General features: G+C 45.4%; 1 protein-coding gene across 1 annotated transcript; it reads left to right on the forward strand.

The window, feature by feature from the left end:
* The first annotated feature begins 31,264 nt into the window (after positions 1-31,264).
* Positions 31,265-115,397, forward strand: COL6A3 (collagen type VI alpha 3 chain). Its single transcript, XM_075607342.1, has 46 exons — positions 31,265-31,477; positions 57,632-57,751; positions 61,022-61,621; positions 64,756-65,358; positions 68,581-69,168; positions 70,460-71,062; positions 71,501-72,082; positions 73,495-74,115; positions 74,566-75,165; positions 77,580-78,182; positions 78,584-79,195; positions 79,928-80,277; positions 80,800-80,878; positions 81,216-81,361; positions 81,919-82,011; positions 82,469-82,522; positions 82,962-83,033; positions 83,278-83,304; positions 84,735-84,779; positions 85,298-85,351; positions 85,594-85,656; positions 85,850-85,915; positions 86,325-86,378; positions 86,626-86,661; positions 87,142-87,204; positions 87,293-87,355; positions 87,916-87,978; positions 88,592-88,654; positions 89,488-89,538; positions 97,471-97,506; positions 98,575-98,637; positions 99,217-99,279; positions 100,402-100,434; positions 100,544-100,580; positions 101,374-101,385; positions 102,074-102,567; positions 103,319-103,412; positions 104,771-105,469; positions 105,856-105,952; positions 106,364-106,452; positions 107,387-107,872; positions 108,578-108,658; positions 109,558-109,728; positions 110,959-111,009; positions 113,025-113,195; positions 114,342-115,397. The coding sequence occupies exons 2-46, from the start codon at positions 57,670-57,672 to the stop codon at positions 114,380-114,382; spliced, it is 9,654 nt and encodes a 3,217-aa protein (XP_075463457.1). The 5' UTR covers positions 31,265-31,477; positions 57,632-57,669; the 3' UTR covers positions 114,383-115,397.
* The last annotated feature ends 28,782 nt before the right edge of the window (positions 115,398-144,179 follow it).

Raw genomic sequence — 144,179 nt, forward strand, 5'->3', positions numbered from 1 at the left:
TTCACAAAATAGATGTCACAAAAATGAGATGTGAAGAAATGAGGAGGAGATCAGCAGCAGCAGCATCCAGTGATCCTATGGATTTGAGACAAACACATTACCTGATATTTAAAAAACTATTGAGGGACATATAATCATTAAGCCCCTTAGGGAAGACAGTGTCAAGCGTGAACGTCCAAAACGCTTCTCTTTGTAAGAGAGCAGTATCCTTATCCATCCCTGAGAAAGTTTTTTGCACATGTTCAATTCCCATTAGTTTAAGGGATGACACTGTATGTTTAAGATTAGTGCAGTGAGAAATCAGTGCTGACTCCTCTTTCTTAGCATTAATTTTACTCCGGTGTTCAATAAACCGCGTCTTTAGCATCCTGCCAGTTTTACCAATGTAGACAAGCCCACAAGGGCACTTGATGGTATATATAACGTTGGTTGTGGTACATGTTATTCTATTATTGATTTTAGATTTCTTCCTACTTCTCGGATTACAGAATTCGTCCCCAGTATTTAAACTGTTGTAGACGGAGCATCCATAACATTTGTAATAACCTGACTTAGACTGGAGAAAGTGTGGTGCACTGTAATGTTTTTTATCATCTGCACATATCAGAATGTCCCTAATGTTTTGTCCTCTTTGATAAGCAAATCTAGGGTTTTCTTTACATATCGCCCTGAATGATTCATCATGCTGTAAAATGTTTATTGATGCTATTCTGAATAAACCTACTGGCGGTAGTATATTTGCTGACGATATTTATCCTTTCTGAACTATCCCTTTGTGGATTTTCTATCAGGTCTCTCTGAAAGGCTTTATCAATAGTGGATTTTTTATGTCCACGTACCAGGAATCTTGCTCTTATCTCATTCAAAGTCTCATCCAATTTTTCGTGTCTATCCGCCACCCGTGTTGCCTTTATTCTTTGTGAATAAGGCAGCATATTTTTTTAATGATGTGGGATGAAAACTTCAAGCCCATAATGTAGAATTCCTATCTGTCGGTTTACGATACAGATTAGTATGTAAAGTCTGCCCATAGGAAGTTGGAGAGAACAGAAACGTTTATAAAGGAGTGAGGAAACAGTAAACAGAAAAAGCAATAGGGGGAAGCATAATGGGATGCAGGAGGAGAGACTTCCCACGTATTGGAGGATAGGAAGAATACAAATTATCACAGCATTTAGAAAGTCAAGTTCTCACAGTTGTAGAGTTCTTGATTTTTTTTGAAGTGCGGAGTCCAGATCTTCATGTAGTCTTCACCTCATACTGTATCAGTGAGCAACCTGTGTTGTTTTTCCCGGTACACTGTGTGTTATTGCAAACGCAGCTGCCTCCAAGTATTTGCTAGTCTTGTACTGGTGCACTGCTGAGCTCGGCGTCTTTAGTGACGTCATCAATAGTGCGTCAAAGTGCCGGAGTGGAGAGGGAGCTCCCAGCATGGGTTATGTGAGCCCGTTTAACACCAGTGTGGGACTTCGTGCTGTTCAAACAAGAAATCTTTCCCCAAACATCGTGAGTTCCCTGTTGAGGACAATACCAGCATACCAGCAGCGGATACCGCAACGGAAGCAGGAACCGGAGTGCCAGGCTGCAAAGACACGTCCAATTACCGAGTGAGGACCCGAGAGATGACGGCGGCGTGCTGATCCGTGACCTGCTGTTTGCTGTAGTGGTAACATGTGCCCCAAACATGCCCTGCTTTGTTGATTTGCTTTGCTGTACGTGCATTCATTACCACCCTTTGAATTTGTCACATTATATTTTACATACTATGCTATGAGAGTTGTGCGCTGTCTTTCTTTTCTTTTACATGTTATCTAAGATGCTGAGCCATCTACCCTGACCAGCAGCAGACTCTCATTCATTACTGTATAAGGTCATATATTTATTAATATTTGCACAAGTCACTGATTTGTCTCTAGCTTTGGTGAATTATTCTATTTGTGTGCACTATCACATTTAGATTCACTTAAGTCTCATCGAGACTTTTATTTATTATCACTTTTATCACTACAATTGGTGCGCAGTTTTTTTTATATTATCATATGAAATGAATGGGATATCATAGCATACTGTACCATATCATATGAAATGAATGGGATATCCTATCATACTGTACCATATCATATGAAATGAATGGGATATCATACTGTATCATATCATATGAAATGAATGGGATATATCATAATTGAATGGGATATCATGTCATATGAAATTAGTGGTATATCATACCATACTGTATCATATCATGAAATGAATGGGATACCATATTATACTGTACCATATGAAAGGAATGGGATATGATATACTGTACATATCATAAAATTAATGGGCTATTATATCATACTAAACTTTATCATATGAAATGAATGGGATATAATAGAATACTAAACATATGGGGTATAGGCAGCGCTCTGAGGTATAATAAGAGTATACTGTAGTGTGTTAGGTGCACGGGAACAGAAGGAGGAACGCTAAGCCCTCCCAAAAATACTACAGAAGAATATGGGTGTTCCCAGCACACTGAATAAAGGAGAATTCAACACTGGATATATGCCAAATCGAATTGTATTGGAAAAAAAATCTGCAATTACAGTAAATAAAAGCGAATGTGTTTCTTACCTTTCTGTATTCACCTGTCCTACACGAGCACCAACTCTTGACCCACAACGCAATGCTCAACAGCCTCATGCGCAGAAGTCCATGGTCCTCTGTTGATTGAAGAGACGTCTCCGGTAAGTTGTTTCTGTCTTTTCTTCTTTCTTCTCTTCTTTATAATCCAAGGGGGCCCGGGAGATGTTGCTTAACTTAACTTTTTAGGAATTTACAACGCCCTCTTTGAAACTAGCGCCCAGGGCCTCAGACTTCCATAATATAAACAGATCATCCATAAAGGACAAAACCAGGTTAAGCTCTGATACTCTGGATATTTTTACCCTTCACTATTATCTAAACATCTCCTTGTTTTAGTGACTAATTAAATGCCCAGGCCAGTTTTTAATTCCAGTTGGAAAAAAAATAGTTATTTTAAAAATACAAGTTAACCCTTTGTGTGCAATATTTTTAGCACAACGACGCAGAAATGTTACATTTACATTTTTTATAAAGAGCTGCGTACACTGTTGGCACTATATAATCAAAATGATACATACATTCAACTGATCAATGTGTGGCTGGAAGCAGAACCAGTATGTTTCTATCACTGAGCTGTACAGCGCCTTCGGCAAGAGTGGTGCCCAGCTGCTGGCTGGCTGACGAGAATAGGTGGCTGAATTTGATGGTCCCCAGTTCTAGACCCAGAGAACCTGACAAGAAGTCACCGGGTGACATTGAACACTGTCCTCTGTGCCTTTCTTCCATAGACATATTATGAACCCTACTCCACCCAGAGGAATGTAGAGATATTAATGAAAGTAATAAGAATGAGTAGATCATCAGAAGTCCGTTAATGACTTGACGAGAGGTTCAGTTCAGTTAACTTAACGCCTCGTTAAGTGCTAACGGGGATCTTCAGAGCTCAGTAACAATGGTTAAGTGCTGTTCTCTGCCGCTGCGTTACTATAACGGACGTTAGTGCTAATAAGAGGCGTTGCCTCTAACATCGCATATCCACAAAGCTCCGTTATAGTCACCGCAGGGATTTAATGAGTTAGAACAGGGGAGCGCAAATTGGGGATCATTTGACGCCGGTTTGCCATGGCGATGCTTCGCTGGAAAGTTACAGTAAGTAAAGTTGCAGAAGCCTTGCGCGATCCCCGGCATTTAATTTAAATGCCTGCGGGGCCTCTGTAACTTTTCTTACCTTAACTTTCCAGCGACAAGTTGCCATGACAACCCGGCGCAACGTGATGTCACATGATCCCATGGCAACATTTGATACCGGAGCCGTGTAGGGGGGGGGGCTGCGTGAGCAAGGGGTGAGAGCAGGCAGGGGGGTGCAGGGAAAAGAGTTTGCGAACCCCTGAGTTAATCATAGCGATTCTCACATCCAAAACCTGAAATAGGTCTTGTACAGGGTCTGGATAAGTGTAAGGCCACAGTTTGGTATGATTTTTCTCTCACATGAGTTAACTATCATTATTTACCGGGTTCATTTCCTCTCCTTTTTTTAAACTTTAATTAAACACCTGCAGTACTCACGGTCTAGATGGTCATTACGCCAGCTTTGGGTGAGACACGCTTAACGCCATGTTATCGGAAGCTAACGCCAGGCAATGCTAACGTCCCATGGCGTTAACCCTATGCTAATGAGATCACTAACGGTCGTTGGTTTTGCATATATTTAGCTTTGTGGATTCCCGACTCAAGGAAGTTACCGATGTCATGTTAGTAGCCCAGATCTAACATGCCTCTTCAGGATCTATCGCTTCGAGAGCACAAATATGATTACCACTCACAAATAATTCCATCGCCTCTTCTCGATCAATCAACCTTGAGATGCTTCGGGTTGTTCACTTTTAAATGTATATGTTAAGTAAGTTTACTGTCTATAAACAACCATGTGATGTGAATGTACCCCTGTCAGAAAACAATAAAAATGTTTGAAATAAAAATAAGATAGTGTAAGTGGCACCTATTTGGAAGTTGGGAGCATGTATCTCTGATAAACTGCAGATAATTCTTTGAGTCTATGCGGCCTATTCTATTAGCTTCGATGAGTTTGCTGCTATCTCGAATGCGATGCAGGAAAAATACATTTTTTTCTCTATGTCCTGCTCTCAAATCCCAAGGGCAGTGAGATGAGATCCCAAGGGTGGCGAGATGAGATCCCAAGGGTGGCGAGATGAGATCCCAAGGGTGGCGAGATGAGATCCCAAGGGTGGCGAGATGAGATCCCAAGGGTGGCGAGATGAGATCCCATGGGTGGCGAGATGGGATCCCAAGGGTGGCGAGATGAGATCCCAAGGGTGGTGAGATGAGATGATAAGCTCGCTATTTCAGAGCCCCGATGAAATTATTGGGGTTACTAGAATAGCGTGATCTTATCTAAATGGCGCTATTTGGCTTTTTTCAGCTCCCGCTTGGTGTATTTGAGCAGGAGCGAGACCGTTCGGGGAGATGCACTTCCTGAAGTCATCGGAGCTTTCTGAATAGCAAACTGGCCAAATCGTTCGGCAAGTGCTCAAAAAGCTCGATGAGTTTCTTATCGAAGCTACTAGAATAAGCCCCTATGTTTTCAAGAAGGTTTACAAAGCTGTAACCTCAAATTGGCAAAACTGAGCAGAGTATATATATATATATATATACTGTACATAAATACATACAGTTGTGTGAAAAAGAAAGTACACCCTCTTTGAATTCCATGGTTTTACATATCAGGACATAATAACAATCATCTGTTCCTTAGCAGGTCTAAAAATTAGGTAAATACAACCTCAGATGAACAACAACACATGACATATTGCACCGTGTCATGGTTTATTTAACAAAAATAAAGCCAAAATGTGTAAAAAACTAAGTATACCTTATGAGTCAATAGCTTGTAGAACCACCTTTAGCAGCAATAACTTGAAGTAATCGTTTTCTGTATGACTTTATCAGTCTCTCACATCATTGTGGAGGAATTTTGGCCCACTCTTCTTTACAACGTTGCTTCAGTTCATTGAGGTTTGTGGGCATTTGTTTATGCACAGCTCTCTTAAGGTCCAGCCACAGCATTTCAATCGGGTTGAGGTCTGGACTTTGACTGGGCCATTGCAACACCTTGATTCTTTTCTTTTTCAGCCATTCTGTTGTAGATTTGCTGTGTGTTTGGGATCATTGTCCTGTTGCATGACCCGATTTCAGCCAAGCTTTAGCTGTCGGACAGATGGCCTCACATTTGACTCTAGAATACTTTGGTATACTGAGGAGTTCATGGTCGACTCAATGACTGCAAGGTTCCCAAGTCCTGCGGCTGCAAAACAAGCCCAAATCATCACCCCTCCACCACCGTGCTTGACAGTTGGTATGAGGTGTTTGTGCTGATATGCTGTGTTTGGTTTTCGCCAAACCTGGCGCTGTGCATTATGGCCAAACATCTCCACTTTGGTCTCGTCTGTCCAAAGGACATTGTTCCAGAAGTCTTGTTTTTTGTTCAGATGCAACTTTGCAAACCTAAGCCGTAATGCCATGTTCTTTTTAGAGAGAAGAGGCTTTCTCCTGGCAACCTTTCCAAACAAACAATACTTGTTCAGTCTTTTTCTAATTGTACTGTCATGAACTTTAACATTTAACATGCTAACTGAGGCCTGTAGAGTCTGAGATGTAACTCTTGGGTATTTTGCAATTTCTCTGAGCATTGCACGTTCTGACCTTGGGGTGAATTTGCTGGGATGTCCACTCCTGGGAAGATTGGCAACTGTCTTGAATGTTTTCCACTTTTGAATAATCTTTCTCACTGTAGAATGATGGACTTTAAATTGTTTGGAAATGGCCTTATAACCCTGCCCAGATTGATGGGCAGCAACAATTGCTTCTCTAAGATCATTGCTGATGTCTTTCCTCCTTGGCATTGTGTTAACACACACCTGAATGCTCTAGACCAGCAAACTGCTACAACTTCTGCTTTTATAGAGGTGGCCACACTTGCTGATGATCAATTAATCAAGGGCATTTGATTAGCAGCACCTGTCTGCTACTTAGCATCTTAATTCCTATGGAAGCAGTAAGGGTGTACTTAGTTTTTCACACATGGCTTCTCCATTTTGGCTTTATTTTTGTTAAATAAATCATGACGGTGTAATATGTCATGTGTTGTTGTTTATCGGAGGTTGTATTTACCTAATTTTAAGACCTGCTAAGGGCAAGTCTTTCAAATATATAATAAGAAACCCCACAAAAATATATATCTGTATTAAGTACATGTTGGTCCAATGAAAGTATCGCAGCCTGTAATGAATACAGCCATGTCACTGAGGCCTCTTGTAGTTGGAGGACAGAAGAGCCGGCTATACTGTAGATCCCTTCTATCTATGTGACCCTGAATTGGACTGATAGAAAGAGAGGGTGATGCATTCCTACTGTCTGGTAATGTGCTCTCTTGCTGTAGATCAGACAGGCAGACATACATTCCTTTTGTCTGTCAGTTGGAGGCTTGTCTTTGGAGCTGCATGTGTTTGCCTGCAATCTTTTTGACATATTTGATGGGAGAAGCATATTTATGGGGCCAAAGATAATAAGTGTGACTATCTGACAATCTGTGACATGGCGTAATGTGAGTCCGACATAAAGCAACACATTTTCTAGTCTAAATATTGTGTTATGGGGCAAGGAGCAGCAGAGCAAGGGGTGATAAGCAGGATACCCAATAATCTATTCCCTGCAAAGAGTTTAACCCTTGAAAGGTGCAAACCATGACACTCAATATTGAAAAATGTATTGTTTGTTAATGTCTTCTTGCAAGATTTGTTGTCATTTGTGATACATTTTAATGGACCAGCGTTAAAATTCTACATAGAATATATAAAGAAGAGACCTATGATGTTAGGAAAGCTGTGTACACGTGAAGAAAAGACATGTGAGGTTAGGAAAGCTCTGTACACGTGAAGAAGAGACATGTGAGGTTAGGAAAGCTCTGTACAGGTGAAGAAGAGACCCGTGAGGTTTGGAAAGCGCTGTACACGTGAATGTAGCCCCCTTTCCCTATGCCTAAGGGAAATACGCGGGCGACTACGCAAGCTGCTGTACCTGTATGCTCACAGGAGGCCTGAGCCTCCGCTTTTGGGAGCCTGGGGTGTACTCTATCTCCTTGCGTGCAGCGCCTCCACCTATGAGGGATCGCAGCGTTGGCGAGATAACCCCTCACAGGAACCAATACAACAGTAGTAAGCAACAGCCCAACACAATGTATATAACTAAGCTTTACTGTACACAATATGAAACACATATAACACACAATACTAGGTAACAGTATAGTGCATTGACCCCAAACACTGAGTGGATTCCACAAAGTAATGAGGCTGCCGTGGCACCAATAACCCCTGGTGTCCATCCCAGCAATCCCACGCAAATGCGAGGTAGCGCTACACTCTGTAAATGTTGGTGCACGTTGGGTACCTGCTTGGGTACTCCAGTACCCAGGTGCAGACTCAGACTGAAGAAGGTCCCACGCAGCGGGGCCTCCGGCAGTAATTCCCCTCTCGCCTCAGGGTCCAGATTCTCTTTGTGGTGTGATCTCCAGCCGGAGAGTCTCACACAATGTCCCAGAATACTGCGGCCTGGTCCCAGGCCACATATTTGCGCGTGGACGCCCATCCACCAACACAGCAGTACTATAATACTAAAGGGGAAGCGTCCCTATCTTAGGCCTTCCCTACAATACTCCTCTGAAGTTGTTCAGGGCCTAGCTGGGGCCTAGGAGGCACGATCTAGGGCTAACCCATGGAAGCACGGCTCCCTGGATGCTACCTTCCTGGTCGCCGCCTGCATCTCCTCTGGTTCGCGGGCTCTTTGTCACGGAGGATATCCTGTTCCTACAGGCAGCATGCAGTCCATTGGCTGCCTCAGCCCATGTGGTATCCCTCCCCCATCCCCCCCCCCAAGGATTCTGGAACTTGTAGTCCCGCTGTAGTCCTTGCAGAGCCTATCCAAATTGGCCGCCGCAACGATTGCCACTGCTCATGTGCCAAGCTCCGGAATGGCCGCCACACTGTTCCGCCTGATCGCGCGGGGTCCCGCCGAACAGCAGGGCAGATCCCCCGCACTGGAGGCAGAGTACGGGACTCGGCTACATGAAGAAGAGACCTGTAAAGTTTGAGAAGCTCTGCACACATGAAGCAGAGACCTTCAAGGTTTGAGAAGCTCTGTACATGTGAAGAAGAGACCTGTGAGGTTTGAGAAGCTCTGTACATGTGAAGAAGAGACCTGTGAGGTTTGGGAAGGTCTGTACATGTGAAGAAGAGACCTGTGAGGTTTGAGAAGCTCTGTACATGTGAAGAAGAGACCTGTGAGGTTTGAGAAGCTCTGTACATGTGAACAAGAGACCTGTGATGTTAGAGAAGCTCTGTACATGTGAACAAGAGACCTGTGAGCTTTGAGAAGCTCTGCACATGTGAAGAAATGAGCTGTGAGCTTTGGGAAGCTTTGTACACATGAAGAAGTGACCTGTAAAGTTTGGAAAGTTGTGTACACTATCATTTTATCTATGTAGTTATCTCATGTTGGTTCATTAAAGGAGCAATCCAAGACATTTCCTACATGTCTGTGCTTTTTTGTTTGTTTTTTAATAAATCAGTTATGTGGTATTAGATAATACTTACAGCGTTCAGAAAAAGGGGAAGGGGAAACACAAAAATGGATGTGCCCCCAAAAGAATTCACTTAAATGCACACCACCCAAGTATAAAAATTAACTTTTAATAAATCCTTAAAACATATATTACCAAAGTAACGTGTGATGTGGATTAAAACTGTATTAAATCATAGCTATCAAGCAACCGTGTCATTGATTATTCATACTATCCCAGTACCAATTAATATGGTGGGATGTAAAAGACAGGAAATGCTATGAGTAGGGTATTAACCCCTCTGGGGCAACGATGAGACCGAATGTAGAGTAGTATATAAATATATTCAGGTAGGTGGCCACAGGATTAAATATCCTATTACTGCTAAATATAGCTCCCCTGCACATTTACATAGAGATTGGTCTAAATAATAATGCTGGCATGTGATGGTATAATAGCTGTATTATAGAACTTCCAAACACAGCAGTGCTGGCTTGAATACACAGCAATATGATGTGGAGACGCCTCACATAAGGTGCAGGGATAGCAGGCACACTGACCATGAATTGATTAATAAATAGTTAACTCATATGGTCTTCACAGTTACACCCAGGATACTGCAAACACTACATTAAAAACAGCTCCAAGTAGGAGACTGACAACATTGCGCGTCCAACGCGCGTTTCCCTCCAGCAAAGGAGCTTCTTCAGGGACAAGTATTACTGGGGGAATGAGGTCTAAACCCTTTTATACCCTTACAGCACCCTAATTACAAAATCAATGAATAACAGCTGTTGCACATGCGCACTGAGGTCCCCTCCAAACTGACTCAATAAACTACTCAAAAGTTGATAAACACAGTTTTATTTGTAAACCTCAGTGTTGTGCCTTCATTTTACCATATTCGCATTATTTTCCGTTCATTTTTAGAGCTTGTAAAGCCTTAAAACATCCGCGCCGAATCAAGTATCTAATGCGCATGCGCGGGGACTTTAAACCAGTTCTGGGAGTCCATACATACATACTGCGCATGCGCGGGACCTTAGAAACAATTCAGGTCGATTGCGTCCACTGCGCATGCGTAGGGACTTAGGAAATATTTCAATTGTTTCCCATGCTTATGACGCATGTGCGGAAACTTGGGGAAAGCTTCATATAGTATAGATGTAGACTGCGCATGCGCGGCGACTTAGGAATAATTCCATTGGCGCCTGTATTCATTGCGCATGCGCAAAAACTTAAGGGTTTAGCTCATCCAGTCCCATGCACATTGCGCAAGCGCTGGGACTTGGATTCTGCCCATTGTTATCGTGCATGCGTCGGGACTTGTAGGAGATACAGTTTTAAGTCCGTTTGTATCGCGCATGCGTGGCAACATAGAAATCGCCACACTTCACATCCAATGATACAGCGCATGCGTAGGGACTTAGAAATATTTCCATTTCGATCTGTATGGATAGCGCATGCGTGAGAACTTAGTAAATCTTAGCGAATTCTGCCTGATGGTATGGTGCATGCGCGGGGACTTTAAATTTATTGCAGAATCTCCCCAGGTTCAATGATCGTGCATGGGATTATAGACATTGTCTAATCTATGCCCCAATGGACCTAGGGACAATGTAATATAATGCATGACCCAATAAAGGTATATAGTGAGCAGGGATGGACTGATGCTGACAAACAGTCACAAACCTGCTAATGGCACAGAGATGGTATCCAATATTACCGGGTGCAAACTGTAAAAAGGGGGGGGGAGGGGGAGGGGGAAAGGGTATATAAGACCTGTATTACACATTTATATTATCCGGTGATTATACAAATAAAATTGATTCTATACAATCCACCATAAATGTAGTTTGTTAAGCAATGTGTCGGCTTGAAATGCAGTGATTGATAAGTAGATTTAACAATACATGAAACGTTAATGTGTATATGTACAAAATTAATTGTCTATAATTATCATATATGGCACATATACGCACATTACACCAACACTAAGCCCACTGTTGGGCGTAGGACTTTAATAATATTGTCACTAGTCTAAATAATAATAGTAATATTAAAATATTATTATCTATTAAATCAATACCAAAAGCTGGAGGCAGAGTACGGGACTCGGCTACATGAAGAAGAGACCTGTAAAGTTTGAGAAGCTCTGCACACATGAAGCAGAGACCTTCAAGGTTTGAGAAGCTCTGTACATGTGAAGAAGAGACCTGTGAGGTTTGAGAAGCTCTGTACATGTGAAGAAGAGACCTGTGAGGTTTGGGAAGGTCTGTACATGTGAAGAAGAGACCTGTGAGGTTTGAGAAGCTCTGTACATGTGAAGAAGAGACCTGTGAGGTTTGAGAAGCTCTGTACATGTGAACAAGAGACCTGTGATGTTAGAGAAGCTCTGTACATGTGAACAAGAGACCTGTGAGCTTTGAGAAGCTCTGCACATGTGAAGAAATGAGCTGTGAGGTTTGGGAAGCTTTGTACACATGAAGAAGTGACCTGTAAAGTTTGGAAAGTTGTGTACACTATCATTTTATCTATGTAGTTGTCTCATGTTGGTTCATTAAAGGAGCAATCCAAGACATTTCCTACATGTCTGTGCTTTTTTGTTTGTTTTTTAATAAATCAGTTATGTGGTATTAGATAATACTTACAGCGTTACCTTTTTTAATTTTAAAATTCAAATCTTAATGCCATTTTTAATGAGTTTGAATATACATCCTTTGATTTCTATAGCAGGCTGTAGCACACTTCCCCAGCAGTGCAAGATCTTTGTAACACTTTCCTGTTTGTGATACTTTGTTGCTAATATTCCCAGCCGTTTGAGCTGCAAACTGTAACAATAGATAATGTTACCGTAGTAATATAAGAATACATTGTTGCTGCTGAGTTACACTGACTGAAGCATTGATTTGAAACTGAAAGGCGGCCATTTAGTGAACCCTGGGAAACAGGATTTTACTGATCAACCACGGGAAGACCAATCGATCGTCAGCTTTGGTAATTCATTTTCAATAAAGGTAATCAAAGGCTGCATCTACTAATACAAATATATATATTTTAAATTTTAATTAAGTTGTTGAAACTGCCTCTTTAAACGGTATCACAACCTATAAACAATACACTGTACACTTTGTCAGGGCCAGTGTGCCTACTACAACGTTAAAATGTATCATCCTTCAATAAACCGTGTTCAGTTCAGGGATTTGAAGGTTTCTTTCTTTATGCTGCAGCACTTTAAAAACATCTACAGCACTTTGCTAAAGACAAAGGTCTTTCTGTCTAATCATTCAATACATGTAACAGGACTTCTGAGCAGAAACAAAAAGAAATGTCATGGAACTTTATTTTAAGAGCTTCTCACATTTAACAGGAGAAAGTTGCAAAAGTGTCAGAAACCTCCCGAGAAGTAAGACCGGTGCTATAAAAAGTACAGATTGGTGAAATCACACGACAGCCAAGATTGAAGAAAAAAAAACCCCATCTGGAATAAGTTTTCTGACGACATCTGTAATGAGTTTGACTCTAAAAGGAGCAGAGAGCGTCTGGAGAGCTTTAAATATTTATAGTCTCCTAGCAGCCGAGCTTCGGTGAGGTTGTACGTAGACTTCCCTGCCGGTGAAGCCAGAAATGCTGTGCAACAGGGAAATATGCTGATGGCCCCACTCAGGACCCTCTGGGGCCCCTAGGCACCAGGACTTTGGGGGCTTTTCCCAGAGACGGTCCTCTTCCTGCAGCATTGCGGCGTCATGTGACGTCGCGTTGTCATGGTGACACGTCGTCATGTGACATTATGGCGTTATTTGACGTTGAGGTCCAGGGATTCTGCAGCTCCCTCGTCCAGCTCCCTTCTCCGGTCTGTCGGAAGTTGGATACTGGCGCCCGACAGGAGGAGGGAGAGTACGGCAGGCAGTGACCTCCAGCCTGCTGCACGGGGAGCTGGGGAGCCACAGCACCTGCCGGCCATATCCTTGGGGGCCCCTAGGCACGTGTGGGTGATACGGAATTGAACCCACTAGAAGTAAATACGGCAAAAGGCTCCACTAACCAGTGCACATAGTCACATGAACTTAAAGGAGCAGTCCACCTCCTGAATTCCTCCACCCGCGTTATTTTTTACATGGTTGGGAAGCATGGTGTCGCTAGAGCGGAACCACATTAATTTCAGCTCCGGGGACCCCTTGGCTCCCAAGATACATACCGGAAAGGTTTAGCTGGTACTTTTGTGTTTTTAAATCCCCCCCGCCCCCCTTGTCATGTAAGCCAATAGGAAGGCACAAAAGATGACATTGCGACTTCCTATTGACGCGTAAAATGGTAGATTTAGACCGCCATTTTGTTTACCTTTACAGGTATGTATCCTGGGAACCAGGGGGTCCGCGGACTTGAAAACAGCAAATTTCATTTCTGGGGACCCGCCATATATTTAAAACATAGGTGGGAGAAAAAAAAATTGAGTTGGAAAACTGCGCCTTAAAAAAACGCAATGTAAAAGATGTCACCTTGTGCTTCAGGGCACAGCTTAGCAAAGATTCTGAGCAGCAAAACACAGCACTGATTATATTAAAGGTTGAAGCAGCCGTCTGTGAGCAGGGTTACTGGCTCTGCACGTCTTTAGCCCAGGCTGTGCTGAAAAGCTGCGTAATGCGGCAGGCAGGAGCTTACAGGGATCCATATTAAAATGGATAAAAAGTAAAGAGTGACACACTGTGCTCATTTGCATGTCATTACCCAGAATCCCTGGCGGCAGTGGAAGCACTGTTTGCTAAGCGGTAATGGGGCTGCAGACCTGTCTGAGACGTGCAGATGCACCACAGGGGGGACTTGTGTTTGCTGTATGAAAGAAAAAAAAAACTATCAGTCACATGTTGTCTTTCACACTTTTGGTGCATTTGTTGTGCTCATTTTCAGGAGAGTTTGATAAATCGTAAAACATCCACCAACATACTGTACATCAGGGGGAGATTTACTCGTGTCTGTTGTGTGTTATTGTGCTTGATCCAGCGTTAACTCCCATTCAAGGCAATGGAAGAAATGCCGTTTTGGTTGTGTTACCCCGCAACCGACCTTAGGTTATTGTCTAAAAAAAAAAAATATTTTAACCATGTAGTGCTAACTTTTATTACTGTCTGTTGAAGCGTTTGGGAAAACGGATGCTAAAAATCAGTGAGATTGAAATGAGCAGCTCAATGAGTAAAGGCAAAGACTGTAAACAACAACACAGTCCGATTGGACTGGACCCTGGTTCAATTCCTGGTGTCAGCTCCTTGTGACCGTGGGCAAGTCAATTTACCTCCTTGTACCTCCGGCACCAAAATCATACATTGTAAGCTCATCTGGGCAGTGGCTGAGTCTGTAAACATCCTAGGTGCTGCGTACCATGCACTGTACTGTCATTGCATCCCATTGGGAGAAAACCAATACACTGCATGAAATAAAGTTATTATTATTATTATTAAATCAAGGAAAGTTGACATATCTGTAAAGAATTCCCAATCCCAATGTGTGTATGTGCCATTGTGTCTGTTAGCAGTATGGGGAGCTGAGTACAGACAGCAGTAGCAGGATTTAGGGAGGAGTAACAGTGTACATAGTAATAAAATAAGCCAGTTCCTTTACGTCTTTTTCAGAGTAATTAAAGCAGCTGGCGATATCCTCATCTGAATAAATTTGTCACAGACATCAGACAGAGGATACTGAATGGTTCTCAAAGTTACTATGTTCTGGAAACAGTTTGTCCCATTTATTCCTCGGTATTCAGTGTTTGCAGGAGTCATCCAATTATGTCGAAATTCCACTCATTGACATGGCTGGAGTGTTCTGGCCACTCCCATACATGGAGATGCTGCTGTAGGGCAATGACTACAAGCTTCCTACCACATGGGCTGAATTCTTAGTGTGGAACATGCGATCCAATGCCGGCTCCGTTATAGGTATAAAATGATGCCTGTCAATAATAAATCCACAAACACCATAGGGGGTAACAATGTATAGATTGAAGCAGAAGTTCCTGTGGTATGGTTTCCTTAATGGGGACCTATATTCCCTGAAGGAACTGAGCAAAGGAGCAAACTCCCTGCACCTTGGAGTGTTCTATTGTGATTGGTTGAGAGTGCGTGACGCATGGGGGGTGGTGCATCTCGCTGGTTATATCCAGGAAGCCATTAGTAAGTAGATCACTCTTTGACAAAGTGCTGTAAGAGAGCGAAACGCGTAAGAGAATCACTTTGCCCACCTGCATGTTCCTGTGTACCTTATTTTTGGATTAAACAACCCTTGTTTATACGGCACATCATTGTTTGGTCCCCGCTTTTTGTCGCTGTGCTCTTCTGGCTTCCTGGCTCCTGTCGGATCATTATGGAAACCCATTGCATTATACTCCCTGAAGGAACTGAGCAAAGGAGCAACCTCCCTGCACAGAACCTCATTGGGATGGGCCCGGGAACACTATTGAACCACAAAACATATCATCATGAATAGAATAAAGTCTCTTACTCACATCTCTGGAGCATCCCCATCCAGTAGTGGTGTGTGGAGCGTGCTGCAGATTGTTAGAACATCCAAATCTGCATCCATAGAGGTAAAGGCGCACAGCAAAGAGAGTGGGTCAAAAACGAGTAAAAATATACTTTATTGGTCCAAAGAAGAGAAAATGGAGGTGCAAAAACCCTCCTACATGTTTCGTGCACCAAGCATGTGACTTTAGAATACAGAGAAGGACCCCACATCTTATCCCCAATACCACCTCAAACCAATAGAAGTAACTCCTGGAGTGTTGAAGACACTTCTGTTCTCTGCTATTTGTTTGGGAGCCATAAAGAAGGCACCAAAACTCAACATAGAGCACCTGCAGAGAGTCGTAAGTGTGAGGGTAAAAGAACGTTGGAGGGTCTGAAAGTGGCTAGCGATACCCGGGATCAGTCTACATTGCAGCGTGCTAACCTTTCAGAGGGGGGATAGTCTCCAGGTTCATGACTCTGGCCGGATGTTGCTTAAAGTGTATCTTGGCTGTGATGGGAATCCTCTGGCAGAGAAGTTCAAGTTGGTACTTGAAAGGGCCACATGCACGTGTGGTAGAGAGGTGTGAATCTCGCTCACAGGCCCCTTTTCTCAATATAGTGAGAAACTGGGTTAACACACAGTTAACAACGCCTTTGTTCATTAAACCTGTAGCGTACCCTACTTTTCACTGGATGTAGAGGCAGACACATTCACAACATCTGGATAGAAGGCAGCAGCCATCTGCCATGAGATCACGTCTTATCCCCTCCTCACACATCTGGATGGCTTTGATGCCTCTTTCCTGTATTTAACATGCCAAAAGTCCTCATCCTTTTATGAGAGGCTCTCTGAATCCTCCATGAGAAGATGGGTCAGCTGCTCACCATACCTCCCTCTTGCAATGTTCAAGCGACAGGACGGGACACACATGACGGGCACTGCTCAGCACTTTTCTGTTTCTGTCACCATGGGGTGGAAGAGATTTAGGTCACAGTGTTAACCCTTTGTGCCCTTCCTGAACCTGTCCCTACATGCTAAAAAAACAATCTGCCATGACCTGCCTATTGTATATCTTCCTCCCATGAAACAATAGGGCAATAGTTGTTAATGAATGGGACCTCCCTGTAATGATCATTAACAGTAAGTTAATGATCATTAACAGTAAGTGACCTTCTAGGGCCCAGACACATTAAGCTCCGCTAGGCTTTTTAGCATAACATGAACCTAAATTAATGTGTAACAGTAACGCTTACACACTTAAGGAGTGTTCCCCCTAACATCGCATATCCACTCAACGTTGGGTTATTGAGATCATACCTAAAGGTCTCCATCGCTCTCCTCGCCAGCATCCCTTAGATTTCAGGGTCTGGATAGAAGTAACGCCACCTTTAGGTAGCACATGCTCAAAGCCATGTTATTTGAAGCTAACGCAATGTAGTACTAAGTCTCTGCTAATGAGTTAAACAATGACTGTTGTTTTCACGTACTGTATAAGTAGTGTAACTGCTCTTTATTTCCCTAGATGTTAGTGTGTAGATACTAGGGCAAGAGCCTGAGACTGCCTCCCCTGTGTGTGAGAGAGAATAATTAGCAGGCAAGAAACCCGGCTGGGGTCAGACAACACAAGGTAACACGTATCTTTTGAACAACAGTAATCACATTCAGGGGCCCTCAGAATCGGAGGACCCTGGACAACACTTATTACCACTTACAGTGAGAGAATAATGAGGTACCCCACTGCGCAATTGCCCCACAGTGTTTCTTACTGTACTCAGTCCCGGTGGCCCAGATACTAATTAATGGGCTACTGTTGGTGCCGACACAGCGTTGGAGCTTGTGTGGACTATATTTGCATTTATTGGTGCAGGTCTGTTAGTTTGCAAAGAGTGGTGTAAGCCATGGGTGCGCAAACTTTTCCCCCTGCGCCCACCTGGCCTGCTCTCCTATCCTGCTCGCCCCCCCACCTTGGCTTCGGCGTCAAATGACAATGTGGGGTCATGTGACGTCACGTTGCCATGGCTGAAGCTGGGTTACCATGGCGACGCGTCACTGCAGACAAGGTAGGAGAAGTTACAGAGGCCTCGTGCGGCCCCCCCGGCATTAAATTGAAATGTCTTGGTGGAGAGCGCGGGACCTCTGTAACCGCCGTATCCCCCCCTAGAAAATCTCGTGCTCCCCAGTTTGCACTCCCATGGTGTAAGCGGTGTATGCTCATAAGATTACTGCAGGGCAGTAGGGGTGATCACCTGGATGTGGCTCCACGTGGCCTTCTCACTGCATCAAACAATGTTCTCCACAGGATTGTTCCTCCAGGACATGCTGCTCTGTCAGGCTGGGAAGGCCCTGCTACCATGCTATATCTATCACCAGGCTACCGCTCTCTGTACATGCTGCTCTGTCAGGCTGGGAAGGCCCTGCTACCGCGCTGTATCTATCACCAGGCTACCGCTCTCTGTACATGACTTATTCTTCTCTCACTCTGCTCCTCGTTGCTCTAATCGAGGCTTGGCTCACTCAGTCTGACTACATTAGAAGATGGCTTCTCTCATGGAGGCCTTTTTTCCCCCATACTCCACACACTAAAGGGATGGCGTTTTGGGGCTCCTCTCCTCAATCTGCTGTTACTGAACACTTCCTATTTATTTCTCTCTTTCTTTTCCTTCCTTTTGAGGCTGACACTGTCCAGCTTTTTTCTCCTCTACCTCTCCACATGGCGGTTATCTATTACCCACCTACCTCTACTAATTCCCCTTCTGTCTTTCTCTATGACTTTGAATCCTTTCTCTCCTTCTTTCTCTCCTCTAACGCCCCTTCCCTTCTCCTTGGGGACTTCAACTGCCATATTAATGACCCCTCTTTCCCTTGGGCTTCCTGCTTTATTTCTCAAACCAATCCTTTTGGCTTTCACCAATGGGCTGCAACCAGCACCCACAAGGATGGCACAACCTGGACCTGGTTTTCACTAAAAACTTTCCTCTGTGATTTCTCCATTACCCCCTTTCCTCTATCTGACCATCATCTCATCTAATTTTCTCTCTCTCACTTCTCCTCTTCTCCACTTCTATCTACCCCTCGTTTCTGCAGAACCCTGTATTCGATTAATCTACTGGTTTTTGACTCCACTTTGTACTCCTCCCTCTCTTCTCTCTGCTACACTACAAACTCTGACAATCTAGTAATGAACTACAACTCTGACATATCCTCCTCTCTTGATCTACTGTACATGCCGCTCTTTTTCTCTCCTGCTCGCCCCTCAGACACTGGTTAAATTTCCACACACACATGCTCTGTTCCTGCACTCGCTCCTCTGAACGTCTCTGGAGTAAATCTCAAGCTCTCGCAGACTTCCTTAACTACAAATGTGTCCTATTCTGTTTCAACTCTGCCCTCTCCCGGGCTGAACAAACTTACTTTTCTTCACTAATAAACACTCACAAGTCTAACCCATGCTGCCTATTCTCTGTCTTTGACTCTCTACTCAGACCACCGTCTGTGACCTGTTTATCTTCCTCCATTTCACCTCAGGACTTTGCTGACTATTTCAAGGCAAAGGTGGATTCCACTTACCAAGACATCCCCTATGTAACCTCCCACATTCTACACCTCTTCCTAACTCTCCTTCTGCCTTCCTCAACTCTTTTTCCTCTGTCACAGAGGAGGACGTTTCACTGCTGATCTCCACTTCTCCCTCTACCATTTGCCCTCTTGACCCCATTCTCTCCCATCACCTCCAATCTATTGCTCCCACTCTAAATCCCCACACACACACGCATATTTTTAACTGCTCCCTCAGCGCTGGTATTTATTCCACCTCCTTGAAGCATGCAACAGTAATACCTTTACTCAAAAACAGCAAGCGTGACCCTACCTGTCTGTCCAACTATCACCCTGTCTCTCTCGTGCCCTTTGCCTCTAAACTCCTTGAACGCCTTGTATTAATTTGTTTTGCACATTTTCTTAAGTCCTATTCTCTTCTAGATACAGTACTATAGAATCTGGCTTCCGCACTGCTCACTCAACCGAAACAGCCCTCATCGCAATAACTAATGACCTCCATGCTGCCAAAGACAAATGCGATTAGACTCTGCTCATATTACTGACCTCTCTGCAACCTTTGATACTATGGATCACCTCTTCTCCTTTCTCATGGTTTCCATAGCAGAGCCCTATCCTTGATTTCCTCTTACCTCTCCCATCGTAATTTTGAGTGTCTCTTTTGCTAAAACCTAATCCTGCTCTGTCAATCTCTGTGGGAGCCCAGGGGTCTGTCCTTGGACCTCTTCTCTTTACACATTCTCTCTAGGTTACCATATCACATCTCTTGGGTTCAAATATCACCTCTATGCTGATGACACAAAAATGTACCTTTCAACCCCTGACCTTACACCTGTTGTACAAACCAAAGTCTCTGTATGTCTCTCCGCTATATCATCCTGAATGGCCCTCCACTGGCTCAAACTTAACATGTCAACATTACTGTTGGCAGCACTACACCCAGTATCACAAGCACACTGCCTAGGTGTTACATTTGACTCCTCCCTCAACCTCGGGGTGCCGTCCATATACTATGTCCCCTTAGTCTATAATTGGCATTAGCATCTGCTGTGCGATACTCTTTCTGACCAGCAGACTTAGGGAGGATTTGTTCATGTAAAGTACCCCTAGTTTGGCATAGGTTTTGGATGTCAGGGTATCAATGTGCATCCCGAATGTTAAATGGGAGTCAAACCATATGCCAAAGTATTTAAAACTAGTAACAGGCGTTAGGGTGGTGTTAGCGTTGGTTCTGATCTGGAGCTCAGTCACTGGAAGCTTTAAAAATGTAGCCTTGGTCCCAAATACCATTGTTACAGTCTTGTCAGTGTTTAAAAACCGTTTGTTTTGGGAAATCCAATTTTCAAGTCTGAAAAAGTCACATTGAAGTACGTGTCCAAGGTTGGAGAGGCTATGGCTGTCTGCATATAGGATTGTGTCATCTGCATACATGTGTATTGAAGCTCCATTACAAGCTGTAGGAAGATCGGGACATTGCAAAGATACTCCCTTTCCTCTGTCGCTCTACTGCTAAAGTTTGAACGCAGGCCCTCATTCTCTCCCGTCTCGATTACTGGAACCTTCTGCTGTCCGGCCTTCCTGCCTCACACCTGTCTCCCCTACAATCTATCCTAAACGCTGCTGCTAAAATCACTCTACTCTTTCCTAGATCTGTCTCAGCGTCTCTCCTACTGAAATCCCTCTCCTGGCTTCCTATCAAATCCCGTTTGGCTTACCAAATCCTCCTCTCTTTAAAGGCTATGCACTCATCTGCCCCTCCCTACATCTCAGTCCTAATTTATCACTATACACCTGCCCGACACTTGCATTCTGCTCAAGGATGTCTTCTGTCAACTCCTTTTCTATCTAAAGCCCTCTCCTGTAGAAAAATCTCTTACTTATTGCCCCACAACACTGGAGTAGCTTTAAGACCTCTTTAACGAAGCGTATGGGTAGCTCCGTGGCTGATACTATAAATGGCAGACGCACTGACCTTGGCCCCTTGCAGATGCTCTTACCAGAACACCCCCTACTATCTTTGTAAATTCTCCCCACTTACCACTTAGATTGTAAGCTCTTCGGAGCAGGGAGTCCTTTCCCTAATGTTATTTTTCTGTCTGAAGCGCTTATTCCCATTATGTGTTATATCATTATCTCACGTGTATTACTGCTGTGACGCGCTATGTACATGGATGGCGTTATTCAGCTTATTCCCCTAAACAACCTGCTCATACCAGCTTGTAAAATCGGGATATATTGCGGGAGCAGAAAAACGAGATAGATAGGACTTACAAACACATATTATAATGGGATACATCCAATCTGTTACTTCATTAATTTTTCCCGCTAGGAATATTAATCTCTCTGCAGATCAGCACCAACTGCAGGAAACTATATTGACTGGTTTATTGCTTTTCACACAACTGGAATCAAAATACCAACAGTGCTACAGGACAACACACCACTTTCAGGTACATTGACTCAGACTACAAATGCATTGGAGGCCCTCCTGGCACTGAATGTGTTTATTTCACCCCACTGTTCTGCCTGTGTCCAGTGATACCCCATGGATTGGGGAAGTAGGGATGGGGATGATGGGTGAGGGGGCCTGGTACAGGGGGAGGTTAGTACTGGGAGGGCAGGATGATTTTGGTTCTACAGCCTCCTTGGAAATACTGTGACAGCCCCTGGGTAAGGTCTTCTCCCCTCCACACTGTGAGGCTTTGTATTCAAGGAACCTGCAGGTGCCAGGAAAGATTTAATAGGGTTGGGGTGGAGTCAGGGAGGGGCAGTGACTCACCCAGCTCCAAAATAACTCCTTCCATTCCTGTCACGGGCACAGGAAACTTACTCATAGCTTGAGGTTCTACACACCAGTGGAATGTCAGGTGGGGGCCCGGGCAATGAGGCACTTCTCCTAAAATGTCATGTTACAGAGCCTTCTCGCTGAATCAACCTTTGTCTTCTCTGCAGTGGGTTTGTAAGGGGTGGGTTCATTCGGAGCTTTAAATTATGTTTTACAAAACATTAATAATATGTATTGAGTGTGTTGTCTTGATCATTAAGGAGACGTATGGGGGTTGTGTAGAGATAGTCACACTTCTTTGTAGTGTATCTTGATTAGGATTACTTTCTTTCAATATCACACTTTGATCTCCCACCCGGAGGAAATATTCACACTCACTTTTCCAGTCTGAATCTTTACGTTTTGCACATTGTCTCAGCTGACACCGGGACGCGAGGCGGGGAGACCTTTTGCTAACTCCTTACTTGCAAAGGCAACCGCAACGCATGACTTTGCAGTCTCGTGTCACCATATTTACTAAGCGCTGCTCTTCCATAAAACAGCCTCAAACGCCAAAATAACCTCTGGGGCTATATGTAATGTCGTAAAGTGTCACGTACATGGTTGGCACTCTGTAAATAAAATGATACATATGTATCCAAACACAAATGTAAGCACAAAGTAATTATTTAAACGCAGATCACGCTGAAAAAGATCTGCGCCAGGCTTCGTCTATGTAGTAATCTTAGGCCGAGCGCACGGTGGCGGCTCGGGCAAGCGCTATATGCGTGCCCCTGCGCGCACTCCTGCAGCTCCAGCGATGCGTGCGCTAGAAGCAGGAGATGGCTCGCGGTCATCAGTGGCATGGCGGCGGGCGTGGCGAACACGTCACGGAGCTGGTTCGCCCTCGTAGGCTGAACCAGCTCACGTGACGCTGCCGTCACGCGACTGCAGTCCCAATTTCAATTTTTGTTGTGGCGGCAAAATGTAGCTGCGTCGGCGCGCGCAGCGCCGCGGGCACTTAAGGAACTACCTTGAAGTGTGCGGGGATGCAAGCGCGCGCACGTAGCGACGACGCCACCGTGAGCTTGGCTTTACATGCGCCATTTTTCGGTATGTCTGCATCTGTCTGCACTGTAAGGTGCCCTCTGAGGCCGGAAAGTGTCTTATGGGATATAGCACCACTTAGTAAATATGGCCCAGAATGTGTAAATTATATTAGTATAGTTCGTGGTTTAATAAAAGATGGTGGCTAGTTAACCTCGGGCAGGGACGTTCTGCAATGGAAGTCCCTTAGTGCCCCGTTGCATACGGTATATCAGTGATGCTTGGTATCATGATATCCCTGCTTCAGCACGGTGAGCCACCCGTGCTGAAGCAGGGATATCCTTAAAACCTGGCCTGTTTGGGGCTGGGGGAGTGGGGTGGTCTGGAGGACTGAAGTTGAGAACCCCTGGGTTATATGAGAGTCAGTGACAATGTAGCCGTGTGCACTTTCCCTGAGGAGCAGTAGGGAGGGGCTGGGGGACTCAGAGAGGTTCTCCCTGGTTACTCTCACTATTTACCAAGCTTTCCACCACTTCGTCGCTGGGACCAACGGAAAAAAAGCTCTCAGCTTGCCCACTTCAGGAGAACTCTGAGGGGCCGTGACTAGCTGGCAGCAGCTCTCTGTGAGCCTGCGCCCCCACCCCGCCATGCTCCCGCCTCCCCATCTCACTCATGGTGACTTCATAATTACCGAGAGAAGGGTATCACACAAGGCATCGTCAGTATTAAAAAATAACCTTCAAGTATCAGGAGATTCAGAAGGAGACTGTAAGATATTTCAATTAGAAATAACCCATTGTTGGGATACTGTCACCTATAGGTGCAGGAATACAGTGGTTACATAGGACAGGGGTGCGCAAACTGGGGGGACGCGGTCCCAGGGGGGGTGCAAGACTTTTCTGGGGGGGTGCGGCGTTCACAGAGGTCCCACGCTGAGAGCGAGCGGCCTCTGTAAACGTACTTACCTGGCTACAGTCACACGTCTCTATGGCAATGTCGCGTCAAATGACGCCCTTTTCCATGGAGACGTGACATCAAATGACGCCGCGGGTCACGTGACGTGACATGACCCCGCAGTGTCATTTGACACAACATTAGAGGTGAGGGGGGCGCAAACGAGGCGGAAAGCAGGCAGGGGGGGCGCAGGGAGTTTGCGCACCCCTGGCATAGGACAACCAAGGGATGGTACCACTTACACACTTACCCGTGGTGCGTGTGCAAAAGTAGTTAACAACAAATGGCTACCCAGTTGTCCCACACAGGGCACTACAAATAATGAACACACAACCCCACTCCCCCACCAAAAACTGTCACGCTGAACCCCCACTATGCCGCCATTACCAGGATTAATTTAAGGGTTTATATCTTGGGTGTGCCTGGTCCCGCACAAGAATTGACTCATTAATAGAGATGGGCGAATGTTTGGGACGGATTTGGACCTGTAGCGGATCGGTCGGTTCCTTGGGTCCGCGGATTGCAGCGGAACAGCCTCAAAAAGGGCGATTCGCGTTTTGCGGATTTTCCCCCCATTATTATTACCAATGCACTCCGCGGATTCAGCAACCCGTTCTTAAGAATCCGCCAACGGATTGTTCAATCTGTGGATTGGATTCTACAGATTTGTCAACAGATTGTATCGGGTGGTGGATTCTGATCAATCCGCGCTGATTAACACTGACCAAATCCGTCCGCGGGTTTTACACCGCAAAACGGATTGTGGGGAGGGGGAGGAGGGGGGGGGTCAAATGCGAGACAATCCGGGAAACGGATTCGCCCATTTCTTCTCATTAACAAAATACCCAATTTAGGAACACATGTCTGAAACTGAGGACAATCCCTGCAAAGGGGAGAGGTTCAGTTATAGCTCAAAGACTTATTAAACCTGAAATGTAACATACAGATGCAGTCACGAGTATTAGAACTCTTGCCTTGGAAATTCTGGGGCAGTCTCACAGTAAATGCCTCATATCAATTTGAATGGGACAGCGGGGACCCCCGCTGTGTTAATCCGATGGGCCATTAAGAATCTCACAGAAATGTTGAGGCTGCCCCAGAATCTCCCAGGTACAAGTTCTAATACTCGTGGCTGCATCTGTAACAAAAAGATGTTACAAGGCTTGTCACAGAAAAAAAGTCATCAAAAACACATACAGACCTACTGTAGGGTCGCCAGGTGGCTTCTCCAAAAATACTGGACTCAATGGGGAAAGGTGCGTCAGGTCACTATGTCCAGGGAGGAAAATACATACATGCCCAGTATTACAGCACCTCTCATTTTTTACTTGACGGAATATCCATATTACAGGACAGTCCAGTTCAATACCGGACACCTGGCAACCCTATACAGACCATAGGGTTAAAGAGTTTATAAAATAAAAAGGAGTCAAACAGAAAAAACCTACACATAACCAGCAAAAGTCCTGTAGAAGGTTCCCCCCAGGAGGTGATGAGTTAAAGGAATGAAATACACACACATACTGTGCACAAAAAGTTAGATTTAGTTTGTGTGGCTCGAACACCAATCCTTATGCCCCTGATGGTTGCCAACCAGTTGAATGGGAAGTGGCGACCCTTCTGGAGCCTTTCTGCAGGGCGTGCAAGTCTGAGCCCGGCCGAGGAAGGGACTGGCTGGACGTTGGACCCCACTTCCGGGAGCGGCCAGGATGGCTGTCTCTCCTTCCACCCCCGGGGTCAGCGGCCCTATAGGACTAGGCAGGGCAAACAAATGGCATGAAAGCCTGAACCTCTAGGGGGAAAGAAAGATAACTTCTCAATACGCAGGGAAGGACATGCACTGTGAGAGCATAGGGACACAGACAATATGGGCCATATATACTAAGCGGTGCTATGGCATAAGGTGTCTTCTGGAGCTGGGGGGTGTCCTGTGCAGTAGCACCACTTCGCACATATGGCTCTAATGGGGAGAACCACCAAGCACCGACACATTCAAATCAATGGCAGTTAACCTGGCATGTGATATTATCGGAGCTTAGCAAGTCCCGGAATAAGTGTCAGGCCCCTAACACATTAAAGGGGACTGAAATATTTTGGGGTGAAATCTTCCTGATGTTACACAGTACTATTTCTGGATTCTTTGCATTTTTTTTTTACCCGTCTTCCTGCAAACCCCTTTTCCTGCGCTCCCGTGCTCCCTCAGACTGCGTGAGAGGGGGACATCTCCCTGCTTTAGGCCAAGTCCATGGTTATCGTGACCGCGAGCAAAATGATGTGCCTCTATGAGGCTGTCTTTAGAGACGCGACCAGAAGCGCCGGCGCTCACCATGCGACGGCCAGGTCACATGAGCTGGTTCGAACCAGCTTCGCGGCGTCACGGTCATGCCTCCCCAGACCACAGATTGCTGCAGGTAAAGGTGCGCGTTAAATCATGCGCGCGCATACGGTAGTGCACACTCTCGCACCATGGACGCGGCCTAAGGCCCGTTCTATAGTGCCGGGCGCGTGCTATGCGTGCGCGCGCGGAATTTTAGTTGGCTGACGTCAGTCAACCTTTCTATACAAGGGCCGCGCGCGCGCACGGCAGGGAGAGGGGAGCCGACAGACAGCGGCGAGGATGAGGAAATTCATCTTTTCGCACCGCTGCCGGCGCTGAATGTATGTATATGTGTGTGTGTGTGTGTGTGTGTATATATATATGTATGCATGTGCGTGCGTGTGTGTCTGCACAAGTCTAAAAAATTGTTTCTTTTTACTAATGTTTTTTTTTTAATAAATAATAAATTACACATAAACACACACACACCCATATACATACACATACACATACACACACATACATATACACATAAACACACATAAACACACACACACACACACACACACACACATATACATACACATACACACACATACATATACACATAAACACACACAAACACACACAAACACACTCAACACTGTATACACTCAACACAGTATACTCACGAAAAGCATGCGGCACGCGCACGCGCGTTCGCATAAGCACGCACGGCCCCATGCTGTATATAACAGCCCTTAGGATGGATCACTTGTAAGCTTTGGCAGCTCGGCGTATAAGGGAGGAGCGCTGACTTCCTCTGCAGGAAGAGCTTGCGCTTCTTTAGTTCATGGATTGAGATGGCAAATGCTCTGCCCAGATAAATACTGGATTCATTACAATTGCGGGGTGTAATTTTGGAGGCTCACCCCAGTAATTGATAGCTCTAACCCCCATGCTGTCTGCACTGGGGTACAGTTTGGGGCCTTATTAAGTGTATGTGTCCCCTGGAGCTCAGGATGCTATACTGCCTGGAATCACTCAAACAGCCTTGATAGTAATAGTCTGATGAGTAGGCAATACGATTTATTAAATAGGGGTTCGCTGATGATATGTTTTCTAGCAGGGGGTGCACAGTGTAATAAAGGTTGGGAACCGCTGCTGTACAGAATTGTTAATGCATGTCCGTGAAATTATACTGGGTTGCTGTCCATGAAGTAATCAGTCCCAGCTAATGGATATACATGTAGGAGGGGAGCTGCTTTGAAGTTTGGGGGAGGGGGGGACGAGATGCTTCAGCGGGCCAAACATCATCCAGAAATGAGATCTAAACATAATTGGGGGTGGGAGAGGAGAGAAGGGAAGATAAGGCAACTCAGAGCAGGAGGTGCCAGATGTATGTGTAGTCCAGCATGTACTGTATATAAAGGGGAAAGGCTCATAGGATTAAGGAGAAAACGGGGCATTGCATAGAGGAGCGGTGGTAACAGTATTTTCACACATACCACCACTACTTTTTATTCTCACACTTACACTACCACTACTTTTTATTCTCACACTTACACCAGCACTACTTTTTATTCTCACACTTACACTACCAGTACTTTTTATTCTCACACTTACACTACCACTACTTTTTATTATTTACAATTCAAAACCTTTTTTGTGTAACGAGAAAATGACTTATTTTAGAACGTCTCCCCCAGCCCTCTTAAATTTACTGCAAATATATTGCCTAAATCTTTCTAAAATACAGTCCCAAGAACTGTGTCCCGATGTATAGTAAATATAGAACATTTTAAAATCAGTACAGCTTCTTGTTATAGTCACTTATCCCACTGGGCTTCAATAAAGTCCCAGATTGTTCATTTCCGCCGGGCCACACGACTTCCTCTCACTCTCCCCTTCTCCGAACAATTCCTCACTTCTCTGGTGGTTCTCCCAGTCAACAAAGGAGACGCTCGAGTGGGTGAGAGTGGAGAAAAGGAGATTTTCGCAAAGTTATGCGGATTTGGGGCGTAAAACGTGAAAAAAAATACGCAACGCCATTTTAACCCCTGTGCTGCCAGGAGTGCCTGGCCACCCATTCCTTTGCAGGGGGGCCGCTGGCCCACCTGCCAGGGAGAGTTATGGAAGAAGTACGGCAATTTCAAGTAAATGCAACTTCAGAGGTTATCTCCAGCACAGACAGGGTTAAAGGAAGTCCAGTGCCTCTTAGGCCCAGAATAACCTGAGTGCTAAACTCTAGCAAGCCTTATCTCCCATTAATATGAATAGGCGTTAATCTGTGTTTAAGCTTAGCACCCTTTAGTGAATCTGGGCCGTATAATGTAAGAGTCGGGTCACCCAAGGTTGTGAACCGGGCAGAATTTGTCCCCCCCTTTTATTTAACCCCAAAAATTGCGACCTTGTCAGAGTTCGCCAAGCGGTAAGTCAATGTGCATTGTAATTTTATCTTCACCCCTTCATTGGTGGAGGGTCCTGCCACCGCCGTGGCCACGGCCCCTCCGACACCAGCGATCACTTGATGGCTCTCTTGACCGTTTCCTGGTTCGGTTGATGTACGCGGTTCCCTCCCCCCCACCCGACCCCCTTCCATTTAGTTCATGGACGGATCGCTAACGTCTGAGGGCCCCCAGGATGCTGCACCATTAATGTCATGCGCTGTATGTCGATAGAGCACTGAAAGGGTTACTATAGAAATGGGCTAAATGCCCTAAAGTCCCTAAATTCACTCAATGCTGCGACTACAAATACACTTTATATTTCGCTGGCTATCTGGGGATATTTTGGGGAAAACATGCGAAATTGCAGAATCCAAGGCTCAGTTGAGCCCTTTGAGGCTATCTTTCCCCTGACCGCCCCCCTCACTCTCCCTGTGTCAGGCTGATGTTTTGCAGCTGGCTGCTGAGGCTCAGCCAGTGACTGTGCCAAAACCCTGTGGATGAAAACTGAGACCAAAGAGGGGAGGACAGGGGGAGACACGAGTGGGGGTGGGGGTGGGGGGCGGTGAATTCCAAATCTCTCATTTCCCTCTAAATGGTCTTCAGAATAATGGAGTTACCCAGAATCTGGACTTTATGACTCATGCAGATCCAGCAGCCGTTATAAAAAGCAGTGGTACCGAGCAAGGTCGTTACAGACCTTAAACCTTTGTAGTTAACCCTTTCTGTGATGCAGAGGAAAGGCAGGTCAGCCTCAATTTACATCGCGTCGCAGGCCCTTCTGGCAGTGAAGTGGTCAACACCTTCACGGAGAGGGAGAGCTTCGGCAGTGAAAGAACGTAAAAAGTCACCTGGATCCTGTTCTCAAACGATTGTTGCTATATTTAGGCTTTAGGGACAGAATATAAGAGAAGATTTTTTTTTAAATAAGTACATTTTTCTTAAAAAAACAAACAAAAAAAACCTATAAATTAAAAAGTCGTGGTACCCCACACATCTACTTGTGCATTCACTGAGCATATCCAAGGGTAACCACTGGGTACTGATTCCCAAGAACTTATTTAGCCAGTGCTGATTCTATAACACTGTGCATAAAGAAATTGCACTGATTAGTACACAGACAGAATATTGTCAGTACTGTACCATGACAATCCCCCGAAATGCAGACTGCCACAAGCCTGCACAATAAGTACATTAAATCATTGCTTCTGTAACTGTTCTGAATCTTCTATTTAAAGGTGCGGTTCTGCCTAGGTTTTTGTTCTAGGGGTCCCGCTGGCGGTCTCCAGAGCCCTTCCATTTCAGCTCCAGGGACCCAATACTTCCTGAGATACTAACCTCCGGAGGTGACCCCGGTACCATTCCCTGGGGGGGCAAACAATATGGAGATTTCATTCTGGAGCCAATAGGAAGACGCAACGTCATCCATGGCAGCGTCCTATTGATCTGAGTGCCGCGGTAGGTTTACCAGCCAGGAAGTACCGGCAGCCTCTCCTCCGGTAAGTATTCTGCGAGCCAGGCGGGCTCTGCAGAGATGAAAGTAATGAGGTTCAGCTCTGGAGACCCCCTGCTTCACACCGATTTCAACACATTTATATGTATATGCTATGAATGCTCCTTCTAAGGTGCAATCCCTTCCAAAATGAACGTTGACATCATATGGGAGATTGGCCAGTTACAGGCACCACCCGAAATGAATCCTCAAACTTCTCAATATCGTATGAGCTGCGAACAACTTGAGTTTCACGGGTTGGCCGCTATATCAGAAAAAGGAGGGGGTGCAGGGATGTGGATGGGTGCCCATCCCAAAGGTAAGAACCATGGGGGGTGAATGGAAGGAATTGCACCCTTAACACTTCCCAAATTACTGAAGCTTAACAGATGCAAAGGGCCTTATTCTGAAAGGGGGTTGGGTGGGGGGCGTTATCACACAGAAAGCGACATTGAAGTCAAGTGACAAGCGCAGAGAGCATGAGAAAAGGAGAGGGCGGCGGGTGGATAGGTGCAAGACACTGACAAGCCGAAAACAGCTTTCTGTAACATCAAGGCGATAACAGACAGGTCAACCTGGGGCAGTGCCAGAGTGGCCAACAATGTTTTCAGCACATTCACTGGAATGGGCTGGAAGGTGTTTGGGGAGTAGCACCGCTTAGTAAACATGTGCCTTTGTTTCTGTCTCCCCTGCTTCTTCTCACTCTGACAGTCACTTTCCCCCTGTCTGTACTGCTCTGTCCCTTCTCGCTCTGTCCCTTCTCTGATACATGCAGAAGATGACAGGGGAGGACAACCTGGACTTCCCCTCCTTGTTGGGAACTACAGTGTGATGCAGAAGTTGGGGAACTGTGTGAGGGTTAATACAGCAGGCAGTGACATCAGCCAGTGATGGGAGCCAGATGGGAGCAGTTTGGAAAGGGGGGAGAGGGAGGGCAGGTTTGGGAGGGGGAGAGGGAGGGCAGGTTGGGAGAAAGGGAGGGTATCTTGAGGTCTGCTTCTCATTTGGGGCAGGGATTGAGGGGGACTGCTTTCGCCTCTTTCAGTCCTGAGCTGCTACCTTCCATCGCAGCAGCTGAGCCCCTCACTGCTCTGCTTCCCCACAGGAAAGGAAGGAGACCCCCCCGCCGCCGCCTGCAGAGCACCTGAGGAGCCCTGGGAGAGGAACATGACTGGCACACACGTGGGAATCTAACGGAGTTACCTGCCATCACTTCAGTTCAGGGGTATGTAGGGGATCACTGCGCAGTTTGGGGGTCACAGTCACAGATTGGAAATTGGGGGGCATAGGCATTTTGGGAGGCAAGTGGGGAATGTTTTTCTAATGCAGAATGAACATTTTCTATTCAACCACATTTTGCTGCCAATAGCCCCCAAATGCTGCCTGCGAAGGACCCATAAGGGGTGAGACTCATGGGAATACAATTCTACCCCCAATCTGCCCGGTTTTGTAGCCAAGAGCAGTTTAGCAGCAGAAACTCAACTGCAATCGTTTCCTTTTCACTGGCAGAGGGGCCTTCAAGGCATTGACATACAGAGATATGCAGTCATTCAATGATATGCAGAACCAAGCAGTGACGTGTAGAGACATACAGTGACATGCAGAGACATACAGTGACATATAGTGACATATAGTGACATACAGTGACATGCAGAGACAGTGACATGCAGTGACATACAGTGACATGCAGTGACATGCAGTGACATGTAGAGACATACAATGACATACAGTGACATACAGTGACATACAGTGACATGCAGTGACATGCAGTGACAAGCAGAGACAAGCAGTGATAAGCAGTGACATACAGTGGCAAGCAGAAACGTGCAGAGACAAAGCAGTGACATACAGTGGCAAGCAGAGATGTGTAGAGACAAAGCAGTGACAAGCAGTGATCTGCAGAGATGTGCAGAGTGAGACATGCAGAGACATGCAGAGACAAGCAGTGATCTGCAGTGACATACAGAGACATACAATGACAAGCAGAGACGTCCAGTAACATGCAGTGATCTGCAGAGACATGCAGAGTGAGACATACAGTGACATGCAGAGTTATGAAGTGATTCCATAATATGCAATGATATGAAGTAGTGACATGCAGTGAGATGCAGAGACATACAGTGACATACAGAGACATACAATGACATACAGTGACATACAATGACATACAGTGACATACAGAGACATACAATGACAAGCAGAGACGTGCAGTGACATGTAGAGTTATGAAGTGATTCCATAATATGCAATGATATGAAGTGGTGACATGCAGTGAGATGCAGAGACAAGCAGTGACATGTAATGCAGGTTCCTGTAGCAGCATGTGGGTTAGATTCTACAAACATGGGGTGTCCACATCACCCTGCTGTGGGTGTGTCTGTGGCCAGTTAGGAAACTGGTAACATCACACGAGGCTGTGTATCAAAATGCTGCACCATATTTATCAAAGAAAAGAATCCAAATTTAAATATGCACTTTTCTTTCTGTGGTCAACCAATTGTTGTCTTTGCACTATTACTGCAGCCAGGAGTCTTGGGTGGATAATACCTTGTGCCTGGCTCAGTTAAACCAGCAAAACATGTGAAATCTTATATGGGGTTTTTTAATGAACCATTTCTGTAGTATGAGATAATAGTGGCTGTTTTTTTATTATTCAACTTTTAATGCCATTTTTAGTTTGTTTTAATATACTGAGCATCCTTTAGCAGGCTTTAGCACACTTCCCCCAGCTGTGCAAGTTCTTTGTCACACTTTCCTGTTTGTGATAATTTGTTGCCAATGTTCCCAGCAGTTTGAGCTGCAAACTGTAACAATAGTCAATGTTACCTTAGTAACATCCAGATACAGTGTAGCTGCTGAGTTATACTGGCTGAAGGATTGATTGGAACTGAAAGGCGGCCATTTAGTTAGGCACACAATCAGGATGTTTACAGATTTAAACAGGAGCCCTAAACGATTGCCAGCGTAGGTAAGCATGTAGAATGATACATTGTCACATGCTTTACATATACAAATAAGAAAGGAGGGAATGTATCATTGCTGCTTTAATAGCACTAGGACGTCCTTAGCAGGGATATATATGGTGATGAGCTATGTCCTGTGCATCTCCAGGGAGGAGGAAACATAAAGTATTTCATGCCCTCTCAGAAACTTTTAATTGAATAATTGCTCTAGCTCCCTCTTGGGAGTCCAGGCGCCAGCTGCTCACGTTACTAGCAGTTAGAGAAAAGTCACACCCCATGGCATTGGTTTAAGTATTTAACTTCTTTTCCGGCAGCCATGCATTGCACAGCAGCACATCTCAGTGGCTAATCTGAAACATGGTCTGGGGGGGGAAACATTGCTTGTGTTGCTACACATCTGACAAAGAAGGGGTTAATCACAGTGTCTGCTTTCTCTGGATCTGTCTGTGTATGAAATTCAAATGTAATGCAGCACAACCAGACTTGAATAAAATGCTTTCTTTCATTGTGAACATTTCGGTGTTACATTACACCTTCATCAGGAGTATTAAAAAAAAAATAGCATTTTATTGACGACTGGGAGTGCTGCATCACATTGGAACTCGGTAGGATTTGCAGCGGCAGTGGCTGCAGATGTGAACACATTATGTGGGACATTATACAGCAGCCACGCTGTGGCTTAGTGGTCAAGGGTGCAGCTTCTGCCTTAATTTCTTGGTCTATCTGATTATGATTTTATCAGTAGGACGACCCTGTGCTCTGGTTTTGCCCCTGAATGTAACGGGGGAGAGCGATGCACTTTTCATTATCCCTGTAGGTAGCAAATAAGCTGATATTAGGACTGATTGTAGGATGCTTATGTCACTTATGCTTTCCAGTAAAAGTTTCTGTGCTTTTTTTTCTCTGGATATAATCCAATCTCCAATGTTACTACCATCACACTAAGGGGTTTATTCTATATTCACCAAAGCATCCGATTGGGCCATTGTTACCCTGCATTCTTCATTGAAGTCAACAGGGAATTTGGGGCACAAACTGGCCTATCAGCCGCTTTGGTGGATATAGATTAAGCCCCTAGGGCACTTATGTTAGATCACAAGCTTTAATGCAAGAGCGATGGTAATTTGTCCAATGCTTTAGTGGTCTGTCCATGAAGAGGCTCAAATAACAACATTTACTACTGACACCAACTGTTGCGTTTGAAGTCTCCTTCATGGTGTATGAAACTATTATTGCTTTAATCTTTTACCCAGCCTTTGATGCTTTCTGAATGCAGAGGGTGGGAGATAACAAAATGTTTCAACTTCTACTGCAGTGGGTTTCAACCTTCTTTTGGTTAAGGGACCCTATAATTATATTGTGAAATTCTGCAGATCCCCAACCCTCTCTAATAGCGCGTCTGAGATCAGATGCATTGTAAGGAACCCCAACCCTCTCTAATAGCGCATCTGAGATCAGGTGCATTGTAAGGAACCCCAACCCTCTCTAATAGCACGTCTGAGATCAGATGCATTGTATGGAACCCCAACCCTCTCTAATAGCGCGTCTGAGATCAGGTGCATTGTAAGGAACCCCAACCCTCTCTAATAGCGCGTCTGAGATCAGGTGCATTGTAAGGTACCCCAACCGTCTCTAATAGCGCGTCTGAGATCAGATGCATTGTAAGGAACCCCAACCCTCTCTAACAGCGCGTCTGAGATCAGATGTATTGTAAGGAACCCCAACCCTCTCTAATAGCGCGTCTGAGATCAGATGCATTGTATGGAACCCCAACCCTCTCTAATAGCGCGTCTGAGATCAGGTGCATTGTAAGGAACCCCAACCCTCTCTAATAGCGCGTCTGAGATCAGGTGCATTGTAAGGTACCCCAACCGTCTCTAATAGCGCGTCTGAGATCTGATGCATTGTATGGAACCCCAACTCTCTCTAATATCGCGTCTGAGATCAGATGCATTGTGAGGTACCCCAACCCTCTCTAATAGCGCGTCTGAGATCAGATGCATTGTAAGGAGCCCCAACCCTCTCTAATAGCGCGTCTGAGATCAGATGCATTGTAAGGAACCCCAACCCTCTCTAATAGCACGTCTGTGATCAGATGCATTGTAAGGAACCCCAACCCTCTCTAATAGCGTGTCTGAGATCAGATGCATTGTAAGGAACCCCAACCCTCTCTAATAGCACGTCTGTGATCAGATGCATTGTAAGGAACCCCAACCCTCTCTAATAGCGCGTCTGAGATCAGATGCATTGTAAGGAACCCCAACCCTCTCTAATAGCACGTCTGTGATCAGATGCATTGTAAGGAACCCCAACCCTCTCTAATAGCGCGTCTGAGATCAGATGCATTGTAAGGAACCCCAACCCTCTCTAATAGCGCGTCTGTGATCAGATAGATTGTACTATCTTCTGTATTTGGTACAATTTTCAAATGACCGGAAATTTGCAGGGAACCTTTTAGGAGTGCCCGGGGAACCCAAGGACTCCTAGGAACCCCTGTTCAAAAGCACTGTTTGACTGTAACACTCGCCTGGTTAAGGGACTTTACTGGCTTTGAACGCAGGTTATTCTGTAAAACCAGTTAGCCATTAAAATGCACCCTTTTTTACCCTACAATATTTTTTTAAATATAAGATTTGTTGAGCTTTATGCAGCGATTCTCTCCGTCCCCATAATGCTGTAGCCCTCGAGAAATATGTGCTTGTATTTTTTGGTTTTATTTTTTTTTCCGGGGCGTGTATAAAATGGCCATATTTTCTCTCGCAAGACGGGGTGATTTTCACTGGCTGCTCTGGACAAGCTGCTTTTCAAGTGAGAATTTGATAAGTTAAAGCAGGTTGATTTGCTGTGATTTTGTTCTTTACACAAACCATGCCTGAATGGAACTCTGTGGAACAAGCTGCTATGAGAAGCCAGTTTGAGGGGTATAGTGGTTTATTGCTAAAGTTCTTACACCCCCTTTGTGCCACTTTCTTGTGCTCATTGCTAAAGCCAAATACTGGTAAAGTAGCACTCCAGGAAGACAACCCCTTCAGATGAGATAAATAACATATTTTAATGGACAATATACAGGGGCGCGCAAACTGGAGGGTGTGCACCCAAGGGGGGTGTGACATTTTCAGGGGGGCGGGGGCGCTTCGCTTACAGAGGCCACGCGCTCTTCCCCAAATCATTTAAATTAAATGCCAGGAGACCGCGCGAGAATTCTGTAACTTCTTACTTTGCCACCGGTCGGTGCGTCGTCATGGCAACACGACGTCACATGACCCCGCGGCGTCGTGCGCACAACTCATCTAGGACACAGGATGCGAGAGATGGACACAGCACAAAGTATTCATTTGAAGCATAAAGGGTATTAAATCAAGTTCATGACAATGTTTCGGTTCACAAGCTAACCTTCATCAGTGTTGTAACTTATCATTATAGGTGGCTCCGCATAGTTTGGCGGTAGGGCCACTTATTGTTGTTTCTTGGTACCAGATTCTGTTCTGAAATACGAATGGACCCAGCGAACATACTGATCCAGGTGTGCAGTGTGCTCCATGTGAAGCCCCTGTGTGTTAGAGGAGGCCCCTGTGTATGGCAAACAGCTGTGGCACGGTGTGGCAGGGGCTGCATCTGCACAGCTGTCCCAGTTCTGCGCAGGGTAACACTGACAGGGCGAGGAACTGCACATTTTGGGCCCCAGGTGCTAAATGGTGCTACGGTGTAAAGCACCTCACAGCCCCGTCACGTTAACGGGTGATAAGGTGGCATACGTCTTACCATGGTTTACGGCCCCTTGGGTTTCGGCAACAACTTGGGGGAAATTGGTTCCTCTTGTCTGCCGCAGAATGTATCATTACTTTCCTACATTTTCCATTACCTTCTCTGCTTGGAGACGGCTCCATGATCCCACTACTCTGCATACGTACAGTCTAGCTGAAGATTGTATGTTCCAGTCCTGCTGCAGTTTCTCTTTGATTGCTGTATATTGTATAGATGGGTGTTTGTTCTGTGACATCTCTTATGGACTTTTATGGAAAGTCACCTTACACTAAATATAAACCCAGGGATGTCTGAGTCTGTCCATATAATGTGCAGGCAGTATCTGCAGCCTATACAGGCATACCCCGCATTAACGTACGCAATGGGACCGGAGCATGTATGTAAAGCGAAAATGTACTTAAAGTGAAGAACTACCTATTCCCACTTATCGATGCATGTACTGTACTGCAATCGTTATATACGTGCTTAACTGATGTAAATAACGCATCTGTAACAGGCTCTATAGTCTCCCTGCTTGCGCACAGCTTCGGTACAGGTAGGGAGCCGGTATTGCTGTTCAGGACGTGATGACAGGCGCATGCGTGAGCTGCCGTTTGCCTATTGGGCGATATGTACTTACTCGCGAGTGTACTTAAAGTGAGTGTACTTAAAGCGGGGTATGCCTGTACTACATTTAGGTGGGGTATAAAGCCCTGTGAGAGAAGAGAGGCGGGTGGTTCAGATATAAGTATGTAAATGTTTTCTGTATATTGTGTAAATAAGACACACACACACTCTCTAACATCACTCACATTTAGGGACTATTTAACACCTCAAGTTATAAATTGCACACTACACAGGGGGAGGGATGGGCTCTAGTCACATTCCAAGAGACACTGTTTTTAAGTATACCTTTTGCTTGCTTTATTCATTGTAACATCGCCGGAAGAAGAGATCAGTGTATCTCGAAAGCTCGCACAAATAAAAGCATTTAGTTAGCCACAGAATGGTATCGTCTATTCGTTTTTGATTATTAAGCTCGGCTAACACGGTACTGATACCTCTACACATATATACAGCTCAACCCCATTATAACGCGACCCGTTACAAAGCAAATCCGCTTATAGCACGATGCAAACGTGGCTCCCAATTTCCGTATTTATGAATACTTTACAACACGATTATTGGTGTCTTAAATACTTTATTGTACAACACATACAATTGTTCATTATTTCTAGCACGATCCGCTTATAACACAATGTGATTCTTTGGACCCCAAGCACAGCGCTAAAAGGGGGTTCAGCTGTATATAATAAAAAAATATCCTATATTACATTTAAACCAGGACTGTCTAAGCCTGTCCGTGCTAATCTGGGCTACTGGAGGGAGTCTTAACATTTGGAGACATAACTTTGATATAAAGAACCAGCTTCAAGTGACCTCTGCAAAGTCACAAACCCTCTAAATTATCTTGCAAGCTTGTCCAAGAGCGCAGGTCAATTGTCTGGTAATTACTCTGCTTACATGAAGATGTGAGCTCCCCAGAGAGTAACCCCTTCTGTGCAGGTGGTTTTGCAATGAACGGAAGCTATCAAAAGTTCATAGGGGTTAAGCAGGCATTCTCAGAGTCCTCAAACCCCCACCCCCATTCCCCCCCAACAGGTCAGGTTCTCAGGATATCCCAGTTTCTTCTGCACAGGTGGCTCAATAAATCTCTGCTTCAGCACAGGTGGCTCAATCAGCCACCTGTGCTGATGCTGGAATATCCTAAAAACCTGGCCTGTTGGAGGGGCTTGAGGACTGGAATTGAGCCCCCCTGGGTTAAGCAGGAGTGCTCAACTCCAGTCCTAAAAACACCCCAACAGGTCAGCATTGAAGGATATCCCTGCTTCCGCACAGGTGGTGCAGTCTTCGACCGAGCCACTGATTGAGACACCTGTGCTGAAGCAGGGATATCCTGAAAACCTGACCTGCTGGAGGGTCTTGAGGACTGGAGTTGAGCCCCCCTGGATTAAGGGTTTCTCTCTCCTGAGGCTCAGCCCCGTGCTCCTCTCCCCGTTAGTCTCAGGAGATGGGCAGAGCTGGTCCCTCTGCTAAACTGGCAAAGGCAGAGCACAGAGCAGGCAGCAGCTTTCCATAAATGGAGACTTTTCCAGGGGCCCCGGGAAGTGCTGGCAACGGAAAGCGACACTGCAATCCCCCGTCCCAGACGCTGGGGATAACCCCTCCACTGCCAGAGCTGGTGTTGTGGGCCATTCTGGCAGCCAAGGGGTTAAAGCTGCAGTTCAGGCAATATCCTGCATGTGTGTGTTTTTAATAAATCAGTTCTGTAGTAGGAAAAAATACTTTTAGCATTTTCTGTTTTTAAAAAAACAACTTTGAAAGACCAATTTTCTTGTATTCTATTTTAACAGCCATTTGCTAAGGCACTGCCCCTTCATGTCCTGTCACAAGCCCTGGCACACCCCTTTGTCAGCCCTGCCCTCCCTCTAGCACATGTCAGTGCAGGAGTGCTCATGAATATTCATGAGCTTCCACTGAGTGACAGAAGCAGAAGAAAAACATATGCCAGCTCTAATGATGTCACCAAATTTCGCCAATCAATACATGGAGAACGAATTGACCGGCAGCTATACAGTTCTTTAGGTCATTAGAGATTGCCCACATGAAACTATTGAATTAAAAATAAAAATAAAATAAAAAAAAAAGACTGAACTGCAGCTTTAAGTGAAGGCTGCCGCCGGGTAATCGGTTATGGAGAAGTTGAAGGATTTGTACGATCACAGCACAAGGCAGCTGCAAAATTAGGGCACCTTGGCATCTCCACCCACAACTTAAAGCAGAGGTCTCAAACTCAGTCTTCAGGGGCCACCAACAGCCCAGGTTTTATGGATATCCCTGCTTCAGCACAGGTGGCTCACTGAGCCACTGATTGAGCCACCTGTGCTGAAGCAGGGATATCCATAAAACCTGGGCTGTTGGTGGCCCCTGAAGAATGAGTTTGAGACCCCTGCTTTAAAGCAAAGCGCTACTTAACTCTGTGTCAAACCACTTTGCCCTGTACTGGATCTTTGCTTCGAAGGGGGTTAGATTACATTTAATTCAGTGGAAGAGGAGACCCAGTATGAACATGGGGAGGGTGAATTGTGCTGAGGACAGTAAACTGCCTCCTGGGTGCCAGTAAGTGCTCAGTATCTGATCTATCACTTTCCTGGCTCCCCTCAAAGCCTGCACATAAATAGCACCTGTGCTGTGCTGTTTGTAGAAGCTGTAGGACCAACTCGTCCCAGCAGAGGGCAGCCTAGCCTGCCTGAAAAAGCTCAGAGTGCAGAATTGGTGTGTGATAGCACAATACTTGTAATAATAATAATAATAACGTGCGTCCCACTGAGACTCAAAGCGCTTCAGTACAGTGTGCGGTAAGAAGAATTGTACATAAGATTTTAACAGACACAGTCCATGCCCCGTAGATCTTAGTAAAGGCTTTTGACACAGTTGATCATGCTATCCTGCTTATCAAACTCCAGTGCTCTGGAATAGGGAAACATGCTTTAAACTGGTTTCAGTCCTACCTATCAGGTAGACCTCAGCATGTGTCCATCTCAGGCTCTAAATCCAACCCCCTGGATATCACCTGTGGCGTCCCGCAAGGCTCTGTTCTGGGGCCCCTACTCTTCTCAGTGTTCATTAATGATCTTCCCACAGCTTGTAAGGAAGCCTCAATACACATGTATGCAGATGACACAATCCTACATGCACACAGCCATAGCCTCTCTGACCTTCAACACATACTTCAGTCTGACTTTTTGAGACTTGAAAATTGGATTTCCCAAAACAAACTGTTTTTAAACACTGACAAGACTGTAACAATGGTATTTGGGACCAAGACTACATTTGTAAAGCTCCCAGTGACTGAGCTCCAGATCTGAACCAACACTAACACCACCCTAACCCCTGTCACTAGTTTTAAATACCTGGGCTTATGGGTTGACTCCCATTTAACATTCGGGATGCACATTGATACCCTGACATCCAAAACCTATTCCAAACTAGGGGTACTTTACAGGAACAAATCCTCCCTAAGTCTGCTGGTCAGAAAGCGTATCGCACAGCAGATGCTAATGCAAATTATAGACTAAGGGGACATAGTATACGGCTCGGCACTGCAAACCCTCCTTAGCAAACTTGACACCCTCTACAATTCAATATGCTGTTTTTTTCTCCAATGCAACTACAACACACATCACTGCGAAATGCTCAAAGAACTAGATTGGTCATCACTAGAGTCTAAGCGCAAAGTTCATCTTTCCTGTCTTGCCTTCAAATACTTTCTGGGCAAGCTACCCAGCTACCTGAACAAGCTCCTCACCCCTACCACATGCAGTACCTATCACCTGAGATCTGACTCCAAAAGACTGTTCATGGTCCCAAGGCTCAACAAAGTATCCGGCCGCTCCTCCTTCTCTTACCGTGCACCCCAAAACTGGAACCACCTACCGGAGACTCTCACATCCACCACCAGTTTAAATTCTTTCAAATCTAAGGCTCTCACATTTTAATCTGGTCTCTAACTGTTACATAAGCCTATAATATGTATTATCTCTAACTGTGCATGCAATGCCTTGTATATAATGTATACCCTGCTCATTATGTAACTGTACTTGTAACCATGTATTATTTGTCAGCATAACTCTGTGCCCAGGACATACTTGAAAACGAGAGGTAACTCTCAATGTATTACTTCCTGGTGAAATATTTGATAAATAAATAAATTACAATCTATGTTTTGGGTGCCTGAGGCACAGGGAGATAAAGTGACCTGCCCAAGGTCACAAGGAGCTGACAGCGGGATTTAAACCACGTTCCCCTGCCTGACTGTCATTGTTTGCAGAGTCAAATGCCTTGTACTCAGCGAGCCGCTCCTTCAGCTCTTCTTAGTAGAATTAATATGATGCTACAGTTGTTTTGAGAGAGAAAAGGTGACTTTTTATGTACATTAAAAAAACACTTTACGATCTTGTAAAATAAACAGGAATAGATGGCGGTTGTGAGCAGTCGTCTCATATAATAAATACTCTGGGGTGGTGCAGAATAACATTTAACGATCCTTTATTGTGGAGAGAAGCACAACGTTTCGTGGAATGACTTTTGCTACACCTCACTCTGCAATAAATCACTGTTAAATTTCCTTGTGACTTCTGCTTAGGGCTTCTGTTGTTACCTGTGCTTTTTCCTCATGCTTGTTCAGAATATCTATCAGGTTTCTGCACTAGTTTTCCTAAGATGAGTCACCATGGTACGTGATAAAGCGCAGGAGCGTGAAACGCGTAGGTGTTTTTTTTATTTTTAACCTGTTTATGCTTATGTGAGCTGAATAAATACTATTTTATGGGAGTTACCCTGTCATTATCTTTTTGTTTTTGTCCTGTTGAGGCTCCATAGCACACAGACATTGTTTGGACTCCTAAGATGAGAAAAGAAGGGCGTAGCCCAAAAGATTCTCCACCAGGTGGGGAAATGGGCAGGAGTCCATATTACATGCTCTCAGAGGGTGTAGAGAGTAATTACAAAGTTACAATTCTGTATAGATCCGGCTGTGCAGCACATCTGTGTTTTGTCTGAGTATACCATGTACATGGTATACTCAGACAGAATGCAGATGTGCTGCACAGCCGGATCTATACAGAATTGTAACTTTGTAATTACTGTCTAGACCCCGGTGTATCTGAGAGCACGTAATAGGGGCTCTCCTGACGGGTTCCCCGCCTTGTGGAGAATGTTTTGGGCTAGGGCCTTCTTTTCTCACACACTGTTCTCTTCCCCTTGTGCACCTATCTGTGTCGCACTCACCTCGCTGTGGTTTGGAGGGTTTAACTGATGTGAAGAGAAAGGAAAATAGTGGCAGTCATATAATATTGTATAATATTACTATATATTATAATATTATACAGATAAATGCCTCCCCTAAGTGCATCAACATTGGATGTAAAATCAGGACTATTTGAACTTATTCATAACTACTCTCTATATTTACCCCCTAACTGTTCCTATAACTCCTCCCCTAACTGCTCCCTATAACTCCTCCCCTAACTGCTCCCATAAAAAATCCATATAACTCTTCGTCTAACTGCTCCTATAACTCCTCCCATAACTGCTCCCTATAACTCCTCCCCTAACTGCTCCTATAACCGCAGCTTATAAATTCTCCCCTAAATGCTCCTACAATCTCCGGTACCGACAGGAGAAGGAAGAGGATGGATCGCAGTGACCGGGCTGCCGCTGAGCTGTGGAGCCGTCGGGTAATTGCCGCATGGAGTGCCACGCCCGCCCAGGGGGAGAGCTGTTCCAACTGTCCCAGGCCCGGTGACTCCCCACACGGCAGTTACCCAGCAACTCCCCAGCTCAGCGGCAGCCCGGTCACTGCGATCCTTCCTCTCTCTTCTCCTGTCGGCGCCAGAGGTCACGTCCAACTTCTGGCCGACAAGAGGGAGTTGGGGACTGCGGTACCCCAGTTGAAAATTACTAACCTTACTGTTCTCTATAACCTCTCCGTATAACTCCTCCCCTAACTTCCCCTACAACCACACCCTATAACTCCTCCCCTAACTTCCCCTACAACCACACCCTATAACTCCTCCCCTAACTTCCCCTACAACCACACCTTATAACTCCTCCCCTAACTTCCCCTACAACCACACCCTATAACTCCTCCCCTAACTTCCCCTACAACCACACCCTATAACTCCTCCCCTAACTTCCCCTACAACCACACCCTATAACTCCTCCCCTAACTTCCCCTACAACCACACCCTATATCTCCTCCCCTAACTTCCCCTACAACCACACCCTATAACTCCTCCCTAACTGCTCCTATAACTCCTCCCATAACTGCTCCTATAACTCCTCCCATAACTGCTCCTATAACCTCTCCCTATAACCCCTCCCTAACTGCTCCTATAACCTCTCCCTATAACTCCTCCCCTAACTTCTCCTACAACCACATCCTATAACGCCTCCAGTAACTGATCCTAGAACCACTCCCTAGAACTCCTCCCCTAACTGCTCCTATAACTCCTCCCATAACTGCTCCTATAACTCCTCCCCTAACTTCTCCTATAACCACACCCTATAACTCCTCCCCTAACCGCTCCTATAATCACTCCCTATAACTCCTTCCCTAACTGCTCCCTTTAACTCCTCCCCTAACTGCTCCCTTTAACTCCTCCCCTAACTGTTCCTATAACCTCTCCCTATAACTGCTCCCCTAACTTCTCCTATAACCACACCCAATAACTCCTCCCCTAACCGCTCCTATAACCACTCCCTATAACTCCTTCCCTAACTGCTCCCTTTAACTCCTCCCCTAACTGTTCCTATAACCTCTCCCTATAACTGCTCCTATAACCACTCCCTATAACTCCTTTCCGAACTGCTCCTATAACTCCTCCTCTAAATTCTCCTATAACCCTCCCCTAACTGCTCCTTTAATAACTGCTCCCTTTAAATCCTTTTCTTACTTTTTAACCTTTCCCTATAATGCTTCCCATAATTGCCCCAATAAACGGCTCCCTAGAACTCACCCCCTAATTGTCCCTAAGCAGCTCCCCAAAACTGTGCTTTTCAAATGCTCCCTAAATAACCCCTTCTTTAAGTGCCCTTGTTACTGCTCCCTATAACTCTTCCCCTAACCGCCCAGTCATGCAAGAGGAACACAGCACTGTGTACATTGATTTAAATTCTGCATTTTTCAGCTTAGATCAGAAGATTGATAAACAGAGGATCGGGCCCCCTCCCCCCCCTCCCCCCCCTCCCCCCCTTCCTGATTTAGGTTCAAATTTTCTTTTTTCTACAAGTCTGATTATTATTTCTATATGTATATTATTTGTACGACAGCTTTGATTTCTACGAATATGAAACTATGTACTGTTACATGTCAAAAACATCAATAACATTTGAGTTGTAAAACAAATAAATGATGCATTTTTCTCTCTTTTTACTACACATTATATAAGTTGTGGTGACAAACTCCTCAGCTGTGCAGTGAACAGTAAATAAAAATACCACGTGTGAGCACAACCACGTCTCAGACAGGGCCCATCTCTGGCATTTGATACATATGGGGTGTCTTACATGGGGTTTGGGGTGACCATCGCCATAATGTCAGTCTGGGAAGGGAGTGGTCACAGGGTCAGGCGGAGGGACGCTATGTGCGGGAAGCGTTATTAACCACGGCTCTCTGACAGGTGTCCTTAATGTTTCACTAATCCCTCTGGGCCCCCAAAATGTAACTTTCATTACAAACATGTTCACAGGCAACGCCCTTCACGCCCGTCACGCCCGTCACCGCCGGAGGCCACTGCCATTCATTTAATGGAGCAATCCCAGGGATTGAAGCCGGGGGTCCCTGGAGCTGAACCCCATTCATTTCCAGAGATTCAGACCTCTGCATGGGGTGCCGTTAGCAGCTCTGACTGTGCAAGCTGGGGATTAAAGCTCCCGCATCACGCGGGCCAATAGGAAGACGATCCTGATGACGTCACGGCTTTCTATTGGCCCGCAAGGCGGGGGAGCTTTGAAACTCCGCCAGTACATGAACCGTGCTAGCCGAGCGGAACGGCTACCTCCCCTATGGAGGGCTGTATCTCCAGGTGCAAGGGGTCCCCAGTGCTGAAATGAGTGGGGTTCAGCCCCTTAGCCCCCCCCCCTGCTTGAATCCAATTAAAAATGAAATAAAAAATTGCCCCATTTTTTTTTTAATCCATTCAGAATACATTTGGATGAATTTATTTTGGGTTCTGAGAGGAATTATGAGAACATTTATTCATTTTTTATAGCATTTAAACCGTGGGGTCCCGAACCCGTTCTATTTTGGTGACCTCCCAGTTCCTGAGATACTAACCAGTTTAGTTAGCTGGTGTTTCCTCGGGCAGTGAAATGGCCAACCAATAGGAAACTGCAAACAAATACGTTGCCGGTTTCTATTGCAGGACCTGTGATATTTGGTGGTGTATCTCTGATCACCTAAATAGTTACTCAGGTACCCAACAGGTAAACTAAGGAAGGAGGTGACTGGAAGAGAAGTCCTCTTCCATGCCAGATCGCGGAACGCGATTTCCACTAGAAAATGCGCAGAAAGCCCATGTGCGTGCCAAACCCCATGAGGGGTGGCTACATCATGGAGCACCCAAGGGGTTAAAATATAACAAACATATAAGCATATTAAAAAAAACAACGGGACCTGATTGCCTGATTATATATATATATATATATATATATATATATAAAAAAAATTCTAAGAAGAATTAATTATCTTCTTACATACTCTTCATACATGTGGCTGATGTTCTCAATTCCACACTGTCACTGACTTCACTGCACGCAGTCCTTGCATATATTTTCTCTCCACGTGGCTACCTGTGTGCACTGTTATATATTTGACTGTACTGGGGGGTGGAGGCGCTGCCAGCTCTCTCCAGCAGTGAAAGGGTTAGCACAGTGTTTAAGGAAAGGTTCAGCAGATTGCTGGGTATCATGACTGGATGTTTAATGTATCCTTAAGATAAATGGTGCCCCCTGAGCTCTCTGCATTCCGCGCACACACAAACACAGACACACACACACAAACACACACATAGGGAGCTGTCTGCAGATACAGTTCTCCCAATATGCCCATCAAAGGAGAGAGCTGGCTACCACGGTTTGTTTAACTGCAAGGATCTGCACTGTATATTCCCAGGGGAACAGGAGGTTAGGAGAGATATGGACCAGTGATTAAACGGTAGCTCTTCATGTCCATTTTAAATACAGATGGAAGGAAACTCATATCAACATCAGTGCTACGCAGCCCGTGGAGTGACACTTGCTATGGAGTGAGTCTGACTGGTAGGCCGTCTCCCTCATTAAAGGGCAATCTCCCTCAATTAAAGGCTGTCTCCCTCATTAAAGGGCAATCTCCCTCATTAAAAGGCCGTCTCCCTCATCAAAAGGCCGTCTCCCTCATTAAAAGGCCGTCTCCCTCATTAAAAGGCCGTCTCCCTCATTAAAAGGCCGTCTCCCTCATTAAAAGGCCGTCTCGCGCATTGAAAGGCCGTCTCGCGCATTAAAAGGCCGTCTCGCGCATTAAAAGGCCGTCTCCCTCCATTAAAAGGCAGTCTCACTCATTGAAAGGCCGTCTCACTCATTGAAAGGCCGTCTCACTCATTAAAAGGCAGTCTCACTCATTAAAAGGCAATCTCCCTAATTGAAAGGCAGCCTCCCTCATTGAATGGCAGTCTCACTCATTGGAGGGCAGTCTCACTCATTGAAAGGCAGTCTTACTCTTTGGAGGGCAGTCTTACTCATTGAAAGGCCGTCTCACATTGAAAGGCAGTCTCACTCATTGAAAGGCCGTTTCACTTATTGAAAGGCCGTCTCACTCATTGAAAGGCCGTCTCACTCATTGAAAGGCCGTCTCACTCATTGAAAGGCCGTCTCACTCATTGAAAGGCCGTCTCACTCATTGAAAGGCCGTCTCACTCATTGAAAGGCAGTCTCACTCATTGAAAGGCAGTCTCACTCATTGAAAGGCAGTCTCATTGAAAGGCCGTCTCACTCATTGAAAGGCCGTCTCGCTCATTGAAAGGCCGTCTCACTCATTGAAAGGCCGTCTCACTCATTGAAAGGCCGTCTCACTCATTGAAAGGCCGTCTCACTCATTGAAAGGCCGTCTCACTCATTGAAAGGCAGTCTCACTCATTGAAAGGCCGTCATGCAAGGCGCTGCTCCATAGCCGCCAAATGGATGAGTCCAAATCTGCCTTCTCTCATACAGATCAAAACAAGAATATGGTATTCCCTCAAAATGGGGAGGCTTACAAGTATCCTAAGGCAGGGGTGCGCAAACTGGGTGGTGTGAGATTTTCGGGAGGGGGGAGGGCGCGGCGCTTACCGAGGACACGCGCTCTTACCCAAAGCATTTAAATTAAATGCCAGGGATCGCACGCAAGGGGGGGAGGGGCCATCTTGGAAAATCCAGGAAGTGCACAGTAACTGTATCTCAGGGAAATAGTGAGGTTTATCTGTGGGTGGCCCCTCGGTTCCAATTCATTTAAAATCAATACCTCTTTTGGGCAGGTTTGCTCTAGAACCAATTGTCCGTCACAAAGACAAGTGTCCCTGTAACCGCTTTGATAAGCTCTCGCTGTAGTATGCTCCAGCACAGAAGGGGTTAGGGGTGTTCTGATCCCAAGGTGAGCTTGCTGTGTACTATAAATAAGCTATTAATAACACTGCAGACATCTCCTGCATTGGCCCAGCTCACAGAAGGGCTGTTTGCCTTGATGTTCATCTCTACTTATAACCCTTTCACACAATGGTTCCCTGACCAAAATGCATAGCGTGCTCGGTTTTGCAATGAAGACCTCGGACACGGTGCCGCAGACCGCGCGGAGGCGCCCGCACACTGAGCGAACATGCGGCGTGCGGGCGGAAGCGGGCTGGTTTCTCAGCGCGACAGACAGATCGACAGTGTAGGATGACTCCAGGGAACCCCTTAAAAACGTATTTGGACTTTGTAGACCACCAACCGATGTGTCCTTTCTATGTACAAATGCTATTGCTGAGCTATTATTATCTAAGCGAACTAACTGCTCTCTGTATTATTTAGAATATTATACTGCAACATAAAATAGCTTTTTTATTTTATTTTTTTAAATATAACACTAAGGGCCTCATGCAGAGAGCAGCGCTATTTAAAATTGGAGAGGGGAATAAAAAGTAGGTTTAATGGAGAGTTTTATTCTCCATATGCAGAAATGGGCGAAATCCGCTATTTTTAGCATTACTGCATGTGGAGAATTGTAAATGAGGAGATGCGCGCTGCTGAAAGGGAAAAAAAAATCGCGCTTTTTTTTTTTCCCCTATAGCGGCGAGCTCCTGCGTCTTGCCAACTTTAGTTGGCGGAGAAAATTGAAGAAAATCGCGCCATGTTATTGGTGCGAACAGCCGCTAGATGGCGTTCGCGCGTTTCTGAATTTGGAAATTTTTAAAGCTGGCGAGATGAAGGTTCTCGCCAGCCGCGCGGCGAAATTTTCAAATTAAAAAAAAAAATGGCGCTTGTTTCAAAACTCGCCATTACCTGCCTTTCTAAAGGCAGATTTTGCCAAAAAATGGCGCTTCCCCCGATAACGCTGCTCTCTGCATGAGGCCCTTAATGTCCAAATAAAATGTTGTCTTGAAGAATAACATGTCAGTTATTACCAAATTTGGTCTTGGGGAACTGCATGTAACTTCTTGTAGTACCCCAGGGGTCTGAGACATGGGGGATATTTATTTTACTGTGCAGCGCTTTCTAACAAATGTCTCCCGTTTCACAGATACCTCTCTCAGTGCTGGAGGGATCTGCGCTCGTCTTATTAAAACTGCATTATTGAGGTTATGTTATCATTTGGGGTGCTGGGCCCTCTGAATATTCCTTTTGATTCTGCACACATTCGCCGCTCCGGTTATTTTTATTTGCACACCTCTCCCCTGTGGTAGGAGCTGGGTGCTCCCATTCAAACAAATGCTCTGGGGCGAATTTTGGAAATGGATGTAAATATTTGGACTTGGTTGGCGGTAGACGGCAACAAGATGTAGATAACCGGTGCCCCTTTCTACCGGCACAGCGAAAAGGATATCTGCAAACAGCTGCTTTTATTAACACTTTCAGTGCCGGAGGGCACTGTACGGTGATTCTGGCAGTGAAGGGGTTAAACCAGGGGTTCTCAACTTCCACCCACAAGCCCCCCCAACAGGTCAGGTTTTCAGGATATCCCTGCTTTCGCACAGATGGCTTACTAAGTCCCTGCTTCAGCACAGGTGACTCAACCAGTGGCTCAGTCTTCGATTGAGCCACCTGTGCTGAAGCTGGGATATCCTTAAAACCTGACCTGTTGGGGGTTCTTGCGCACTGGAGTTAAGAACCCCTGCGTTAATCCTTTGAGTGCGCACTGACGGTTAATAAATGAACGTGATTTGTCTACTTTAAGGGGTAATAGTGACTTTAACGACGTGATTAATATCTTCAGATATAGGTATTTCCAAGTAATTATTTAACTGCCTTTCTGCCAGGATTGCTTGGCAATGCACCTCTGGCACTGACCAGGTTAACCCCCTGTTTCTTGGTGAACGTTTTGTTGGCTTTATACAATTTTTCTCTAATTCTGGATCTAGACTGTACTAAGAGACAGAAATTACACAGATTTCTGGAGTTTAGTTTATTCATATAGACTGGTGTACAGCCAATACAAATACTATTTGTGAGAACATATCCTTCTCAAATAGATCTTCCACATTATCTCATAGCATACTACAATGCTTCTCCTGCAGCTAGGGATTCTGGGAAATGACATGCACATGAGCATACAGTGTCACCTTTTGCTTCAAATCCATTTTAACATGGACCCCTACGAGCTTATGCCTGCTGCATTACACAGCTTTTCAGCACAGCCTGGGTCCAAGTTAAAATGGATTTGAAGCAAAAGGTGACATTGTGCTCACTTGCATGTCATTTCCCAGAATCCCTAGCTGCAGTGGAAACACTGTATGCTAAGACTGGGGTGCGCAAACTGGGGGGGGGGCGCGAGATTTTCTGGGGAGGGGGGGGCGCGAGATTTTCTGGGAGGGGGGGGTGCGGCGGTTACAGAGGCCGCACGCTCTTCCTCAAGGCAAACAGCTTGGGGCGCAAGGCCCCTGTAACTTCCCTTACCTGATCTCCGGTGGCTTCCAGCAACGCATCTCCATGGTAACGTGCCGTCAAATGACGCCGCGAGGTCACATGATGTCGTGTTGCCATGGCAACGCGACGTCTTGACGTCAGAAGATGCCGGACACCAGGTAAGGGGGAGGGGGGCCGCGAGCAGGGGAGCAGAGCCGGCAGGGGGGCGCAGACTAAAAAGGTTTGCGCGCCCCTGTGCTAAGATATAATGGGGAAAGGCAGGGCTGCAGACCTGTCTGAGACACGTGATATTTTTATTCGGTACAAACTGGTGACATTTCCACAGGACTTCACAGCTTCAAATTGTGACCTCAGCTTAGGAGTAATAAGACGCAGCAGCGCAGGGGTTAAGATGCGTCAGTGCGGTAAGGAAGAATGATCTTGTGTATACATGGGATCTCAGGAGAGAGAATCTGCCCAAAAGGAGACATGTGGATGAGTGAAGATCTGAGGGCTGGCGGAAATGAAATGCAGCTGGGAGGGAATGCTGGTCCTTCCCTGGTGAGGGAGCTGGCGGAGCGCCCGTCCCAGAGCCCAGGCGGACACATGTGCAACGAATCAGCCGTACTCTGGCACAGCTGTGTCCCGTTAACGCGTCCTCTCTCCCTTTGAATCTGACATTCCTCAGATCTCCTCATCTGCTCTGCACATTTCATCCCCATCTTTAGCTCCGGTGCAAAGCAATGAAAAGGGGATCGAATAGACAAGCCGTGAACTCTGCACCTTCCGAGCAGTGACATGGGGGGCAGGGAGGGGGGGGGGGGGTATTATTAGCTCCGTGGCTGCCGGATCATTGTGTCGCTGGCCTCCAGCATCAAAGAGTTTAGCAGAGAAGGGAAAAAAGACGTATGTATTGTTTCTGAGAAATCCTTTCTAGCCTCCTCCTGGGACACGGCCATTTTGGATAGGTATTGCAGAACTTCAAAGTCTTAGGACAGGTCCATAGTGCCTTCGCCCGTGCGGAGTCGCGCGCGGCCGTGACGTCACACGCTTAAAACGGGTGCGTTTTTTGGCCATGGTATGCGCGCCGTCCGTGGGCGTGTCTGGGGGCGGGCCAGTGACATCACAGAGCTGGTTCGCCCTCATTGGGCGAACCGCTCACGTGACCTGACAAATCAGTTTAAGGCCCAGATCAGACAGGATGCAACGCGACATGCGCGCACGTTCGGCACTCTTTGAGGCTAGTGGATGACAGTTGTCATACTAGAAACTGCTTGTGGCGGCAAACTACAGCGTTGACGCTGCAACATTTTGCTGCCACATCCCAAATTGAAATTTGGGGCTGCAGTCGCGTCACGTGAGCTGGTTAGCCAATTAAGGGAAACCAGCTCCGTGACGTGTTCAAACCCCCTCCCCCCCCCCCGCCGCGCCCCCAAACACTGCAACCCAACTCCTGCAGTTTGAGCACAGATCGCTGGGCTGCAGGAGCGCGCGGCGGAGGCGCGTACGCAAGCATGCGGACGTAGCAGCCAGTCTGAGCTCGGCCTAAATGATTTCTCACACAACGCTCGCCCCCTCCTGCTTCTGCGCGGATGCGCCAGCACAACCGCATGGACGCGAACACTGCCTTAAGGACCCCTCCGTAGGGTCTGAAGTATAGCCCCGGCCTTAGAAATAGACTTTTAGGCCCACGCTTACTAAACAGATCTATACATCAAAACATTTAGTAAATACGGGCCATTAATCCCCTCAACCATAAAGAGGACTGTAGCACGTGCCGGCATCTCCGTCAATGAAAGTATTAATGCTACACAAAGGGACCTGCACGCAGAGCATAACCCAGCTGTGTGTATCGCTGCATGGAGTGCGTGTGGTGGGGATGTTACTCGTGTAAGCAGCAATGTTCCTTCTCCCTCGCTTAAGATAATCTGTTTACTGTGCCCAGGTTTGCTCAGGCAGCTGGCGTTGATCTTCGTTTACATGCAGGGCCCGTCACTTAGATCAATTGGATTACGTTTGCAGCTGTCTCTGAGAACACAAGGACCCCTCTAAGCGGTGCTGCCCCATACGATACCTTCCAGCCCCGGAAGACACCGTACAGCCCATTGAAGCCCGTAGACTACAAGGTGTCCTCCAGCACTGAAAGGCGTTTTATGGAATAGCACTGCTGAGTATACAGGGCCCAAGATCATCTCCACATGTCTCCACTGGTAACAGCCCATTCAGGGCCATGTTTGCTAAGTATTGCTACTCCATAAGACCCTTCCAGCATACAGTAGCTTAGTAAACGTTGCCCCTTACAACTCACTCAAGTAAATGGACTGCAAGAGGTATTCTGGCCTGAAAGCTATCTTATACAGTCCTGTTGGTAAATATGGCCCATTCGTCCTTAAATTGTAAACTCTTCCGGGCAGGGGCTCCTTTTCCTATTGTTTTTGCCTTTGCGCTTATTCCCATTGTGTTGAAATATTAAGTCACATGTATTGTAAAGCGCTATGTACGTGCATGGCGCTATATATATAAAGATATACATACATACAGTACCTTCCCGTGAGTATTGCCATACAGGGTTTTCCAACACTAATGGGTTCTTGTGGACTATGTATGTATATCTTTATTTATATAGCGCCATTAATGTACATAGCGCTTCACAGCAGCAATACACGTGGTTATCAAATAAATAATACAAATAACACCCTGAATAGCTTACAATCTAAGGCTAGCACTTCTTAGCACTGTAAACATATGGCTCTCTGTCTCTATCCTGTGTCCCATGGCATTCTTGGGAATCTCCTTGATGCATCTTTCCTGATTAAAATAAACCCTGTTTGAAATACATTTTTAGATTCACGTGCTCTCCATGTAATAAATCACCTTCATATTTCCATTTCATTGAATACTTTCTTGAGTTGTTCCTTTTCTGGGCCATTCCGGGGGTGACCGAGAGCTTGCGATGCAAGTGACACATTCCAGCTGCCCCGCTGATTGTATTTTCCGAGTGCTGTAATGGAAATTCTATAAATTAGACTTGTATATGGAAAAACACCTCTCCCAGGCTAATAATTTCAGCACATTTCTAATTTGGGAGGTGTGAAGGGCTGGCGGGTGTGTGCTGGCAGCAGGGCGAAGCTGAGCTAATGACACAATGACATACAGGAGGTGGCCCTGCAGGGACGTGGCACTCGGAGCCTGCCCGAGTAGTTTGGGCAGCTTTACTAATACGTTTTCCTTTCTCCGACACCGTTCCCAGCAGTGACAGGACCGCAAAAGAAATAACACTTGCGTGGTGTACTGTACCAAATCCAGCAGGGAGTTAGGACAGGTGAACAGGGTCCCCCGAGTCTGCCCCAGTCTCTAAAACATCGTAATCTGGTCTGTTTAAAAAGGAATTTGGTTGGTGCTGAGATATTTATGGGGGTTATGTATCGAAGGCAGGGGTCTCAAACTCGGACCTCAAGGGCCACCAACAGGCCAGCTTTTATGGATATCCCTGCTGCTGCTGCACAGGTGGATCAACTTGTGCTGAAACAGGGAGCTACTGATTGAGCCACCTGTGCTGAAGCTGGGACTGATTGAGCCACCTGTACTAATCAAAAGCGGGTTCTTCTCAAAGTAATTCCATGCTTAGAACCTTTAGTACAGGGGCGGACAACTCTAGTCCCCAAGGGCCACCAACTGACCAGGTTTTAAGGCTGTCCCTGCTTCAGCACAGGTGGCTCAATCAGTGGCTCAATCGAAGACTGAGCCACTGATCCACCTGTGCTGCAGCAGGGATATCCATAAAACCTGGCCCGTTGATGGCCCTTGAGGACTGAGCTTGAGACCACTGATCTAAGGGGTCATTTAGCAAATCTTCCAGCTGCAAAAATGGAGCAGAAACATTTGCACCAAATGTATCCATAAAAATGTTTCCCATTGCAATGAATGGTGTTGTGGGGATGTTACCCATGTAAGCAGCAATGTGCTTTCTCCCTCCTTTAAAATAATCTGGTTACTGTGCCCAGGTTTGCTCAGGCAGCTGGGGTTGATGTGCGTTTACACGCAGGGCCCGTCACTTCGGTACAGAAGAGTCACTCCGCGATTGTGCTGCCAAATGGAAAGGTCCCTCTTGCTGCCGTCTGACTAAGGGACTCCACACCCCCTACAAACGTGATCTCCTGAAGGGGGGCTCACAGGCAAGGAAAGGAAATAGGCAGATGGGCGCACTGAGGGGCACGGACTAGTTTATTAATAACCCCAATAGTAGGATCAATACAAACACATACACAATAAAACACTCAAAAAACGTTAAACCTAAATCAATGTTCTGGGAGGGGGACAGGAAGGCAACGCATCAACACTGTGCCGCCAGTGATCAGCCTCCCAGCCCATTGATTTAGTTTTTAACGTGTTTTGAGTGTTTTATTGTGTATGTGTTTGTACTGATCCTGCTATTGGGGTTATTAATGAAGTTGTCAGTGTCCCTCAGTGCGCCCATCTGCCTGTTTTCTTGGCCCTTCACTTAGGCCTGTAATATAGCGCGCGTGTCAATTATAATTGGTTATGTTGGCCAGACGTTGGCATACTTGGGACGCGCGCATGGCCGTGAGCGGTGGCGCGGCAGACCAGGGAAACTACAATCAAATTGTATTTTCGCGTTGCTGCCACGCCGCGAGCCAATCACAGCGCAGCCTAACGCTATGCCGTCAGTCACGCCCCCCTAGCCTCGCACACCACCGCGTGTCATTCAAGCCCATAGACTATAAGGTGTCTTCCAGCACTGGAAGGAGTCGTATGGAAGAGCACTGCGTAGTATATAGGGGCCAAGATCATCTCTATATGTCTCCACCAGTAACATGTTGCCACGTATGAGTTTTTCTAAACTTCACTGGATTCTAGGTATTAAGGCAATTGTGAAGCAAAACTGGGACATTTTCATCCGACACGTATGCATCAAAGTATTTTGTTCCAATTTTGCAATGTCTGCCCCAGCTTGCACCTCGGGAGAGTCAGTAGGAGGAGTTGGGGGGGAGAAGTTACATGGTGCACAGATTATAATGAGATGTATCACATTCTGCAGCTCTGCCCCAGCTTGCACCTCGGGAGAGTCAGTAGGAGGAGTTGGGGGGGAGGAGTTACATGGTGCACAGATTATAATGAGATGTATCACATTCTGCGTCTCTGCCCTTGGGGAGTGTAAGTAGGAGGTGTTGGGGAGGAGTTACATGGGGCACAGGTTAGAATGAGATGTATCACATTTTGCGTCTCTGTCCCAGCATGCACCTTGGGGAGGGTCAGTAGGAGGAGTTGGGGGGGGGGGGGGAGTTACATGGGGCACAGATTATAATGAGATGTATCACATTCTGCGTCTCTGCCCTTGGGGAGTGCCAGTAAGAGGTGTTGGGGAGGAGTTACATGGGACACAGGTTATAATGAGATGTATCACATTTTGCGTCTCTGTCCCAGCATGCACCTTGGGGAGAGTCAGTAGGAGGAGTTGGGGTGGAATTACATGGTGCACAGATTATAATGAGATGTATCACAGTCTGCGTCTCTGCACCCCATCTTTTTGCTTTAATTTGCTCAAACAAATACTCCACATCTGAAGTGGTGTAAATCTAACATACTGCATCAGATGTAAGAAACTGTTCCAATAAACAGAGCAGTGCATTCTAAACACATCCTTCTCCATGTTCGTACATACACCCCACTGGTCTCACAGTTAAGAAATGTTGTCACCTACGCAGGCATAAAGTGATGTGTGAACCAGGACTCAGCAGCTATGTGTTCTATCTGAGTAAGCACTCACAGACCGTAACAGGTGTTAGAGCAAACAAGACATTCTCTGATGTGTTTCGAATTGTTTGAATGAAAAAGTAATTTAAAGTCTATTAAGAATTAAAACCACAGCTCCCATCCTGAGAAAGTATTTGGGGCTTTTAATATGAAAGGCTGCAAATTGCGGATGCTTTTGATGTCCTTAAAGCTTGCTTTTCTAAACATCACATCTGTGTCTAGTTCCCTCTCTCTGGCCTGTATCTTTATGAGAATTGTTTTTTTCTAAAGCCATTTAAATACTAGCTTAGCAATAATCAAACCCTCATCCATCTTTGTGTGTGTTTTTAATGCAGGCCGGCTGTCATGTGCCTATTTATATATCCTCGGCAATTCCCCAAAAATGTCACTGCAGCTGCTGGGCATTACCAAACTCCCCAAAGAGCTTAAACTCTTCAATTCTAACTAGGAAACTTGTTCCCCACTATGCAAACCCGTTGCCTTCCTGTTGACAAACAATGCTCACCACAGCACTTTCTCTAGCAAAGGGTCGCGCAATTAGTTTCTCAAGCAAGACTGAGGAAGACATGTAAAGATAATTCAGTATGTATAATATATATAAAGCAACGTAATATGTTCACAGAGCGTACAGTTTGTCGCCGTCACGGAATATTATCCTAAGGCAGAGATGTCAACTACAAACTGATGAGATTTGGAGGTTCTGGGTCTAAAGAAAGTGACATTTCAGTGAAAAAGTCCTGACTTCAATGGGAGAGAGTTCATTGATTTAATATGTTGAGATGTTGCGTACTGCATAGTAACAATGTGAATTACTTCTCACTATATTAAATAGGGATCTATGGGTGAACTTATGCTACAACGTGAGTGAGACTGACTCCAGATAAGTGACTGTGAAAATCAAGAGGATTCTGCTCTGGGGTTTGATGTCATGGAGGGGGGGCGGGGGGGGGGGTGACAATGCACAAGGCGCTCTACGTCGGCTGACTGCGGTGACCACTTTGGATGGTGAGCTCTGCAGCTCAGAGACTCATTGTGCCAGTTCCACTGTAGCTTTTGCAGTGCTCAGCACAACAACATTGCCAATATCAAATAAGAGCTGTAAGAATACAATAGTGACATTTGTTTCTGTGATGGAGAAACGCTGCACTGTGAGCTGAGCTCAGTGAATTCCACCCTAGACGGTAAGAACTTGATGAAATCTCTTTTTTTCTTTTTCTTTTCAGTTTTCTTACCTGGTGCTAATTGACCCACACCAGGCAGGATGAAGGAGCATCGTGTCCTGCCACTGGTGGCTGTGTTCTGTGTCCTGCTTTCCGGGTTGAGCAGGGTGGAGGCACAGGAAGGTAGGTGTAAGATCTGAGGGAGCAGGTTGGCGGAGAGGTAAAAGGGGAGATCTGTGGGTTAGCAGTAATAATAATATGGGCCGCCCCTGACCACGGCCCCATTGTGTCATTGGGAGCAGCTAAGAACTTCAACAGCAATCTTTAAATGTGCAGTCTCACTTGTACTTTTCTTGTTTCATCCTAATTACTCACCTCATTGGAAAATGTTAACGTAAATTCATAATTTCTGAGACCATAAAAATGGTGTTCTGAGTTCCCCATCTAGCAAAAAAAACGTTGAAAACCTATTAAATATCTTGAGTAATGTAAGAAAGATAGAAATGGTACAAAAGATGTCACATGGCTGAGTTTTTTTGTGTGACAACTTTAACATATTTTGATAAGTGAGACTACACCCTTAAATAAAGTGCAAAGTCTATCAGGCTGATGGGGGGGGGGGGAGGGGGAGGGCATTTCTCTTAATGGATTATGCCCGCAGTAATGGGTCTGTAAACTCTGTAAGAAGCCTAAGAATTGTCAATTTGATCAAGACATCATTCCTGAAGATGAACCAGTGGCTATGTTTGGATGGGTTAGAGTCTCGATCCCTGTCTTGGAATTTATTATGACATAACCTGGTCTAGAAAAAACACAGGTAAGAGAAAGACAGCTGCTATTCCTACCAGGGAAGATATTTACAGATATAAAAGAACAGTTCACAGTTTGTAATAAACATATCTTTAATGTTTGTGACTCAGTGGTTTCTGAAGTGAATGGAAGGGGAGCAACAGCTACAGTTGGGAGCAGTAAAAAAAATTGGACATATCCTACATCTGGTACATGCAGAAGCGAGTCTGCTTCAGGGTAATGACATTCTTTCATCAATGAAACACGTGACCTGAATGTCACTTGTATCAGATTATCTCACCGCTTCATGCTCAGTAATGTCCTGTGAACGTATCAACGCTCCAGCTAAGGTTCATAGATGACATAATTTCAGCTGGTCCATAGGAGAGGAAACTCCTGAGCCAACTCACAGTTATCTTGTTATCTGATCCAATTAGAGTACGTGACGTCTCATAAATGTGTTAATGCCAGCAATCCTTAATGGGGTAAGTGAATAGAAGTACTGAGAGCAGAGCAGTTAAAATGCTACTCCCCCACTCTGTTTCAGGGTCAGGGGGGATGCCGCATGTACTCACTTGACCTCTTGATGAGTTTGTAATTCCATGATGCCTCCACTATTTAACATTCACACCTCTCTGCCATGGACATTATATAATTCATGAGGTAAGAGAGGTTAACCCCGGTGCCACTTTTTACAAGACACCATGCCTTCGCGCATGTGGTCCCCACACCCTGTCCCAGCCATGCATTGAGTTTTGGCTTACACTGTCACCTTACATGTTTTCTAGATGTGTCGGGCGCATGTTCATTGTGTGAAGCACCAGCTTGTACCATTGATGTGAACCAGAAATATCTAAATGTTGATGTTTTTTGTACTTCAAACAATGATGACTTGACTTTCCCAGCCCAATGACCACCCGTGGGTATCAGAACAATGCTAATGTATCAAGTGCTTTACAGAAACAAACAACACAGAACCATGAAACAGTTGATAACAAAACACACAATCTTCTTTTACCAACACTCTTCTTTCATAAAACCCACCAACACTGGTTAAACTGAATACATGTGCCATCTTAAAGAGTATACCTTTTTAATGTAGTAAACTGAGATGATGGACAATGCATTGGTTTCCCATCTAGCAGAGAAAGCATTGTTGGCAGGAGATTGATAAGTGCAAAATCTATGGGAGGAGGAAGGCGAGAGATCCATTCTTACGCTTGTGGTTTAGTAGGAGCTTAATGCTTGTAACACTTGGCAAGGTTGTGGGCACACTGCAGTCTGTCGCTGGCATTTGCCATCATACTCCCTGCTACAATAATTCAATACACATGTTTTGTTCTGTCTGTCATGCCTTACAAACCCTTTATTTTATTTATCAGAATACTGTACCTGCTAGTTAAGTTATTTAGTGCCAGACAACAGCAGTGCATTGCTTCATATAAACACAGTCTTTAGCATTCCTGTTCTGAATTGTGGGAAGATCATGGGGTCTGGGAGTCTGACCTGTCATCACTGGTATTGTCATTGATGCCTTAACATGATTCTGCATTTCTTGGTTGAATAACTGCCTTACCAGAAGCAAACAAATATCACTGTTATGTGACTGAAATAAATGAGCCCCCCCCCCCTCCCCCAGTTACTATTGCAACTGACCCATAGAAACTAAAAAAAGGAAACAAATAAGTAAACAGACCAGGGAAATGATATGTACTATTATGTGGTAGAGATTACCTAGTACAACAGATATGACCTGTTACCATAGTTTATATAGTCATATAAGTTAATGAGTCCTTTCCCGTTTTAGCATTGAACAAGCTGGGAGACCAGGTGGCCATAGAATAAAAATGTTTTCACACCAACATTGTAAATCTTTATTTTGAATAAATCCACAGTAAAGAGTCTGGTAACTCCTATCCAATCAGAATGCAGAACGCTGGAGTTACATGTCACTGTTATTTTATGAAAATGTCATTGTTTTCATGCAGTGGGTGCTGTGGATATTTCCCATCTTGACAATGCAACAGGCATATTCATTCCTGTTCTTAGCTACACCCTTCCATGTGACTTGTGTATCTATCAGCCAGAGTTCCTGACCTCAATAGAACCATCAGCCGGCATTTTTAGACCAATTATATTTTCTTGCGACTTGATCACTGCCAATAATTTTGGCCCAACTAAGAAAAAACCCAGGGCAGACTAAAGCAACTCAATTTGTGGCCCATACAGTAGTTCTCTTTTACTTCTTTGTTGTTATGTCACTGTGTACTATAATAAGGAACATACACTGTGCTACATTTTCCCCTATGTCACCCTTTTGTATAATGAACAAACTAAATGAAGTTCATTATGTGTTTATAATATGGGCGATACATACACTCAGTAATATATCAAAGTCCTTATCCACAGAAGGCTTATAGCTAAACAGAAATTGACAATGCGCATAGGAAATATCCTCAGCTTCCATTGCATCATGTTTCTTAATGGGGTTTCAAAGAAACATGTGTGCACTGTACATCTGCATGTTACCACACCACTTGAATTAACACTTTCACCTTTTGCATTTCTTTCTCCTCTGTTTTTCTATTATTTTTTTCCGCTTCTGTTTGTCCCCACAACTCCAAACCCACCACAAAATCTCACTTCCCCGTCAATTAATGCTAGACTCAGCTGACCTGGTTTTCCTCATTGACGGCTCAAACAACGTTGGACGCAGCGATTTCTCCGCCATCCGCAATTTCCTGGTAAATTACGTGGAGCGGCGTTTGGCGGTGGGAAGGAATCAGATGCAAGTGGGTGTGGTACAGTATAGTAATGAGGCCAAAACAGAGTTCACTTTGGATGAGTACTCTACCAAAGACCAGTTATTAGAGGCTCTGAACAATCTGCGCTTCCGTGGGGGAGAAGAGGCAAATGTGGGGGCCGCCATCGAACACGTGGTGGAAAACCTTTTCACCACAACCTATGGCAGCCGGAAAGATGAAGGAGTGCCTCAGTCCTTGGTGATCATCACCGCCGGACAGTCCAACGATGAAATCAGAGAGGCCACCAATTCTTTGAAACTCAACAGCATCATCACCTTTGGCATCGGGGTGGAAAGGGCAGACATGGCTGAGTTGCAGCAGATTGCAACCGATGACTCCTTCGTGTTTACTGCTCCCCAGTTCCAGGTTCTGGGTGAACTGGAGAGTCAGCTCACACCCTACATTGCTGGGGTAGCCCAGAGAACCATAGTTCTGCAACCTCCGACCACTATAACAGAAGGTAGGTGGCAGTCTGTCTTGGTGGCATCTTCAGGGCGCCTTGCACCATTTGCATTACTGCTCATTGCAGACATGAGATTTATGGCAGGCTACTGTACATATAATTCAAAGATCCTGGATCATCCATGCTAAGCGGTGCTGCTGATTTCACAGTGAGTAACTCTTGTCAAGTAAATTAAGCAGAAGAGTAAGAAATATGCACAATGAGCCTGCTGAGAGAAACAGAGGTCCTTCCAAATGATTGAGTGCCGGTGTTATGGAGTATCCAGTGAGCCATTACCATTGAACAGGTAGTAAGACTTTAGACTATAATGTGGTTGTAGTTTGCAGTTATTATGTATTTTGTGGGCATTTCAGTTGGCTGTCCCCACATTGGGCTCTTGGTCCCCAAACTCATCTTTAAAGTGCACACATCCATACTGGTGGAAAGGTGAGAATTAAAGTTTAAGTTAAACATTCCCGGTGGTCCAAACCTTTTGGATTTCTATTCTGTACTATTTTTTTTTATTGAGTTTAGAAGAGTTGGAGAAAGCAATTGACGCCCAAACTGGTGAAATATGGTAGCAAGGTCCTGCCCAGCAGCACATCAGAAATTCAACGTAAAGTAAATTCTAAAACGTGAGAGATGTAGTAACAAAGGAGGGAGAGGGAGTGGGTGGTACGATCCCTTTTATTGGACCAACAAGTAGTTGATATGTTACAAGCTTTCGAACCTCTCAAGGTCCTTCATCGGGTACATTAAGAAGTCCAACTTTTTTTTTTTTTTTTTAAAGGTGGAAAATTCAGGTTTAAAAATCAGTCTAACAGCAAAAAAGGGTATTTTTTAAAAGTGAGTGCTGCCTAGGATTTAGTTGAAACTAGAAACACCTCTCAAGCTATATAAATAAATCGTACAGAAGGTGCACTCCAGGAGAGAATCCCATTTTTATTTTGTCAAAATAAATCTGAAATATTGCACACAAAAAATTCACCATAAAATGTATCTTTTAATATTTTAATATCACCAATGAAAAACAACTAATGTAAGTTAAAAAAAAAACTCAAAAAGATTACAAAGAAGAACGAGATCATTGTTAAAAACAATTGTAGTCTCCAGTGTTTCATTAAAACATTCCTATTGTCCTTTTTAAAGTGTAAAGAGATTAAGAATAATTCTCTCTTTAATGATACTCATTATATAGTTAACCATATATCTATCCTCAGGACCAATTGTCTGGATTAGTTTTATCTCAGCTGTATTGCACAAAATTCTCTCCCAATATCCCTCTATCTGCCTATATACAGTGAAAGGCAAGATTGAGGAAGACTTGTAGGCTACAGACATCTACTCATCTGCCTTTCTCTTTATTTACCAATATCTTCGCCAATCTTGTCTAGTAGAAGTAGGGTTGCCAGGTGGCTTCTCCAAAAATACTGGACTCAATGGTGAAAGGTGCGTCAGGTCACTATGTCCAGGGAGGAAAATACCGGACACATGCCCAGTATTACAGTACCGCTAATTTTTTACTGGACAGAGTATCCAAATACAGGACAGTCCAGTTCAATACCGGACACCTGAAAACCCTAAGTAGAAGCAATAAGAAATCAATAAGAAGGATCCCTGCACCATAACCGTGTGAAAATAGAATACAAAGTAAAAGAGAAAGTTCAAACCATTCGAGTTCACCATTAATGTGCTGCAATGCAACAACTTTTGAGGTTCCCTCTGCTCCTCCCTTGGGAACTCCAGGTGTAGAATCCCCCACCTCCCCATTCTAACCGTCACCACCACGATCCAATTTTCGAACAAGTCACGCGTCGTGAAGGATGTTAGGGAAGCACGAAAGGAGAAATCGCTCCTTCTAATGATCAAGTGATTTATTATAATGGTAGGTACAAATATAAAACGCCCAGTAAACTCACAAATCTGCACAATGAAAGCAAATATAAGGTTTGTAGAAGTTCTGAACATACACTGTCCCACTGCTACCACCTTGAGTTCATTCCAGCCAGGTGGTCACTAGGGGTTTTAGGAGAAGTGAGTAGCATATTTATTTTTAATAGAATCGGGTAAAAATACTTTCCAATGTTTATTTAGTATATTTCTTATCTGTTGAATATCACTGTTAAAATCTACAATAAATCTAAAATGAGCATTATCGTTAATATTCTTATATGCCTGGATCCAACTTTTAATACATCTTCTCTGGGCTAGAACTGTATTGAAAGCTTGTTTAATAATATACTCCTTATTTATAAAAATGGGTGCATTAAAATCTACTGTTCTTTAAAAGGCAAAGTTCCAATAAAACCTGTGTGATGCTCAGAGAATCCTAGACATATTAGTTGAATTTTATTTGAAGATATCGGTGCTTGGTACCTGTCCTGTAACTGATGTAGAATATATAACAGGTATGTATCCTAAAGGACATGCCTAACTGGAATGATCCCACATGCTTCAGTGAAGATGCAAACAGTCTTGTGTCCAGAAGAATGGTGTGTGTATATAATAAGGGTCAGGTCCTGAATAATATCAGTGTGGATATATTATTTGACTCACGTGACCTTTCGGAGTCCAAAATCGAAATCCCGGTGTCCTGAGCCACCTGGTGTGCAATCCGCTGAAGGTAGAACTAGAAAAAACAAGGAGAAAAAACGGAGCATGACCCAATGCAAGATAAAGAGCCTTTAAGGGCTTGAAACATGTTGGTTTGGGCCTAAACCCTTTATTCCATGATCCAATCAACTTGATTTTTTTATCACTGTTCTGTTGGGATATGCATCTCTCTGTCCTCTTGCATTGGGTCGTGCTCCGTTTTTTCTCCTTGTGCTTTAAAAGGTTTCATTATTTGTGCAGTTTCTTTTAAGATGTATGAATTGGCTCTTTGGAATGCGATCAATTCAACTTCGCTAGTAGTAGAAGCAGATCTAACCCAGCTGAGCTATTCTTATTACTCATCCCCTAAAACAAAACCATGATTTTGAACTTGTATGGACAGTTGCTTGCCAAGGAGTGGGTAATCAGCAGAAAGTCACAATGGTGCCCACAAGTCAATATTATATGAAAGTTATTATAGTCAATGGGAACTCATGGGGAGATGTTTTCTGTAGGCTGCGATAGTTGTCACTGATTGTGTTTCTTGTTGTCTTCTGCAGTTATTGAAGTTAACAAGAGGGACATAGTATTCCTGATAGATGGTTCCGCGGATATGGGCACCGCAAACTTTAACGCAATCCGTGAATTTATCACAAAGATAGTCGCCAGGCTGGAGATTGGACCTGACCTTATCCAAGTGGCTCTGGCGCAGTACTCCCGCGAGGTGAAGACCGAGTTCTACCTGAACAGCTTCTCCAATAAGAAGGAACTGTTGGCGCAGGTGAAGAAAGCGAAGCTCATGAGTGGTGGGCCCCTAAATACAGGTGCTGCCTTGAACTTTGTCCGGAACAATATGTTCGCCTCCTCTGTAGGGAGCCGTGTGGGGGAGGGAGTCCCACAGCTTCTGGTCCTCATCACCGGTGGGCAGTCGAAAGATAACATACTCCAGTCAGCGCAGGAGTTGAAGAGGGCGGGCATACTGACCTTCACTATAGGAGCCAAGAATGCCGACCAAGCAGAACTCCGAGAAATCGCCTTTGACTCATCACTGGTTTTCCAGCCAACGGAATTCAAGACAGTTGCCCTCCAGGGTATCCTCTCCATTGTATTGACCCCTTTGAAAACACTCTCAGGAACTGTCGTTGTTGAAGGACCAACTGAAGGTAACAATTTCAGTGCACGTATATTTGTATCTACAGTATATATATAGTAGGACGTAAAAGTCCTTCTGAGTCGTAATACTATAGTGCCACCTACACTGCCACTGTTATATTGCTGCCTTTGAGCATATAAATTGGCTTCTCTAACATGCACAACATGTTTAAAGAGTCCAGTCTCCTATCAGTCTGGCTTCAAATAGGTGAGGGAAACATTTCTGAAGCTTGGGACCCTCAGAATAAAATATATATATAATGCCTGCTTTTTGGTAAGGCCCAGCGGTCAGTGTCACAATTCATTAGCTCCCCTTGCTAAGGCACTTGTCTCACAGAAGCATAATAGAGGATACTGCTGCTCTAGAGATTACTTCACAGCAATTCTAGACTGCAACATGGGGACACTTATTTTGCAGGGGTGGGCTGCTTTGCATGGCATCTAAAATAAGTGTCTGTGTGTATAGTGGGTGTTGGGTGGCAAGTACTGTATATAGGAAGCTTGCTCTGTGTGCCAGTAAGGGGGATTACCTGCTAGCTATAGCCCTTTGGTATATAGCATTTAATGTGTTTATGTGAATTGTGGGAAAAATAGAAAAACTATAGACCGCTAGCTAGCGATGCAACCACATTATAGAGACGTCCATACCCTTAAAGTCACTCTTCACCAAAATGGACCTGTCTTAGCAGGAGATGGTGAGACACGAGGAGGCTTTGCAAACACAAAGGGCTGTTGAGCTCACTCTGGGCTCTGGACATGAATAGAAATAGCTGGGAGCTTGTATTTGGATAAAGAGTGTAAGAGAGGCTGTTAGAATACAGGCTTAAGTGTTGTTACCCCTTCAAACCAGCACAGAAAATAGCCCGAAAGAGTAGGGAGGTTCAAAAGCTGAAAGCTTACAGCCCCCCACAGCCCCCCACTGGGATTTCAACATTGAATGGTCACCTGCGGGTCCTGAGGTCTTATTAAGGATTAGAGCCACAAATCTCCAATTAATCAGGACTCGTAATGTACCTTAAACAGGAACGGAAATTATTTTCCCTGAATTCACAAGGTATCCTCAAAGCGTATTCTATGCATAAACAAGGTCCAAACTACATCTCATTGGCATAGGCCGGATATCAAGCTACAGTAGCATAATTTAGCGTTATCTTCCAATAGCGTGGCACTATGCCAGTCTCGCCAGTACTCCTGTGTCGCCGTTTGTCCCATCCTGGCCACTAAACAGGACTTTTGCTGAAATGGAGAGAGAGGAGAGGGAAATTGTGTTGGGAAACAACGAATGTGTTATTCACATGATGCCTACCTGTGATGTTACACCCATCTAGACACCACGCCATCAAAAGCCTCTTTTCAGTGTTTGGATAGGAGTAATGCCAAATTTAGGTATAACAAATAATATCACGTTAAATCACCTGCGTTAACCATAGCAGAGGGGTTGGTTATGCAATGTTATAATAATGCCTCTTTTACATATCATTGCATGTCATTATCACTAATGTGGATGATAGTTAACACTTTAATGGGAGAAAGCATGGGTAAATGTTATCTTATTGTTCTTTGAACCTACACATTTAATGTTAATGTGACATTGAAGCGGCAATCCATTCGTGTATATATATATATATATATTTATATTTGAAGCAGGGGGTCTCCGGAGCTGAAACCCATTAATTTCAGCTCCGGGAACCCCCTGCTTCTGGCGATACTTACCTCCATAGTAGATGCCAGTAGGCGCTCTCGGCTACAGGGTAATAGCCGCAGTTCAATGCTCTCATGGTCTGCGGGCCAATAGGAAGCCATGATGTCATCAGGCTCGGTTTCCTATTGGCCAGTTGATGCGGAAGCTTTAAACTTTACAGCCCAGCTTGCTCAGCCAGGGCGGCTACAGGCACCTATTTCGGAGATAAGTATCTCGGGAAGCAGGGGGCCCGCGGAGCTGAAATTAATGGGGTTCAGCTCCGAAGACGCCCTGCTTCAATTCCATATACATTAAAAAAAATGCCAAAAATATCGCCGACTTGGCTTGCTCCTTTAATTTAGGGTAACCCCACATTAATTGATATGATGGAGCTTTGTAGATGTGGGCCTACAGTAAGAATAGACCATGTGATGAGGGAGAAAGATGACATGAAAACAAACCTGAAACATGCAGCATTGTGACCCCTTTGCTTCTCTCCTCCCCTTCTCTCCTATTCTCTCTCCTCACTTTATTCTCTATATTCATGCACTTTTGGGGGGCTTATTTCTCATCTATTGTCCCTTATCCTTTGACTACTTCCATCTACACAGGTTAGATTATTATAGTCGCCTTGTCCATAGTATCCCATGAGGCATCTGCCATTCAAAAGGTTCAATAAAGTGGGTGGTCCCAGGACACAAATCTAACATAACCTCACAGAAGAGTTATTTGTATATGGAAGCACTAAAGAACCCATACAACCCTCCCCTTTATAATCCTGATATAAATGTGCCCCATACCTTATTTTTTTCTAGTTTGCTATACATATGGAGGAAAATACTGACTCATCCACCACGGGGAGTAAATACCGAGAAGTTAAACCCAATTCATGCCAAGTTATTAACTCTCCCTGGATTTCAGTGAGTCTCGCTGATTTGGCGTCACTCTCACTGATTGCTTTTTTGACTTGACTGATAGAAGTCTCTGGAATGCCACCTGTTGCTCGAGTGAATCACTGAGGGGTCGTTGAAAGTTGACATCTCTGATGCATGAGATATTAGCAACTCTAAAGCAGGGATGGCCAACTGCTGTCCTCCAGGGCAGCCAACACATTTTCAGGATATCCCTGCTTTAGCACAGGCATAATGACCGAGCCACTGATTGAGCTACCTGTGCTGAAGCAGGGATATCCTGAAAACCTGAACTGTTTGTTGCCCTTGAGGACTGGAGTTGGCCACCCCTGCTCTAAAGCCTCTGCTCGCACGTGGGTGGGTACTATCCATAGTCATAGTAAAGCCCCTGCTCGCACGTGGGTGGGTACTATCCATAGTCATAGTAGGGATTGTCCAAAGATGGAAGGGATCCCTACATAACTAGCTATGCTCAAATACTCTCCTCCTTTATTGCTTCTTTCTCTTACTCTTGCCCTGAACGTTTTTAAGAGTTATGTGTCTACATTGTGTAAACACATGTGACCTACCATCTTTCTCTGCCGAATTTGCTGTGATGTCATGTTCATTGTTTTCTATATCCTCCACCACACCACTTGCAGTAGTTAACCAAAGAGATATCGTCTTCCTATTGGACGGGTCTGTCAACGTTGGAAATGCCAACTTCCCGTTCGTGAGGGATTTTATCACCAGCATTATTAACAACCTTGACGTGAAGAGCGAAGGCATTCGAATCGGCCTGGCCCAGTTTAGTGACACCCCCAGGAATGAGTTCTATCTCAACTCTCTGACCTCCAAATCTGAGCTTCTGTCCCGCATGGGCCAGCTGAGGCTGAAAGGGGGGTCTGGCCTGAACATTGGCTCAGCTCTTCAATACATTATGCAAAACCATTTCACGGCCAACGCGGGCAGCAGGATGGAGGAAGGGGTTCCACAGCTGCTAGTGCTTCTGGTGGCTGGAAAGTCCTCAGACAGCATTGAAGCCGCTGCCAATGAGCTACTGAATTCCAGGGTTTTGACTTTTTGCGTTGGGGTCAGGAATGCTGATATGGATGAATTGGAGAGAATTGCATTCAATCCAAGCCTGCTTTATAAAATGGATGATTTCAGTTCCTTGTCTGGCTTGAGTCAGCAAATGTTAACACCTCTAATCACCTACATTAAAGGAGGAGTGACAATCAGCACTACAGGTAATACATGTTCTTGCGTCTTTGTCACCAAGGATACCTGAAACACGGTGCTTTGTAATGTTTCTGGCTTCTGTGGCAGTGAGGGAGGTATGCAAGAAACAGTGTGCCAATATCTTCTACAGCACAACACAATGGAGGTGAAAGACAAGAGTATAATGTACTGTACAAGTTACCAGCCAATATACAGTCATGTAAAGCTTACACATCAATTCAGCCCGTCAGAAATAGGTATTCTTCAGATACTTACATATTTTATTGAAACATCCAGGCCAACGAGGCTTCATCAGGGTCTTTTTAGACCAACTACATACACTTTGGGGGGGTAGTTTTTTTTATATACAACACTAATTTGTGTAGTCACAAACTCTATTGGGGTTATTTATAAAACTCTGATAGTGCTGATTGGGGCACTATGACACGGACACTTCCATTGATGTCAAGAGTTTTCCATGCAATTGTGCCCCGATTTACTTGGCTGGTATATTGTCTAACTTAAGAGTAAAGAATCAACAAAACCCAGTGTCTGAGGAAGATGGAGGCATGTACAGGACAGTTTCCATGGAGAGTTGGCTAAGTGAATGAATAAAAGGTGAAAAGACAGACAAATGGATCTCTATATAGTACAGCATAAACTATTACAATGTTATTAATGAAGAATCGGTCCGATTGGCCAAAATCTACCATTCAAGTCAATTTAATAAACCCTATAATATCAAATTGAGTCTCTGATTTCGGCCTAAGAGGTAAAAGGTTCTTGGATAGTCCATATTTGCATCAATATCTATACGTTTCTGTGATGGTTTTTTTGTCACTTTTGTACTCAACATAACTTACTGAATTTGTGTACATGGACAGTAACAAGCCTTATACTGATGAAAGCCAAAAGGTTGAAACATCTGTCTGTGAGTAGGTCTGCTGGCCATGCACTCCTTTTAACCCAGGCTGTGCTGTAAAATCTGTGTAAATCAGTAGGCATAAGCTTAATAGGGATCCATTTGAAAGTAGATAAGAAGTAAAAAGTGATACACTATAAGGGCTCATTTGCATGTCATTACCCAGAATCCCTGGCTGCAGTGGGAGCACTGTATGTTATGTGACTATTCATTAAGACAGGTTTAGGGACCTGTCTGAAACCTCTAAATGTGCTACTCATAGTTTTTTTTATCATTGCTGCATGATAAAGGGCTTTTGTCACTTTTTAACTAACCATCATATATTTGTGTCCTTGACTAACAATGAAATCTTAAAATCCTACTTATACATTTCTCTTTCTCCTACTTCCTGTGAATAGCTGATGAAAGCACCAAGAAGGATGTTGTCTTCTTGATCGATGGCTCTGATGATGCCAGATCGGGCTTCTCATCTCTGCGGTCCTTCATTCAGAGGTTGGTGGAGAACCTTGATGTGGGCCAGGACAGGGTACGTGTAGCAGTGGTCCAGTACAGTGATATCACTAGACCCACCTTCCTTCTTAACACCCACCAAGATCGCCAAGGGGTGCAAGATGCAATCCAACGTCTGTCTCCCATTGGAGGGTCTCTTTTGAACACAGGGGCTGCCTTAGACTACGTCACCACAAATGTCTTCACTGGTTCGGCTGGCAGTCGGGCAGCTGAGGGGGTTCCACAATTTCTGATCCTGCTGACAACTGGCAAGTCAAGAGATGATGTCAGGAGGCCAGCCACAGCACTCAAGACCAGAGGCGTTGTCCCCTTCGCCGTCGGAGCCAACAAAGCCGATGAAGCTGAGCTACGAACCATCTCCTTTACATCTGATTTTGTTGTGTATGTTCCTGATGTCAGCCAGGTGGAGAATGTCTACCAGACTATCTCCCAACGAGTTGGTCAGTTGTCCAGAGAAGAGATTACCACTCTGATCCAGTCAGTCTCAACTGGTAAGATGAACCATCAGACAGGACCAAATTGTATAAGTTGAACTTAAATGGCAATATATACATCAAACAGAGAATCATTTGACAGGACTCTGAATGGGAGCAATGAGGGTTGAGTAACACTAGTCCGGTCACAGCTGGAAATACTTTGCAGGCCATTGCTCAGAATGATGATGCAGGTCATGCATGCGGCCTCTTTAATGGATTTCGGTAGTGTGCGTGCACTGCAACAATGAAATGGAATCTGCAGTTGCCAATGCTGAGAGTAGGATGGATCTGAGATAAGCCCACCTATTAAAGGGACTAAGGGACATTGAAGTGAATATTTTAGGCACACAACATTCCTCTTTAGAATGAATATGAGATTTAAGTTGTTTGTTACTTTATTTCCTATGGGCATAATCTGTTTTTATTTAATCACAAGATCTTATCTATCTTCAGATACAGAGACCAAGAGAGACATCTTGATCCTAGTTGACACATCTACCAACACTGCTGGTAGATTTCCCCTTGTGCGTGACTTTGTGGTTGGAATCATTGAAAGCCTCAATGTCGGTCCTGATGCCACCCGTGTCTCCGTGGGTCAGATGAATGAGAATGTCAAAGTGGAGTTTAAGTTTGACTCATTCCCATCCAAGCAGGAGGTGCTCAGCGCGGCGAAAAAGATGAAGCTGAAACCTGGCAAGAATCTCAATATCGGCAAAGCACTGGAATTCGCCGTTAGCAACCTATTCACGGCAGAGTCAGGGAGCAGGATCAGAGAAGGGGTCCCCCAGCTTCTAGTTTTACTGTCTGCCGGCAAGTCTTCTGACAGTGTGGACCAGGCAGCCGCTAACCTGAAGCGAGCTGGGGTCCTGACGTTTGCAATCAAGGCCCGTAATGCTGACTCCGAAGAACTGGAGAAGATCGTTTTGGCACCAGAGTTTGTCCTATCTGCAGACGCCCTAACGGAACTCACGACAATCCAGCCCCAGATTGTCAATCTGGTGAAGACTGTTTCACTGGAAGGGACCACAGATACCTGTAAGTAACCTTGTGTCCTCGGGTAATGGGGCGGTAAATCCTAAAATTGGAGGAATTTTCACACTTTATTTCAATTTAAGTTTGCACAAAACAGATGGGGTGCAATACGGAATCAAAAAGCAGCACTAGGATTATGACTGAATACGTTCCTTTGCTCTGAGTCGGACACATTTGTGATATATTTGGAGCTGTTTTTGTTTCCGTTTTGCACAGGGGAATCTTTAATAAACAGACCCTCTATATATCTGAGTAACATTTGAATGCAAATACATCATTATTTCTCCAGGGAAAACTGTGAAAACTAAAAATGCAACCATTTCCTTCCTGTTTCTACCAACGCAAACAAAGCTCTCTGGGGCTGTTCTTTTTACTGATTTAGGCCACGATTATAATGCCCGTGCGCGCACCGCGAACAAAAAGCCGTACCTCTATGAGGCAGGCAACAGAGCACGCGACCAAGCACGCGATTTTCGAAAATACCTTTGAAATTGTTCTTGTAGCGCGCCGGCCGTCTCCCGGCCGCGTCACGTGAGCGGTTCAGCCAATGAAGGCGAGCCGCTCATGTGACGTCACAGCCACGCCTCCCGATCGCTCCAGACTGCAGTGCATGTTTCGCGCGTGATGTCACGCACTCGGCTGCGCGCGCATGCCCCAACTATAATCGTGGCCCTTAATTGAAAAGTGTTAACGGTAGGCTCTACTCCCCCATCCCTTTCATGATTTTATTTAATTTAATTAAACAAAAATGAGAATGTTTCCACAAATTTTAAATAAATTAAAGGGTGGACATCAAATGTGCAATGCTGCTATAAATGTAGCTTTCTGTCCCCACTAGTGTTTAAAACAGTTCTAGTGTGGAACCACAATTTCATCTTAAAAGGTCAAACAATCATGAGCTTTTCAAGAATATTGCGTCCACAGTTTCATTTATAGGAAATGATTTGACCTTGCCAAAACAAGCAATTACTACGGCTAGAAACATGTGCTATATTTACACTATCCCTTGAATCAAATGACAGGCCAATCATTATGGCCCAAGTAACACGTAACAAGGTTTGATATGCGGATGAAGTAACTGCTGCCTTCACCATTCCTATTGCACCATTGCTCAACATACTGTATTGATGCAGCTGAAACAGCAAGAAATCAGAGCAAAGTGACTTGATACATTGAAACTTGCACGCACATATTGTATCAGATTTTTAAACAAATAAATTCCCCATTCATTGAGGGTCATTCAAGGCACCCTAGTGTTTCGCCTTGAAGAGATAACTACAGTAAGTACTGGGTCTACCTCCTTAGTTTCCTGTTGCAGGTGTGATGTCTACAGAAACCTGATGGAGGTAATCGGCAGCTAATGGCTTAGAAAGAGTTGGTTATAGTTGTAACTATCTTGTCTTATCGTTTATTAGATGATGTAAACAGAAGGAAGGATGTTGTTTTCTTGGTCGATGGCTCTGATGATGTCAGATCCGGCTTCCCGTCTCTCCGGTCCTTCATTCAGAGGGTGGTGGAGAACCTTGATGTGGGCCAGGACAGAGTACGTGTAGCAGTGGTCCAGTACAGCGATGTCACCAGACCCACTTTCTTTCTTAACACCCACCAAGATCGCCAAGGGGCATTAGGTGCCATCCAACGCCTGTCTCCCATTGGAGGGTCTCCATTGAATACAGGGGCTGCCTTAGACTATGTCACAAAGAATGTCTTCACCAGTTCGGCTGGCAGTCGGGCAGGTGACGGGGTCCCACAATTTCTGATCCTGCTGACAGCTGGCAAGTCCAGAGATGATGTCAGAAGGCCAGCCACAACGCTCAAGACCAGTGGTGTTGTCCCCTTTGCCATCGGAGCCAACAACGCTGACGTGAATGAGCTCCGAACCATCTCCTTCGTGCCTGATTTTGCTGTTTCCGTCCCTGACGTCAGCCAGCTGGATACGGTCTACCAGACCATCACAGACAAAGTGGCTCAGCTTAACAAGGGAGAAGTAGAAATACTTATCCAATCTGGGTCGTCATCGACTTCCACTTCCACAGGTCAGATATTCTGTAGGTGCTGTAAAATGTATGCAATTCAGGGAGAGATTCACACCTCCCTACCAATAAGCTATGGTCTTTATTTTTTATTGATCAATGTAGACTTTTCCAAAACAAGACATCAACGCTTTCATAACCATGTACTTTTTCTGTAATGTTCCAAATAATTTAAGTACAATTACTCATCCTTTGAATAAATACATGTTGAAGATCAGTGATCAAATGCACATTGATTGGAAACTTCTGTAGGGAGTTGGGAAAAAATTATGAATGTTGTCAGAATTCTACTTAACGCATCACATGTGATAAAATACATGTTGCATGGTGCTCTATTCTGCTAACTAGAAGCACGTACAAAGTAGTGCAATATTTTGATAACGTTATTTTTATTGTCAAGTGTTTAACTATTGTATGCTTGTTCACTTTTTCTCCAAATGTACCCTTGTGTAGGTGAAAAGAGGGATGTGGTGTTTCTTGTTGATGGTTCGAAGGCTGCTACTCCTGACTTCAACAGCATCCGGGAACTAATCGGGAAGGTCGTGGAAAAGTTGGATGTCAGCTCAGACAACACCCGAGTGGGTGTCATCCAGTTTAGCGAAGACCCCAAGGTTGAGTTCCTGCTGAATGCACACTCCACCAAGGATGAGGTGCAAAATGCAGTGAGAAGAATTAGGCCCAAGGGAGGAGCAGAACTGAACACCGGGGCTGCCTTGGAGTACGTGTCCAAGAATATCTTCACCAGGCCTTCTGGAAGTAGGATAGAAGACCAAGTACCCCAGTTCCTCATTCTGCTCTCCTCTGGACCATCTGCAGATGATGTTAGTGAGGGATCAAGACAGGTGAAGGAATCCACCGTGGTCCCTTTGTTGATTGGAAAGAATGTGGATACTGAGGAAGCCAAGAAGATTACTCTGAGTTCAGAATTTATATTCCCTATTTCTAGTTTCCGCGAGTTACCCACCCTGGAGCAAAAAATTCTCACTCCTGTCACCAGTCTGTCCATGGAGCAGATATCCACAATCATTGAGACATCCAGACAAACCGGTGAAGGTAATGACCCCAATGACTAGGCTATTACTATTGTTACTGGATGCTAAATGCACAGAAAAGACAGATATTCTTGTAAGAAAATGTGTCATTTTATGTTGCTGAGTGTACAAGAGTTTATCCAAGGAGAAGAACTCGGGCATCCCATAAAGTCACATAAAACAATGACATTTATTGCATAGTGCTAGTCTGGCCATAATAATATTAATAATATTATTCCTTATTAAAAGTACCATGGGAACAAAATGTCATCCCAGACTAGCACTATGAGCTAAAAAATACATTTGCTTAAATTAACTTGACGGTGTTCCTGGATTGTTCTCCTTGAATTGAGTCCACTTGGCATTGATGTAGGATTTTACGCCTGCTCCACTGGCACCACATTGTATGTTAATCTAAGTTCATTTCTAGATTTGGTAGTGTCCTGTGCCTACTTCAACACACAAGACATAGCAGATGGACAGACTACTGTAAGTCCTGATGTGTCAGTGATACAAATCTCTAAGCCTGGAAAGTGTTACATGTGCACAAATTAGAGAGACAGAGAGACAGAGAGAGAGAGAGACACACACACAGAGAGACTGAGTTAGCCAAGCTTTTTGATTATAGATATAAAGATAGATAGACTGTCTTATATTAAACTTAAGTAACTTTTTGTTGGTTTGTATTTGCCAGAAAAAAAAATGATGGGGCATATGTATTAAGGCCAAAGTGGGACAAGAAAGCTGCACCATATGTATCAAAGCAAAAAATACCATTTACATCAATATAGTTTGTTTAATTGATATGATGCAATTGTATTGCTGCACTATTGCCTAATTTTGCATGACATCATTTATTAACCTTTCCAAAAAGCCCCGTTCAGTGTTGCTGTTCATCCACATGTCTAGTTGACCGGTCTGCTCCGTTGCTCCCCAGTCCCACACATTTATAATGTGTCAGTCGTTGATCATTATTTTGCCCCATATCCTACCCACCCCATCTCTTCCATTAAGCATCTTCAAGTGCCTTCAAGATAAGTGGATAATCCTGATGTGTATTATCTTATGGTTCTATCAAGGGTTTACTGTGTGTAGACCAACCTATAGAGCCATAATTACTGTACTAAGCGGTGCCACGCCATAAGAAAACTTTGAGTGTTGAAAGACAACATATGGTCCACTCACTTGATTGGGCCAAAAGGTGTTTTGTTTTTTAGCTGGAAGGTGTCTTATAAAATAACATCTACTATATATTTTGGAAAGCTGCTTGTCTGTTCGCAATGCATTTGAGCACCTCTTAAGATATTGTGACGAAATTTGCATGATTGTTCTTGAGGTCAAGGAGCAGGTTTTTGTCTGTTTGGAAACAATTAGACGGCATTTTAAATCAAGATGGCAGGCTGAACCATTCAAAACTGCACCGATTTTTAACCAAATTCGCCAGGATTGTGAGTAGCTGGACCGAATGTAGAAAATCCATGTTTTGCACATGGTCAACTTTATGTTGGATGCTCCAGAGTGGGAACTGGAAAAAAATATGTACATTTTTGCGCCTGATGGAAAAAGCAAAAATATAATTTACCCAACAGCATTATAATAAAAATAAACAACATTTCATTAAGCAACTAAAACATTTCATTATCCATTCATAAATTGTTTGGTTTCTTAGAATTCCCGAGCAACGTCGGGTACTTTCAGCTGGTTGCGTTAGAAATGTGGACCTTATTGGTTTCTCCCACTGGAGCTCTGCCCTACTCTTTTAAAAATCCATCGGTGGAAATATTAGCACTATTTATTGCCTCTCTTAAAGCTGCAGACCAAGCATTATCCTACATGTGTTTTTATTTAATAAATCAGTTCTGTACTATGAGAAAATACTTGTGTAAACTAAAAGCAACCAACTGCAAGAAACGTTGGGTAAAAGGCTATTGAATGTGGTGCTTTTGTGCCTCAAGCTGTAGATTACAAGGCAAACACGGGCTCATATGATGAATGCGAAATGTTTGGTACCTACAACACAAGTCTGGGGGTGACCTTTACTTCTAACAATTCTACATGTTCATTCTTTTATTTTTTATTGAGTTTTGATGTTACATTCTTTTTTTTCTTGCCTAATTCCCCAATTGTAGAGGTCATCGGGAAATATGTCTCGACCTTCTATGCAACGGACATAACGTTTCTTGGTGTGTGTCGAGTTGTTGCTTTGCTTAAAAAAAATTACAATAAAAATAAGTTAAAAAAAAAACTACCAGGGAGACAGGAGTGAAACACAAATCATTGTTTCTATTGTCCCTTTGATATTAAGTATGTCCCACCACATGCAAGTCAATGGAGGATTGGAGCTGTCACATGTTGGCAATGTGCTCTTTCCCTGTACGGATGTTTAATGGGATTTCTGCTCACTTGCATCTCACTTGTTCTTGTCTTTCTCCTCAGAACCCGATGGTGAGAGGCGAGACGTGGTTTTCCTTGTTGATGGTTCCACAAGCATTGGTGGAGATGGCTTTGCTCACATTCGAGACTTCATCTTGGCTGTGGTGCAGAACTTAAACATTGGACCCAACAAAGTTCGGGTGGGTGTGGTGCAGTTTAGCAATGGCGCTTTCTCAGAGTTCTACCTAAAGACCAACCTCAACAAACCTGCCCTGGTCCAGAGCATCCGTCGCCTGCGATTCCGGGGAGGGACTCCCTTAAATATTGGAAAGGCTCTGGAATATGTGGCAAAGAATCAGTTTGTGAAGTCAGCTGGGAGCAGGATAGAAGAAGGAGTCCCCCAACACCTGGTGCTCCTCACTGGTGGGAAGTCCCAGGATGATGTGAAAAGGTCGGCCAGGCTCCTTGGGGATTCTAATATCAAAGCCCTGGCAGTGGCATCCAGCAACGCTGACAGGCAAGAATTAGTGGACATTGTGTCTGACCCACGACTCCTCTTCACCGTCAGAGAATTCAGAGACCTCCCAAACATAGCAAACATTGTATTCAGGTCTTTTGAAGGTCCTGTAGACTCTACTGTGGCACCAGCAGGAGGCATGCCAGTTGGTAAGTGGCCTCTTATTACTACAGCAAAAATAGTACTATTTAAGGATGTTGTGCAATCATGTACATTATAGATGTCTTACATTGAACTAAGGGCTATCAAAAAGTAGTTAAACAAGATGGCAATACTCTTTGGTAGAGGGATGATGTTAAAAAACAGCATTAGCTGCATGTAAAGTGTTTTATGTTAACTAACAGAAACAAAACACCTGAAGATTTAATTAGTCTGATATACTCATTGCACAGCAATAGAACTGAGGAACTTTCTTGTTTGTCCAACATTAGCCACCAACATTTCTACACTTTTAGAAAAAACAAAATCTCATAAAGTACCATAAAAATAAGAACCAGAACAAATGAAGAAGCCTAACTTTAACCAGCACTTTTACTTTACTCTGTTACAGATGGAAAGAAGGAAGCAGACATCGTCTTCTTGGTGGATGGATCCATAAATTTGGGAAGGGAGAACTTTAAGGAGGTTCTTCAGTTTGTGTCTGGTATAGTGGATGCGGTGTTTGAGGAGGGGGATTCCATTCAGGTCGGGCTGGCTCAGTACAACTCTGATGTTACCGATGAGTTTTTCCTGAAGGAATATACCAGTAGTGAGCCGATCATGGATGCTGTGACCAAAGCTGAATATAAGGGAGGCCGTGTGGCCAGCACAGGAGCTGCTATCCGTCACTTGCAGGAGAAACACTTTGTAAAGCAGGCTGGCAGCAGAATCGACAGCAATGTTCCTCAGGTCGCATTTATTATCACTGGAGGGAAGTCCATAGATGATGGGCAGACAGCTTCTCTGGCTCTGGCAAGTAAGGGCGTGAAGGTATTTGCCATCGGGGTGGGCAGCATCGCTTCTGAGGAAATCTCAAAGATGGCAAGTGACACAGCAACTGCTTTCCGAGTGCCCAATGTCCAGGAACTTTCCGAGCTAAACGAGCAGATCCTGATTACCCTGTTGGCCGCTCTGAAAACCAAGCAAACCACCCTGTGCCCACTGATGACCGATGTCCCTAAGGGTAGGTACACAACACTGGTTGCATTCAAGATTCTCCACTGGGGAGTGTTAATATGGCAAGAACAGAATATAGAAGGATGACAAAATTAGCATTTCATTTTTCAGTATGAAAAGTGGAATTAAAAAAGCATTCTCCTTTCAAGTACTGGTCTAAAAAGAAAGTGAGTAAATATGTGCAGATGTGTATTAAACAAACAGCTATCAGAGTCATCTTATAACAATTTTTGAGAATCAATAAAAAATAACATCTGCAACTTTAGTGAGAGACATACTGACATGAGCTGTAAATGGCAACAGAGAAAATGAGGGATTGATGAAGAGATTTGAGATAATGAGTCTCTCACTGTCCCTCAGTTTAATCCTCTGTGGCATGTCATATTATCGGGGGGGAAAAAATAGATACTCTTTTAACCCGTTCCATGCTGTAGCCAGTGCTCAGCAGTTACAAGGTTAAAATCTGCACCCCTCCTTCAGGAGATAATGTGCACTCATCAGTTAAATTGGTGTCACCTCAACTGCATCAATCAAACACAATCCAGAAAAGGCCACACAATCTCTATGTCAAATTCCATGTTCCAAATTCCAATGTCCATGTCAACAATTCCATGTTCCAATGTCTAGGGATCTTATTCCTGTACTATAAACACGTAACAGTTTGGGTGTATGCTAACAACTTAAAAAGCCGTGTGCATGGTTGGATCAATGGAATAACAATAATATTGATTGTTTGCAGACTGTAAAATGGAGGTGATTATAGGATTTGATGTATCTGACGTCAGGGCCGGACAAAGTATCTTCAATGCCCAAAGGGGACTGCAACCCAAAGTGAAGCAGATTCTGGATCGTATCTCCAAAATGCACAGCATCAGCTGCTCTGGGCAGCAGAAGCCCTCTGTGAATGTTGCCATCTTGGCACAGGGGGGCACAGGGGCAGTAGAAGCCTTCGACTTTGCAGAATATCGTCCAGAGCTGCTTGGCAAGCTGACCAGCCTGGACACTCGAGGGCCATACATCCTGACAGCTCGAACTCTACAGACCTATCTAAATAAATTCCGGACCTCCGCTGAAAAAGACAGCATCAAGGTAAGACCCTCTGTACATCCCTGGACAGTGTATTTAAAGAAGAACCTCATGGTTGGCATCCCCTCCTTGGATACATAGTGGGCATGGCCTGACCATACAGTTACAACCCTTATTGGAGAAAATAATAGCAAGAAACACATTTGGCCCCTACCAATAATTACTCTTCTGAGTGAAAAATTCCCATACACTATAAAATCCCTACCAAGATCAATACAGAAATCCATTCTATAAGGAAGATGGGTATTATCGGGTAATAGATTACAACAAAGGTGGGCACCACCCACAATAAACATACATGGCAAAATAGCAAATTACAGCATGTTAATATTGGGGAGATTATATATCTTTTCCTGTGCATGTAATTTGCTGTTTTAACTCCCTTAGTGCTAAATGATTATTATGTAGCAGAAAAACGCTGCACATGCCACTGTAATAATATTACTCCATATCTAACTCTATGGGTATGTCTGTGTCGAGATGCATGGCACATGCCTCAGTCACACCTTACTATGCACTCCACAGGTGGTGATTCACATGACAGACGGTGCTGATGCAGGGATGGCTGAACTACAGGCAGCATCAGAATCTCTGCAGAATGCAGGTACATAAAGCCCGGGTAAAGCTGACCTTTGTCAATGGCCTCAGATTCCATCTTCTCTTCTTCCAGTAACAAAGGAGGTGACAGTGGCACCAGACCATCCTCCGTAGATCCTTTCATTCTGTACCACTAAGTCACCATACAATGACAAACTCAATGAGCCATCAGTTCTTCCTCTTTGTGTCACTTTGGATGGAAAGACCTGGTCTCCAGATTCATATGTCACCAGAGACTCTTTTCTCTGTCACAGTGTCATCTTGTGATGCTACAGTATATCCCTGCTTGCGCTCTACATAATACAAGGTACTCATAGGTTCTACCGTTTTCGCCCCTTTCTCAGGGGTGAGGGCTCTGCTCTTCGTGGGGCTGGAAAACGTTGCCAGGCTTGACCAGGTGATGCAGTTGGAATTTGGCCGGGGATTCACTTACAATAACCCCCTGCGGCTGAACCGAGTGGATCTGGATTACGAGATCATGGAAGAGCTGGTGAGGCCACAGTGACTTCCATCGACAAATACAGACACAATGTATAGAGGCTTTGGCTTTTAACAAGCAACTAACATACCACATACCAGAATATGCCTAGTGAGTATATACAGCTACTGTACATGTATGTGTAGTGTCTACATCAAGAGAGCCAAATGGAGAGGCCAAAACACCCTAAAAATGAATGTATTTCATGTGCCCATGGCTACATGGATAAAATCTGGTAACCAGTGGGCTAAGAGCCTTAAAAAGTAGTGGTACTGTGTCTGATTTCAAGTAAAATGTAAGTAGTATTAGTTTTTAACTAAAAAAAAGTGTGTGTGTGTGTGTGTGTGTGTGTGTGTGTGTGTGTGTGTGTGTGTGTGTGTGTGTGTGTGTGTGTGTGTGTGTGTGTGTGTGTGTGTGTGTGTGTGTGTGTGTGTGTGTGTGTGTGTGTGTGTGTGTGTGTGTGTGTGTGTGTGTGTGACATCTTCACTCACAGCTCTAGCACTTGTACATTCCTGGCCTCCAGTCGGGTGCCTGACTGGTCCAAATGATATTTTGCTTTCTTTGTGCAGGATAATATTGCAGAGAAGGCATGCTGTGGTGTGCCCTGCAAGTGCACTGGACAGAGAGGAGATGTGGGACCTCCAGGTGGCTCTGGACAAAAGGTAACACAATAGGGGTGGAGTTACGTCTGCCATACGAAGCATGCTAGGGTGGGTGGAGAGTCTGAAAGGCCAGTGCACAGTGAATCGGCAAGTACCGGGCACTATTGAAATAATTGTGTTCACAGAGCTCCAGTCATGCACACAAGACCTTAACAGAATTAATATATACATGAAAATACCTCGGAAAGAATTAATTTAATTAAAAAATTATAGTAAAGAAAGCAAATAGTGGGAATACATCTAAGAGCATAATAATGCATGCATAAGGTGGTATAGTGTGCATTGTTTTCATGCTATAAAATGCTTTATTATTCTGTTATTATTCAGTGTGTGAATAACAAATAATATGTACAATCTCCAGACTGGAAGCCATGGGAGAATTTTACTCATTGAAGGTACAAGAATTGCACACGTGAAATTCTTGAGTGGTGCTAATCTGTTCTGATCTTCTTTCTAGGGTACAACAGGTCTGAAGGGTCACCAAGGCTTCCCAGGAGAAGAAGGAGGACCAGTGAGTAGAAATGAGCTATGGGTCTTTCTCTAGACATCTGTTCTCTGCCATACAGTTCTACGGTGCATCAAGGCTGAAGTGTCAAAGAATAACTCAACACTTCCTATTATTCACCTCTGCTCTGCTTCTCATGTTGGATCTCACTATGCTGCCATCCACTTCCATCTTCTCTTCTGGTTACTTACAAGTCCGAACCCCTTCAATTATTATCAGGGCACTGCTCTTTTCTCCTACAGTACTACCCAATCACACCTCTGTATCCTAATACTTGTGACTTTTTTTTAGATCCTCCCTGGGCTTTGAAACGGTATTCGTGTAATTCAAGCAGTTAACTAATCTCTAGTATAAATAGATCTCATTACTCAGGTACCAGACAAATCAAGAGGGACCTCGCAGGACATCACTGGAGTGGCAAATAATGTCTTGATTATTTCCTCAGGGTGAGCGCGGTCCTCCAGGTGTTAATGGAACTCAAGGCTTCCAAGGATGCCCAGGGCTAAGAGGAACCAAGGTAAGACATTGATTCTCATATCCTATTGCAGAATATGTGGTCAAATAAAAGTGTAGTCGGGAAGTTTGGGTACACAGTGACAATCAAGGGCATGAGAACATGATAAATATTCCTAAAGATTAAAGGGGACATATATTGAAGGAGAAATGTGTTTCTATTCCACTTTACTGTGCATTTATCAGCTGGGCCTCATGGTTTGCCAGTTTCATGAAGTAACACTGCTTATGTATTTGTCTCTTTTTAGGGTTCCCGTGGATTCTCTGGAGATAAGGTAACGTACCCAAATGCACAGCTCTGCTCTTCTGGATGCCTATGATGCTAGTACATGGTAATGCACAGCATGTTACTAGCTATGGTATTAGCTGCGATCATGGATATTCTTTAACTGTGTGGCTGAGATCTAATTTCCGTCAGTTATGACCAGAGATATTTATCTTTTATATCAGAGGCACACAGTGTCCATGCTGTGTTGGAGCATCACAAATCCCTTTGTCAAATGCTAAATCCTTCTTACAGGCTACAACACACAACACTGGATAAAGTTCACATTTGCAGTGGTTATATTTAACCTCTCGGACAATGTAGGAGTATGTTCATGGATTCCTAGTTTTCTGGCCATATTTACTGTACCACATTGGAAAAGTAGTGACACTGTAGTTGAAAAGACGGAACTTGGACCCGATAGTCCAACTTTACAAAAAAGTTTGTTATTTAAGGAAAAAAGTGAGATTTATTTTAATATCCATTTTATTCTCTAAGTAATACATGGAAGCAGTGATATTATTATGTACCTTTCAGGGCAATCAGATTGTGACGAGATAGGTGAAATATTTCAAAGGAACTGTTAGAGTCAAACATCGCGCTACATTTTCCATTTCTGATATACATAGTGTATTTGCTGTTTCTCTTCATGATAATAAATACTGTCCCCATTATTTTATTTTAGATTTATTTTTAAACAATTCTGCACCCCCCCCCACTGAACATTTTGAATATTTATCAAATTTAAATGTTCCCGATATCTCTTTTTTTAATATCATTAGTTGTGGTTATTTTTTAACCACTGCAATTACTCGAATATTCAAAAATGCTAATATTTGCATTGTATGCCGGGCTTTCCAACCTTGGTGAAAAATTCCCCCAGTTATAATTCTGACGCCTGGGCCTTATATAAGGGTAACCTCAGAATGAAAGCATGATTATATAATGAAAAGGCGCAGACTTCCAAATGCTAATATGAAAACATTGTCTAAAACAATCTTTCCCCATCCCTTTTTAAGTAAATACGATAAAATATGTAAGGCTATAACATACCCCTGTGTTTATCCTACATAAACATGCAGTTCTTTCAACATTTTCAGTTCTAACTCTTGCCCTGTGGAAGAGCCTCCAATACGGTAGTTCTGCATTAGATTAGGAAACCCTCTCATAGCCAATGAAAGAAACACATATAAGTTCACTTATAAACTGGGACAAAATAGCTCTTTCCTGTGTAGAGCAGAAGACAACCCTTCAGGTTTGTCCATGTTCTGTTGTTCTTGGACATATTATGTATGGTATGTTGGACTTTGCTTTCCAAGCCACTCAGTCATGTATCTCCTTACTCCAAGGCGCTGAACTCTGGAGAGGCTATGATGATACATACAAAAGGGAATGTAAATAGTCTGTTAACAACTCAACAATCCTTTGGTTTCTCCACAGGGTGAACTGGGAGATATTGGTCTGGATGGAATTGATGGAGAAGATGTAAGTGGACTTTATATGTATACATTACATTTCCATTACTCATTTCATAAATAAGTGAAGTTGTATAGAAGATGTATTCCATTTCCCGCTAGATAATACAAGATGGCAGACTAGCCATATGACAATTTGACAATTTAGATGTGATCAGTGAGATGACTTCAATGGGAGCTTCCTTGCAATAGTAGGGTCCCGATCTGCACTATTGCAGTTTAATGAATAACCCCCCTTGTATTAAAGTGACCTTAATTGCTAACAGTGGCAGGATCTCCAGATCACCACTGCAAGATCAGTCTGCATGACCTCTCATAACCCCTTCTCTGCCTAGCAATACAAGCCCCTCTGACACCGCGGGGTTTAAACAATGTCCATCCAAACCCTGTGAACCTTCCCGTCCTGTCTTGTACCCCCCTTCCTTTAATCTCTTAATATCTGTAGATGACGCATATACCCAAATAATTAACAAACAGTCATTATCTTGTATGCCGAGTGAAAATAACACATTGACTCTTGCTGCTCAGGGGAACCGAGGCACGCCGGGAACCTCCGGGGAGCGAGGCAGCGGTGGAGCGCGGGTGAGTGAGTTCTTACCATACTGTCAGGTTGAGCACAAACTCCATGTGACTCAAATCTCTTTCTGTCCCTGTGGCGCCATTCATTTAGCGATCTGTTACACGAGAAGAATGTAATGCCAATGTATCTACAGGGGAGTCCTTTCCAATGGATATACTAAGGCTTTCTTCTTTTAAGTTACTTTTTAAAACAACACTTTGATGTAACAATGTTTTTTTATGGGATTATTTTTGGCTCCTAATAGGGAGAGAAAGGACTAAAGGGGCAGAGAGGAGAGAGGGGCGACGGTGGACTGCGAGGTGACCCGGTAAGAACATTCCCAAATATCTGCCACTGTGCCAGAGCCTGTCTGTCTATTGATCTATCAATGTATCTATTTATTGATCTGCCACTCTTTCTCCATAAGTCTATCCAATAATCAAATTAACCAGTAGCCAATAACCAACAGAATATATTGGCTGATATCCGCGTCACTCTAATGTCATCTTTTGCTGTTTCAGGGTGAGCCAGGAGCAGGCAACACCCAGAGAGGAAGACCCGGATCGAAAGGGGAATCTGGCCCAGTGGTAATGCATCCCCTGAACTTCTGTTTTCCTCTGGTGTGATGGTCGATGGATGATAACATTTGGTTTTAGCACAACTGTATAAGTCTTATAACACCATTCAGTTCTGAGGAGACTTGCTAACGTCTTACTAGCCTAAGAGAGGTATGGAAATGTCCTGTTACCCTCTTTAAAGGAGGAATACAATGCCTTTGTAGAACCAATGAGGTAATGACCCAGCTGTTAAATAGGCCTTCTGACCTTGGGCAAACCACTTTATCCCCCTTTGTCTCAGGAGCAAAAGTAAGATAACAAACTGTCTGGAAGATTCTTCGCTGTATATGGATTATTCTGCTGTGTACGGTCCGCTGTGTACTGACAGCGCTACAGTATATTACCATTAGTAATCTTTCACTGTATTTGTCATTGACAGGGAGATCCAGGAAGAGATGGTCCTTCGGGACCACTAGGAGGACCAGGGAAAACTGTGAGTACCTTCCTGCCCGAGCTGGGGGAGAGGCTGGCACAATGGAATTTTGAAACATATGTTTGCTGCAGTGTGTGAAAGTTCTGTGGTGCGGTGTAATATGATTGTAACTAGACTGTTGATTGTAGACTAAGTGTGTTTTGGTATATTGTGCTATTACAATCACTGTAAGGATGTGTGAATGTCTCGTTGTGTGTTGTCAATATCAGTTGGCTCTTTATTAATCCCTGTAACCTCTTGCTCACAGGGTCCTTTCGGTCGAAGGGGGCCTCCAGGAGCCAAAGTAAGTGTCATATCCAGAGTATTATAAAAGCTGCAATATTGATTAACATGAACAAATGAAATGCATCCTCACCCCTGGTGTATGTTCCCCATTTCAGGAGCACACATTTATTCCCTCTTTGTATACTGATAATGTCCCCCCTCCTTCATGCTTTGCTACTATTCAGTATTTGCTCTATCTCCTGATTCTCTTTTCTGTGTATTCGCACACAATGTTCTTCACTCCGTCTGCTCGTCTCATCTATTCCCACCAGAATCCTCAGTATTCTTTCCTCATCCTCACATCTCATATCTATGATCTGTTTTGCGTCTCCCTTCTCTTGCATTCGCTCTTTATAATCTCATTTCTTTATTGTCTCCCGATGCTCCCTCATGGTAATATCTCCAACCTTCCCATCTCTCTGAATTATCTCCTCCATGTCACCTATCTGCATTCTCTCCCTCTCCTCCACCTCATTGCCCTCTTCTATGTGTTTTTCAGGGTAACAGAGGTGGTCCTGGTGTAGCCGGTGGAGTTGGGGAGCTGGGACTGAGGGGACCTCAGGTATGTCAGTGTTGGGCCGCTTGTACCTGTCCATTCTCTCTCACCCACGCCTTCACATCATGTTGTGCTATCTGTCTCTTGTACACAGGGTCCTCCAGGGCAACTGGGTGTCCCAGGCACGAGTGGAGAGCAGGGCAGCCCAGGTCCAAGAGTAAGTCTGACCATCTACTTACCCCTTGTCTTCAATGTGAGTTTAACTGGATATTGCTAAAGTGAAATCAAAGAGAAGAATTAGATGAAAATATCCCATATTTAACCGGATGGTGTTGCCACGGGCCACTGGTACCTTGTGGCACTGTATCACTTAGCACTAACAGGTACAGACTTAATGGGCCAAAGGTTTTGTTCTTCCGATTCTTATGGCTACCTAAAGTAGTGATCATCTGTTCAATTCCCTTTGGGGTGTATACATTGTCACCCACGCCTGTAAAATGATTGCTCCCGTCTGTCTGTGTCACTTTGAAAGCTTAAGCTTCAGGAAATTTGAACAACCCTGTGTGTATTTTATCAATTCAAATGGGATAAATTCTCAGAAGGAATGCTGGTTTAAGTGAAGACCTGGGAAGTGCTTCAGATGTTTTGGATTCCAAGCAAAAATAATCTTATAGGATTAGAGATAAGAAGCAAGATAAAAGGGGCCTTTGTCAGGGCAGTAAGAGTGCAAAGAACACAACAGAACCCTACTCCTTGTAATATGTTATTTCTCTGCAGGGGCCAGGGGGTACGCCTGGATCCGCTGGTGACCGTGGCAGACCCGGGCTGCTTGGGCGCAAGGTCTGTCTACAGCATCACACGTACTCTGCAATCACAGGCACATCTCATCCTTTATCCCTATATGGGAAACCCCCACTCACTTTGTCCCCAATGTAGTGCTGATGTTACTGTTCATCGTGGTAACTTTGTAACCTCGGCACTATAGCATTGTGCCAGTTTACACATTGTGAATTTAGAAGGTGAAGGCAATTGTAACGCCCTCATCCCTCTTTGTCTTCTTTAACCCCTTCAGTGCCAAAGGGGGCCTCCAATATATTGCAAAGCAATGCATGGCTAGCCCCTCTGGCAGGGAAAGGGGTTAATCCTGTCACTGCTGGCTTTTACAGTATAATTGTGTATGTTGGAGATGGAGAAACACAATATAAACAATACTGCACTGAACCAAACTCTGCCACTCCACAAGTGGCCATGTTGTAGCACTGTGTAAATAACATCATACCTGCTACCTAAACAACGTAGCGACTCAGCTACCAATGCCAATAGTGTGTTTTACTTTTGGCATGGATATGGATTTCGCCCCACTCTTCCATTCTCTTTCCTACTGTGCTCACATGTCCTGCAGAGAGATGTTTTGGTTTCCTTCTCAACGAGCCTTCATTCCCCCTTTTTTCAGGGTGAACCTGGAGATTCTGGAGCCAAGGGTTCTGATGGACCCACAGGACCACGTGGAGAGACAGTGAGAAGATCTTACTTATTTTCATATGCCACGCACCTCCCCACAGCCACTCCGTCTTTGCAGAGCTAGTGGGCACCAGAATACAGAGGCTGGGTCAACATTTGGGAAGAGATCAGAGAAAGGAGATCCAGGGCTGAAGGGCAGGACAGAGAGACCAGTGTAAAAAAATAAATAAAGCTTGCCAAAAATGGAGAACCAGTTTCAAAAATAAAGAACTCCAGATATTGACGTTTGAATCTACTAGGAGCTTTAGAATATTGGGGGGTATAGAATATTGGGGGGTATATAATAACAATACTTTTCTTCACAAACAAACCAGGAGTAAAATAATAATTTTATTATTTACAAATTTTCTGTTTCACTTTCTTCCTAAAGAATAAGAAGTTTTTTTTAATGACTCTCTCTTTCCACAACACAAATATTGTGCAAAACTATCCAAAGTTGGACAAAAAAAAGCTTAAGCCCCAAGGTTTAGCATTAGAGCTTCTCAAATTTAGGCACAGAGCTTTTTTCTTTTTTAAGGCCCTTTGTCCCATATTTAGTAGGCAGTGCTATTCCAAAAGTCACCTTCCAGCACTGGCTGACACCTTCTAGTCCATTCACTTGAAGAAGCTGTAAGGTATCTTCTGATATGAGCAAATATGGGCCTTAGAAAGCTAGGGATAAGGGGCAGAAATGAGAGTCCAGGTGCAAGAAGCCCATTCCATCAAAATGAACAATGGGTTCAATAAGAAGAACGTGGTTAAAAGGAGGGCTCTGATCAAGAGAGAATCCGTGGCTGAAGTTTTACCCAATTACTAAAAAACACTAAGCACCTGACTTTGTTCTTCTAGGGTGAGGACGGAAGGGATGGAGTTGGAAAACCAGGAACCCAAGGCAGAAGAGTAAGTCAGACTTTGTACACCTTCCTAATGCTCCCCCCGAGTGTCATCGATAAAGCCTCCACTGATAGTGTCCTTCTGAATGCATAAAGCTGTCTTATAAAGAGGCTACAGGGAGCCTCCTTGTGTTACAGTTACTGCAGCTCTTCAAATCCCTCTATCCTTATCAAACGGCCTGGATCCAGGAGAAAGAATCCTGGCCCACCCCACGCAGCTCCCACTGTGAGGTTTTATATCCCCCTCCGGAGCTGCTGGGTCCCAACAGCGATGGGGTCCCTCCATCTTCCAATCACTCCATCATTGAGACTCCTGACATGTATGCATGTCTTTATTTATATAGCGCCATTAATGTACATAGCGCTTTACAGTAGTAATACACATGACAATCATATATATAAAAAAATAATACAAATAACAGATCATGGGAATAAGTGCTTCAGACATAAAAGTAACATTCAGGATGATGAGTCCCTGCTCCGAAGAGCTTACAATCTAATTTGTACTGTAGGTAGGAAGAACATACATAGACAGTAGGAGGATAAGTGCATCTGCAGGGGGCCAAGCTTTATCTATCATGTGTATAGTATTTGCCAAGGTGCTACTCATATACTTCTTTAAACAAGTGTGTCTTAAGGTGGGTCTTAAAGGTGGATAGAGAGGGTGCTAGTCGGGTATTGAGGGGAAGGGCTTTCCAGAGGGGTGGGGCAGTCAGTGAGAAAGGTTTAAGGCGGGATAGGGCTTTAGATACAAAGGGGGTAGAGAGAAGGCATCCTTGAGCAGAACGCAAGAGTCGGGATGGTGCATAGCGAGAAATTAGGGCTGAGATGTAAGGAGGGGCAGAAGAATGTAAAGCTTTAAAAGTGAGGAGGAGAATTGAGTGCGAGATGCGGGATTTGATAGGAAGCCAGGAGAGGGATTTCAGGAGGTGAGACGCGGAGACAGATTTAGGAAAGAGCAGAGTGATTCTGGCAGCAGCGTTTGGGATAGATTGTAAGGGAGACAGGTGAGATGCAGGAAGGCTGAACAGCAGGAGGTTACAGTAATCAAGGCGGGAGAGAATGAGGGCCTTAGTCACTGTTTTAGCAGTCGATCAACAGAGGAAAGGGCGTATCTTTGTAATATTGCGGAGGAAAAAGCGACAGGTTTTTGATACGTTTTGAATGTGAGAGAGGAGTCAAGTGTGACCCCTAGGCAGCGTGCTTGGGTGAATGATAGTACTTCCAACAGTAATGTGGAAGGAGGTAGTAGGACCAGGTTTGGGAGGAAGTATGAGGAGCTTTGTGTTTGCCGTGTTAAGTTTAAGTCGGTGGAGGGCCATCCAGGATGATATCGTTGAGAGACATTCTGAAACTTTGGTCTGTACAGCAGGTGTAAGGTCAGGGGTAGAGAAGTAAATGTGTGTGTCATCAGCATAGAGGTGATATTTAAACCCAAGAGATGTGATTAGGTCACCGAGAGAAAGTGTGTACAGAGAAACGAGAAGAGGTCCCAGAACAGAGCCCTGGGGTACCCCCACAGAGAGATCGATAGAGGAGGGGGTGTTAGCAGAAGGGACACTGAAAGTATGATGGGAGAGGTAAGAGGAGATCCAGGATAGAGCTTTGTTACGAATACCAAGAGTATGGAGAATGTGAAGGAGAAGAGGGTGGTCAATGGTGTCAAATGCTGCAGAGAGGACGAGTAATATGAGCAGAGTGTAATGACCTCTGTCTTTCGCAGCATGGAGGTCATTAGTTATTTTAGTGAGGGCTGTTTCAGTGGAGTGAGCAGTGCAGAAGCCAGATTGTAGAGGGTCTAGGAGAGAATAGGTGTTGAGAAAGTGGAGCAAGTGAGAGAATATAAGACGTTCAAGGAGTTTAGAGGCAAAAGGTAGGAGGGAGACAGGTCGATAGTTAGAAATACAGGTAGGGTCAAGCTTGCTGTTTTTGAGTAGTGGTATAACTGTTGCATGTTTTGAAGGAGGAGGGAAAGGTACCAGAATAAAGGAAGGAGTTAGAAATGTGTGTGAGTGTAGGGATTATAGTAGGAGCAAGAGGTTTTAGGAAATGGGAGGGAATGGGGTCAAGAGGGCAAGTGGTAAAGGGCGAAGAGGAGATCAGCAGTGACACATCCTCCTCTGAGACAGTGGGAAAAGTGTCCAGGAAGGCTGGAGGAGAGATAGGAAGCGGTGTAGAATGGGAGGAGGAAACAGAGGGGATGTTCTGACATATGGATTCCACCTTTTCCTTAAAATAGTCAGTAAAGTCCTGAGGTGGGATGGAGGAAGAAGCGAGAGCTCTGGATAGCTGGTTTCAGTAGAGAAACATGGAACACTGAGGGAATTGTCATAGAAGGAGGAAGACGTAGGCGATATGCTACAGGATTGATCCTCTCCACCACGGAATAGGGTCCAAGGAAGCTGTGTGCCAGTTTAAGCGCGGGCACCTTGAGGCGTATGTTTTTTGATGACAACCATACCTTGTGTCCTGGACTGAATTCCTGACAATGGTGACAGTCCGCCAGAATCTTCTGTCTAGAAGTTCCCATCCTAAGGTTCTCTTGGATCACTTTCCATGAGTCCTGTAGAAATCGGATTCTGTTATCCACAGCCGGTGTCCTAGACTTGGATGTTGCCATCGGAAGGCAAGATGGGTGAAATCCATAATTTATGAAAAAAGGCGGCTCACTGGTGGATTCGCTGCGCAGATTATTGTGCGCAAATTCAGCCCAAGGGAGGAGGTTTGTCCAGTTATCTTGGGTGTCTGAGATGAAACAACGTAGGTATTGCTCCAAGGACTGGTTGGTACGCTCTGTCTGACCTTTGGTTTAGGGATGATACCATGGAGATAAATGTAAAGAGATACCCATTTGTTGAGAAAAAGAACGCCAGAAACTCGAGATGAATAGTGACCCACGATCGGAGACGATAACCTGTAGTACCCCATGCAGACGAAAAATCTCCTTAACAAAAATATCTGCTAACTTGCAAGAATTGGGAAGACCTTTTATAAAATGAAGTGTGCTTGCTTGGAAAAGCAGTCTATGACAACTAAAATGGTGTTGATCTCCTTGGAAACCGGCAACTCTACTATAAAATCCATAGACAAACGGCTCTATGGACGATCCGGGATGGGAAGTGGATGTAACAGTCCAGCTGGTTTGCTCCGGGGAGTCTTATTATGACCACATGTCGAGCACGCATTGATGAATTCTTTAATGTCTCTTTGAATGCTGGGCCACCAGAAAGTAGGCTCCACAAGATCGGTGGTCCTTCTAGTACCTGGGTGTCCAGATGATTTCGAAGAATGACCACATTCCAGGACTTTCCTCCGGTACTGTGGTTAGGTGAAGAGGCGGCCCTCCGGGACTTCTAGACCCACTGGAATGTGAGATTGGTCCAGCAGAACCTCATTTAGTGCATCAAACATGTTAGCGGAGAGTATGTATTTAGAAGGAAGTATGGTCTTTAAATGATCCTCGGTCTTATCGTCAATCAAAAACTGTCGTGAAAGGACATCGGCTTTAACATTTTTGGTACCCGATAAAAAGGAAATAATAAAAGGGGAAAAAAGGGGGAGGGGAAAAAAAGTGACCAGGGGGCTTGTCGACCACCTAGGCGGCGAGCGCCTTCGATGTAGAGTAGATTTTTGTGGTCAGTCAAGATGGTGATGGGATTCTCCGTACCTTCTAGAAGATGTCTCCATTTTTCGAGAGCTAGCTTGATGGCCAGGAGTTCCCGGTTACCAACGTCATAATTTTGTTCAACGGAGGATTTTTTTTTAGAAAAAAAAGCACAGGGATGGAGTCTGGCCTGAGGTGATCTTCTTTTGATAGAATAGCTCTAACCCCGACATCGAACGCTACTACCTCTAAGGTGAATGGTAGTTTGGGGTCCGGGTGTATGAGGATGGAAGCAGACACGAAGGCTTTTTTCAGGTGGTTGAAAGCTTGAATGGTGGTGGTGGCAAAGAAGCGGGATCCGCACCTTTCTTGATCAAGGCTGTGATGGGAGCTACCGTAGAAATTATGAATAACTTGCGGTAATAGTTACAGAAGCCCAAAAAGCGTTGTACGGCCTTAAGAGTAGTAGGACGTGGCCAGTCCAGGACTGCCTTCACTTTAGCTGGATCTACGGTGAAACCGGAGTCAGAGATGATATATCCCAAAAATGTCGTGGAGGTTTGGTGGGACTGACATTTTTCTAGTTTGGCGAAGAGATGATTTTCACGAAGGCGTAATAGTACCTGTTTGACATGACCAATATGTTCTTGAACGGATCTGGAGAAAATCATTATGTCGTCCAAGTAGACAATAAGAAACTGGTTGAGGAGATCCCTGAAGATTTAGTTGACAATGTCTTGAAAGACAAAGAGAGAACACAGGAGCGCACCAAGGTAAGAGTAGTATATTGGTAAACAGAAAATAAAAAGTAGTAACTTACATATAGTAAAACTTTAATGTGTCCCGATCTAAACGATGTCCTTCTCAGTCAGGCAACACTTGAGAGGGTGTGCAGGGGCGATATTCAAATCCCTCCAGATAGCAGTCCCGCGCACTGGGGCTGTCTCTGTAGCACTGGTCGCATCAAGCCTCCATGAGTGTAAGCGTGGTTTGGGGCAAAGTGCGCATGCGTGGGAATGAAGCCCCCCGTAGCCATCTATGGATGCCTGCCCGTTTGGGTACTCGCGATCGGAAAAGAAACACTTGTGTGTATACCAGCTACCAAGGTGAGTAGAAGCTGGTTACACAATTCGCATTGTGTCTTGAAAGACAGCAGGGGCATTGCAGAGACAAAGGGCATGATGAGGTACTCATAATGGCCGTCTCGTGTGCTGAAGGCCATTTTCCATTCGTCACCTTGGCGAATTCTCACCAAATTGTACTGTAGGCACCACTTAGGTAAAGATGGAAGCACCTTGAAGGCAGTCAAAAAGTTCAGAGATCAACGGTAATGGGTAACGATTCTTAATGGTGATCTTGCTAAGATCTCTATTATCGATGCAGGGGCGAAGGGACATGACCTTCTTTTTAACAAAAAAGAGTCCTGCACCGGCTGAAGATTTCTGAATGAACCCCTTCTTAATATGTTCTTGAATGTAGTCACTCTTGACTTTCGTCTCTGGAAGAGAGAGTGGATAAGACCTTCCCCTAGGAAGAACAGAACCGGCTAAAAGGTCTATGGGACAATCGAAGGGGTGATGCGGCGGTGGGACCTCTGACCGTGCCTTGTCGAAAACATTAAGAAATTTAGTATATAGAATCAAGGTAATGCTCCGCGCTGGTGTTGTCTATAGTAGTGTTGAGCTGTGTAGTTGTAGCACTCTTGCTGCCATCTGCCAACAGGGACTCCACAACCCCCTAGAGAAGTGAGCTCCTTCACAGGAGCTTACAAAGACAAGAAAAACAAATGGCAGAGGCGCACTGAGTACAGTAGCCAATGAATTTAATTAAACCCCTCTTTAGGGTAATTGTGTACACTTAAAACCAAACATAGGCATAGCACAAACTCCAAATAAAATACACATAATGAAAGATTTCCGAATGAACCCCTTCTTAAGATGTTCTTGAATGTAGTCACTTATGGCTTTAGTCTCCGGAAGAGAGAGTGGATAAAACCTTCCCCTAGGAAGAACAGAACTGGGTAAAAGGTCTATAGGACAATCGAAGGGGCGATGCGACGGTAGGAACTCTGACCTCGGGTAGGGAACTCGTCTCCAGAGGCAGCCAATCCGCATATCCTTTGGACGGGCACCGAACAGTTTTCAGCACAAGGAGTCTGCACAAGGTTCTTTATTGGTTCAATCAATTCAGGGATTGTGACGTTGAAGCCATGGAAGGCCAAGGATCACCTCGATGGAGGGGGTGTCAATCATGTCCAGAAGAATCTCCTCCATATGATCATCACCTGTCTGCAAGTGGAAAGGAATAGTCTGTAAGGATATGAAGGCTGGTTGAAGTGGTCGACCATCGATAGCTTCTAAGCCTACCGGGCACTTCTTGCGGATGAGAGGTATATGGTTCCTTTCAGCGAAGCCTTGATCAATAAAGTTGCCCCCTGAACGGGAGTCAACAAATGCCAGGCCGGTGGCACGAAAATTCTCACCGGACAGCGATACCGGAATTCATTTCCTAGAGGGCAAGGTCTTCTTAGTGATAGGGGAGGTGGAGAGTGTTCCCAATGTGATTCCCCTGGACCTCATTGGAAGCTGACTTTTCCCGACTTGTGGGGACAATGGAGTGCCTGATGTCCGTGATTGTCACAATACAGGCAGAGGCCTGCGCTGCATCTGCGTTGCTTCTCAGTGGAAGATAATTCATTACCACCCAGTTGCATGGGTTCAGAAGTGTCGGTTAGATTCCAACGTACCGAAGTGGAGAGAAGATGATCTGGTATTGAGTTGGCGATGACGGGATCGTTCGGACCTCCTTTCTTGCTACCGTTGGTCTACATGGATACAGATGGCGATATGTTCCTCAAGGTCAGTAGGGCGCTCTTGTGCTGTGAGTTCATCCTTTAATGTCTCAGAGAGACATTGCCAGAAGGCAGATGACAACGCCTCATTATTCCATCTGGTCTCCGCAGCAATGGTACAAAATTCAAGAGCGTATCTGGCAACCGGACGATTTCCCTGGGAAAGGTGGAAAAGAGAGGAAGCAGCAGTTACCTTGCGACCAAGTGTGTAGAAGACTCTGCGGAATTCCCTGGCGAATTGCCCGATATCCTGTGTTATGTCTGATCTTTGTTCCCAGATTGGGGAAGCCCAGGTCAGGGCTTCGTCAGTGAGTAGCAAAATAATATACGCCACCTTGGATCTTTGAGAAGGCAAACGAGAGGGCATAATTTCGAACTGGATCAAGCATTGGTTCAAGAACCCTCGACATCCATGCAGGTCTCCAGAATAACGGTTGGGTGTCGGGATTCAGAAGTCATAGCCAAAGACATAAGAGTAGACGTAGTAGTGGAAGAACCAGAAGGAAAAGGATTAGGAAGAGAGGCTTGCACCTGGTCAGTGAAAGACAGGAGATTCAGCTGAAACAGGTCCATGCTTCAGTCATTCTGTTCTAGATATTTCTCTATCTTAGAAAACATGTTGGCATGCGTGCTCAAGAATCGCCCCACCTCGGCGGGGTCCATGTTTGTTGGGCTGTGCATACTGTAACGGAGTGCTCACCACAAACATGGCTGGACCTCATGGCTGAGGTGGGGATTAGATCAACAACAATCCACAGCCGCATGGGCACATCAGCAGTGTAGATTGGTCGAGGTAGCCGCGTCGGGATTAGAGAGGTACAGATAGTCAGGATACTTGCCGGGGTCAGTGTTGGAGAGGTACTGATCGTTGCAGGTACTATTAGCCGAGGTCAGAATTGGAGAGATGAGTAGTCATGGTACGTATGCCGAGGTCTGGGTTGGAGAGGTGCGGTTCGTTGATGGTAGCTGGGGTCATGAGTACAGAAGAGCGGAGTCCAAGGGATAGCCAGGTCAGGAACAGAGATCTAGGAATAAGAGCACTAGGCAAGGCAGCAGGAACAAGGAGAGTGGTGAACACTTTGAATGACAAAGGTTTATGCTCAGCCGATGAGCCAGGGGGCTGGCTGAGCATATAACAGGGAGAGCCAATGAGTGAGGAGCGGAGGCGCGCCATCAGTGCGGGTTGTGGTTGGTTGCAGTGATGCAGGAGACAGATGAGAGCCGTATTGCAGCTGCGGGTTGATGACACAGAGCAGGAACTTGACGAGCGCACATGCCGATGATGCCCCCGCGCAGGCGGGACCAGGAGACTCTGTATTTATGTCTGCGCGTGATGCGCGCGCGCCCGTAGAGCTCTGATCAGAAATGTACAATGCGTTGCTAGTCTCTTTGGCAAGGATGGTGTTAAAGCTGTAACATTCGTGCCCTCGTCCCTTCCCACACATGCATCATTAACATTGGCTTTTGCTCTTGTGTTTATTTAGGGAGAGACTGGATTCCCAGGATACCCAGGAACAAAGGTAACACAACCATATTTATGTATTTGAAATATATATTAGCGGGAAAGTGTCACTGGCATTAACAAGCATGTCCCGTGTGACAATGCAGAGAGACGGGTAGTTTATTCCCAGGGCTAAAATCAACGGTGACTCCCAGGAATACTTTTTAGGATGTGCTCACTTTCCTATAAGAGGGGCATATTTTAATTATACTTAAATCAATGAAATAAAGGACTCGGGTCAGTAATATAACAAGTTCTGCACCAAGACTTCCTGGACTAGATATATCAATAACAAAAACCATGGAACCTATCAATTTGATTGGAATTGTACTAAGTGTGGGGAAACGGTTCCAGGCGAGGAGAATCCTGCTTGTGTAGCCAACACAACATACACAAACGATGTCTTCAAAGTGCAGGTCTCCTCTGGGACAGAGGTACAAAGTATCGCTATACTCACCAGTTCATAATGAAGTTCCTCATTTAATGTGACAGCCAAGAATTCTGGAAAGATAACGTTTCAGGTCCCAAATGGACCTTTCATCCACTACTTACTACCTAGACCATGGGAGCGCAATCTTTTCCCCCTGCGCCCCCCTGCCAGCTGTCCCCCTCTCCTCGTGCCCCCCCCCCCCTGCTTACCTTGATTCAGACGTCCTGGCGTCATGATGACACGTTGCCATGGCAACGTGACATCACATGACCCGTCACCAGGAGCCGTGTGAATCAAGTATAGGAGAAGTTTACAGAGGCCTTGCAGCCACCCCTGCAATCATTTAAATGTCTTCGGGAAGCGCGCGGGACCTCTGTAAACCCCCTGCCCCCCCGCCGCGAATCTCGCACGCCCACTTTGCGCACCGCTGACCTAGACCACCATTTATTCAAAATGATAACTAATGGTATTATGATGCTCTTGCTTGGTGCTCTTGTTCTTGTTACATAGCACATGTCATGCCACAAAGGTCTGTGCGTCTGACACGTGATGGGTCCCTGAGCTGTGCAATATGGGTAGTTCTCATCTCTAACGAATACAATGTATCAACTGAATGGTAATCTGTCATTGATGATCTAACCAATCTTTTACTGATAGGGAGATTCTGGGGACAATGGACCGAATGGGGACGTTGGACCTAAAGGAAACCGAGGTCGTAGGGTAAGTGTGACAGGGTTGTGAAGAGGGCAGAGGACCAAGACGAAGAGGCGGGAATAACACTGTAACACAGGGGTTCTCAACTCCAGTCCTAAAAACTCCCCAACAGGTCAGGTTTTCTGGATATCCCTTCTTCAGCCCAGGTGGCTCAATCTGTGGCTCAGTCGAAGACTGAGCCACTGATTGAGCCACCTGGGCTGAAGCAGGAATATCCTGAAAACCTGACCTGTTTTGGGGGGTCTTGAGGACTGGAGTTGAGAACCCCTGCTGTAACATGTTGGGGTATCGCCTTAATGTGGAGTTCTGTCCAGTTGTTCCAATGAAAGGTTACTTACCACCAGCAACATATCCCTAGCACCATACAGAAATAATCCAATCATATGAACTATCTGTACCAATATGACAGAGAAAGCATATAATTTGGGTTATAGGAGATATCTGTCCCTCACGTTACTGAGTGAAATATTGTTGTTAGATTAGCCTGCTCTTATCCAATCCCTTCATTAGTCTGGTCCCCATCATGCTGTACTGTACATGTGTCTTCTGTCAATCACAGGTATATTTTTTTTATCTTTGTCCCAGGGTAACGCTGGGGGTCCCGGTACCTTTGGGCAGAAAGGAGAGGACGGATACCCAGGGCCATCTGTAAGTAACACACAACCAGGACTTTGAACCCTTGTGCTGCTTAAATAGGAAGAGAGACGTGCGATGTCAAATTTGGTTTTCAGGTGTTCACGTCATTTTATCCCCTGAAATTCACGAGAAGGGGAAACATTCGTACGAAGCATTTTTTTTAAGTTCTATCAAAAGTTCTCCGCTGTTTTTTCTTTTCTATTTTTCGGCTAAATTGAGCTTTTATGGCTGAAGCAAAATTCACCAAATGTCTAGCTAAAGCTGCCAAATTTTGCAGACATTGGCCAAAATATTAATGTTAAGAATACACATAATCCCTCCCGGGATCATGGTCATTTTTGGTGAGTTGGAACATTTTTTTGTGAGTGTCCAGAATTCACCAAATTCACCGGCATGCATCAAGCCTTCTCTGATCTCCAGCTGTAGTCGACATTATCTCAACCCACAGCTCGCCGCAGTGGGACATACACAGTTCGCCAGCAGATGAGGCGGCCATTGTTTTGAATCGGCTGCACATGAGAAGGGGGCGGGGCAATCGAGCTCTTTCACCTGCGGGGGGTGCGCCACAGGTTGCAATAATGTGTAGCGGTGGGAGCACAGTGTCCCGTCAGCATGTGCTGCCTCTTCAAGCTGCAGAGATGAGTATCTGACCTCTGAGCTGTGCCCTGGGATCTGAGCTTACATGGTCCTCAGTATTCAGGATTAGGAGATGCTTATGAATATCGGGAGCGGACCCAAGTTAGAAAATGTGTTTAACCCCCCACAGAGCTTTGGAATGGGATTTCCCCCTAAAGCAGGAGTGGCCCACTCCCGTCCTCAAGGGCCACCAACTGGTCAGGTTTTAAGGCTATCCCTGCTTCTGCACTGGTGGCTCAATCAATGGCTCAGTCTACTGAGCCACCTGTGCTGAAGCAGGGATACCCTTAAAACCTGACCAGCTGGTGGCCCGTGAGGACCAGAGTTGGTTACTCCTGTCCTAAAGGTTCTCCACATGGAATTACTTTGAGAAGAAACGGCTTTTGATTGTGTGTCTCTGTCAGACGGCCGGTCTGAATTTACAATGACAAAACACAGCGAAATAAAAGAACAAGTTTTTTGGGAACATGCACTGAGGCAAAATGTTTTGTTTTTCAGGGTCTGAAAGGAGACAAGGGAGGCGTGAGAGATGTAAGTAAGAAACCTGAGAGACAGCAATAAAATCAGCTGTGTGATGGCGTTCTCTTGTTCTATTTTTCTCGCTCTCTTTCTCTCTCACGCACGTTTCCCTCTTTTCCAGCAATGCGCTCTAGTGCAGAATATCAAGAACAAATGCCGTAAGTATCATCAGTCGTCCCTGCAGCAGCAGGACGAGCCAGCACAACAGCAGGACACACAGTACTTTGGGTGGGAGGGGAGTGTTATTACACATCTGGCTGGGCAGCGGTGGGAATTTTCTTCTAATCCATAAAAATACCAAATAAGATAGTGAATTCAAAACAGGAAATGCAGACTGAGACCAAAAAAACAACCTGTTCCTATAAGTAATAATCAGACGTGTTGCGTTGACTTCTTGTGAGTGCCTAAGGCTGTGCTTATAATGCCGGTGACGGCGACGTCGCTCGAAAACAAATGCATTGTCGCCGTCGCAAGCGCTTATAGTAAGTACGGAGCGACAGGAGCGACGCTGGTGGCGCGAATTTTTGAAGCCGGTCAAATTTTATTTTTCAGAGACTGTCGCCACATGTGACAGCCTCTGAACCAATCAAAGACCTGGTCGCCCGCAACGTCGCCGGAAAGCGAATTACAACTTTCGCTAGCGGCGACGGCTGACGTCATCCATCACCATCACGCGGGCACTACACGCACGGCCTTATTGCTGTTTTAAGTACATTGACCAGGCCAAATTGAGTTATCGTTGGTTAGAGGCTGTCTACCGGGAATGAAGGGGCTTGTGTTTTCATGCCCAATGGATAGTGACCAGCGGTTGTACTGTGCGCTTGTAGTGATAGGATGTTAACAGTAATATATTACATTGTTGTCTCATATAGTCACATTAACAATAGGAATCCCGTGTTTTTTTGTGTCCTGGTCTCTGACCCGAGCTTTTCTTCTGCTCTCTCCTCACAGCTTGCTGCTACGGTGAGTTGTTTTTACAAACCCTTTGTGCTCCTGCTGATGTGAACACAAACTCGTCACACTCTGGGTAACATGGTGTCAGATCGCCAGTGGAGTTTGGGGCTTATTAGACGATACAAGCTCCTATCGAACTGCGAACGTGAGGGGGAAAATGCGGCACTATGTTCCGCTGCTGAGACCTACAGAAGAGGCTCTATTCATACCCCATGCTCATGCATGTATATAACATATGTATACATGTATATAACATGCATGTATATAACATATGTATACATGTATATAACATGCATGTATATAACACCCACATCTGTTTTAGGGATGCATGAATCTTCATTATCATTGACATTGGGCCATATTTACTAAGCAGTGCTGTAAGGCACCTATAGATGGTCCACGATTCATTGGCATATTTGCCTTTGCGGGAGGTGTTCCCCCCCCCCTCACACAATTGTCAATTTTATATGTCAAATATATATGCAGACACCTATCTATCTATCTATCTATCTATCTATCTATCTATCTATCTATCTATCTATCTATCTATCTATCTATATACACACACATATATATATATATATATATATATATATATATATACTGTTTATTACACATAATTACTGAATACACTGTTGATTCTGTATAATTTAATAATATTAAATAGCCCCTGCACCGACTCCACTTTTTCCTGAAGGTCCCAAAGAATGTCCCGTCTTCCCCACTGATCTGGCGTTCGCCATTGACACCTCATCTGACGTTAACCGTAATGCTTTCAACAACATGAAGGATGCCGTGCTGAGGCTTGTGGGCCAGCTGACCGTCACCGAGAGCAACTGCCCCAGAGGGGCCCGCGTGGCCTTGCTCACCTACCACACCGACGTCACCACTGAGATCCGCTTCTCGGACGCTCTGCGCAAACCAGCGCTGGTCCAGCAGATCCAGAACCTGCAGCCCCTGCAAAACAGCAAACCTCGCAGCCTGGAGACCGCCATAGCCTTCGTGGCTCGGAACACGTTCAAGAGGGCGCGGGGCGGCTTCCTTATCAGGAAGGTGGCTGTGTTCTTCAGTAACGGCGCGACACGAGCCTCCGCGCAGCTCAACGAGGCCGTGCTGAAGCTGTACGACGCAGGAGTAGCCCCTGTCTTCCTCACCAATCGGGAGGACAGGGCACTGACGCAGGCGCTGCAGGTGAGTGGCGGGGGGGAAACGCAGCAGCCATCTTTAGTTTAACCCATTGGTCCCAGAACAATGGTATGTGATACCAGCACCGAGCAAATAAACTTACCCCCCACCCTTCTGACAATGAAGGGGTTAAATATTAAATTCACCCCCCACCCCCCAAAAAAATATTTTTCTCCGACACACAGAAATGACGTGAAAACGTTCAGGATTCTGTTTCCTATTACGTTGGAAATTCTCCTGTAATATCATCAGATGGAAGTCCCAGACATTGTTTACCACCATTAAGCAGATATTTCTGGGGGGGCTACAATGTGAAACTTGTTAATAGTCACGGTCGGAGGGGCCAGAATGGCGGGTTGTGCATCTTTCGGTCGTAGAATCTAATACATGTAAAGTAGATATGATGACTATTGACCGACTGAAGAAAGACGCTCTTAATCTCTAAATGTTGCCCAGGTCCTGTTTATTACCCTTCTATACAGGGATACAGTACAACACTGAAACTTTGTATCACAGATTAATACCACATGTCCCGATCTCACCCCCGCTCCTTGTGAAGTCTACAGTTATAAGCCCACCGTGCTGTTGCAGTGAGATCCAAACTATTAACCACATCATTGAGGACTTCCCTTTCTCCAGACTGGAGGGCGGGCTGAGAACCCTACTCATTCTGACAGTATGACGGTTATTTGGCTGAAGAAGCCTCGTATTCACTTGAACAGTAATTTCACCCATTGTGTCTCCCTGCACATCATAGGTCAACAACACGGTTTTGGGTCAGGTCATTGTGCTCAGCTCTGCTCGGTTTAATGAAACCATTCGCAAAGTTCTTTCCTGCCACGTGTGTCTAGGTAAGTGCCCCCTCCTATCCCACACAACACCGGTTTTAGGCTTGGGCTGTCAGATCTGTTGTGCTCAACATACTAGAAGGGAAATACCTAAAGTCAAAAAAAGATTGCCTGCAAGTATTCAATAATTAATTAAAATAAAAGGAAAGGACAGCGAGTAATTCAAATTGTTGAAGAATGTCTGTATACAGTTAGCATATAAGTAGTGATGTAACGAGTGCCGGGTAATTACCTGGTCCCAGTTATACCCAGCACTTTTTCAGATACCTGGAAATTAACCGGACCCGGCACCAGGGTGCTGAAAGCTGCGCCGGGTAAGAACCGGCACTGGGTAATTTCCGTTCTGCTCCCTCTTACCTGCAGCCGGCGGCGGAGGGTGAGGAGGACCACAGCAACATCGTGGGAGCAGCGGCAGACATCCTGGTGGTGAGAATGTCCTTGTTGAGCCGGCGCGGGAGCAGCTGAACACATCACAGCTGATGCCGGTGGGAGCCTGGAAACCATGTGACCGGAACAGGAGCGTTACTATTGGACAGCCAGCTCCTCCCCGGCTGTGCAATAGTAACACTCCTGCTCCGGTCACATGATTTCCCAGCTCCCACCAGCATCAGGTGTGATGAGCTCCGACCAGCTCAACAAGGACATCATCTGCTGCCACCGTCACCAGGATGTCTGCCGCTGCTCCCACGATGTCGCTGTGGTCCATATATATATATATTATTATTATTATTATTATTACATTTTAAAAAAGAAAGCACTGGTCAACCAATAGAAAACTCCAAAAAGAAAACTGATTCCTAAAAATGTGTTACAGTTATACAAATTACCAGTGACAAATGTTATTTGCAGATATATTAATAATAATATTATGAAAGTGTTGAGTAAGGTAAATATAAAATAGATTTTGTAACTTTTATGGACAGAATGCTAGTGTGTGTATACATACATATAGCACAGACATTTAGATTTGTGTGGGATATTTAGATGTGTGAACTCTCTCTGTCTCTCTGTCTCTCTGTCTCTCTCTGTCTCTATCTGTCTCTCTCTGTCTCTCTCTCTCTGTCTCTCTGTCTCTCTCTCTCTCTGTCTCTCTGTCTCTCTGTCTCTCTGTCTCTCTGTCTCTCTCTGTCTCTCTCTGTCTCTCTCTGTCTCTCTCTCTCTGTCTCTCCAGTATATGTATACATATATATAGATGTTTGTTCAAAGAAGTGTTTATCTGCGAGTGGAGAACCTGGCACTGTAATGTCACACTGCACTGCAACTCAGTACATGTTCTTACATACAAGGTCTGGCATTGTGTGTGTCTTGCACATCCCATGAACACACATGCACTGGTCTCATGCTCAGTTCTCTCCATGCAGATGTGTGTGAACCCGACAGCTCGTGCGGAACCCCCAGCAGTAGGGGCGACGCCCGCCTGCGCCGTTCGACCACCACTGATGTTGACATTGATCTGGCCTTCCTGGTGGACAGCTCGGACTCCACCACTCCGGCCCAGTTTGCTGAGATAAAAAAGTTTGTATCCCATGTGGTGGAGCAGTTGGAGGTCAGCTCAGATCCCAAATCCTCCACCCATCACGCCCGCATCGCTGTGCTCCAACACGCCCCCTATGAGCACCTGAGAAACGCCAGCAGCCTCCCTGTGCAAGTGGACGTGGGACTGACTGAGTACAGCTCAAAGGAGCAGCTGCAAGACTTTATCCGGAGCAAGATGACCCAGCTCCATGGAGCACGGTCACTCAACAGTGCCATCCAGTATGCGGTGGAGAACATGTTTGAGATGGTGCCCAATCCCAGGTCTATGAAGGTCATCTTCCTCATTCTCACCGGAGAGGTGAAAGGTCATGAGCTCAAACAGCTCCGCCAGATGGTCACCGAGGCCAAGTGCAAGGGCTTCTTCATTGTAGCGCTGAGCATTGGGAAGAAAGTGAATGCTGGGCATCTGTACACCTTGTCCAGTGAGCCCCATGACGTCTTCTTCAAGAGGGCGGACAAGCCATCTGAACTGCATGAGGAGACCCTGCTGAGGTTTGGGCTTCAGCTACCGGGATTCCTTAGCAGTGAGTATGAGCCCTGGTGATGGAAACTGCCATAAGGACCATATCATCAACCCACTCCGCCCATTTTCCTGAGCTACTGTGAATCTTCAGACCCAGATTTAGGATCCTTTTGCGTCTATCCCTAATAGTTTTACAATCTTTTGTACTGCATTACCCACCACTGATTTAGCTTGCAGTCTGTTCCATGCATCCACTACGTTTCTTCCACTACGTTTTTTAGTGAAAGACTTCCCCTCATGTGCAGAGTATCACATACTCTTGCTGCATCGCATGACCCGGTGTACAAAAATAATGCTGTAAGGTTGATGTCATGTTGCTGTAGATACAACTGTGTGGTCCCTACATCCCTTCCTCATTGTTTACCGCCATGTTCTATGTATCCACAGGTGACAATGCGTTCCATCTATCTCCTGAAATCCAGAAGCACTGTGACCAGATTAACCAACACATTAGGATCCCTCAGGAACAGAGTCACAAAGAGCCGTGAGTGAGAGAACTAACTGTGGTGCCACCCTCCTTGTAACACATAACACTATAGCCATACATATAGATGGTAAAAATAGGGGGTTGGGTTAACCCTACGGGTTGGGTATTGTACACAAGATGAGTGAAGAAGGCTGGAGAAAGCGAAGGATGCCGCGTGACAGAGAAAGAGAGGCGCAGGAATGAAAATACAGAGTGGGATGGATGAAGATAATCAATTACAAGTATAGATATTTATGTTTATATATGTATGGTGTAAGTATGTACACGAGCAAAATATTACAAAAAAAAACCCAAAGTGAGATGGCCAGTATTTGAAAGGAAAGGCTAGGACCAAGACCCACCCTTCCCACCCTCTCTCCTCATTGGAGAAGTGGGCGCATTGTTCCTTCATTTCTTTGTGTGTTACAGAACATCCACATCCATACAGAATGATGAGGTGCCGGCCACTCATGGACCAGTGGTGAAGCAAGTACCTACCAGCACAGACACGCCTACAGGTAACTGTTATTTAAGGAAGCAATCCCACCATTTTTACAGTATTGGAACGGGGGCTCTGAACGTTGCTATCTTCAGCTCCTTCCCCTGGAGCTGACCCGTGCTATTTTCCAATCCATTTCCCTCCTGTTCCCTGAGATACTTCCAGGTGGACTTGCTGCGGCAAGCTTTAGTTCCTGGTTTCTCCCAGGGATTGAAACGGGCGTCCAATAGGAAGCTGCAATGGATCGTTTACGGGACCCACAAGATCAATTTTGTGTAACCTGGAAGTGCAGAGACACCAGTAAATTACCGGGGGGGGCGGTTGGTCCACAGAGATGAAAATAATATGGTTCTGCTCCAGGGGAACCCCATGGTCCCTTGCTGTAAAAAGACCCCCCCCCAAAAAACAAGACTTCAAAATGCCGTTCCCCATTTATGTTTTCATAGTAGAAATATTTTATATTCCATTCAAAATGTAAATCCATGAGTCTTGCCTCGTTATTGAAGGTTTGATTTATTTGTGATTGAACACAATGCCACTACTATTTTCACTGATACAATGGACAGCAATGCTTTGCAGAGCAATTCGCTGCTGGCCCATGTGTCAGTGATAGAATTACGTTCACTTGTCCCCATGTGCTAGAGCAGGAGTGGCCAACTCCAGTCCTCAAGGGCCACCAACAGACCAGGTTTTAAGAATATCCCTGCTTCAGCACAGGTGTCTCAATCAGTGGCTCAGTCAACCACTGAGCCACTGATTGAGCCATCTGTGCTGAAGCAGTGATATCCTTAAAAGCTGACCTGTTGGTGGCCCTCGAGGACTGGATTTGTCCGCTCCTGCTCTAGAGCATAGAGGAGCAGCTCTTTTTGTGCCTCTGGTTAGTGATGATGATCGATAACTTGACTCCTGAATGATACTTGGGACCTGAATGTAACTCGTGTCTCCCTCCCAAGGTGTCTCTCCTCTCTCTCAACGAGTCCCGGATATGCCAGTGACTGGGGTGCAGTCACAAGTCCCGGATATGCCAGTGACTCGGGTGCAGTCACAACAAGTCCTGGATATGCCAGGGACCGGGGTACAGTCACAACAAGTCCTGGATATGCCAGGGACAGGAGTGCAGTCACAACGAGTCCCGGATATGCCAGGGACTGGAGTGCAGTCACAACGAGTCCCGGATATGCCAGGGACTGGAGTGCAGGTGTCCGATGTGACAGAAAACAGTGCACGCCTGCGCTGGGCGAGCCAAGATCCTCAGGACTCTCATGTCTATGACCTAAGTGTCACCTCGGTGACGGACAAGGCCCTGGTCCTGAAGAAGAATGTCACTGGAACAGAGAGGGTCATTGGAGGGCTGGGAAGCGGACAGCAGTACCAGGTCACTATCATGGGGCACCACAAAACCCATGGCAGGGTCACCTACCAGACAACATTCACTACCAGTAAGTGTGAGTAAGGTGCCATGTCCCTGAATCTTGATAGTTCATGGGAGAATGCACCAGACTGATTATATATATATAAATATATATATATATATATATATATATATATATATATATATATATATATATATATGTAAATACAACTGTATGCTCATCTGCATGTCTTAGGCAGGTCTGCAACCCCGCCTTTCCCCATTATCACCCAGCACACAGCACTTCCACTGCAGCAAGGGATTCTGGGAAATGACATGCAAATGAGCACACAGTGTCACTTTTTGCTTCAAAAACCATTTTATACATGGTTCCCTATAGGCTTAAGCTTGCTGCATGGTCACAGTTTTGAGCACAGCCGGGGTTAAGGTGCATACCCAGAAAACCACCCACAGACAGCTGTTTCGACCTTAATGGGTCTTATCAGTGTGGGGTTGATTAACTGGGTATGCAAAGAAGCTAATGGATATATATATATATATATATATATATATATATATATATGTGTGTGTGTGTGTATATGTATTGATAGAGACATATGTGACCATCATCCAAGAAGGTTAAAAGAGACAGGAAGGGCCTGTGGTCTATTAAATATCGAATGCAAACAGCATATTCAAAATGGTAATCACATGGCTGTCCCTCCTACCTACATGAACCATTAACCCTGTTACTGCTGGGATACACTAGGCCAACACTGTGTCTGTCCTGCAGATAAATCTCAGCCCAAGTCTGCAGCCATGGCCAGCGCTAACCTGATGCTGAACACGGAACCACTGGAAACCCCAGAAATAGGTGAGTGCTGGGGAAAGCGGCAGAACTAGACGCTCTGTGATTGTCTGAAGGTGGTCTTGGTCCTCAGCAGGAAGGGTCACGAGACAGAGTTATATATTCTGTGTAAGGACATAATGTGGGTGGGTTGTGAGGGACAGGTTGGAAGACCTAGTAAGACATCACTGGGCTACTTTGTCCCCTGCTCCTTGTGATGAGTCCTGGTCACCTTCTTCTGGGCACTCATGTTCCAAAAGACCTGGCAGATACAGTGATTTGATGTGGCTGGAATCTGCTGATATCAAAAGAATGAGCAATATGGGCAGTATTTACTAAGCTATGTTACACCGTAAGACACCTTACAACTAGTTCATTTAATTGGGCTGAAAATACTCACTAATTTACTATGCCAGAAGGTGTGCAATGGAGTAGTTTAGTAAATATGACATTAAGGACTTTCTTTACAGGTAAAATCCACGTTTCTTTCATTTTAAAACATATCTCTGTTACTGTTATCTTCAACAGCACTCCCTGAGCGGTGACTCTTTCACTGTATTCTGTGGTGCATCAGATTAATCTGCTTGTAATCTTTAGATTTTTGAGGGGATACAACAAGATGGCTGACGTTTCTTCCAGCGAAAAGAATGCGTTTGATTCAATGCGTGTAACGTAGTTCTAAGCAGAACTTAAGAGAAATAATATAAAAGCATTGTGTACTCTGCACAGATTGATTGCAATTCCTATTGTAACTCCATCGGTGCTGGAGGGAACAGTAAAACGCTGCTCTGCAGTGCTCCCTACATCACGCGGTAGGACCTCGACGGACGTCCTACGCATGGCCTATGCCCAGCCTCTGTCTGTCGCCATCTTGCTTTTTCCTCTCACCTTTTAACTGCACACTGTCTGAAATTCCGCTTTGACAGATCCTTGCGGGCTGGATCTGGACATGGGCACCCAGTGCAAGGAGTATGAGGTTAAGTGGTTCTTTGACAAGACAAACAAGATTTGCACCCAGGTTTGGTATGGTGGGTGCGGTGGCAATGCCAATAGATTTGGCACAGAAGCTGAGTGCCTCAGCAGGTGTCTGAAGTCATGTAAGTATCAGCCACGGGGACACATCTTATGACTTACTCTGCTGGGTATTAAATGATTTGAATGTACACAGTACCTTCATCTAAACGGGACACTACGTGCTTTGTACCTGACCTGCAGCCACCTGAGGGGTGAGATCTGTTCTGCATGCTTCATCTAAGCAAAGGCACTACTCGTCTTCATGAGGCGGAGAGGGAGTCATGGGCATGTCGTAGCCCCTTTCCAGCTGCAAAGTTAGGGCTGAAAAGGCAATTGTGGCACTTCCTGTCCTCTTTTGCAAGTGAGAGCTGCTACGCGCTTCTGCTGCACAGTGAAATGCATTGGTACCATGCCTCTGAGTAGCCCTTATTGGCGTTACAGCCAAAGTGAAATCACTGAGCCTAATAAAACCTCCTCTACCATTTGTAACATTTGTTTCAAGGAAGCAGCGTTGTTAATTGTATATACTCCGACGCTGCCGTTCAGGCCGTTTGTGCAGGAAAATCTCCGTCGATTACACAGGGGATTTTCACCCAAAAACAGCTCTGATAGCAGCTAATTGGGAATGTATACTGTAATTACCCCCAAGTGCTGCTGTTCTTCGGAAGTTAGGACAGGAAAGTTCCTGTGAATCCAGTCGTAGCAACAAACGGGGGTTTGAAGGAAGCCCAGACAAATTCATGCTGAAGACTTCCGCAAGTCAGAGAAAAGGATACTTTAAAAAGAACAGCAAACGTCTTAATGATTTCACAGTAAAGCTTGCAAAGGGAAAGCACGTGCAATGGGTCGCGCCCCAATACCCGCCTGATCGTTCTTTCATAATAGTAATAATAATACTAATGTATTATTTGTGTATACTATTGATCAGAGCGATACACAGAATTTGTAGGCACATACCAATGCCCCGCAGAGCTTACAATCTACTCTTGGCACCATTCTTTTATCCTGCACTCTTGTTCCATCATCTCTTTTTCTTCCTGGCATTGCTTTCATCTAATACTTGGCTTTTTTTTTGCTTTGTCTAATCAATCATTTCTTTTTAGATGAGTAGCTGGATGGAGCTTGTGCAACTTATTAAAACATTATCCTTTTGAGTGTCATGATGTCCTCTTGGTTCGTTAAAGTCACTGCCGGACAGTGTCCTAACGAGGGCCAGTATGCCAATGGCCAAAAACAAGCTCATCTTTATGACTGTAACTACCAAAGTTTCATTTGCTCATTAAATAAAACAACACGTGTATTTCTTTCTCCAGCGGGCGAGAAGATCATGCAAACACCAGCGCTGGAAGGAAAGACTCTCCCAGGTAATTAGCAATCATGCCCGTCTACAAGGAGGCTGACTTCCCTCCCGCAGGAAGACACATTCTAACCACAGTAGTTAAGGGTCAGAACGCGTCACTCACCCAGATGCAGCTCACCACGTTTAGAAAATACACACAGGTGTCTGATTTTGGTTAAAAAAAAAGGCAATCAATAGCCCGTATTTAACCCATAACCAGTGTCGGAATTACCATAAATGCAGCGCTTGGGCTCGTTAAGGGCCACCACCTTTAGGTGCCCATTCTCCACGTGCTGGAATGCTGTTCCCGCACTTCTTTTAGCACCCGGAATAGCGTTCCGGCGTTTCTAAAGGACCCCCGTCTCTGCACACCCCCGTCCCGGACCCTACCTGTAGCGCGGGGCTTTACCCGGAGGCAGGGAGGAGGGCGCCAACCAGGTGCTCCTAACAGGGAAGTTAGGCCACCCCGGACATCGGGGCCCATCAGCACCTGGGTGGGCTCCCCATTGCACCGGTAGGGCCCAGGGGGGGAGAAGGGAGCCTTTTTTTAAACATGCGCCGGGCCCACCAGTGCATAGTTGCACCCCTATCTCTAACTATATCACTACCATTAGTACACTTTAGACTGCCCCTTTAACTGCCCTCCAAGAGCCAGGTTCCATACTCTACTGCTCCTATCAGGGGGTTGTTAGGGGTATCCTGATGTCCTGTAACTTTTAGGCTGCCACCTCAATATGAATGAGATCATTTCCACCAAAGGGCTCTGCTGGCGTATTTATTTATTACAGTACTTATCTGGAGCTAATTACTGAACTATTGAAGCAAGCGGAATCCAGAGAAGGGAATAATAACACGTTGCATAGAATAACCTCTTTATTGGTTTAAAGGGCAGCGTCACCATTTCAAAAAGGACAAGGGCCCCAAGCACATAGCTCTTGCAGCAGTGAGACGGTTAATTCATCGTTAAGTCGTTCATTCGTAGCCCACACTCGGTTTTCAGGGGGGTGCGGGGAGGGGGGGGGGTATTTCCTCCACATCTCCTGCTTTTGCACAGCTGCTTTTCTCCAGGAATGTATTCCCAGGTTATGGAAAAATGTTTTCCGAAAATGCAAAACACACATCTGCCTGTGCGCAGGCAGCTTGTTCTCTCCAATAGTTCATTAAAATGATTCATGAATCTGTTTTCATTTTTGATCGTGTAACTCTGCCCCAAGCAGATGCAAATTTAATTTAAAAAAAAAAAACCCCACACATATGAGTACAGTATGTGGGCTATTTGGGAGCAGGGGATGGGAAAGGGGACGATGAGGTTGCAAACCTCTAGAACTGGATGGCTCATTATGTGTTACTGAGAAGAATAGAGTGTGACAGCTGTAGTTGTGTTACAATGTGCTAATTTCACAATGGGGTCTTCTTTCGTGGTGCTTGCCGTTTACTGTATAATAATTGCACCAATATGTATGTAAAATAAAAACAAACAGCCCAGTTTAATTCTTGATGTATCTGGCTCTCATCGATGGCTTTCCAGCTTCGAAAACACCACAATCCAGAAATGTGCTATCAAAGCAAAGCCCAAACTCGCACTACAATCCGAACCGGGACGACATTAAATTGGACTGGTTTTAATTTTTAGACGTTTGATTTTGGAGGTTTGGGGTACATTGTATAGGTTTTCATTTTCACAAAAATGTGGGTAACTGGCCTCACTTTTACAGATAATTTGACAGATTAGAAATGAGGATGTTTTGTTTCATAGAAACCCCCCCCCCCCCCAAAAAAACTAAATCTTCTCTCTCTAGGTTTTGGTTTTGTAGACCTGTTTTTTCTGATGAGTAAATAAAAAGTAAATGAATAAATAAAAGGGAAAAAAAGAAATCGCTCACATTTTAATGAGTTTCGACTAGAAAACATTTCAGGATGTAAGCCCCGCCTACAGATGTCCCAGCTAATGAGAGGTATCTTGCATTCTAACTCCGCCCCTGAGGAACCCTAGCTCTGCTCTGCTCTCTCTCTCTGACTTTGTCTCTCCTCTCCCTCTAGTGGCAGAAATCTGTAAATTACTAAAGGAGGAGGGGACCTGCAGGGAGTTTGCCCTGATGTGGTACTATGACCCAGACACCAGGAGTTGCGCCCGGTTCTGGTACGGTGGGTGCGGAGGGAACGACAACCGGTTCAGCACGCAGAAAGAATGTGAAAAGATCTGTGTCCCAGGTGAGGGCTGCTCGGGAAACTCCGAATCTAAATGGGTCACGAGGTGATAAAGGGTCCTGAGATTGCACTAGGATTCAAAATGGGTTAATCTGCTTCAAACTAGTGACATCCTATTTACCCAGGTGTTCTGGAAGACACCTTGCAGCCTAGAATGTATTTGGGCTGGTATCACAAGGCCTCTACTGTTATTCTGATACTGCGCAGCTCTCTGTATATATCAGTATCTCACACACAGCTGGATCCTTCCTCTCTCGTGTGATACTTACCTTTTAGCTGTGTGATACTCATCTACTTTGCACCACTGCTACCTGTCATCCTGCCCCTCTCGTTCAATTTCTCTGATTGGCCCTTGTTCAATAAACCAGCGGTGCGCAAACTGGGGGGCGCGGGCGGTTGCAGAAGCCCCGCGCTCTTCCCCGAGGCATTTAAATGTTATGCCAGGGGACCGCCTCTCAACCTCAACTTACCGGGATTCAGCCGGCTTCTGGTCCCGTCGTCATGACAACGCGGCGTCAAATGACGCCGCTGGGTCATGTGACGCGTCATCATGTAAACGCGCGTCAAATTACGCTGCAGGTTCACGTGACATGACGTCACGTGACCCTCTGCGTCATTTGATGCCGGGTCACTCGAGAGGGGGAGGCGCCAGCGCAGGGACCGGGACACAGGGAGGCGCAGCAAAAAAGACTTTGCGCACCCCTGCAATAAACCATGTTAAGAACGATGTAATGTCCATCCAAATGATTGGAAGTCCATCCATTGTGTCCTGATTTCACTACATTTAATAGGGGCTAATATGAGATATACATCAGTGTCACTCTTCCTCTCTCAGTATGACATATCTTTGTCCTTTCTATGAATTTATGAGGGAGAGCTTATTCCATCTCCCACTCTGCTGCACACCTTTCTTTCTCCTCTCTTACCAATCTCTCCCATTCTCTTTCCCCCTTGCTTTCTTGCCTACTCTTCTCACACCTATCCCACCCCCTCTCCCCCTTCCCCACTTTCTCACCCATTTTTCACTCTTGCTCCTCTTTGTTTTTCCTCTCTCCCTCTGCTCCTCTCCCTCTCTCTGTTTTATCTCTCTCCCTCTGCTCCTCTCCTCCTCACAAATTTGACTTCCTCCCTCTTTTCTCTCCCTTTCAGTGCCTCTGACCCCCGGCGTGGTTTCAGCTATCGGAACATAACGAGACCCCAGCACTTACCTCTCAAGGGGACAAAGCCAGGATGCACTGCCCCTGCTCTCACCCTCTGCCCTCGCCAGCCTACACCTCTCCCGCCGCCACGGGATGATGGGGGGAGGGGGGTGCTCACACGGTTTATCAATATGGTGCTAATTCTTCTGTGGACTCAGTACTGACGGTGCCTGACATCTTTAACCCTTTCACTGCCGTAGAGAGTCCTGCAACACTGACCACTCCCTCCTGCCCTGGGCAGCAATGCTCTGCCGGTCTCTGCAGCGCTGAAAAGGTTACCTTGCATTCTGGGCGCCCTGTAACATCTGCCCTAGCAGCAGCGGGTACTTTACTTGTTATAGTAGAGAGCCTGGCCTCCAAGCCATATCCAGAGATACTTTGCCCACCCCCTAAACACCTGTTCTATCCTTTATTACCGGCCTTCCTTTTAATTCAAACCATTCCCTGTACCATTGGATCTCCTTTGCTGCCAGAGAGGCTTACATCGCTGAGCATTGGACTATAAGTCTCTCCAGCAATGAAGAAGTTCAATGAAAAGACTATATATATATATATATATATATATATATATATATATATATATATATATATATACGCATACACATACACATACACCTAGTATATTCCAAAGCACTTACCTCTCCACCCTCCACATAGCACTCTGGATGTTTAATGCCTTCATTGCTGTTGGCCCTTGCAATGTATAGCAGGAACCTTAAGAAGCAACAGGTGATAAACTCTAAGGTTTAACCACTTACAGTATACAGTAGGAGTTTCATTCTATCATTCAATGCACTACCAGGGACAGCCCAGTTGGAACGATGCTATTTCTCTGCAGTCTTTTTTTTTTGTATGGGTGTATTTTTTTCCCCTTGTTATTTAGGGTTGGGAGTTAACTTTTTGTGATTACATTTGGAATGGGGACATTCTTGTTCTTGGTGTGTTTTTTTTTTTTACAGAAGGGAGATGTTAAAAACAAGTGTTTGAATAAAGGCTGAAGAGGTGATGAGTTCTCTGTGTTCTGATTTGTTTATAAGATAGGGAGACATATCATCTTCTGTTCCCATGTTGGGGGACATATAGTGGAATGTGTTCTTCCCATCTCTGGTTAACACAGACATAAAAGGACCCTGTGGTCATCAAGTCTGTCCTTTCCAACACTGGGTGACATACAGTCATGTCAATAATGTATGAGTCACCAAGTTTGTCACTCACAACACTTGGGGATACAGGGGTAAACATCTGTGACCCAGTCTGTCCCTCCCATTGCTGAGAATCCGCGGAGTGTATTGGTAATAATAAAACAAAAATACACACAACGTGAATCGCCCCTTTCGAGATTGATCCGCGGAAATCCGCCAACCAAAGGAGCCGGCCGATCCACTGGGGATCCAAATCCGCCCCCTAAATGTGCCCTTCTCTACTAACAACATTGGGTAATACAGATCTGTGACCTACTGAGTATGTCCCTCCCAACACTAGCTTACACCTACATTGGGTGACATAGTATCAATGATCTGTGACCCAATGAGCCTGGCGCTCATAACACTGGTTGACACAATGACACAGCCAGAAAGGACCTATTACAATTATAGACACATGCAAGGTGAAGACCCCATTATATCTACAAACTCAATGTTGGGCTGATAACCTTTATGTGTAGACAATATTCCCTTATGTACAAAGCATTTGCCTCCATTAATATTCAACATGCAGCTGAATACAGGTACAAATCAGGATTAGACCATTAGATATAAAGGTAAATAACAGGAACATCTTTACTCCTACCATGTCAGTACCACAGCAGTGAGCAGGGGTTAATGTGTATTGGGGGCTAAAATGGGTGGGTTTGTGGGGAGAGAGTAGGTTGTACGTAGGCTGCTGTAATGATACCTTTTAAAATGTTCCAATCAAGACTTGAGAGAGCTTGGAAAACACGCAGGAGGAGACAGACGGAGCAGGACCAAGGCAGGAGCGTACAAGTGATGTGTAAGGAGAAGTGGAGGAGTGCAGGGCCCGAGAGGAGATGACTAATGTGGAATGTATTGAGCAGCCAGCAGTGATTTCAGACACACACACACAGTTCAGGACACTTAAAAATCACTACGCACAGCCAATATAAAACAAGTTAACATGAACAAATAGGATTTATCTTCACTCCGCCGTTGCGGATATTTGGCTACAAGGAGATGTGCAGGCTTTAGCAGTTGAGTAGATTAATTCTAAGCTTGGGATATGATGGGTGGAAAAGTCACAATGTCCTGGAGGTGGTTATGTGACTAATTCGGAACAGGTTCCCCTGAGTCAATTTGTCCAAGATGTGGGGAGCTGGTCTTTCGGTTACCATCACTATTCCCATGAGTCACACTGTCTCAGAGGTGGGAGTGAGAACCCCAGACCATTTCCATGAGTCACATTGTCCAAGTGGTGAGAACATTACCCCGACCCACGGAGGAGGCTCTTTGAGGGAGATGGTTGGAGGACTTCAATTTTTCATAGTTGGAGACGTGTTCAACTGTGGTCCAGCAGGAGTCTAACTCACCCCAGGCCTTAGCGATTTACTTATTAGAATGTGATTGCCATTATCATTTGTACAGCAGTTTACTTTAATGGAAGATAATGAACAGTAATGGCTTTCCTACTTTAGACAAATAAAGAGTGGAGAGGGGGAGAAAGAGTGGGGGGGGGAGAGGCAGAGGGATGGGATGGATGGGTCTAGCATACATGATTTATGGCATCCCTGCAGCCACTTAGAGAGATTGAAAGCAGATGTGACTATCTCAAGCACACAGTTGGCCATAGAGGGAGTGCAGGCCATACAGGGAGTGCAGGCCATACAGGGAGTGCAGGCCATACAGGGAGTGCAGGCCATAGAGGGAGTGCAGGCCATAGAGGGAGTGCAGGCCATACAGGGAGTGCAGGCCATAGAGGGAGTGCAGGCCATAGAGGGAGTGCAGGCCATAGAGGGAGTGCAGGCCATACAGGGAGTGCAGGCCATAGAGGGAGTGCAGGCCATAGAGGGAGTGCAGGCCATAGAGGGAGTGCAGGCCATAGAGGGAGTGCAGGCCATAGAGCGAGTGCAGGCCATAGAGGGAGTGCAGGCCATAGAGGGAGTGCAGGCCATAGAGAGTGTGCAGGCCATAGAGGGTGTGCAGGCCATAGAGGGTGTGCAGGCCATAGAGGGCGTGCAGGCTATAGAGGGCGTGCAGGCCATAGAGGGCGTGCAGGCCAAGAGGTGCTGTGCTGGTGAGAGTCGAATGCAGGAGCTCACACACCAATTCTCAGGGATATCACCCATCGCACATTTACTGAGAGAGCTTAGAAAACCCGTGTTCATTTTCTGGGCACCTGAAGGTGAACTCACAGGTGTTTTGGTTGGAGGTCCCCAGAGGTAGATTTATGCTGCAAAACGAGCGCACAAACTGTCATTTTTATCAAAGTTCTCCCATTTAAATCATGAGCGAGCGACTTTAGTCAATAATGCTCTATCGCGAGAGAACCGAAAGAGAGTAAGAGAGAAGAAGATATTGGAGAGGGAATAGAGAGTGTAGAGCAGGGGTCTCAAACTCAGCCCTCGAGGGTCACCAACAGGCCAGGTTTTATGGATATCCCTGTTTCAGCCCAGGTGGCTCAATTGAAGACTGAGCCACCTATGCTGAAGCAGGGATATCCATAAAAGCTGGCCTGTTGGTGACTATTGAGGACTGAGTTTGAGACCCCTAGTGTAGAGGGAGTAGGGGGAGGGGGAGTAGGTAAACAGGAGGACCTGGGTGGGTCAGAAGAAAGAGTGTGACAACAAATTATAAGGCCTTTGGAATTCGCCCAAAACAAAAACCGCCGATCACATGGGAAAGAAGGAAGGCGAGTGACTGCAGGGGAAGATAAAGAGCAAGAAAATAAAAAAGGGGGGAAAGGCGTAGAAGATAAGGAAATAATGTGTGGGAGAAAGAGGCCCTGAGAGGGGAGAGAGAGAGAGAGGAGAAGGAAGGGTTAATAACAGCTTAATGGAAAACTGAAGCGTCTTCCAAGATCGGCTCATTAAAAAATAAAAAAAAAACACACTAGGCAGGAAACGGAGTTCTCGCTCTATACATTGTTTTTGCGCCCGTTGCTATGACAACCACTTCATAAAACTAAAGCAGAGGAATCTGTTTTACAGCTCTCTCTAGAAGGGGGGGAAAAAATGGTGCATTAACCCCTTCAGGCATGTGAGCTGTTTTACGCTCTGCTGGGGATTTCTGAACCTATCACAACTATAAGGGAGGGTCTGTGGGTAACGCAACTCCTGCAGTGCACCACTGTTAATACGTTACATTGGAATATGATAAACCAGCATGTTCTTGGTAACCCCATTAAGTGTCAGAGGAATCTGTAACACACACTTATAATATCAGAGAAAAATAGGGTCGCCAGACGTCCCGTGTGTACAGGATTGTCCCTTATTTCATTGCATTGTCCCAGAAAGGTCTGTCGTGGTGCATGATTGTCCCATATTTTAGAGCTTTGACGCAGGGACGATGACAGGGGGGGAAGAGCTGAGACAACTCTTCTGGCCCAACTTCTGCACCCGACTGCCGGGGCCCTATTTGCTGCCGGGCCACAGCTGCTGGGTCGGGGCCTCCCCACTAGCGGTCAGCGCCGGACGTTGGGTCCAACTTCTGTATCTGTGTGTGGGACCGGTGGTCTTCCCCCCCAAGGTAAAAGTGTGTTGTGGGGGGAGGATTGTATGGGATTATGTGTTGTGGTGTGGGGGAGTTGAGGGGGGATTGTGTGTGTATTGCGTGGGGAGGGGGGATTGTGTGTGTATTGCGTGGGGAGGGGGGATTGTGTGTGTATTGCGTGGGGAGGGGGGATTGTGTGTGTATTGCGTGGGGAGGGGGGATTGTGTGTGTATTGCGTGGTGAGGGGGGATTGTGTGTGTATTGCATGGGGAGGGGGGATTGTGTGTGTATTGCGTGGGGAGGGGGGATTGTGTGTGTATTGCGTGGGGAGGGGGGATTGTGTGTGTATTGCGTGGGGAGGGGGTATTGTGTGTGTATTGCGTGGTGAGGGGGGATTGTGTGTGTATTGCATGGGGAGGGGGGATTGTGTGTGTATTGCGTGGGATGGGGGGATTGAGTGTGTGTTGTGGTATGGGTGGGAATCTGTGTGTGTATTGTTGGAGGACGGGATATTTTGGGGGGTTTGTGTGTGTGTATTGTTAGGGGAGGGGGATTAAGTGTGTGTTGTGGTATGGGTGGGGATGTGCGTGTGTATTGTGGGGCGATGAGAGATTGTGTGTATTGTGGGGGGTATTGATAGGGGAGGGAGATTGTGTGTGTTTATTGCGTGGGGAGGGGGGTTGTGTGTGTGTATTGTGGGGGAGGGAGGATTGTGTGTATTGTGGGGGAGTGGGAATTGGGTGTGTGTATTGTGGGTGAAGAGCGGATTGTGTGTGTATTGTATGTGTGTGTGGGGAGGGGGATTGTGTGTGTGTATTGTGTGTGTGCATGGGGGAGGGGCGGCGTCCCGTATTATAAAAAATTAAATATGGTAACTAACATAAAACATTATGCTTTATGCAAATCAGCATGTTTTTCCGGTGCCTCTGGCTGAGCAGGGGTTAATGTCTGCAGAATATCACTGGGGGAAGAAATCAGAGAGGCTGATAAAGAGAGGGGCAGAAAGAGCCTAAGACAAGGTCCTATCCCCCGTCCCACCACCATTCTGCATAGGATGTTAGCAATTACCAACCAACTACAGTGTCCCATTATCATCCTCAAAGCGCTCCGTACACTACAGCATCTGCCATGATACCGAGTACTTAAGTTACAGGTTTCGTCACCCTATCACATAATGAATGCAACAAACACAGCCATGATTTCCAATCCCTCTTATTTTCCAATTACACTCACGATAATAATAAAAATAAAAAAAAAACACAATTACTGGCAAGACATAAAACTAGTCTCCTGTTAGCAATTACTGCCCCTGCAATGGTAGCACATAACCGCCTGCCCAAAATCACCGCTCTGCAACATTGGGTCGTCTTCTGCATGAGGCTCGGGGACTGAATTCCCTGTGGCACTACAATGAAGCATCCTATTTGTTTAGTTTATCCGTGAATGGTTCTTTATTTTGCTTTCCTAGTTCTGGATACGTATAATCAGGTTGATTACATGGCTTCACTGCCTGAGGTTACATTGCGCTCTTTACACAAATATTTTCTCTGTTGCTATTTGCACTGATTTATACATCTGCCTTTTGAGGAAAGCACAGTAAAAATGGAGAATTGAAGCAGCAATCAATGCGTTGTCCTATATGTGTGTGTGTTTTTTGTTTGTTTAATTAAATCAGTGCTGTAGTATTAGATAATGTTTACTACATTTTCTATTTTTTATTAATTCAACTCTTAATGCCATTTTTAATGAGTTTGAATATACTGCGCATCCTGTGATTTCTATAGCAGGCTGTAGCACACTTCCCCAGCAGTGCAAGATCTTTGTAACAGTTTCCTGCTTGTGATAATTTGTTGACAATATTCCCAGCAGTGTGAGCTGCAAACTGTAACAATAGATAATGTTGCCGTAGTCATATAAGGATACATTGTAGCTGCTGAGTTACACTGACTGAAGGATTGATTGAAACTGAAAGGCGGCCATTTAGTGAAGCCTGGGAAGCAGGATCTTTGCTGATTGGTCACGGGAGAACAAATCGATCGGCAGCATATGTAATTTATTTTCAGTAAAGACTGCATATATTAAAACAAAAAAAAAATGGATTGACTTTTTAATAGTAACTTTATTTCATATAATGCTTTTCTCTCAAGTGCAGTATGCAGCATATATACACAGTTCATGCCTTGTGGAGCTTACAGTCTATGTTTCTGGTACCTGAGGCACAGGGAGATAAAGTGACTTGCCCAAGGTCACAAGGAGCTGACACTGAGAATGGAACCAGGTTCCCCTGCTTCAGGGGTGTTACAGAGTCAGTGTCCTTACTCACTCTATCCAGCCTTAACTAATGCAGTAGGTAGCCATGTTAGTACATACAAGAAACGTTGTGGGGCTTATCCACATAAGGGTGCTAAACACTGGATACAAGTCTTTTTACAGGGTGCGAACCGGAGTCCCCCTGAGCTAAAACACCATTGTTTGTAGCTCTTTGCACCCCCAGGTTCCTGATATATTTCCCAGTGAAGTTACAGAGCTTACATTTCCCTCAGGGGAAATAAAATGGCTGCCAAATCTCAGGCCAATAGGAAGCTGCAACATCATCGGTTGCAGTTTCCTATTGGATGGCCACTTAAATCCCATTTAAAAATCAATCCTGTAAACAAAATGGTGGTTAGCTAGGGTTGATTGCTCGTTTAACAGAAAGTAGGACTTCAGGTCCTATTATTTCACATGACATATTAAGGTAGATTAATGAACATGCAATACATGTACGGCTGCAAGGTGTCCACTATTGAGCCGGACTGTTCTGTATTTGGACACTGTCCAGTAAAAAAAATTAGAGGTAATAGTATGTATTTGGCCGGCATTACCTCTCTGGACGTGTATGTGTATACTGGCATTACCTCTCTGGACGTGTATGTGTATACTGGCATTACCTCTCTGGAAGTGTATGTGTATACTGGCATTACCTCTCTGGAAGTGTATGTGTATACTGGCATTACCTCTCTAGAACATAGTGACCTGACCGGCTTTGGGGGGGGAGGGGAACGCGGGATTTCCCTGAGCAGGGAGAGAGCAGGGCTGTTGCTAGGGGGCTGGGCAGATCCTCCATCCTGATTGGCTACATTTTAAAGCAGCAGCCAATCAGGAGGGGGTGCCAGGAGCCTGGGGGTGGGGCCAAGGAGAGGAGGAAACCACATGGAGCGGGGAGAGGTGAAAGGGTGTGTGTGTGTGCCTCTCGAACGCCACCTGGCATCCTTAAATACATGTAACTGTCATACAGTATGAATGGTGTATGCCAGGGGTGGCCAACTCCAGTTATCAAGGGCCACCAACAGGTCAGGTTTTCAGGATATGTACTTCAGCACAGGTGGCTCAATCAGTGGCTCAATTGTTGACTGAGCCACCGATTGAGCAACCTGTGCTGAAGTCAAGATATCCTGAAAACCTGACCTGTTGGTGGGCATTGAGGACTGGAGTTGGCCACTCCTGGTATATGCCATGTATGCTTCTTTATTGTCACAATGTATAATTTCCATCTTTGTAAACCTACCCTAATGTTTCAGCTTCAACATACAAAACAACAGAAGGGACGCGAGTGACCCTGGGATATCAGTAATCCAATAAATCAGGAATCTTCAACCAATTCTCCAAGGAAGCCGGATCAGAGAACATTTAGGAGCAGAAGGGCCACAAGCTTATGTCAGTTTAGATACATTTAAAGACTTGAACGTTATTACAGTTCAATAATTTGCAAACATGTACAACATCTGTACCATATAGTACATTAGTGTGAGAAATTACACTGCCTAACCAACTAGCATGAAATTAGCACGAGCAGAGAGTCTGAGGACCACATCAAGGCACTTTCCTGGGCACATTTGCCCCTCGGCCGCAGCTGTAGAGCCCTGCAATAAAGGCTGGCCCTGCCCTACATTTCTTATTGTTACATAGCAGTTTTTCTCTTGTGCAGTGATCAAAGGGAAGCAGATAATCATTACCGGGATGATACAGTACAGATAACAATGTATCCTGTAGATCAATGCTCTTCAACTGACAGCCCGCGAGGGGATTCATGTGGCTCCTGAGGAGTACATGCTAGTTGCATAGGCAGCTAAGTGCAGGCTGTCACGCTGAAACTCACTTCTAAGTTACGGTGATGTAAATATATAAGGCGCAGTTGTTAAACATGTGTGCAAAATGTTAAAATGTAGTCATTTTTTCATTTTTAAATGTATCTAAAATGACGTTACAATAAGCTTGTGGCCATTCTACTTCTAAATGCTCCCTGATCTGCCCAATTTGGTCAACTGGTTGAAGAGCCCTGCTGTATAGGGCAGTGGTTTTCAACCTTCTTTTGGTTAAGGGACTCTATAATTATATTGTGAAATTCTGCGGAATCCTGACCCTCTCTAATAGCGCGTCTGAGATCAGATGCATTGTAAGGAACCCCAACCCTCTCTAATAGCGCGTCTGAGATCTGATGCATTGTAAGGAACCCCAACTCTCTCTAATATCGCGGCTGAGATCAGATGCATTGTAAGGAACCCCAACTCTCTCTAATAGCGCGTCTGAGATCAGAGGCATTGTAAGGAACCCCAACCCTCTCTAATAGCACGTCTGAGATCAAGTGCATTGTAGGGAACCCCAACGCTCTCTAACAGCGTGTCTGAGATCAGATGCATTGTAAGGAACCCCAACCCTCTCTAATAGCGTGTCTGAGATCAGGTGCTTTGTGAGAAACCCCAACCCTCTCTAATAGCGCGTCTGAGACCAAGTGCATAGTAAGGAACCCCAACCCTCTCTAATAGCGCGTCTCATATCAGATGTATTGTAAGGAACCCCAACCCTCTCTAATAACGCGTCTGAGATCAGATGCATTGTAAGGAACCCCAAACCTCTCTGATACCGTGTCTGAGATCAGATGCATTGCAAGGAACCCCAACCCTCTCTAATAGCGTGCCTGAGATCAGATGCATTGTAAGGTACCCCAACCCTCTCCTACAGCGTGTCTGAGATCAGATGCATTGTAAGGAACCCCAACCCTCTCTATTAGCGGGTCTGAGATCAGATGCATTGTAAGGTACCCCAACCCTCTCTAATAGCACATCTGAGATCAGATGCATTGCAAGGAACCCCAAACCTCTCTAATAGCACATCTGAGATCAGATGCATTGTAAGGTACCCCAACCCTCTCTAACAGCGTGTCTGAGATCAGATGCATTGTAATGTACCCCAACCCTCTCTAACAGCGTGTCTGAGATCAGATGCATTGTAAGGAACCCCAACCCTCTCTAACAGCGTGTCTGAGATCAGATGCATTGCAAGGAACCCCAACCCTCTGTAATAGCGTGCCTGAGATTAGATGCATTGTAAGGTACCCCAACCCTGTCTAACAGCGTGTCTGAGAACAGATGCATTGTAAGGAACCCCAACCCTCTCTAATAGCACATCTGAGATCAGATGCATTGTAAGGTACCCCAACCCTCTCTAATAGCACATCTGAGATCAGATGCATTGTAAGGTACCCCAACCCTCTCTAATAGCGCGTCTGAGACCAGGTGCATAGTAAGGAACCCCAATCCTCTCTAATAGCGCATCTGAGATCAGATGCATTTTAAGGAACCCCAACCCTCTCTAATATCGCGACTGAGATCAGATACATTGTAAGGAACCACAACCCTGTCTAATAGCACATCTGAGATCAGAGGCATTGTAAGGAACCCCAACCCTCTCTAATAGCATGTCTGAGATCAGATGCATTGTAAGGAACCCCAACTCTCTCTAATAGTGCGTCTGAGATCAGGTGCATTGTAAGGAACCCCAACCCTCTCTAATAGCATGTCTGAGATCAGATACATTGTAAGGAACCCCAACCCTCTCTAATAGCGCGTCTGAGACCCGGTGCATAGTAAGGAACCCCAACCCTCTCTAATAGCGCATCTGAGATCAGATGCATTTTAAGGAACCCCAACCCTCTCTAATATCGCGACTGAGATCAGATACATTGTAAGGAACCACAACCCTGTCTAATAGCACATCTGAGATCAGAGGCATTGTAAGGAACCCCAACCCTCTCTAATAGCATGTCTGAGATCAGATGCATTGTAAGAAACCTCAACCCTCTCTAATAGCACGTCTGAGATCAGATGCATTGTAAGGAACCCCAACCCTCTCTGATACGGTGTCTGAGATCAGATGCATTGCAAGGAACCCCAACCCTCTCTAATAGCGTGCCTGAGATCAGATGCATTGTAAGGTACCCCAACCCTCTCTAACAGCGTGTCTGAGATCAGATGCATTGTAAGGAACCCCAACCCTCTCTAATGGCGGGTCTGAGATCAGATGCATTGTAAGGTACCCCAACCCTCTCTAATAGCACATCTGAGATCAGATGCATTGCAAGGAACCCCAACCCTCTCTAATAGCACATCTGAGATCAGATGCATTGTAAGGTACCCCAGCCCTCTCTAACAGCGTGTCTGAGATCAGATGCATTGTAATGTACCCCAACCCTCTCTAACAGCGTGTCTGAGATCAGATGCATTGTAAGGAACCCCAACCCTCTCTAACAGCGTGCCTGAGATCAGATGCATTGTAAGGTACCCCAACCCTCTCTAACAACGTGTCTGAGATCAGATGCATTGTAAGGAACCCCAACCCTCTCTAATAGCGGGTCTGAGATCAGATGCATTGTAAGGTACCCCAACCCTCTCTAATAGCACATCTGAGATCAGATGCATTGTAAGGTACCCCAACCCTCTCTAATAGCACATCTGAGATCAGATGCATTGTAAGGTACCCCAATCCTCTCTAACAGCGTGTCTGAGATCAGATGCATTGTAAGGAACCCCAACCCTCTCTAACAGCGTGTCTGAGATCAGATGCATTGTAAGGAACCCCAACCCTCTCTAATAGCGGGTCTGAGATCAGATGCATTGTAAGGAACCCCAACCCTCTCTAATAGTGCGTCTGAGATCAGATGTATTGTAAGGAACCCCAACCCTCTCTAATAGCGCGTCTCAGATCAGATACTTTGTAAGGAACCCCAACCCTCTCTAATAGCGCGTCTGTGATCAGATGCATTGTAAGGAACCCCAGCCCTCTCTAATAGCTCTTCTGAGATCAGATACATTGTAAGGAACCTCAACCTTCTCTAAAAGCGCATCTGAGATCAGATGCATTGTAAGGAACCCCAACCCTCTCTAATAGCGTGTCTGAGATCAGGTGCTTTGTAAGGAACCCCAACCCTCTCTAATAGCGCGTCTGAGACCAGGTACATAGTAAGGAACCCCAACCCTCTCTAATAGCGCGTCTCATATCAGATGCATTGTAAGGAACCCCAACCCTCTCTAATAGCGGGTCTCAGATCAGATGCATTGTAATGAACCCCAACCCTCTCTAACAGCGTGTCTGAGATCAGATGCATTGTAAGGAACCCCAACCCTCTCTAACAGCGTGTCTGAGATCAGATGCATTGCAAGGAACCCCAACCCTCTCTAATAGCGTGCCTGAGATCAGATGCATTGTAAGTTACCCCAACCCTCTCTAACAGCGTGTCTGAGATCAGATGCATTGTAAGGAACCCCAACCCTCTCTAATAGCGGGTCTGAGATCAGATGCATTGTAAGGTACCCCAACCCTCTCTAATAGCACATCTGAGATCAGATGCATTGCAAGGAACCCCAACCCTCTCTAATAGCACATCTGAGATCAGATGCATTGTAAGGTACCCCAACCCTCTCTAATAGCACATCTGAGATCAGATGCATTGTAAGGTACCCCAATCCTCTCTAACAGCGTGTCTGAGATCAGATGCATTGTAAGGAACCCCAACCCTCTCTAACAGCATGTCTGAGATAAGATGCATTGTAAGGAACCCCAACCCTCTCTAATAGCGGGTCTGAGATCAGATGTATTGTAAGGAACCCCAACCCTCTCTAATAGCGTGTCTGAGATCAGATACATTGTACGGAACCCCAACCCTCTCTAATAGCGTGTCTGTGATCAGATGCATTGAAAGGAACCCCAACCCTCTCTAATAGCGCTTCTGAGATCAGATACATTGTAAGGAACCTCAACCCTCTCTAAAAGCACGTCTGAGATCAGATGCATTGTAAGGAACCCCAACTCTCTCTAATAGCGTGTCTGAGATCAGGTGCTTTGTGAGGAACCCCAACCCTCTCTAATAGCGCATCTGAGACCAGGTGCATAGTAAGGAACCCCAACCCTCTCTAATAGCGCGTCTCATATCAGATGTATTGTAAGGAACCCCAACCCTCTCTAATAGCGCGTCTGAGATCAGATGCATTTTAAGGAACCCCAACCCTCTCTAATATCGCGTCTGAGATCAGATACATTGTAAGGAACCCCAACCCTGTCTAATAGCACATCTGGGATCGGAGGCATTGTAAGGAACCCCAACCCTCTCTAATAGCGTGCCTGAGATCAGATGCATTGTAAGGTACCTCAACCCTCTCTAATAGCATGTCTGAGATCAGATGCATTGTAAGAAACCCCAACCCTCTCTAATAGCACGTCTGAGATCAGATGCATTGTAAGGAACCCCAACCCTCTCTGATACCGTGTCTGAGATCAGATGCATTGCAAAGAACCCCAACCCTCTCTAATAGCGTGCCTGAGATCAGATGCATTATAGGTACCCCAACCCTCTCTAACAGCGTGTCTGCGATCTGATGCATTGTAAGGAACCACAACCCTCTCTAATAGCGGGTCTGAGATCAGATGCATTGTAAGGTACCCCAACCCTCTCTAAGAGCACATCTGAGATTAGATGCATTGTAAGGTACCCCAACCCTCTCTAACAGCGTGTCTGAGATCAGATGCATTGTAAGGTACCCCAACCCTTTCAACAGTGTGTCTGAGATCAGATACATTGTAAGGAATCCTAACCCTCTCTAACAGCGTGTCTGAGATCAGATGCATTGCAAGGAACCCCAACCCTCTCTAATAGCGTGCCTGAGATCAGATACATTGTAAGGTACCCCAACCCTCTCTAACAGCGTGTCTGAGATCAGATGCATTGTAAGGAACCCCAACCCTCTCTAATAGCGTGTCTGAGATCAGATGCATTGTAAGGTACCCCAACCCTCTCTAACAGCGTGTTTGAGATCAGATGCATTGTAAGGAACCCCAACCCTCTCTAATAGCACATCTGAGATCAGATGCATTGTAAGGTACCCCAACCCTCTCTAATAGCACATCTAAGATCAGATGCATTGTAAGGAACCCCAACCCTCTCTAATAGCGTGTCTGAGATCAGATGCATTGTAAGGAACCCCAACCCTCTCTAATAGCGCGTCTGAGATTAGATGCATTGTAAGGTACCACAACCCTCTCTAACAGCGTGTCTGATATCAGATGCATTGTAAGGAACCCCAACCCTCTCTAACAGCGTGTCTGAGATCAGATGCATTGCAAGGAACCCCAACCCTCTCTAATAGCACATCTGAGATCAGATGCATTGCAAGGAACCCCAACCCTCTCTAATAGCACATCTGAGATCAGATGCATTGTAAGGTACCCCAACCCTCTCTAATAGCACATCTAAGATCAGATGCATTGTAAGGAACCCCAACCCTCTCTAATAGCGTGTCTGAGATCAGATGCATTGTAAGGAACCCCAACCCTCTCTAATAGTGCGTCTGAGATCAGATGCATTGTAAGGAACCCCAACCCTCTCTAACAGCGTGTCTGAGATCAGATGCATTGTAAGGAACCCCAACCCTCTCTAATAGCGGGTCTGAGATCAGATGCATTGTAAGGAACCCCAACCCTCTCTAATAGTGCGTCTGAGATCAGATGTATTGTAAGGAACCCCAACCCTCTCTAATAGCGCGTCTCAGATCAGATACTTTGTAAGGAACCCCAACCCTCTCTAATAGCGCGTCTGAGATCAGATGCATTGTAAGGAACCCCAGCCCTCTCTAATAGCGCTTCTGAGATCAGATACATTGTAAGGAACCTCAACCTTCTCTAAAAACGCATCTGAGATCAGATGCATTGTAAGGAACCCCAACCCTCTCTAATAGCGTGTCTGAGATCAGGTGCTTTGTAAGGAACCCCAACCCTCTCTAATAGCACGTCTGAGACCAGGTACATAGTAAGGAACCCCAACCCTCTCTAATAGCGCGTCTCATATCAGATGTATTGTAAGGAACCCCAACCCTCTCTAATAGCGGGTCTCAGATCAGATGCATTGTAATGTACCCCAACCCTCTCTAACAGCGTGTCTGAGATCAGATGCATTGTAAGGAACCCCAACCCTCTCTAACAGCGTGTCTGAGATCAGATGCATTGCAAGGAACCCCAACCCTCTCTAATAGCGTGCCTGAGATCAGATGCATTGTAAGTTACCCCAACCCTCTCTAACAGCGTGTCTGAGATCAGATGCATTGTAAGGAACCCCAACCCTCTCTAATAGCGGGTCTGAGAACAGATGCATTGTAAGGTACCCCAACCCTCTCTAATAGCACATCTGAGATCAGATGCATTGCAAGGAACCCCAACGCTCTCTAATAGCACATCTGAGATCAGATGCATTGTAAGGTACCCCAACCCTCTCTAATAGCACATCTGAGATCAGATGCATTGTAAGGTACCCCAATCCTCTCTAACAGCGTGTCTGAGATCAGATGCATTGTAAGGAACCCCAACCCTCTCTAACAGCGTGTCTGAGATAAGATGCATTGTAAGGAACCCCAACCCTCTCTAATAGCGGGTCTGAGATCAGATGTATTGTAAGGAACCCATACCCTCTCTAATAGCGTGTCTGAGATCAGATACATTGTAAGGAACCCCAACCCTCTCTAATAGCGTGTCTGTGATCAGATGCATTGAAAGGAACCCCAACCCTCTCTAATAGCGCTTCTGAGATCAGATACATTGTAAGGAACCTCAACCCTCTCTAAAAGCACGTCTGAGATCAGATGCATTGTAAGGAACCCCAACCCTCTCTAATAGCGTGTCTGAGATCAGGTGCTTTGTGAGGAACCCCAACCCTCTCTAATAGCGCATCTGAGACCAGGTGCATAGTAAGGAACCCCAACCCTCTCTAATAGCGTGTCTCATATCAGATGTATTGTAAGGAACCCCAACCCTCTCTAATAGCGCGTCTGAGATCAGATGCATTTTAAGGAACCCCAACCCTCTCTAATATCGCGTCTGAGATCAGATACATTGTAAGGAACCCCAACCCTGTCTAATAGCACATCTGGGATCGGAGGCATTGTAAGGAACCCCAACCCTCTCTAATAGCGTGCCTGAGATCAGATGCATTGTAAGGTACCTCAACCCTCTCTAATAGCATGTCTGAGATCAGATGCATTGTAAGAAACCCCAACCCCCTCTAATAGCACGTCTGAGATCAGATGCATTGTAAGGAACCCCAACCCTCTCTGATACCGTGTCTGAGATCAGATGCATTGCAAAGAACCCCAACCCTCTCTAATAGCGTGCCTGAGATCAGATGCATTATAGGTACCCCAACCCTCTCTAACAGCGTGTCTGCGATCTGATGCATTGTAAGGAACCACAACCCTCTCTAATAGCGGGTCTGAGATCAGATGCATTGTAAGGTACCCCAACCCTCTCTAAGAGCACATCTGAGATTAGATGCATTGTAAGGTACCCCAACCCTCTCTAACAGCGTGTCTGAGATCAGATGCATTGTAAGGTACCCCAACCCTTTCTAACAGCGTGTCTGAGATCAGATACATTGTAAGGAATCCTAACCCTCTCTAACAGCGTGTCTGAGATCAGATGCATTGCAAGGAACCCCAACCCTCTCTAATAGCGTGCCTGAGATCAGATGCATTGTAAGGTACCCCAACCCTCTCTAACAGCGTGTCTGAGATCAGATGCATTGTAAGGAACCCCAACCCTCTCTAATAGCGTGTCTGAGATCAGATGCATTGTAAGGTACCCCAACCCTCTCTAACAGCGTGTCTGAGATCAGATGCATTGTAAGGAACCCCAACCCTCTCTAATAGCGGGTCTGAGATCAGATGCATTGCAAGGAACCCCAACCCTCTCTAATAGCACATCTGAGATTAGATGCATTGTAAGGTACCACAACCCTCTCTAACAGCGTGTCTGATATCAGATGCATTGTAAGGAACCCCAACCCTCTCTAACAGCGTGTCTGAGATCAGATGCATTGCAAGGAACCCCAACCCTCTCTAATAGCACATCTGAGATCAGATGCATTGCAAGGAACCCCAACCCTCTCTAATAGCACATCTGAGATCAGATGCATTGTAAGGTACCCCAACCCTCTCTAATAGCACATCTAAGATCAGATGCATTGTAAGGAACCCCAACCCTCTCTAATAGCGTGTCTGAGATCAGATGCATTGTAAGGAACCCCAACCCTCTCTAATAGTGCGTCTGAGATCAGATGTATTGTAAGGAACCCCAACCCTCTCTAATAGCGCGTCTAAGATCAGATACATTGTAAGGAACCCCAACCCTCTCTAATAGCGCGTCTGTGATCAGATGCATTGTAAGGAACCCCAACCCTCTCTAACAGCGCGTCTGAGATCAGATGCATTGTAAGGAACCCCAACCCTCTCTAAAAGCGCGTCTGAGATCAGATGCATTGTAAATTCTTCTGTATTTGGTAAACATTTCAAATGACCTGAAAATGGCAGGGAATGCTCTACGCCCCTAGGGACAAGGGGTCCTAGGATCCCCTGTCGAAAAACACTGGTTTAGGGTGCTGAAACAGTCCTTATTCCATAGTCCTGCACTGCAGACTTGTCAGCAGGGATCATTGGCTGCTGGTCTCCCTCACTAAATCATGCACGTCATAACACGTGAAATATCTTCCATATGTTACACAGCACTGCCAGTGCTTTCATGAGAGAAGGGAAAGTATCCCGGGCCTCATATAAATTGGAGAGGGGGGGGGAGGCCCGGTTTGGTGGAGTTCAGCGATAGTCCATTGTGTAATCTGTAGTTACAATGAACCCCTTCGGTGCTTGAAAGGGGCATTGCTGTGAAATGTGCGGCAGGCCTTGAAAGGGTTATATCTGAGGTGTATCATGGTGAGGGTCTTCACGGCTGCAAGACTGAGCCATTAACTCTGTCACTGCTGCACAAAGCCAGCAGCATTTCCTGACGGGGCGAGACAAAGTTTGTGAACCCCTTAGGATTTTCATGTACCTGGATTTCAAACCTAAAATGTTATTAGATCTTAAGCTAAATCCTAATAATAGATAAAGATAAGACGATCAAGGAAATGACACAAAAACATGATATTTTTTTCAACATTTATTTATCCACAAATGATTCAACATTCAATATCCATGTGTGACAAAGTATGTGACCCTTTATATTCAGTGCCTGGTGGCGTCCCCTTGTGCAGCAATGACTTGAACTAAGCGTTTCCTGTAACTGCCGGTCAGTCTCTCCCATCGGTTTTGAGGAATTGTGTCCCGTTCCTCTTTACAGTACTGCCTCAACTCAGTGACATTTAAGGGCTTCCTTGCACGGACACAGCTCTATTCAGGTCTTGCCACAACATTTCAATGGGGTTTAGATTCCGGACTTTAACTAGGCCTAGGGTTCTTTGTGACTTCCTGGATGATTGGTCGGTTTGTTCTTGGAGAGATTTTGGTAGGACGCTCGCTCCTGGGTAGAGTGATTGTGGGCTTGAACTTTCTCTATCTGTCTAAAAGTGGATTTGGTGGAGCCCCAAATTCTTAGAAGTGTCTGCGAACCCCTTTCTAGACTGATAAGCAGCAATAACCACTTTTCTGGGGTCCTCAGAGATTTATTTTCTTCATGGCATGATATGTTTCCACACACCTGTATGGTGAAGACCAAACTCACAAAGTTTCTGAGCTTTATATAGGGTGGGGCCTCTCAAACTCACACCTGAAGATTTGCCTACTAATTTAAACACCCGATTCTAATTATCCACTTTAATTTAGCTGATAAAACCAGGGTGTCACTTACTTTTGCCCATACCCTGACTCTTAATTACTCCTTGGTTGTCTAATTCACCCACCCCCCCTGTCAGCTCTTCCCCCTGCTAGCGGCCCCCTTCCCTTAACGGGTCGGAGCTTTGCGACGTCATATGACGTCCCCGAAGAGGCAGCTCAGACCAGGTAAGGGAGATTTACAGAGGCCTCGTGCCTCCCCCGGCATTTCATTTAAATGCCTTGGGGAAGAGCGCGGGGCCCCTGTAACCACCGTGCCCCCTCCCCCCCCCCAAAAAAAATGCCCTCCACTTTGCGCCCCCCTGGTCTAATTCATACATCATTTTGTTTCAAAAGTCATGGAATTGGTTAATATAAACCCTTTTGGCTATTTAAGGAAAGACTGCTTTTGATTCAAGAAGGTTATCATGGAAAAACTATGAAATTGCCGTAATTATCATTGGGGTTCACGCACTTTTTCTCGCCACTGTAACTGTAATATATGGTGCTCATTTTCTTATCTGCAATGAAACGTCAGACCCCATAAAATGCCCGGCTTTTCCCCCTTTGTCAATCCCAAGCAGCTCTAATTCCTTTACTTTATTAAGCCCGACCAACTGTGCTGGTTGGCTGTTCCATGCATCCGGTACCCTTTCAGCAAAAGACCTGCTCACGTCTCCCCTGGTAAAGTCCAGGGAGGAGTTTATTATGTCACAAGTTGGGCAGTTCTGCGTGTACTTCGCTGCCGGTGCAACATGGAAATGCGGTGCTTCCAGTTTCCCATATATTCTCTTTCGGATTAGGTCCAGAAACTAATTTATGGCTTCTTCATTTCAAACAGATCTGGGACGTTCCTCCTTAATCTCCGCACTCTGGAAAATAGTCTTTAATAGTCTGTAATTGGCGCCCTGTATCACTAGTAGCAGGCCCCGTATCCAGCCCGACATTAACCCTTTCCCTGTTCCAGAACACTGAATCACAGGCAGCATCCAGCAGACGGTTCATGCTCACACTGCTGCCCGATTTCCATGCTTGTTCTGCACCTCTAGGAACAAACCCAATATCCTCTTGTAAAGTGTGTATGATAAACCCATTCATTCCTATGTAGCTGCTGCCCAGCTATTTCTGGGAAGTGCCGTTGGAACAAATGAATTCCCTCTGTTCCCATATAATGTATTTAAACTTTCCATGGATTCACCCATTCACTGCTGGGTAGAAGCAGAATGCAGATCAGGGGACTGTAGCACATAGTAGAAGAGATCTGGTGCTTGCAGACAGACATCCATCCAGCAAATAATGTATATAGGTATATAGGTATACCCTGTGAGTAGCCGGTACGGGGAGACTAGTGTCTAGAGTATCCGGTCGGTATACACAAAAAGCAACTACTGACACCTAAGAAAATCTCCCACCAACTATATTTATAACATTAGCAGATGCATAAGAAAAACTCACTTTGGTAGAGACCAGGTAAGTCCTTAGGAGGTCCAGTGATGTGCATCCATGTAGATAGAACAGCAAAACAAATGGAGAAAAAACGAAGCACCATCCAGGGTAAATTTTTTAAAAAAAAATACAAATCCAGAGGGGGCTCACTCATAAAAAATTCAGGCCATGATGAAGCGCTTGTGCGCGAAACGCGTTGTGTGATGCTGCCTCTCTAGAGGTTATTTTTGTTTGATCTATTAAAGCCTGATTTTGTTATGAGTGAGCAAGCTCTGGGTCTGTATTTTTAATTTTTTTTTACTATAGCACATAACACACATTGGGAGTTATTTGCTAAGGTCCCCCCTGTCTGCAAACCCGATTTCAAAACGGCACCAGATTACGTCAAAACTGGGGCTTCCCGGTACAGAAGTGTGGGAGCGATTCGTGGGGGGCACTCAGTCCCCCCAGACGCAGAGAGCCAGCAGGCGTAAAGTCATAAGCGGTCCCACGGCAGGACGATACCTTCCCCCCCTTTCCCTTCCCCCCCCCTCTTTTTCCCCCCTTGGGGGCTGTGTTGTAGGTTTGTCTGTTCGTCAGCCCCGTTTGTCTGTATTTGTGAGTACATATATGTGGTGGATGCTTACCAATGGGAGTTTGTTCCCATGTTACAACTGAATGCCATGTCTGTAAACCATGTAAGTTCTAAATAAAATTTAAGTTGAAAAAAAAAAAAACTGGGGCTTCCTCTCCTTTGAAACATCTGGTGCTGCTTCTTTGCACTGGCTTTGCACTGGTTTTGCCCGAGTTGTGCAGCTGGGAGACTAGTAAATATATATTGCCCTGGGTTACAGGTACCTCTGGAAGTGAAGGCAGTAAAGAGTTTTGTTTAACACCTTCCGCGGGGGAGGGACATGCAAAGCAAGGCACTGTGTATGGCCCTCCATGTCTGCGGCTCTTATCTGGGGGGCACTGTGTATGGCCCACCATGTCTGCGGCACTTATCTGGGGGGGCACTGTGCATGGCCCACTATCTCTGCGGCACTTATCTGGGGGGGCACTGTGCATGGCCCACCATGTCTGCGGCACTTATCTGGGGGGGCACTGTGCATGGCCCACCATGTCTGCGGCACTTATCTGGGGGGGCACTGTGCATGGCCCACCATGTCTGCGGCACTTATCTGGGGGGCACTGTGTATGGCCCACCATGTCTGCGGCACTTATCTGGGGGGCACTGTGTATGGCCCACCATGTCTGCGGCACTTATCTGGGGGGCACTGTGTATGGCCCACCATGTCTGCGGCACTTATCTGGGGGGCACTGTGTATGGCCCACCATGTCTGCGGCACTTATCTGGGGGGCACTGTGTATGGCCCACCATGTCTGCGGGACTTATCTGGGGGGCACTGTGTATGGCCCACTATGTCTGCGGCCCTTATCTGGGGGGGCACTGTGTATGGCCCACCATGTCTGCGGCCCTTATCTGGGGGGGCACTGTGCATGGCCCACCATGTCTGCGGCACTTATCTGGGGGGGCACTGTGTATGGCCCACCATGTCTGCGGCACTTATCTGGGGGGGCACTGTGCATGGCCCACCATGTCTGCGGCACTTATCTGGGGGTATTCAATGTTGTGACATAAGTTAACCAAAATTAACACAAGAACCCCAATTACTGCACTCAGTATAAATACCAGGATTTATACTATACTTTGAGTGCAGTAATTGGGGTTCTTGTGTTAACTGTGGTTAACTTATGTCTCTACTATATGCGTTCAGCCCATTGCACCTCAGTTTATCTTTCTAGTTAATTGGAGAGCGTTGATTCCATTTCTATAGGTGGTATTAAATGTTGCCAGCTCCACGTTGGCTCCTGTGAGTCGAATCTTGGAGGCAGCTGAGAGATGGGGCTTAAACAAGGTAAGACAATGGCAATAGGGCACTCACAGAGATCACATTTTATTAGTGGGCGTCAAAGCCTCTAAAAAAATATATAGTGATTCTTAATAAGGAAAAGGACAGAAAAACAAACAGAACACTATTTTTAGAGTGTGTTTTTATTAGACGAGCTATATACATGCCCCAGTGGTCATTCCCCACTCTGGGGTCCCAAATGGAGCACATATGTTGTGCTATATCTGGTTAGGATATACAATATGGGAGCCACTGATTATTATCCTGTAGACTAAGCCTTCCTGTGCTCCGTGTAATCAGAGCATTTTATCCCCAAATAGATCATTCCCACACACTGCCAGATGGGCCAGCAATGCTTTAGCAGGGGTGCTCAAACTCAATCGCTAAGCGCCAGGTTATAAGGATATCCCTGCTTCAGCACAGGTGGACCTGACCTGCTGGTGACTCTTGAACCGTGTTTGAGCATCACTGCTTTAGGGTCTCTAGCACCGAAGAGTTATCTGAACCCAGTGGGGTTTCTGGTGGGAAAAAGGTGCCGGAATGTGAGCAAAAGACATTATATTATATATAAAGTACAATAAATGATTCATCTGCGAAGCAGGGATTCCGGATACTCATTTATTTTGTAAACATTGTGTCATGGTTTTCCCCTGCTTGGGGAATTCCTGCCCCCCCCCCCCACCCCCAAACCTGTCAGGTCTCTATGGCCAGGGAGGCAATACCGGACACACACATGTCCAGAATTACCTCTAATGTTTTACTGGACAGTGTCCAAATACAGGACAGTCAGGTTCAATACTGGACACCCGGCAACCCTAGGACTCCCGCTAGCCAATAGGAAGCCGCAGCGTCGTCTGTTTGCGGTTCCTGTTAGATGACTAATAAAATCCCCACATGTAGAGCAATACTGGTAACTTCACAAAAACCAGGGTTCCCCAGAAGTAAAAATAACGTGGTTCAGTTCCCTCGGTTCCTATACTGTTAAAATAGCCATTTCCTGCGGATTTGTGGTTTTAAAGAGAGATATGTGGTGGGGAAAGCATTTCTCGCTTTCCCACAGCTAAACATTCCAGCCCCGTTCTTAAAAAAGTCAGAATCACAACGCAGATAACAGTTTCATATGCACATGGGTAGTATCATCTCATAATCCCATAATCAGAGTTTCTTGTTCTTCCTTAAAAAAGAAAGAAGAACTCAGTACCCCACAAAGATAGCAACGAATAAACCCTCATGGTCTCATCTCTTTCAGTGTATCTGTCCCTTCCCTTAACTTTGTTGGTACATACTGTACAGGAGAGAAAAGCAGTATCACAGCATCACAGGGCAGCTCAGTCTGGCCCTCTGGTTAAAAGGGGGAATCTTTGGTCGACCCAGGCATCAGGTTGGCACATAAGGCCCAGTGTGACCAAGTGGCCTCAAATACCAGGTAGACCTGTTCTGGCCCCTGTATGGGTTTCTCCCTTTTCTGTGGCTGCTGTCACTCCTAAGTGTTTATGTTGTAACTATGTAACTCCCTTTCCTGGCTTCTGAGCCTGTTGCCCTGGCAGCTCCCCTTACTCTTGTGTGAGTTGGGCTGCCCTTCCTCCCCTTGCTATTTGGTGCAGTCCCTGCCCTCGTTCCTGCTTGCACAGGCAAGCACATTTCCATTCCAAGCCAACAGCCACTGTGAGTAGCCATCTCTCTCACTGGTTCCCCAGAACAAATCATTGTTTTTTCACCTTCATCTCATATATGCTACCTCCAAGTTCCCTTATACTTTCTGTTTACCCCCTCCAATAAAGTTACAGAAAATAAGAAGGACTGCGGACTGTGTGCATTAAAAGGGGATGAGTTTAACTGCCTGTTCCAACTCATTAGCTACAGTGAGCCTGGGCCAGAACAGTTCCCTATCCACGCCAAGCTCTGAAGGGGTTAAAAGTGCAATCCCATATAGTTGGGATTAACAGTGCTAATAGCAAAGGTCTGGCTGCTTTCATTTGTTTGGAAATTAGTAACAAACTGAATGTATTAGGGGCCTCTGAATGGGGAAGTGTTTGTCACTCAAGTGTTTTCTTTAACTTTATCTCCCCCCCCCCCCCACCTGTCCTTATCAGAGAACCAATTACATGAAGGGAAGGTTGGGAGGGGGAACTCTTGCTGATTACCGCACAGTGACATCACACAAATGGGAGTAATGAGAGGAAATCAAAACGCCTCCCAAGTCTCACTTTAACAAATAACTAAAAAAACGTATAGGAGTCAGATTTGGGTAAACAAATGTATCATTTACCCAGATTAGAGAGCTCGTTTACATGCCCCTTTAAATAAGTCCCATAATGTTTTCATTAGCCGAGCGTTCAAAAGATACATGAGAGCTTTGGCCTGTCCCCAGCACCTTCCTCCTTTCCTCCCCCATAAATGCATCTCCTTGTTCCTGGCACTTCATGCACTTTGGTTTTTATTTAATTCTTCATTTTAATGACATTTTTTTTCCCTACAAAAAATGAAAAGGAATTTCCAGCCTCCCACCTCCCGCTGAGAATAAGGGACACACATGTCTTGGTGTCTGCGGCATGTCCCTGCACTGCACGGACACAGCTGTGTTCCCATACAAGCAGCACTGCGTGATGGTACAACTCCCTGCATCAACTCCCTGCATGTCACTGTAACTCACTCCAACTCCTGGAATCGAGTCACTGCGTGTCACTAACTCACTGAATCAACATGTCACTGTTGGAGAGGGGCGAGTCTGCCCAAATCCGTGTCCCCGATTTTCTCTCATATTTAACCTGAAAACGGTTTCCCGGTGTAAAATCCATAAACGGAGTGGGTCGGTTTTTAATTCGAGCGGATTCATCAGAAACCGCCATTGGACACATCCCGGGGGCGGATTTGTATAATCTAATCCGTGGATTTAGCAAATCCATTGGCGTATTCTTAATAATCCGCCTACGGATCGCTGAATCCCCAGATTGGATTATACAAATCCGTCCCCGGGTTGCGGAATCCGCGCAGCGTATTGGTAATAATAATAAAAATCCGCAAAACGCGCATTGCTCTTTTTCGAGATTGATCTGCGGAAATCCGCCAACCAAAGGAACCGGCCGATCCACTGGGGATCCAAATCCGCCAACATTTGTTGCCTATCTCTAGTCACTGTAACTCCCTGCATGTCACTGTAACTTCCTGCATGTCACTGTAACTCCCTGCATGTCACTGTAACTCCCTGCATGTCACTGTAACTCCATGCATGTCACTGTAATTCTCTGCATGTCACTGTAATTCTCTGCATGTCACTGTAACTCCCTGCGTGTCACTGTAACTCCCTGCATGTCACTGTAACTCCATGCATGTCACTGTAATTCTCTGCATGTCACTGTAATTCTCTGCATGTCACTGTAACTCCCTGCATGTTACTGTAACTCCCTGCATGTCACTAACTCCCTGCATGTCACTGTAACTCAATGCATGTCACTGTAACTCTCTGCATGTCACTGTAAATCCCTGCATGTCACTGTAACTCCCTGCATGTCACTACAACTCCTCGCATGTTACTGTAACTCCATGCATGTCACTGTAACTCCTTGCATGTCACTAACTCCCTGCATGTCACTGTAACTCCCTGAATAAACTCCATGTATGCCACTGTCACATCGCATAAACTCCCTGTATGTCACTATAACTCCCTGAATAAACTCCCTGTATGTCACTGTAACTCCCTGCATGTCACCGTAACTCCCTGCATGTCACTTTAACTCCCTGCATGTCACTGTAACTCCCTGTATGTCACTATAACTCCCTGAATAAACTCCCTGCATGTCACTGTAACTCCCTGCATGTCACTGTAACTCCCTGCATGTTACTGTAATTCTCTGCATGTCACTGCAACTCTTTGCATGTCACTGTAACACCCTGCATGTCACTGTAACTCCCTGCATGTCACTGTAACTCCCTGCATGTCACTGTAACTCCATGCATGTCACTGTAACTCCCTGCAGGTCACTAACTCCCTGCATGTCACTGTAACTCCATGCATGTCACTAACACCCTGCACATCACTGTAACTTCCTGCATGTCACTGTAACTCCATGCATGTCCCTGTAAGTCCCCGCATGTCACTGTAACTCCCTACATGTCACTAACTCCCTGCATGTCACTGAAACTCCATGCATGTCACTGTAAGTCCCTGCATGTCACTGTAACTCCCTGCATGTCACTACAACTCCTTGCATGTCACTGTAACTACTTGCATGTCCCTAACTCCCTGAATAAACTCCCTGCATGTCACTGTAACTCTGAATGTCACTGTAACTCCCTGCATGTCACTGTAACTCCCTGCATGTCACTGTAACTCCCTGCATGTCACTAACACCCTGCACATCACTGTAACTCCCTGCATGTCACTGTAACTCCATGCATATCCCTGTAAGTCCCTGCATGTCACTGTAACTCCCTACATGTCACTAACTCCCTGCATGTCACTGTAACTCCATGCATGTCACTGTAAGTCCCTGCATGTCACTGTAACTCCCTGCATGTCACTACAACTCCTTGCATGTCACTGTAACTACTTGCATGTCACTAACTCCCTGCATGTCACTGTAACTCCCTGAATAAACTCCCTGCATGTCACCGTAACGGCTTGAATGTCACTATAACTCCCTGAATAAACTCCCTGCATGTCACTGTAACTCCCTGCATGTCACCGTAACTCCCTGAATAAGCTCCCTGCATGTCACTGTAAGTCTTCTTCTGTTCGTGACATCATGTGCGTTGATTTTTTTTTTCACTTGAAGAGACCTCTTCTTGCCCGGGGGCCGTTTTAACCCCAGAAACCAAAGATTAAGAAAATCCTGATTTTTTTAACAGTACAAAAAGCATTTTTTTATTTTAAAAAAGCAGGATATTCTCAGGGGGCAAAATACTAACAGTGTACGCGTTAAACTCACACACACACACGTAGGCTTCTGCGGGAGATTGCTGCTTAAGGCTACAGCCCCAGTCACTGCGTGAAGGCGCGCGCCGGGGCGGCTGGAGGCGCGTGCACCAGTTTAAGACGCGATCTGCAGTCCTAAGGTCGCGATGGGACGTGCTTCATAGCAGAGCAGGGGGGGCAAAGAGAAGATTTTTGCCGGGGGCGCGGCCATGATGTCACGCGGCTGGTTTGCCCTCATTGGTTCAACCACCGCCGTGATGTAGCCAGCGCTCGGCCGCCGCACCAAAAGACAAATGTCTTGTCTTTTGGCAAAGGCCATCGTGCTTTCTGCAGGTGCGCACAGGCAGCTACTGGGGCCGGCACCACAGTGGGCCATACCATGTGTGCGCCGTGCACACCGCTGGGCACACAGCCGCGGCCAGCGGGGACAAGGCCTTAAACAGCTGTCTTTCATCTCATTAAAAGTAATTACTCTGATATGATACCAGAGATAAGGCCTCATTGGTCAGTCCAACTGCAAATAGTCCCCATTCGGTGTGAGTTAACTATCTCTTCCTCTCTCACTTTATTCCATTATAGACCACTCTTTCCTGAAACCAACAACAAAGCTATGTTGCCCCCGAACCCTTCAAAAATATCAGAAGCAGCTGGGTTGTTTTCTGCATGTAAATCCTGCAGGTCCCAGCACTGCCCGCCCCCTGCCTGCTGTCCACCTCTAGTGGTTGCAGGACCAACTTCCATGTGGACTAAGCTACCTAGTTCCAGAGGTCACAGGCTCCCTGTTCATATGTGCCCACCTCCTATGAGGTGTTTTATCTTCACATCTCTGTGCCTATGCTCCCTCTAGTGCAGCCCTACTGTAGATGTGTTATGCCCACACAGTAGTAGTTCAGCGTGTGGTAGCAGAACCCGGCTTGGCTCCTCTTCCCTTTCAGTAGTGAATTCTCTCTGGCCATAAAAGGACGAGAACGGAGCTGGCGCCTCCATCCTTAGCCGTGTGGGCGTGTGCCAGAGCGCGAAGGCTCTGCCAGTGCCTGAAGCTGCAGCTCCCACCGCATTACTGCAGACTCAGCCTTACTGGCCGTGCACAAGCCTGCACTGTATCCACATTCACTAATCCTAGGGGCAGTCACCGGCGCCAATATTAACCCCCTAACTGCCGGAGGGGCCTGCAACACCGTGCTTTGCACTGGTTAAATATATATTATTGGCATATATTGTTTTTTTTTTAAATGTCTATATTATTACATGTTATTATATATTCTCTCGATGTTTATTTCCATAAATTAAGTGTCCACCATGCACTGGCAAATATTGTAACGCCGATATATTCTACTTCATAATCCAGATTGTAGAAATTACTCTCCAATATTGCCACGCACACAGGACTTTCTGTAGCGCACCCCAGGCCCCCCCCCAAAAAAAATGTAGTGTACCCCGAACTCCCCCCCCCAAAAAAAAGAAGATGTAGTGTACCTGCTAAATAGATATACAGTAGTTGGATGGTGCTATTAGTTACATCACTAATATCAGTATTAAACACATTCATTGGACCGTGCTATTAGTTACATCACTAATATCAGTATTAAACACATTCATTGGACCGTGCTATTAGTTACATCACTAATATCAGTATTAAACACATTCATTGGACCGTGCTATTAGTTACATCACTAATATCAGTATTAAACTCATTCATTGGACCGTGCTATTAGTTACATCACTAATATCAGTATTAAACACTTTAACGCCTTCACATTGCTTCTCCTCTGGCATTGAAGGGGTAAATAAAACTCGCTCACAGTCCGGGTGTAACACAGAAAAGAGAGCGCAAAGCCTTAGGCTGCGGTCCTAGTAATGTCTGTGACACGCGCGCCCGGCCGGGGGGGGTAGCGCGTGTCACAGCGTTAACTGCGGTCTGTGAGGAGAGGAGAATCTTGCGACGGGAGGGGGCGTGGTCGGGGATTTGTGGGGGCGTGGCCATTATGTCATGCGGCTGGTTCGCCCTCATTGGGTGAACCGCCGGTGGGGGCGTGGCCACGCCTCCGTCGCTAGGAGTAAACTCAATTTTATTGAGTTGGGAAAAACCCTGCCTCACGGCGCGGCTGCACCTTCAGCGTCACGCTGCGTAGTGGGCCCAGCCCCATTGAGGGGCGGTGCTTACATGCATAGTGCACGCCGCGCCGTGCGCACAGGCTGTTACTGGGACCGCAGCCTTAGGCAGAGCGTGGCATGACCGCGAGGCCCAGACTCCCCCACCCCTACCTTTCCTCCTGCCTCCTCTCTCACCTCTTGGTTACCGGTGACACTCCGGGGGCGGGGGAGGAAGCCGGGTGGAGGTTAAAAGCAGGCAGTGAGGGGTGAAAGAGGATTCCGTGCCCCTCACTGTTCTCCGGCCCTCCCTCCCCTTTTGGTTAAATTATTTTTTGTGTGAGTTATACTTGTATTGAATATATTTATATTTGAGGTGTCTATTGGGGTTATGTTGCCTCTGTGGTGGTGGCTGGTTGGGGGGTAAGTGCAGGGTAACCGTGCCAGACGGGGCTCAGTTACGGTAATGCCTGGTGGTGGCATAGTGGGCGAGTAGACAGGGCTCATGGTGATTTGAGTACCTGGGGCCCACCTCGCAACTGACGTAGGGTCAGTGGGACGGCTGGGACTTGGGACGGTCCCAGCTTACGGGCCATGATTTAAACATCATTGGCCTTACCTGTGGGGGGAGCGCTCTGGCAGGGTTAGCGGCTCCCCTTTTGCAGTAAATAAAAGCCACGCCCATTGCACCCCCAGACCTTTACGTGTGCGGGCTTTATTTGCAGGATGTTGCGAGGGGAGAGGGGGAGAGGAGCAGGGGTTGGGGGAGCAGCATCGCAGGCTCTACGGTCATGTAATTGTGTAAGTGTTGAGCAGAACATTGAGGCTGTTACTCTGTTACTCTGT

This window comes from Ascaphus truei, chromosome 7, assembly GCF_040206685.1.
Source record: "Ascaphus truei isolate aAscTru1 chromosome 7, aAscTru1.hap1, whole genome shotgun sequence".
NCBI classification, from domain to species: Eukaryota; Metazoa; Chordata; class Amphibia; order Anura; family Ascaphidae; genus Ascaphus; species Ascaphus truei.

Bases quoted from the DNA above. Each gene is read 5' to 3' on its own strand.
- COL6A3 (XM_075607342.1), top strand. From the start codon at position 57,670: ATGAAGGAGCATCGTGTCCTGCCACTGGTGGCTGTGTTCTGTGTCCTG. The intron at 97,507-98,574 runs GTAACACAACCA...TTTTACTGATAG, and splicing joins CAGGATACCCAGGAACAAAG to GGAGATTCTGGGGACAATGG. The intron at 106,453-107,386 runs GTAACTGTTATT...CTCCCTCCCAAG, and splicing joins CAGCACAGACACGCCTACAG to GTGTCTCTCCTCTCTCTCAA.